At 40.0% G+C, this 144,179-nt stretch overlaps 1 protein-coding gene across 1 annotated transcript; it reads left to right on the plus strand.

Moving 5' to 3' along the window:
* Positions 1 to 3,582: 3,582 nt before the first annotated feature.
* On the plus strand, positions 3,583 to 111,632 carry LOC100560823 (uncharacterized). Its single transcript, XM_062974243.1, has 8 exons — positions 3,583 to 4,009; positions 11,326 to 11,457; positions 58,603 to 58,706; positions 66,257 to 66,380; positions 93,344 to 93,495; positions 103,910 to 104,000; positions 108,398 to 108,568; positions 108,700 to 111,632. The coding sequence occupies exons 3-8, from the start codon at positions 58,605 to 58,607 to the stop codon at positions 108,789 to 108,791; spliced, it is 732 nt and encodes a 243-aa protein (XP_062830313.1). The 5' UTR covers positions 3,583 to 4,009; positions 11,326 to 11,457; positions 58,603 to 58,604; the 3' UTR covers positions 108,792 to 111,632.
* The last annotated feature ends 32,547 nt before the right edge of the window (positions 111,633 to 144,179 follow it).

Consider the following 144,179-nt stretch of genomic DNA (forward strand, 5'->3'; position numbering starts at 1 on the left):
AGAAAGAGAAGCAGAAAGAGGAAGGCGCTGGGATCACAGCCGCGGCCGAGTTGGAGAGACGCTTCTCGGCTCCGATTCCAAGGCGGCTGCTCTGTTGTTGTTCTGCTGCTGGAGCTGGAGGAGGAGGAGGAGGAGGAGGAGGAGGAAGAGAAGAGTCCCTCCGCCGCTGCCGCTGCCGCTTCTTCCTGCTGCCTCGTTGTCCTCCTTTCTCAGTCTCTCCGGGAAGGATACAAAAGGGAAGCGGGAGCCGAAGCAGGCGAAGTCGAAGCAGTCCCTGTTGCCCAGGCGGGAAGGCGAAGGAGGCTGCTTCTTTCCCTCCAAGCGCCGAAGAAGAAGAAGAAGAAGCAGCAGCCGCAGAAAGCGAACATGGAGAAAGGAGCGAATGTCACACTCGCGCGCGAGGAGGGGAGGGAAAGAGCCAAAGGAGAGAGAGAGAGAGAGAGAGAAAGGAGAGAGAGAGAGCACAGAGAGCGAGAGAGAGATCCAAAGTAGGTCGAATAAATAAACCCGCTTCGCCTTCGCCTTCTTGCCTTCTCTTTCTCCTTCGAGCCGGGTGACAAGAATCACTGGAGAGCTCCCAAGGAAGAAAACCGCTCTTTCTTTCTTTCTTTTTTCTTTCTTTAAGCACCACTTAAAAAAAATCTTCAGCAGCCCAAAAAATTTAAAATAAAATAAAAATCCCTCCCCGAATGTTTTTTTTCCTTAAAGTGTCAAAAAAAATTGAAGATAGGATATCTCTTTCTATATATTTTTTTGTTCTCCTTGCGATCTCTCTTCTTTCTTTCTTTCTTCTTCTTTTTTTAAAGTTTCTCCTCTCTCTCGCGGAGGAAGGAAGGAAAGAAAGAAAGGAGAGAGAGAGAGAAAGAGGACAGAAAGAAGGGTTGAGGGGGGGAAAAGAGAAGGGAGAAGAAGAAGATAAAGGGAGGTAAACAAAAACAAAAAAGAGACACCGAAAGAAAGAAGACTTCAACTAATAGAATATGCAAGAAAGGAGAGGGGGAGAGAGAGAGAAAGAATGAGAGGGAGAGAGAGAGGGGGAGAGAGAGAGAGAGAACCAAAAAATGAATGCGTTTCAACGGGAAGACTACCAGAGCAATGTTTCCGAAAAGGGGATCTGCGCGGATGTCTGTATATAGTGAACTTTGACACTACTATTGAAACTGACACGTTTCTATGGAGATTGCTGCCTTATATGGAGCTCATGTCAAGGAGCCAAGAGAGGGGCTGCTGGCAACTGATAATCAAAGGCGACTGACTGGTCAGAGCCCCGAATTGGGGGGAGAGGAGATGGGAGGCGAAGGTTAGCCAAGCCTCCTCCTCGCCATTGGCTGAGGACTCCCCTCTCCCTCTCCCTCTCCCTCGCTCTCTCGCTTCCCCCGCTCCGCCTTTATTCTCTGCTACCTACTGACTGAGATGGGAAAAGGGGAAAAAGGGGGGGGGGGGAGAGAGAGGAGAGGGAGGGAGAGGAGAGAGGCGAGAGAGAGAAGGGGGGGGGGGCTGGTTTCTTCTGACAAGCACAATTTACATTGAGATCGCCCTGCTCTGCTATTTACTTTGAGACCTGATTAGTATGGGTCGTCTATGGTCACACACACACACACTCACACTCCCTCACTCACACGAGGGAAAGAAAGGCGAGCGAAGGGGAGGGGGCAAGAGAGAGAGAGATTGAGAGACAGAGGGGAGATGCATTGCGATAGGGGGAAAAGGGGGAATTAAAAAAGGAAATTATTTTGGCTCGCTCTGAAAGTTTTTTTTTTTAATTAGATGTCCTTTGCTCCTCTCTCTCTCTCTTTCCCCTTCTTCACCTCTTTCTCTTCCTTCCTTCCTTCCTTCCTTCCTTCCTTCCTTCCTTCCTTCCTTCCTTCCTTCCTTCCTTCCTTCCCTTCTCTCCCCTAAGAACTTGATTAGGAATTACAATACTTGGATCGGAATCCATTGTTTAAGGGCAGGATGGAAGTAGATGGCTCGGGGGAGTTCCATCAGGAATGTAAGTATTTGAAAAATAATAATGCGTTGATGGTTCCATATGTTCCAATTCAACACACACATATACCCCTTCCCTCTCCATTCAGAACATTGTTTCTTTCCTCCATGCTTTTCTTTTTTAAATTTTCCTATATTTCCCAAATATGTATATGTTGTCATCATTGGGTTGCTGTGAGTTATATATATATGTTAATATGACCAACCAAATATATATATGTTGTCGTAATTGGGTTGCTGTGAGTATTCCGGGCTTTATGGCCATGTTCCAGAAGCATTCTCTCCTGATCTTTAGCCCACATCTATGGCAGGCATCCCCAGAAGTTGTGAGGTGTATTGGAAACTAGGCAAGGGAGGTTTATATATCTGTGGAAGGTCCAGGGTGGGAAAAAGAAGTCTTGTCTGTTGTAGGCCCGTGTGAATGTTGCAATTAATCACCTTGATTAGTATTGAAAAGCCTTGTATCTTCAGGACCTGGCTGAATCCTGCCTGGAATAATAATAATAATAAATATTTGAAATATTAAATAATGATTATATATATACACACAAACACATATATACACACATTTCCTTTCAAATATTAATTAATAATAGTATAATAAAATATTATATATATATATATATGCATTTCCTTTCAAATGTGCCTGGTCAGAACACAATCCTCCCATCTCGCTTGGAGATCATCCCCTTTAGCTTGCTATCTGTCACGCCTCTCCCTCCCCCTTTCTCTCTCCATCCTCTCCCCTTCTTCTCCTTTCCTTCTTTCCTTCAGTCCTGATTAATTGATAACAAAAGTAAGCGGTCGTTTTGGCTGTCTGTCTCTCCCCGAAAGGATCAATGTTGGCAAAGCAAAGTTCAAGGAAGAGGAGGAGGAGAGAGAGAAAAAATGTGAGCCGGGGAGGAGTGTATGCTGGGAACCGGGTAGGTCGGCAATGTGTTGTGTTGTGTGTGTGTGTCTTGGGGGAAAGAGAACAGATTCCCCTTTTGCCTCCGTTGGTGGGAATCGCTGGATCGTGCTGCCATCTAGCGGACAGGAAGAGAGAAGTGAAAGAAATCGCAGTTTGTTTGGCTCCCCCTTCCTTCTCTGGGGGGAGGAAAGAGGGAGCCGGGGTGGACTAGAACAGGAATAAATATATCTGCATATTTCCTTTCATGCCCCCAGTGTAAGGCTGCGGGAGGGCATAGTGACCCCTTTCCCTCCCACCTCTGGGTCGCTTCTCCCATCCTGGCCCAATTTCTCTTGATTTCCACTCTTCCCCCCACTTCTTTAACCAAGTTTTGGAAAAGTTTCAGTTTTTCCAACCCAGGATCGCCTTCTTGAAGCGTTAGCAAAGAAAGCCGGCCTTGGTGGCTCTCCTCTCCCTTTGTGGCTTCTTTAAAATGAAACCTGAAGGGTCCCTCTCTCCTCCTTTGGGAGGGTGGAATCGTGTTTTGCGATTTGGTGGCGAAATAATGAAGGGTGTCGCCCCCCCTTCCTTCCCTTCTTTCTCTCTCTCTCTGTTTCTCTCTCAATCTCTCTCCCCCCGCCGCCCATCAGTTTTCCCTGCCAAGCCGTCTCTATTGTAGATCGCATTGATAAAAAGGATGTTATTGACTATGCAATAGTGGGCTCTCTCTCTCTCTCTCGCCTGTCCCCCCCTCTCCTCCTCCTCCTCCTCCTTTCTCTCTCTCTCTTTCTTCCCCAATAAACTCCCGGTCCTGTCTTGTGGTGGTCACTGAAAAGGTGAAACGAATAAGATTAAATCAGACTCGCTCCCACACTCACGCTCAGGCACACACACACACACACCAAGCTCTGTATGTATATCCTCTCCGGACTGTGGAGAGACAGGGAGGGAGGAAGAAGAAGAAGAAGAAAAAGAGGCAGAGCAAGAGAGAGAGAGAGATTGAGACAGGGAGGGAGAGCCTGGGAAAAGAAGGTACAGAGCCAGGCACCAGCTTCTTGTCAAGGCTTCTTCGGCGTCGGGATGATGCCTCCAGACGGCGCACCAGGCGACTGACTCTCGGCCCATCCATCCAAGGTGAGTAACTTTTCCTGTCTGTCTGAGCCCCTGGGTCGGAGTGAGGGGCTGGGGGGCTGCGGAGGGACTAAACAAGGCCCCCCTCCACCACTTCGCCTCCTGGAGCCCCAGCTCAGCAGCCCCTGGGCCTGGCCAGCCACTGCCCCTTCCCTTCCCTCCCTTCCCCGCCTCCTCTCCCCCTCCTCCTCCCTTCCCTTCCCTTCCCACCCCAGCCCAGCTCCTCGCCTGCCTTTGGCCCCAGACTCTTCCGGCCTCTTTGGCCCCAGCCTGGACACAAGGAGCCCAGGGATTGCCTCCGAAGGGCCCCAGAGAAGGGGGAGGGGAAACAAAGGGGGTGTTTTGTATTTTGGAGGGGGCAGGCGTCTCTGGGTGGACGGAGTTAGCAGAAAGAGGCCGGTGTAGAGCAGCCCAATAAGCAGCCAGAGACACATTCCCTTATGTCTGGCGCCCAGATCTCTTGGAAATTTGAGGGGGGGGGGGTTATGTTGTCAAAGGCTCTCATGACCGGAATCACTGGACTGGGGGCCCTTCCACACAGCCCTATGTCCCAGAATATCAAGGCAGAAAATCCCATAATATCTGCTTTGAACTGGGTTATCTCAGTCTACACTCAGATAATGTGGGATTTTTTGCCTTGATATTCTGGGATATAGGGCTGTGTGGAAGGGCCCTGGGTTGCTGTGAGTTTTCCGGGCTGGTTTTTTTTTTAACCCTTTTCAGACCACAGCCCGAAGGGGCTACAATAGCACTCACAATGCCGCCTCCTCCTCCTCCTCCTCCTCCTCCTCCTCCTCCTCCTCCTCCTCCTCCTCCTCCTCCTCCTCCTCCTCCTCAAAAAGAGATCCCATAATAGTCCATGGATCTTCCTTACAAGTTTGGGAATTCATCTTGAACTGCATTAATGTGGTCAATGTAGACCCATATAATGCACTTTGAACTACATTATATAGTTTGACACTGACCACATAAGGCAAATCTACAGTATACTGGGTTGCTGTGAGTTTTCCGTGCTGTATGGCCATGTTCCAGAAACGTTTTCTCCTGACGTGCAGGCAGCCTCAGAAGTTGTGAGGTATGTTGGGAACTATGCAAGTAGGGTTTATATATCTGTGGAAGGTCCAGGGTAGGAGAAAGAACTCTTGTCTGTTTGAGGCAAGTGTGAAGGTTTCAATTGGTCACCTTGATTAGCATTGAATAGCCTTTCAGTTTCAAGGTCTGGCTGCTTCCTGCCTGGGGGAATCCTTTGTTGGGAGGTGTTAACTGGTCCTGATTGTTTCATGTCTGGAATTCCTCTGTTTTCAGAGTGTTGTTCTTTATTTACTGTCCTGATTTTAGAGTTTTTTTTAATACTGAGAGCCAGATTTTGTTCATTTTCATGGTATGAAACAATTTCAACAGAAAGGGGGGAACCATAAAAATGAACCAAACATGACTCAATCAGGGCCAGCTAACACCTCCCAAAAAATGATTCCTCCAGGCAGTAAACAGCCAGACCTTGAAACTGAAAGGCTATTCAATGCAAATCAAGGGGGGGGGGCAATTGCAACATTCACACCTGCCTCAAACAGAAAAGAGTTCTTTCTCCCACCTTGAATATTCCACACATATATAAACACCAGTTGCCTAGTTTCCAACTAACTTCACAACCTCTGAGGATGCCTGCCATAGATGCAGGAGAAAGGTCAGGAGAAAATGCTTTTGGAACATGGACATACAGCCTGGAAAACTCAGAGCAACCTTAGGGGGGGTATATTGGAAATTAGGTGGCTCACATTCCCCTAATTTTCCGGGAAGAGCGTTGGGAGGCTTTTTCTATGGTGGGACCACTTCTAGAGGAAACAAAACAGCCCCAGAAGGGGAGAAGGAGGAGAGTCCTGTCCGGAGTGGAGTCCTGGGCTGCTCTCTAAGTGGCTGGCTGAGCTCTCTTTTGCGGAAAGATTTATTTCTATGGGGGAGGCGTGGGGTTCCTGTGCTCGGATTTGCCCAACTCTCTTGAAGGCAGGAAAAGGACGGTGCCAGTCTCTCTCCTGAAGAGTGTCAGCGCGCGTAGACGTGTTGTCTTTCACCTGCTCTGTTTGTTATTTGATCACCTAATGAAAAGATCGATTGCAGCCTGTTTAGCTGGGGGAGGGAGGCCGGGAGGGGGGAATGTCAACTGATTAAAGGGACAACTGCGAAGAGATCCGCCGAAGCAGGAGGGGAGGGGAGAGGGGAGGCAGGCAGCCTTTCCCAGCGAGGGAAGGCCACACCGTGCAAAACGTTGTAACAGCGCCTATTATTATTGACAAGAGTCTACCGTTATTGCCTGTATTAGCTGATATTGCACCCTCCCCAGACTGATCTCCGCTTAGGAAGGAAAGGGACCCATTAGCACCCATTCGACCCTTTAAATATTTAGGGAAGACAAGAGGAAAGATGGATCTGAAATGCAGGCAAGGAGCAAGAGATCCTTCAGCAGAAGCGACCAGTAGAGCTAATTTAGGCGGGTTGCTGTGAGTTTCCCGGGCTGTATGGCCATGTTCCAGAAGCATCATCTCCTGGCGATATGCCCACATCTATGGTAGGCATCCTGAGAGGTTGCAAGGTTCGTTGGAAACTAGACAAGGGAGATTTACATCCAGGAAACCACTGAGCATAGGGAAGCTGATGAAGAAACACAACATACAAACTATCGGCAGACCCACTAAGAAAACCCAACAAATGCTACCTTCAGCGAAGGACAAGAGGGATCCTCTCACCTTTGCAGGAGTCTATCCTATACCATGCAGCTGTGGACAAGTCTACATAGGGACCCACAAACACAGCATTGCCCAAACACAAGTCAAGGAACACGAAAGACACTGCAGACTAACTCAACCAGAGAAGTCAGCCATAGCAGAGTACTTGATTAACTAACCTGGACACAGCATATTATTTGGGAACACAGAAATGCTGGACCACTCTAACAACCACCATGTTAGACTACACAGAGAAGTCACTGAAATCCGCAAGCATGTGGTCAATTTCAACAGAAAGGAGCAAACTATGAAAATGAACAAAATCTAGCACCCAGTATTAAGAAAACTCTAAAAATAGAACAGCAAATAAAGAACAACACTCTGAAAACAGGAATTGCAGACATGAAATAGTCAGGGCCAGCTAACACTTCCCAACAAAGGATTCCCCCAGGCAGGAATCAGCCAGGCTTGGAAGCTGCAAGGCTTTTCAATGCTAATCAAGGTGATTAGTGGCAACATTAACAGACAAAAGTTTCTTTTGTCTGGACCTTCCACAGATATATAAACCTCTTGTCTAGTTTCCAATATACCTCATAACCTCTGAGCCTGCCATAGATGTGAGCACAACGTGAGGAGAGAATGCTTCTGGAATACGGCCATGCAGCCCGGAAAATTCACAGCAACCCAGTGATTTCCGCGATGAAATCTAATTTAGGTGAATCACACCTCGAAATCTTTTGTCCATCTCTTTTTGGGGGGAGAGAGAGTCAGAGTACTTGAAAGAGAGAAATATAAAGAGGTAGAAAAGAGCCCTGGCCTGCCTTCTCAATGCAGTGGGGAGGCTTCCTCTCTCTCCCCCCCCCAGCTTTTGCAGCGAGGTTTCTAGAAGTTGGCGCCTAACTTTGCCACCCTGGCCCCCTTGGCCCCCTTTGCCCTCTTCCCCCCTCTCCTCTCTTTCTGTGGCGGAGAGGCGAGAGTGGCTGCAGCCGAGAGTGTCGCGCCTCAAGACAGACCGAGTGGCAGGTGACATTTGCAGATGGAAAGGGCACTTGGCGGGGAGGGGGCCACGGAAGGGAGCGGGAACCGGGAAGATCCGCGACGGAGGTGCGAAACGGGGTGGCGGAGGGGGCGGAGGGGGACAAAGGAAGGACATCGAGGCGGCGGAGTTCTGGAAAGAAGGGGCTCGAGGAGTTTGTTGGTCTCTATTTGACTCCAAGCTGTTTATAGGGGGAAACTGGGCTGCGGCCTATACCTGATCCAGAGACTCCTTTGGAAGAGCTGGATCAACATTGCCAAACAGTACAGTGCAGTGGGCTGCTGTGAGTTTTCCGGGCGGTATGGCCATGTTCCAGAAGCATTCTCACCCGACGTTTAGCCCACATCTATGGCAAGCATCCTCAGAGATTGTGAGGTATTATTGGAAACTAGACAACAGGTTTATATATCTGTGGAAGGTCCAGGGTAGGAGAAAGAACTTTTGTCTGTTGGAGGTAGGTGTGAATGCTGCAATTAATCACCTTGATTAGTATTGAAAAGCCTTGCAGCTTCAAGGCCTGGCTGATTCCTGCCTGGGGGAATCCTTTGTTGGGAGGTGTTATCTGGCCCTGATGTCTAGAATTCCCCTGTCTTCTGAGTGTTATTCTTTATTTACTCTCCTGATTTGAGAAATCCACAAGCATAGGAACAATTTCAACAGAAATGGGGAATGAGTAAACCATGAAAATAAACAAAGTCTAGCTATCAGTATTAAACAAAACTCTAAAATCAGGGCAGTAAATAAAGAACAACACTCTGAAAACAGGGGAATACCAGACATGAAACAATCAGGGCTTGGTAACACCCCCCAACAAAGGATTCCCCAGGCAGGAATCAGACAGGCCTGGAAGCTGCAAGACTTTTCAATGCTAGTCAAGGTGATTAATTGCAGCATTCACACTTGCCTCCAACAGACAGTCGTTCTTTCTCTCACCCTGGATCTTCCACAGATATACAAAGCTTCCTTGCCTAGTTTCCAATATATCTCACAACCTCTGAGGGTGGGCCAAAGGTCAGGAGAGACCTGGAAAACTCACAGCAAGCAACCCAGAGATTCTGGCCATGATAGCCTTTGACAATATAGTACAGTGTAGATTTGCATTATGTTGTCAGTGTAGACCTATATGATATAGTTCAAACTGCATTATATGGCTCTACATTGACCACATCATGCAGTTCAAAATGAATTCCCAACTTTGATGCAATGCTCTTCATGCTTTCCTGTAAAGCATGAATTAGCGGAATCAAGTACTGAGCCAAAGTTTCTTAGAAGTCATTTTGGAAAATAATAGAGGCTATCCTTTTTTATATATTTCCCACTCCGTTACAAAAGAAGGGTACTTTGCAGAATATTTCCCACTCCGTTACAAAAGAAGGGTACTTTGCAGAATTTTCTTTTTTTGCACTCTTTGGATATCCATGGACCCATGGACCATTATGGGATCTCTTTCTGAGTAGGAGGAGGAGCCATTGTGAGTGCTATTGTAGCCCCTTCGGATTGTGGTCTGAAAAGAGTTTTAAAAAGCAGTTATTGTTTAAAGCAGGCGATTTTTTCCCCCCAAAAAGAAAGAAATCCAATTAAAGAGGAGTCAAGAAGTAATTACACCTAAAATATGAAATACAAGCGAGATAGATATATGTCCAAGCAGGGACTGTCAGCATTGTTGGTTTTTTGAAGGCCCAGTTTCCTCTAAAATTCGTGCTATATTCGTGCGTTTGTGGACAACGATGCTGGGGTTTTGTGTGTGTGTAAAGAGCACCTTGATAGGGGAATCTCTGGTAGGCCGCATCTCCTGGCTGTTTTCTAGAAGTGTCTCTGTGGGAGTGAGTGAGAGGAAGGGAGGGAGGAAGTGACATTCTTGGAGCAACTTTTCCGGCAAGGGATCCAGCTGCATTTCGTTAGGACCTGACATTTGGAAAGGGCTTTTTCAAGCGCCCATATGCCATTCCCCTTCTCCTCAGCTCCACTTCAAACAGGCCCAGAACAAGCCATACGGAAGGCGGGCTTGGAGTGCTGTTCTCTCGCTTTTCACACACCACCAGCCGGCTGGGCCGTTTGCCCCAAAAAGCAGCCCCCCGCCACCGCTTTCGAGGCGCTCCTGACGAAGGCTTCTCGGGGTGGGGGTGGGTGGGTGGGTCCGAGCACCGCGGGCCCCTCAAAGGAGGGCGGCCCTGAGCTGGCCTGCCTTCGGGCACCTCCTCGGCCGGGGTTTCCCGAGTCCTTACCCAGCAGAGAGCACAAGATTCCTGGGAGGGCCCTCCTGCCTGTTCCCCCGGCCCAACAAAGACTGGCTCAGGCCCCAGGCTGCCTTTGGTGAAGAACTCCTGCAAGGGCTCCAGGCTTAGCCGCTGCTTGTAAACAATAGTAGATATCTATTTGTTGTCAAAGGCTTTCATGGCCGGAATCACTGGGCTGCTGTGAGTTTTTCGGGCTGTATGGCCATGACCCAGAAGTATTCTCTCCTGACGTTTCGCCCACATCTATGGCAGGCATCCTCAGAGGTTGTGAGGTTTGTTGGAAAGTAGGCAAATGAGGTTTATAAGGTCCACGGTGGGAGAAAGAATTCTTGTCTGTTGGAGGCAAGTGTGAATGTTACACTTAATCACTTTGATTAGCATAGCAAAGCCTTACAGCTTCAGGGCCTGGCTGATTCCTGCCTGGGGGAATCCTTTGTAGGGAGGTGTTAGCTGGCCCTGATTGTTTCATACTTGGAATTCCTCTGTTTTCTGAGTAGTGTTCTTTATTTACTGTCCTGGCTTTAGAGTTTTTAAAATACTGGTAGCCAAGTTTTGTTCATTTTCATAGTTTCCTCCTTTCTGTTGAAATTACCTACGTGCTTGTATATTTCCAACAAACCTCGCAACCTCTGAGGATGCCTGCCATAGATGTGGGCGAAAATCAGGAGAGACTGATTCTGGAGCATGGCCATACAGCCCAGAAAACTCACAGCAACCCAGAGATATATCTGTCTGTCTGTCTGTCTGTCTGTCTATCTATCCTTCCTTCATTCTCCTCCTCCTCCTCTTCTCCTTCCTTCCTTCCTGCCTTCCTGCCTTCCTTATCCTTTTCCTCGTCCTCTTGTTGTTCTTCTCCTCCCTCCCTCTCTCTTCTTCTCCTTCCTTTCTCCCCCTCTTCCTCTTCTTCTTTATTTCTTCCTCCCTTTCCTTCTTCTCCCCTTTCCCCTCCTCCTCCCTTTCTTCATCCTCCTCTTCTCTTCTCTTCTCTTCTTTTCTTTTTCCTTCCTTCCTCCTTTTCTTCCTTCTCTCTTCATTTCATCCTACTCCTCTCTTCCTTTTTTTCTCCCACCTCCTCCTGCTCTCTTTCCTTCCTTCCTTCTCCTCACCCCCTCCCTCCCTGTCCTCTCTAAAGTAGCCTCTAGTGGATTCTGGTCTCCTTTGAGTAAATGCTAGTCATTGGCCACCTCGCTTTTTAGGGCCTTCTTGTTGTTGTTGTGGTTTAAAGAAATAAATAAAAGAAGACATATGCTTCCTTCTAGACAAAATTACCGCTTGGGTTGCATGTTGAGCGTGAGAAAAAGGATTCTCCCCCTTCTCTTCCACCAGCATCCCTGCAGGTTTCACGAGAGCACCCAACTGATTTGAGCTGGCTCTCATGTATTCGCGTTCTCACTTTCGGAGATCAGGTGTCTGGGTTTGGGATATTTGCCACTTCAGCGCCTGTGTGTGTGTGCTCGAGTGAGTAGCTTTCTTCGTCTCTCTTTAAAGTCAACCACGGTAGCCCCCTCCTCTTTGGAGTAGGATCAATGTAAATGAACATAGCTTGTGAAAGAAGAGGTATGTGTGTTTCTGTGCAGGGAAGACAGTCCCTCTTTGGTTACATCTATCGTCTTCATCACTATTACTTTCTAGTAGTTCTTTCTTGGACTAAGGGCCCTTCCACACAGCCATATAGCCCAGAATATCAAGGTAGAAAATCCCACAATATCTGTATGGAACTGAGTTATCTGATTCCACACTGCAATTTATTCCAGTTCAAAGTAGACAATGTGGGATTTTATTCAGTTGTGTGGAAGAGGCCTCAGGGCCCTTCTACATAGCCCTGTATCCCAGAATATCAAGGCAGAAAATCCCGCAATATCTGCTTTGAATTTGGTTATCTGAGTCCACACTCAGATGTGGGTTTTTCTGCCTGATGTTCTGGGATATAAGGCTGTGTGGAAGTACCCTTAGTCACTTTATAAAAGACGTTTAGGATCTACCGTTTTGATCATTAGAAGAGTTGGCCAAAACCAATAATACTTCCAGGTAAATAGGACAATTGAGCTTGCAGGGATTTTAAAGAGAAAATCGCCTTACAAAAAGAGCAAAGAACATAATACATAACCTGGCCTGTTCAATTAAATGCAGGGGGCAAGGTCATTGGCATCACCTTTGCAAATCGTCAGGTAGTTGAAGATTAAAATAAAAATATTCCCACCCTCCTAAAACAAGTAGACGGGATTGTTAAAGAAGAGAGGGATAGAGAGAAAGAAACTGGAAAGAGAACTAAAATATCTTTTCAGGCCTGGTGGCAAGCTAACTCGAGTTGATATCCCACAAACCTCTAGGCCTTTGATGGCTCTCTGGAGAAGAAGGCCCTGAGTGAGAAAGACACAAGGGCCAACTGAAAAACATGGTCACCCTTTGAAACCCCAACACGTTGATAAGGCCTGGGAATCACATGCTGCCCCATAGCTTCCCACAATTTGATACGACTTTGAACTGCCTTGACTCAAGGCTATGGAGTCCTGGGATTTGTATTTTGGTGAGACACCAGCATTCTTTGGCAGAGAAGGCTACAGACCTTTTAAAATTGCAACTCCCAGGATTTCATAACATTGAGCCATAGCAGTTAAAGTGATGTCGAATTGCATTAATTCTACAGTGAAGATGAGCTGTAGTCATTGGGTTGCTATCATTCGGGCTGCATGGCTATGTTTCATAAGCATTTTCGCCTGCATCGAGGACAGGCATCCTCAGAGGTTGAGAGGTATGTTGGAAAGTAGGCAAGTGGGATTTATATATCTGTGTAATGTTCAGGCTGGGAGAAAGAACTCTGGTCTATATGAGACAAGTGTGAATGTTTCAATAGGCCACCTTGATTGGCATTCAATAGCCTTTCATTTTCAAGGTCTGGCTATTTACTGCCTGGTGGAATCCTTTGTTGGGAAGTGTTAGCTGGCCCTGATTGATTCATGTCTGGAATTCCTCAGTAAATAGCCAGACCTTGAAAATGAAAGGCTATTGAATGCTAATCAAGGTGGCCTATTGAAACATTCACACTTGTCTCAAAGAGACAAGAGTTCTTTCTCCCACCCTGAACATTACACAGATATATAAATCCCACTTGCATATATTTTCAACAGACTTTCTCGGCTCTGGGTTCACCAAAGGTCACCTCAAAGGGACAAGCCATAAGGGCTTTGGCGGTGACTGACCCTTCACCTTCCCTACCTCTGAATCTCATCACACGAAAGGGCGAGTTGTCGGAGTCCCCACCAAACCTTAACTTTCGGTGCAGATCCAGCGGTGGTCAGAGAAGAGGGTGTGGGAAGCCAGTATAAATCTGTGGGTGAAGAAGAAGGCATGAAGGGAGGGAAGGGGAGAGGGCTTCTGGGCGACCCCATCAAACCTAATCCAAAAAGCTCGGGAGAGAGGATGGCCTCAGATATAGACGCAACTCCCTGATAGAGAGAGGGATCGGGAGGCTCCTCGGCATGGGAAAGAAAGGGACACACTTGCCCCAGGAGTGGCTGCCTTGTCCTCTCGTGTCGGGACAATGCGGTCCCCCGGATGGCCGAATGGTTCTCCATAATAGTCACCTGTCACGGCTCCCATTTTCTTTTTATCAGAAGGATTAGTCCATCAGAAGGACGGGGAGGATAAAGGGGGGGGGGGGTTAACTTGGACGTCTCCTCCCCAAGCTCAAAAAGAAGAAGAAGAAATCAAAACATTTCAAACAAAAATAGAAGAGACCAAAGGAAAGGGAGAAAGGGGGGGGGGATGGAGCGAGAGGAAGAGTTCCCACTGGCTGCTAAGTTATCGCTTGTCACTTGCCTCCTTTGGCTTGGAGGCGCAGATGGTGTGAAACTTGGGCTGAGGGTTTGATATTTTATTTTATTTTATTCCTGGGGAGGGGGGGGGGAGAAGAAAGAGAAGCAAGCGCCCAGGAAGGCCGGGCGTGAGCTGCTGGTGCGAGAATCACCCGGAGCTCATCCTAAGCCTTGATATAAGTAATAAATCTCACTTTTCACTTAAACTGTCAGGGCCGAGATATGTTTATTACAGGCCTGTTCTGTCAGGCAGCTCGGGAGAAGGCAAAGGAGGGCGGGAGAAGGACTTTTTTTGGGGGGGGGGGGAGGCGCTGTTTAAAGGGGGGGGTGTTGAGAAAGAGAAAGGTCAATGCAACCAGACCCAAAAGAGTCGTGTCACACCGAGTGGGCAGAGCAAGAGGGGTCATCCAGAAGTATCCCTGAATGGCAAGACCCTGGCAAAGTTGTGTGTATGTGTGTGTGTTGGGGGGGGGGGGGGAGAGAAGGGCCGGTTTTATTCTTAACCCTTTGCAGGGAGGTTTGAGAAGCTGAAAGGGCGAAGGAGGGGGAGGAGGAGAGGAGGAGGAGAGAGCGGGCTTGGCTGAGTCTTTTGTCCCAATTGATCCTCGGCTATTCTGGCGACTCAGGTTGGTGTGAAAAGGACGAAGAGGTCACTTGAAATCGCCTTTTATCTACTCCTCTTTTCTCTTTGGATCAGCAGCTTTGAATAGGCACCGTCTAATCGCTCTCCAGAGCGGCGAGAGGAGGGCCAAGCCCCGAAAAATGCCTTCGCTCCCGAAGAGCAGGAGGCTCGGCGGCAAAAGGGCTCCAGGCCTCGGGGAAGGAAGGCTTCGGGGAGGCAGCCCAGGAATGCACCCAGGCCGCGGGGCCAGGAGGAGCCTCGCTTGGGAAGAAGAAGGCCCACAGGCAGAGAGAGGGAAAGAGAAAGAGAAATACTGTTTCCCTCCCTGCTTCTTCCGGAGATACAGCAGAGGGGTCATTTTGGCAAGGCAAAGCCTTCCCAGTTTTCCCGCCGCTCCAATTGCTGTACTTGTCTAGCATTTTGTCAGATGGGTCCCGCGTGGGAAAAGGGATCCCAAAGACACTTCCGTCAGGAAGTTATGGCAGGGCCTCTCTCTCTTCCTCCACCTCACCCTCTCCCCAATTTTCCATATTGATTTATCGTATCAGAAGCAAACCGAGGATATGTATTTATAAACACAAACAAAGTTAAAAACTTGGCCTGATACTAAATGTCCTTTGACCAGTAGCTGGCCACTTGGAGTATCTCTGGTATTGCTATAAGGAGGTCCTCCTTTGTGCATGTGGCAGGGCTTAGGCTGATGTGTAGTAGGTGTTCTATGCTTTGCTCTTCTCCACACTCGCATGTCGTGGGCTCCACTTTGTGGCCCCATTTCTTAAGGTTGGCTCTGCATCTTGTGTTGTCTGAGAACCGTCTGTTCAGCGCCTTCTAAGTCTCCCAGTCTTCTGTGTGCCCAGGAGGGAGTCTCTCACTAGGTATCGTCCATGGCTTGAGGTGGTGTGTTGGCTAATATCCGAACAGGGGATGGGCCGGAGATGTCACTGCCTTGGTCATTTCATTGCTGGCAGCTACTTCCCGGAGGATGTCAGGTGGTGCAATACCGGCTAAACTTTAGATCTCTGGAGATTTCTCCTGTTAAAATCGGGCTGTTTGGTGTCACTTTATTTCTCCCCAGGGATGTGGCCTTCTTCCTCCTCCGGCAAATTCCTTCTTCAGGACTGCCAGGCCTCTGAGCCAAAGCTGGGTCAGACCAGACCTCGGTTTATCCGCACAAACATGGCTTTCCCCTCAATATTCCTTCCCTCACCACCTCCGGCCCAGTCTGGGAGACCAGGGTTTTAGGATGACCAGAAAACCGAGCTTGGCTGGCCTGAATCCTCCGTGCATTGGTTTCAAAAGACACAGGCGCCATCTACACTGACCATTTCATGCATATCCAAGTAGTTTAGCTGTGCAGATTATTACATAGGAAATCCTGGAATCAATTTGAGGCCCTTGTTGTGATTACACAAACCACAGAAGACGGATGCACACGAAGGGCTTTCTTGTTTGGAAACTTCGAACTGCATTAAATGGTCACTGTAGATGGCCACGGAGGCTTTCTTATGGTTTGTCCATTTTTTTAAAAATGACCACCAGGGGCTCAGAAACCATTTTAGAGCCAGCTTCCAAGGCTGGAAATGATTTTTAAAGGCAAGAATGGTGAGTGAAAGTGATGATAAAACCCCAGTATTTATTTATTTATTTACCGTGTCAAAAGCGAACCGAGGGTACATTTGTAATTTATTTAAAAACACAAATTTAAAAACTTGTCATTATACTAAATGTACTTTGACCAGTACTGGCCACTTGGAGTGCCTCTGGTGTTGCTATAAGAAGGTCCTCCATTCTGGCAGGGCTCAGGCTGCATTGTAGTCGGTGGTCTGTGGTTTGCTTTTCTCCTCACTTGTATGTCTTGGACTTCACTTTGTGGCCCCAATTCTTAAGGTTGGCTCTGCATCTCCTGGTGCCAGAGCGCAGTCTGTTCAGCTTCCAAGTCGCCCAGTCTTCTGTGTGCCCAGGAGGGAGTCTCTCACCCAGTAATGTACTCTTGTCTTAAAAGAGCCGCACTTGTGCCCAGCTTCCAGGGATGGGGCAGTATTGAGGTGTGTGAACCCAAAGGGGAGCCCAGCCCTGACAACAACCCGGGCAGGAAGGAAGAACAGAGATCAGGATGGGAAGATGCATTCCCTAAAACTATCAGGTGTCACCAGTATTTGCCTTTCTCCCCTTCCCGTTTAAAACACTCAATTCTCCACCTGAGTGTCAGGATTGTATGTAGAAAGATCTTTGGATGGGGAAGATGGGCACCCAGAAGGAATGACTTTAAATACACCCTGGGGGAACCTAAGGGCTTTGTCTAAGGATGGCTGCTCAGGCCAGACTCCCCGCTCAGTCTCAGGATTGAGGAGGGAGGCCCACTTCTTCGCCCGCACAACCCACCCAGGCCTTCCCGAAAGCGGCCCTTGAGAGCCAGAGCTCAGCCTCCTCCTCCTGCTCCTTTTGCCCAGAGCCGGTCTCCAGCCAAGCAGCCCCTCGGCCCCCAGATTAAATTAAGGACAAGGCGCTGGGCCGGGCGACATTATGGAGCTCCGCTGGCGCGTCAAAGCGCAGTTTAACGCATCGCTTCCACTCACTGCGCGCCAGGCTCCGCCGGGGGAAACCTCTTAATTTCCCCCTTTAACCTGCGGGGGAAAGAAAGGAAGAAAAGAAAGGAAGGGGGCCAGGGAGAAAGAAGGCTTTCGCCCCTCCTTTGGCTCGCTCTCCCCATTCCCCTCTCTTCAACTACAATCAAATAATCATTGAAACAACCCACCCACCTACGTCGCTAACCGGTTCGAAATTCCTGGCTAGGGATTTCTTAATTTATTTATTATTTAAGACCGAGTTTCTCCCAATCATCCCATTTGTCACCAAGCAAATGACGGCGCTGTTTTTCAGCAGAGCCCTTGATTTATTGGGTTTGAGCATTCCGGCTCAGGCCTCCGAAGCCATGCCTTGCTTCCAATGGAAGGGAAGGGAAGGAAAGAAAAACAGAACTCCACACCAAATAAAACTTAAGAGAGGCAGCGTTTAAAAAGCTCCTGCGTTGGGCTTCAATTGACCACTGATCCCGGATTGCTAGGGAAATGTTCTGTTTAAGAAACGGTGGAGTTGGAAGGACAAATGCTTGGGATCCTTTGGATCTTTCAGTCGCGACTATATCTGCCTCTGTGAGAGAAAGGAAATTGGGATCGCTTCTGTTGGGATTGGAGAGGCAGGAAAGGCAGCCCAGGCGAGGTTTGCCAACCTGGTCGCCCAGTTGAGGCCTGATTCCCAGGGTCGTTTTGCAAAGGCAGGAAGGCCAATGGAATAAATAAACTTCCAAACCCGGCTAGTTTGGGGTGTAGTAGTTTAGCAAGACTAATTGCAGACAATGGAGCCGAAATGACTTTCCCAATTAGCTGCTGGTTGGAGTTTAGTTGGAGGAACTGTCAGCTCCAGCGATGGGTAATTGCTTTATTGCTCACAAAACTATCATCTATTTAGAACATATGTGCTAATTACTGCGGATGGGCGTTGGGGAAAAAAGAGAGAGAGAGAGAGACAGAGACCATAAATCTATTAGCACTTGAAAAAAGTCCATGAGTTTGTTTGAGCAGCCGAAGAGAAGAGAAGAGCTCGCCTTGGTCGGAGCTGAAGGGAAAGAAAGGAAGAAAGGCGGCCCCGAAAGAGGAGAGCTTCTCTTCCCAATCCGGATTCAAAGCAAAGTAAATATAGAATCCTGTGTCCACAACCCAGCCCAAGCCGGGTTGGAAGTCGACCGTAAACCCAGCTCCCCGCTCGTGTGAATTTGGGCTGGTTTCCCTCGGTCACTTCAGGAAGGCTCCTTGGAAGGAGGCAGGCACCCTTCTCCGCATTCCTCCACGGCCATAAATCACTTTCCCTCCCTTCCCCCTTTTCTTCTCCCCCCCCCCATCCCCCCTTTAAAAAAAGATTAGTTGAGAAATCTTTTAATTGGATTATTCTTGGAAAATTAATCTCCTTTTGGCTGGTTAAATTTTGTGTACCAAATATTGAAAATTAAATCCGCCTCACTTGAGGAAGAGGGGTGGGTTGAAGTGGAAGGGAGAGAAGAAGAAAAGGAAGAAGAGGGGGAAGAAGGGGTTTTTTTTGAATGGCAGAGGGGTATTATATGAAGAAAGGAGGAGGACCCCTAAATAGAGAGAGGACAAAAAAAAAACCCTCATCCCAAATTGGACGTCTAATTTATCAGGGAATAGTTTTGTCAGGAAATAAGGTCTGGGAAGTAGGGAGCCGGGCTAGAAGAGGACTGTGGCTGGATCTATACAGCCAAATAATACATTATGTAGCCAGTGTAGATCCGTATGGTGCAATATTATATGGGGCTACACTGACCATTTATTATATGGGACTACACTGATCTATACTGCCAAATAATACAGATTGATGTGTTGTCGAAGGCTTTCATGGCCGGAATCACTATGGAGAGCATTGAATCAAGGTTAGGAATTCATCTAGAACAGTTTGAAATACATTATATAAGTCTACACTGACCAACACTGTACTGTTGTAGAAGGTTTTCACCGGCTGGAATCACTGGGTTGTTGTGAGTTTTCAGGGCTGTATGGCCATGTTCAAGAAGCATTGTCTCCTGACCTTTCGCCCACATCTATGAGGTCTATTGAAAACTAAGCAAGGGAGGTTTATATATCTGTGGAAAGTCCAGGTTGGGAGAAAGAATTCTTGTCTGTTGGAAGCAAGTGTGAATGTTGCAATTAATCACCTTGATTAGCATTTAAAAGCCTTGCAGCTTCCAGGCCTGGCTGATTCCTGCCTGGGAGGAATCCTTTGTTGGGAGGTGTTAGCTAGCCCTGATTGTTTCATATCTGGAATTCTCCTGTTTTCAGAGTGTTGTTTTTTAATTGACTGTCCTGATTTTAGAGTTTTTTTTTTTAAATTCTGGTAGCCAGATTTTGTTCATTTTCATGGTTTTCTCCTTTCTGTTGAAAAATACTTGTGCATTTCAATGGCTTCTCTGTGTAGTCTGTTAGAGTGGTCCAGCATTTCTGTCTTCTCAAATAATATGCTGTGTCCAGGTTGGTTCATGAAAGCCTTCGACAACACATCAATACTGTTTGAACTGCATTCTGTGGCCAGTATAGAGCCATATAATGCAGCATTATATGGGGCTACACTGACCATATAATGCAGTACAGAGTGCATTATTTGGCAGTGTAGATCCAGCCAGAAAAAGACTGAGAATCATAGAATCGTAGAGTTGGAAGAGACCTCTGGATCATTAATTTTTTTTAAAAAAAATCCATAAGTGGGAGGAAAACTGTCACTGGGTGCTACTGGATTTACTCAGACAGGGAAAGGGAAATGGCATGAAGGCAGAGCATTTTCCCCACGTCCAATGGACAACTAATGCATCTCATTCTTTTCTGCCCATCTCCTTTCTCTTTCCTTTAGGGCAGGAGAGGACAGACAGAGAAGGTTTGTCCCTCCAAGTTGGAGCGAAGATGACGGGGGAAAGGCAAAGAGAGATGTGTTGCGCTTTCCTTGCCAGGTTTCCCCCTCTTTCCCAGGGCTAAAGAGCTCTAGGAAAGCAATCCTCAGCAAAATCAATGGGGTTGGATTTTCCGGGGTGCATTAGGTAGATATAGACACGCATATATTAGGCATGGAAGTGTCACAAAGCCAAACGTGAAAGGAGACCGAGCTTCAGGGAAAAGACGCTGCTTTTGGGGCATTTCTTTTCCTCTTGATATAATGTCTCCAGTGAATTTTACAATTCAGCTTTGGAGGGAAAGAGGGAAAGACAGGGTCTCTGGTCTGAGAGTGCGACACCGCCTGCTGCTTCTCTCAATGCGCCCCGTTGGCTTCTGCCAGGCTGCTCCAACCTCTGAGCTTTCCAGTGGGCTTTTCCTCGGGTGGATTTCCTTCTTCCCTTCCTTCTCCTCGGGCTTTGAGGCGGGACCTGGCCTGCGGAGCCCTCCCCGGCGAGATCGAGATCGCGACGCCCTGAAAGGGGATCCCTCGCTTCCGAGCCCCGTGTGGCTGTTAATAGCCGCCCTCTGAGGTGTGGTTAATTGGGGGGGATCAAGGCCTAATGACTTCACAGGGAGACCGCAATGAGCCTTTAATGTACCTTTGAAGAAACACACGCACACGAAGGAGGAGGGAAAGGAGATGATGCTTTGGGAAAAGGGGATGATGCTTCAGCTGGAAGCAAAGGGGTGTTCGGGATCTCGATCTCTCTGAACACCACTTCAAGGGTCCACTTAGGACGAGCCCATGCACGCCATAGGATTTTAGTTTGGAGGCTGGTTGTGCACTGCCATATAATGCAGTTTGAAGTGTATTATATAGCCAGTGTAGACTCTCATGTACATTACACTGTGTAACAAAATTTTTTTAAAAATCTGTTCCTGGTTTGAAAGTGTTATTTTCTGTTTAGTTGTGCCGTACTTACGTTGCAAGTAGTTATTCTACTCCAGAAGCTTCGTTTTTGTGACTGCCACAAACTATGTTGAATTGGTTGACACTAGACGAGATATTCATTGAGAAACTATGGCAAAATGTGAGGCAGGATGTCCCGCAAAAGCAAAGTTTTTGCAGTTTATTAAACCCTTTCCATGTTTTTATGACAGAACCAATTAGGAAATGACATAAATAACCCAGGAACAAAAATAGTGTTACACAGTGTTAATATGTAGTATATAGCGGCATTATATGAGCTGTATACTGCATTATATGGGTTCTATACTACATACTGCATTATATGGGTTCTATACTACATTATATGGTTTCTATACTCATTATATGGGTTTTATACTGCATACTGCATTATATGGATTTTATACTGTATTATATGGGTTCTGTACTGCATACTGCATTATATAGGTTCCATACTGCATACTGCATTATATGAGTTCCATGCTGCATTATATAGGTGCCATACTGCATTATATAGGTGCCATACTGCATACTGCATTATATGGGTTCTATACTGCATGCTGCATTATATGGGTTTTATTCTGCATTGTATGGGTTCTATACTACCTTGTATGAGTCTTCACTGACCATACAAGATAGGTCCCACTTCATTTATATGGCATTTATATGGCAGTGCAGATTCAGCCTCTGGCGAGGATACTCACGGTAATTTTTGACGGTCTCTTCCTGTCATAGCTTAGTATTTGTTGATGGTTTCCCGTCCAAGTACCAACCAGGACCGACCCTGCTTGACTTTCAAGATCAGAAGGGATCTGATACTTTTCGGATATTTAGGGCAGTTGGTGGTCTGCATCCCCAATAAGGAGCCCATTCATCTGGGATTTAGGAGACGTTTCACAAAGGGTTCTCCCAGTTGCGTGTTTATGCAGCCGCCTTAAGGCAATGCTTTTAAGACTGACAGCAGGGAGGGGGGGATCCACGATGCCAGTCAAAGCCTAAGAGCCCCGTGGGAGGGCAGGAAGAAGGTCAATCCCGGTCTCCCAGGCCAGGCTGCCTTGCAGGGCTGTCACCCCCTGGGCCCCTTTGGGAGGGCAGATCTAATCCGGTCCCCGCTTGGCCCTCCTTCCTCCAAGGCAGAGAAGGGGCCAGGCCGCTGGAGGAGGGTGGCAAATGCCCTGGGTGAGGGCTCTCTTTCATGTTGGAGCTGAGAGGAGATGGATGGACAGCCTCTTCCTATTGAGATGTCTTAGAAAGCAGCCAGTTGTTGCTCACAGCTTTACCCGCTTGCATATCAAACCTACACGTTTGAGGCAAGCCAAGGCCAGGAAGGGACGATAGAGGAAGATTTGCCTGTCACTCCTAGATGCGTAAAGGCGTGGAAGTTGCATAGGTATGGATATTTCAAGGCTATGGGTATCTTTTGTTGCCGCCAACAAAACACGTCCACCGTAAAGGCGCAGCCCTCTCTACCTCTTGCCTGTAAGCAAGGAGAGTTTTCGCTCCTTCGCTATCCTTCTCCCTGAGATCAAAGAGACTTTCTCTTTCACAAGTGAGTTGAAGATTGCAGCCATCCAGGGAGAGTGTGGAGGCGTTTATGGCTCCTTTATTGGTCTGGGATGGGCAGAGCTCCATGCAGATCTCTTCTTAGGATGCTGAAACGAGATATTTACAGGTATAGGGAGGGAGACCGCCGGCAATATCTGCGCACTGTCTTGAAACAGAAGATCTCTCTGTGTTTATTGGGGGGAAAGCAAGGAGAACCGTGTAAATGTCCTATAGTTAAGGGAGTAAAGTGGACTCAAGGAAGACGCCCTGTCACTATCACATCCAACAAAGTGACAAAGAATGCTTTCCTTTTCTTGGTCGCTTTGCACCCCTTTCTTTTTCTGACCTCCGGCTTCTCTTCTCCCTCCCTGCTCTGTGAATAGATCCTCCAATTCTTTAACACCCCAGTCCTACTTAGAAACTACTACGACTGGAATCTCCAAATTCCCCAATCCTTCAGAAACAATGGGTGTTATCGCCTTGATCTCGAAGTAGTAGCAAATGTCATAAAATCCCCGACCTGTCGCTTTCCTTTGGGTCGCTCACCCGATTAATATTTCTTTAGATCCTACCTAGCCTTGCCAGGGTGCAGGAGAGGAGTAGTTAATCCCTAGGAGTGGATCCTGAGAAATAGATCGCAGGTGTCTTCGCTGCAGAGGTTGAATGGTAGTCTGGCGTAAATCCCTTCTCCAAAAAGAGGAGAAAAGCTTCTGAAGGCTTTCAGGAGAAGCGATTCACGATTTCTTTGGAGCAACAAAAAAGGTAGTTCGAAAAATTAGGGAAAACCGAGAGACTCAAAGTCAGGTTGGTCTTCCTGAGCCTACTCTGGTTGCTACCTTGGAAACACAAAAAGTTAATGTATGTGTCTATATATTTATATACCATATATAAGTAGAATGTATATGTATATACACACATCCACACACTAACAAATCTATATATGTGTGTGTACATGCATAAGCACATACTATATATATGTATGCATATATGCATACACACATTAATATAGTAGAGTCACCTATGGACACCCTACACTTGGAAGGCAATCATACTCGGCCATAATATTATATAATGTGTGTGTGTTTATATACACACACACACATGAATACATACACATATTACACACACACACATCCACACACACTAAAAACCCATACATGTGTGTGTACATGCATAAGCACACAGTATATACATGTATGTATATATGCATGCACACATATTAATATAATAGGTTCACCTATAGAGACTCTACACTTGGAAGGCAATCATACTCGGCCATGAGTGATAGCCTATAATAATGATATATATAAAATGTGTGTATGTATATTGTATGTATATACACACACACACACAGTTTCGTATATACAATACATATACACATTATATATACACACAAACATGTTTGTTAATGTGCATATGTATATGTATATATATGTATCTATATATGCACACTTTCTTATATAATGTGTGTATATATACATGAATACATATACACATTATATGTATACAGATTTGTTAGTGTGTGTGTACATATATCTGTATACACACATATATTCTTACATATGTGTGATATATACCCATTATATTATATATTTATGCACACACATTATATATACACACACACCCATTAACTAACACACTCATTCACACACACACACATATATATCTGCTCATAATCCCGTCCAGTCACTTTTGTTGGACTTAATCCCAAAGAATTGCGGATAGGATCCCATTGCCCGCATGGCCTGAAATACAGTCGTCGCGCTAGAGAGATTGCTTTTAATTCTATTGCGTTTTTTTCTCCAAGAGACATGGCTCGGCCCTGGCCCCAAGGGCGCGACATTCCCTGGGATGATTTACTGAGATACAGAGACCCCTTCAGCGACAATCCTCGGGGGCCCTGCGGAGGGCCGTCTTTCCAAGTAAACATGAGAGGGAAACAACCTGAAAGTGGAAACTGGGTTTTTTCCCCCGGAGAGTGAAGCGCTCGCGTTTGAGGAGAGGCGAGGCTCCAATGCGGAGTAGCCCCGGAGCATTGCCAAGAAAGGACTTCGGTCTGGCGGCCTTCTGTCGGGGCAAGGCCACAGTGTCACTTCAGGGCCTTCAGCATCCCATGAGCGAGCCTTTAGTTGGCTTGGTAGGATAAGAGAGTCCAGGTTTTGCTCTTTTGGACTCCTGCACTTTGGAAACAGTCAGCTCTGGCTAGCAGGTTTTGGAAGGAGAAGTTTGAGACTCCAAGCTTGGTCTTTTTCAACAGAAAAGCTCGGGCATATTTCTCTTTCTCTCCCCTTTCTGAATTTATTTCAGAGTAACTATCTAACCCTTCCTCGGATTCATTCAAATGCATTATGCCGACGGAGCAGGAACTTCCATCATGCCCTTTTACTCGGGAAGAGGCCCCTTTAGAAAAGGCCAAAGTTAAATCCTTTTCTTAGGAAAACTAAGCAGGTAATTCCAGCCAAGTGTGTGCTCTTATTCAGGAGCTTCATCAATCCACACAGTAGTGTTTGTACTTCCTCGCTGGGGTGAGAGTGAGACAATGGACCTCCAAGTGACTTTCTCTGTGATCTGATTTTGGAAAGGAAGCAGGGCCGGGCCTGGTTACCTTACCATTTGGATAGGGGATTGTCAAGGAATATCAGGTGCTGTAGGATCGTCTGCTGTAGTGGTTTGAGGGCTGGACTAGGGTCAGCATAAAAGCCGACTGGGTGATCTTGGGCAAGTCACACTCTCTCAGCCTCAGAGGAAAGCAAAGGGCACCTGAATAAATTCTGCTAAGGAAACTCGTGATAGATTCTCTTTAGGGTCCTCACTTGAAGGCACACAAGGACAGCACACCTTAGCTCTATTCCTTGCCTAAGAAAACCCAATGAAATCTACATAATTGCAAGTCCACCGGAGACTTGAAAACATCCAGACAAGTCCTTTGGTGTCCTAATTTCGGTTTAGTGTCCCTGTAGAGCAGGCCTGGGCGAAATTGGGCCCTCCTTCCAGATGTTTTGGACTTCAACTCCCACCATTCCGAATAGTCTCAGGCCCTTTCCTTTTTCCCCTCAGCGGCTTAAGCGGCTTGGGCGGGAGGGGGAGGAAGGGGCCTGAGGCTGTTAGGAATGGTGGGAGTTGAAGTCCAAAACACCTGGAAGGAGGGCCCAAGTTTGCCCAGGCCTTGTGCAGAGGCACCCTTGGAGGGCTTTCCTTCATAGGGCCTCCAAACCTCGGGATCGTGGAGGTTGTTGCTTGTTATCCAGAGGTTATCTTTATCCTAAAACTGCTTTCCTCAACTCTGAGTTCCCTAGACTAGTTAAAATATAACTTTCATAAGTATCACAGCCTTCGGGGATTGTGGGAGTTTCAGTCCAACATATCTGGAGATTGGGAAAGGCCAAATTGTCCTTAAAGCATCTGTCTCTTTCAGCTGAGGACTACCTGTAAATACTTTGCCTTTTCAAAAGAAATCAGATGTACTACACTTTTTGCTTTCTCTCCCGCATCTCTTCATCCTCTCCAGCATGTTTTCTGGTCAGTCTTCGTGAATCCAAGGGGCCCAGGACTGTTCTGCAAGCGATCCAACTCAATTCATCTTGGGTTTTAAATTTGATTTTTATTTTTATGCACTGAGAGGTAAATCCAGGAGTTTGACGAGGCTAAACTTGGCTGGAGCTTGTGTGGGAAGTCCTCGCCTCAGTCCTGTGAAATGGGAAATGCTTCTGAGCGTGTGCAGAGTGTTTTTCTCTCCCCGCAGTCTAAGACGTAGACATTTGCCACCGCTTTGGGCAACTCCTTCTTGATTCTGCCAAACCAACTGCGGCTGCACCTCAGGACAGAGAACCAAACCTTTTGGTAGTTTAATCCTACTCCTCCCCCCTCCTTGACTTCTCTTCCCCTTCGATTTGCAAGGAGAGAATAACACCCCTCCATTCTCGATGCCTAATAGTTTTAGTTGGAAGGCATGAAGCAATCAGCCTTTCAATTTGCATCCTTGTGCGTGTGTTTATTCTCCAGATGTTACCTTCTATGAGCCACAAGGATGATGGAAAATGAAGTCCATCCAACAGCTGAAGGAGGACAGTTTCCTCTGTTGGACAATAAGACCTGGAGAGGGGAAAGTTGCTCAGTGAGATATCCTTGATATTTTACCAAGAAAGTGGAAGAACAAGCCTAGGGATATCTGGGAGTAACTTCCATTGAGTTTAATGCTAATTACATGGACACCTTGCACCCTTATAGCATTTTGCTTTTTTCACATACAAGAAGCATATAATGTTTATGTTGTATTTATTCGATACTTTATATAGAATCAATAGCACCACTTAGGATAAACAAACATGTAGATTACGACATGCAATGCAAAGTTACAGTACTATGCACATGGTTCTGTTGGCTGCAGGGTTCTGTGAGTTGTAGTTTTAAAAAGTAGCTTTTCCGCACTCAACTTGCAGACCTGCATAAGTGTGTGCTGTTCCCTAATGCAAGCTCTCTACTCTCTGAAAACCTGATGTCTATAGAGCAAAGGTTACAGTCCATAATTTGGTCTATGAGGCATTATCAGCTACTTGTCGCTAGACTTACAGACACACAAGGAGGCAGGAAATATTTCAGGTCAGTTAGTTATCATAGGTTTAACCAATGAATCTCATAGGTCACTCTAGAAGAGATGTGACTGTCTCTCAGAAGAGTAAGTGAGAATGTTTAAAGGACATTTAACTGGATAGCAGAATCAGAAAGAAATAACACTTAATATTTATTTATTGGAAGTGTAAAAAAATAAAAAATATATAAAATTGCTGCAGGTGGTAGTGGGGTCACCATAAATTGACAGGTGACTCAGAGGCACATACATACATGCAATGGTTTTATAAAAGTGATTTTGCATTGTTACTTCTGTATTCTATGAAATAATATTTAAACCAGGGATGCAGAATGTGTGGCCTGTCAGATGTTGCTATTCCATCTACCATCTTCCCAACACTGATATGAATAGTTATGAGGACATGCAATTCAGTTCATGTTGATTGAACAGCATTTGGGCTGTTCTCAGTATTTTCTGCTGTTCTTCAGAAGTCCACGTTGGGATGTCAAATTTACTTAATGAACTTGAGCTAAGCACACTCTTCAAGTCTAATCTACCTCAAAGAGTTATTGTGAGGAAGTTATTGTGTGTGAATTGTACATTACAGTTTAATGGGCTCTTGGTATCACTGGGCTTTGGTTCCAGAACTTCTTGTGAGAATACCAAATTCCATGGATGCTCAAGTCCCATTATACGCTATGCTGTATTAAAATGGTGCTCTTTATATAAAATGGCAAAATCAAACTTTACTTTTGTGTTTACATTTGGGAGGGGGTACTTTCTGTGAATGGTGGAATCCATGAATGCAGAATCCTTGGATACAGAAGGCCAACGATTCTGCATTCTGCATATTTGCTTACTCCCTCTCCCTGTTAGGCTGAGAGGGAATATACAGCAAACAAAATAGATACCAAGTTCATTGGAGAAAAGCTAGAATATGGATGCAACAGGCAGGTATATGATTGCATTTGGAGAGTTAATGCTTTGATCACTTTTCCATTAGTCTTTTGGGAAGTCATTCTGTTCAAGGGTAGCAAAAACGATAGATTGGGTTATTTCCCCACATGTAATCTGGAATTAAACTATGAGTGTGGCACTATTCAAAAGATCACAACTGTTTCTCCCACAACCTGAGGGTGATGGTGGTGGTTGCCTGGTGATTCAGCCAAGGGAAATGAAAATCTCCACAGCCCTATGTTCAAAATATTTGGCTGATTCCTTTCCTTTCTTCATAATAAAAGCAAAGTGCTGCTAAGCCAGATGCTGCAATAAGTCCGGCTGATGTGTGAGCAGGTAATATAGGCAGGAGTGACACTGTTAACAGAAAACATCTAATTAACAGTGACTTCATTTGATTGGGAGGATGAAAAAGCCGTTTTAAATCAATCCAGATTTACTGGCCTCAGAGCAGCCAATTTATGACTCGGGAGGATGGAGAGAGTCTGCTTTCCCTCAAGATGACATCCAAGGGGGGATAAGGGGCTAGGTGAAGTCATTTGGTTAGCTTGTGGAAGCCCCAGGAGTCCCTTGATTTTGGGATTGAAGTCAGAGCGGCTTCTTCATTTTATTGGGAACAGGCCAAGCCCATCAAGGAGATTCTCCCAGCTTCTTGAAGCAATTAGGCACTCTCAATTAGCATACTTCTCTTGACCCCAAGAGCTTCTCCAGGTCTTTGTGTTCTGCAGCTCTTGAAAGAAAGGGAAAACTAGCACACAGCCTGGACCGGAGTGGGGAAAGCTATCCTCAATCATGCCTACACTCCCTGTGTGGACAATGATGCTTCCCCCACCCCAAAAGTTAGATTCTAGCCCCAATAGCTCCCCACCACTGACTATGAGAGTTGTCAGCCAAAAACATCTAGAGACCCATAGTTACTTACTCCAGCTATACTGACAGATACAAGGGATGGTGGGTAGTGTACATAGTCTGTTCTGTCTTGGCAACAGGAAATCTGTGGTGCTGCCAGATGTTGATGAGCTCCATTTCCCACCAACGCCAGGCAACTGGGTCCTTGTATTTTCTTTTGACCACAGATGGAAAACTAGGGTCCTCCAGAAATAGTAGGATTATGATTTCTCTCTGCCCTGCTTATTCACTCTGCTGGTTGAGGCTGATGGGTGGTTGAGTCTAACAATATTTAGGGGGCCACAAGTTTCCCAACACTACTGAAGGGAAGGGATTTTCAACATGAAAGTGTTGACTGGCACTCTAAGGATTAAGAAGGATTAAGTTTGGTAAGCAAAAATATCAGACAGATAGGAACAGTCTTTCCAGTGCAGATAGTGTCTTTTATTATTATATTAAGAAAGGTTATGGATTTACACTTCTGTTCAACTTTGAAAGCCATTTCCAGAATGTAAATGATGATAGCTTTCCAGCTTGTTTGGAAGGCAGATCCCATGACGTGGAAGCTGTAGTCCTCTCCAGATATGACAGGGCTAGTTTTGGTTACCCCTTCAGAAGCAGAAGGAAATTCAGCTTGCAAATGTTTAGAAATAGTCCCTTTTATTCCTTCCTTTGGAACCTGAGGGCTGAAAACAGATTTTGGACAATGATCTTGGGAAGCAGCATGAATTAAGCCTTACAATATGATGCAAAAATTTAAACTCAAGTCTTCAAAAATCCTGCAGTCAGAATTGTTCACAGGATCGTAAGAGTTTGCGAGGTCATCATCTATTGCTTAGCATCCCTATTCCAAGTCTGGAGATGGCTGGAAATTGTTCATGTTCAGTATGTAACGAACAAAATACTTGGAATTTATCCTACAAGTGACAAAAGGGTATGTAAGGAGGTGGACCCATAAAATGCAGGGAGTCAAAGACTGAAGTGTGGGAACATCTCTTTCTCTTAAGGCCCCTGTTCTTTCCTTCTCTTGGATCCTACTACTGAAAAAATAGAGATGAGGAAGGATGATTTCCCCTATGATTTTTAGCCTTTAATCCCCTGAGCCTATATTTGTATTCCCACAAACTCGGGATGGAAGTTGCCCACCAAGAAGACCAATCTTATACTGAATAGACATGTAAGGAAAAATACTTTAAAGATCCATTATCTCTGCCACAGTACAACCACATATTGCTGTACAGAGTGCACTGGAGGATAAAAAAGGTGGAGGAGGTTACTAAGAAGAGCAAGAACAAGGTAGGAGCAACTTTATGCTACATTTAATATTACGCTTTGTCAGAATCTGACATGATTATCTATTATGTTATCCATAATAGGTTAATCATTAGTTATGAGCTTGTAGGGAGAAATCTGAAAATATGCCATTGACCTTAATGTAAGTTATATGTTTAGAATGGGGGTGTTAGTGTGCTACCTGACCAATGTAACTAAAGTAGATTTTTATGATGTTATAACAACAGAGGGCATTAATGATAGGGTGCATCTATACTATAGAATCAACACAGTTTGACTTTATTTTAACTGCCAAGACTCAATGGATTCCTGGTATTTATAGACCTTGAAAAATATGGAATCCCATGATTTCATAGCATTGAAATCAAACTGCATTAATTCTACCATATAGATGGGTCTGCAGTTGGACATTATTGAAACCAAAGGTCAGCTCTGTATTCAATTAGCTCTGGAACACCTGAAACAATGAGTAACAAATAAAGACATAAACATTGTGGAATGTATTTGTGCACTAATGAGCAGAGTTTGAAAAAGTTACTTTTAGTTTTCAGCTTTCACAGTCCCCCAACCATATTGGCCAGTAGATTAATGGTGGCCAGGCAGAAAGGTTCTGAGAGTTGTACTCCAAAAAGTGAACTCTTCAATTTCCAGATCTGGGCATTACTTTGCAAAGGTTTTGAACCCCCATGTTTATTTTATTGACCTCTTTCATTGCCCTTCTCATGTATGGAGCACTTAGTACATATGTAGGGTATGTGATAAGAGGCCGAGTTGACAGAAAAAGTTTCTTTTGACCCTTACATTTTCTTTGTGTGTGGCCATGAAATGACCTCCTTCATCTAGCCTGGACTACTGGAAAAGATTTGTCCCTTGGGTACTTTCACAGAATGGATCAGATACTGAAGTGGGCTTTCTATACTCTGTGGAGCATGAAGTCCATTCCACACCCTTCCTCACACTGGGTGATGTCTTTCTTGCTCACCTCTCTCTAGGGAAATGGACATTCACACTAGCTTTGCACCCATACTAGCAAAACCTCTCAAGACAAAGTGTTTGCTTGAACACTAATGGATTTTCGTTTGTGCCAGACTTTCAGTCTCCAGAGAAACCACAGCTTTTGTTCAGGCTTTGCACCTATTGGAACTGGACTGTTTTCCTATTTAAAAATATACACTGTTGTGGGCCCTTTATCTAGTACCTGGGACCTGAGAGATGCAAGCGAATGAGTTGATAGAACCACACTGATGTTGAAACATATAACCTTGCAAAACTTAAAATCCAGACTACTCTGAGTGTGAAGTGACATCCAACACTTCATAATGTGGGCAGTCCATGAAAAGGTGTTCTGTATTAAATGAAAAAAAAAAAGATGACAAGCTTCAAACAATTTGGCATGGCTTTCTTGAATGTTATGTGGAGTGAAAGATCTGTGTTGATAACAATTGGAGCACACCACACCATGAACAAATGCCTGTTCTTTTTTCCTTCTCCTTTTTTCTTTCCCTTTATCTTCTTGTTTCCCCCTATTTCCATGTATTTTGCTTCCCTCCCCTCTTTCCCATAAAACCTAAATGGTAACAAGCAATTTTCACTAAGTAAAAGCATACAACTGCAAAATACAGGGTTGGAAAGATGTAGGATGATGTTGGTTGGGGGAGAAAATGAGAGATTCTATTTACATTTGTTTTAAATTTGAAAAATCAAATAAAATTCCAATAACTGTAAAAGCAGCAACAAAAATGTGAGAGGCCTTACCTTCACACATGTCAACCTGTAACTATTACACTAAAATTGATGAACGTTTTGAGAAGACAAAAAATCATGTTTGTAACATCACCAGAAAGACAATGACTTAGTGAAAACTATCTTGCTCTTTTGATGTTATTGAACTGCAGTTTCCAGCAACCCTAGTTAATGCTGGGAATTACAGTTCAATAACATCTCTAGTACCTTACAATTCCCAATCAACACATAGCGGAAATATTTGGATTCCATTACTACTATCATTACCTTTTTCACCTTCACTGGAAAGATCTCATTGACTTTAATAAAACAGTATTACAGTAGGACTCATGTGGCTCCCCCAGATGTTGATGGAAAGTCCAGGCTTTCCCTAGCATCAGCTATGCTGGATAAGCCGCTGGGGGGGGGGGGGGTCACATAATTACTGTTTATACTTTGATCAAGATGACTACAAAGCATACATAGCGAAGGTTCAAAAACACAAGTACATAAAACTACATATGAAATACATGTAAAAAGTGTACTTCATATGCACAGTGTTATAGACTACTCGTCTAGGACAACACATTGTTTGTACAAAGCAACACAGTGTGCAAGTTTTGGGAGTGCAGGTCTGTTCATCACCTAACTCCAATAGTAGAAAATCGGTTGTGAATCTCTTGTTCATATCATCCGCATGCCCAGAGAAGAGGAAGGGTACACTATTAATTGTGAACCAAGCACAGTATTCAATGGATAACTTACTTTACTTCCCCAGCAGTTCTCTAGCATAGCTGCCTCCTCTTTGGGACTCTTTACTCTCAGGGCCCTCCCACACAGTCATATAACCCAGAATATCACGGCAGAAAATTCCACAATATCTGCTTTGAACTGGGTTATCTGAGTCCACACTGCCATATATTCCAGTTCAAAGTAGAAAATGCGGGATTTTATTCAGCTCTGTGGAAGGGGCCTTAGATGCTTCAGCAAAGCAGACTCACGCTCGGTTGTATCATTGGGGGAAATGTTGGTTACTTACATGTTTTGTATTATGGAACCCACAGCCCTGGGTCATTGACTATCCTAATGAAGTTTTTTGAGAGATGAAGTTCAAAGATATAGAGAATCAAAAATTCCATAAGTATTATTTCAACATAGTTTTATAGTTACATAGGGAAACATAGACAATGGAGAATTGGAGGATGGGAGAAACAAATGAGTGTCAGAGGGATAGAAAAGGGAAAGATTTATAAATGCTAAAATCTTGATTATCATTGAGGATGAGGATGTAAGTCAAATCCTTGGCATATGAATCTGCAAGAAACCCTCAATTAATATCCTAGCAAGTATTTACTACTGAGTAAAGGTGAAGAATCCGAGTGGAAAATTTGAAAAAAGGGTCTTTTGTAGTATTCAACACAGCTTGGTAATTAAATTAAGGAAAGCATGGAAAATAGGACCATCCTCTCATCCATTCAACCTTTAACTTCTGTTTTTTAAAAGTTTAAAAATCTGAAATATGTGTATCCTGGAGACAGTGCCACTCTTAATATGTCAAAGAAGGCACAGAGACAAACAAAAGGGAGATCTTAAAAGGCAGAGACTCCTTCAGAGAATGGCTGTGGGGGGCAATGTCTGTCTTCAAAAACAATTTAGTACTGAGACCATCAGCCTGGAAATGGGTGATACCACACGTCCTGGAACAAAATGCTCAGTGATCTTCTGGTGGGAAATAATGAAATTATAATAATAAAATGAAGGAGGAACCCAAAGTGTAGCAGTAATATTGAAGGGTCAACATTATCTTTCCAAAGATAAGAAAAAGTGTATATTTTGATGCTGGCAAAGAGGTAAAAAGTCTGGGTGCGCTAAAATGTCTCTGTCCTAGATCACTGCTTCTTAAACTGTGGCTCCTGACCGCAATGAAGTCCCCTTAGTTCAATGCTGGGATCGCAAAATAATAATAATAATAAAAAATGGCAACAGTAAAAAGTTTCTGAGTGCCACATTTGCACGAAATGGTTAGCAACAACATGCAGCTTTTATAGTGGTCTCTACAGAAATTGTTTCAGGGATACTCATAAAAAGGAAAATCTACCTGCAAATGCTGATTTTTAAAATCAATACATGTTTGATTTTTACACCCATTTTTTATAACCAGAGTCATGTAAACATTTCTTGGGTGGAAAGAGGCCACAAGTGGAAAACATTTAAGAATGTTTTTCTAGAACATGAAACCAGGGGATGTGATTGTGAATTTAATCCACATTTAGGCTTGGTGCATGTGGTGCAATTTCACTTACTGGAAGCAATAACGGAAGTACTGTTAGATTCAGCTCACACATAGAGAGGTGGACACTTGTCAAGGAAATCCAGTACAGTCACATTTAATTTTGAATGCGTAAATCTCTTCAAAACGAGGGGGAGGGGATTGGTAAAAGGAAAGTTGAAAAGGATACAAATGAGGATCAGATCTGAAGAATGCTTAAGAGTAATTCAGAACTGCAGTTACAATATAGATGTCAGATCAGAAGTATACTTTCAAGTCCAAGTAGACCCCAGTGCGTAAAACTGAAAGTTATGCAATTAGAGGCAAAAAGGCTTTTCTCATAAAATAGAAGTCTTGCCCAAAAGACTTTTAAGAGGAAACAGACTTTGGCAAAAGAAATGCAAGCAGATAAAGGGTAGTGCAAACATGTTTGAGGAGCATGTTTGAGATGACAAGATAAGAACTCCTGGACCTTGGCTTTCTTACTAAGTTAATGATTAATAAATCAGATGATCTTGATGAATTCAATATGAACTCTTCTATACACACACACACACACAACTTGTTCTTGAAATTAACCTCTGTACTTGTCAGTGAGAAGGTGATGAAGGTAATAGATATTTTTAGAAGAGATTTGGGAAAGACTGGGAAAAAGATTGCTGGGGTAGATAGATCTGCGGATAACTTCCCTTATGTTCTAGGATATACAAAAGGAAATGTTCACATTAACAGTCAACACAGGGACAGTTTGTACACATACATACACAGATTATTGATTACTACACACACACCAGGGAGCAGCTTTTGTGGATATTAGGTCATTTAATCAAAGTGTTTGAAGATTCTCAAGGGCCATGTAGCCCAACTGCCTGCCATGAAGGAATACGCGACTAAAGCATCCCTAAGAGTTGTTCATCCAACTTCTATTTAAAAACTACCAGACGAGGAAGATTTAAGGGAGTGCTTCCTAATGTTTCACTAGAATCTCTTTTCTTGTAATCTTGATTGCTTTAATTTGAAGCAAGTTTGTTTTCTGCTGCTCCAGAGATTAGGACATGGAACAATGGATACAAACTACAGGAAAACATTAGGAAGAACTTCATGTTGGTAAGAGCTCTTTGACAGTGGAATACATTACCTCAGGGTGTGCTGGAGTCTCCTTCTCTGGAAGTTTTTAAACAGAGACTGGATGCCTATCTCTTGGGAGTTTTTTGTGTATTCCTGCACAGTAAGGGGTTGGACCAGATGGCCCTGGAGGTCAATTCCAACTCATTGGTTCTAGTTCTAGAAAGTCCTGCAGGTAATAATCTAATATGGTAGAGTTGTTATATAGGGGTGCTCCAACTGTATGGATCCATGTTATTATCATTGTTCGTAGCATAGCATTGATGTACAATTATATTGTACATTTATCTATGTACAGTATAATTGTACATCAATGCTATGCTACGAACAATGATAATAACATGGATGAAACAATAAAACAGATAGCTTTATCAAAGGCTTGCAATCTAAAACTGTTTGTGTATTTGTGTGAGAATCTCTCTAATTTTAGGTCCCCTCCACTTCTCCTGACATGTCATAGACTGCCAGTGAGTAGCCTATTATTTCACAAGCAAACACGCTGACTTGAACATGAAACCAGTAGCTTCTGTGGAGATGCAGATATTGTCTCCTGTCCAATAACTTGTGTTATGATGTGAAGTGTGTAAAGGTTCCTAGAGAAAATACTTTATTTTAGAAACCCCTTTCTTCTTTATCTTACAGATGTGATAACTTATTGTTGTTCAGCTGGAGAGAGAAACACAGTGCATATGATCACAGAATACCTTCTCATTTTATTATAAGGACCAACAATTTTTCAGTGTGTCCCAGCACTGAATATAGGCAATAACAAAGCAGTTGTTGGTGTATGTTTGTGTATATTTTTGCTTACCCCAGCCCTACAATTAAAATATTGTATGGAGCTGTGTGAGTGACCGCTTGCAAACGGTGTCTTACTAACATCAGTGGCCACATGCAAAAGAGAGCAAGGGTTCTTGTGGAAGAGGACATTTCTACAGGTGCAGCTTGCCATGTGAATTTGAGCTGCTGAAGCTCTCTCAAAACTACAGTGACTTTTTTTGTATGTGGCTACCTTAAACCAGTACCACAATAAAAACCAATATTCTGAAGAAAAGTTTCTGTCTAAGAATATATGGATGTATATGGCTATATGGACGCTAAATCCATATAGTGAAGTGGTTTGAGCATTGGACTATAACTCTGGACATCAGGATTCAAATCTGCCATAGAAACCCACTGAGCAAGTCTCACTTTCTCATCCTTAGAGGAATGTAGTGGCAATCCCCTCTGAATCTTGCCAGGAAAACCTTATAATAGGTTTGTCTTAGGTAAAGGTAAAGGTTTTTCCCTGAAGTCTAGTTGTGTCTGACTCTGGGGGTTGGTGCTCAACTCCATTTCTAAGTTGAAGAGCCGGCCTTGTCCGTAGACATCTCCAAGGTCATGTGGCTGGCATGACTGCATGAAGCACCATTACCTTCCTGCCAGAGTATCGATCTACTCACATTTGCATGTTTTTGGACTGCTAGGTTGGCAGAAGCTGGGGCTAACAGCAGAAGCTCACCCTGCTTCCTGGATTCGAACTGCTGACCTTTCAGTCAGCAAGTCCAGCAGCTCAGCAGTTTAACCCACTGTGCCAACCAGGACTCCAGGTTTGTCGTAGGGTTGCTCTAAATTGGAAATAACTTCAAGGGTTAAAGATGCCGAGTATGTTTAACTTGGAGAACAGAAGCTTGAAAGGTGACATAGACAGCCATGTTGAAATATTGGAGAGGATGTCATATTGAAGATGGAGTTAGCTTGTTTTCTGCTGCTCCAGAGACTGGAACAGAACACAATGGACTGAAACTACAAGGAAAGAAGACTGAAACATTGAAACTATCTATAGGGAAATAGATCAAAACATTAGGAAGAACTTCCAGAAGGTAAGAGTTGTTCTACAATAGAATCAACTGCTGCTTCTGAATGTGACGGAGTCTCCTTCTCTAAATAGAGGCTGGACGGCTATCTGTCAAAAGTGCTTTGATCACACATGGCAGGGGGTTGAGTTGATTGACCCTTGTGGCCTCTTCTAGGTTTCTATGATTTTAACAAGAGTTAAGGAACTTTGCAGCAAGATATCCTGAAACTTCCACCTGCAGCTGGAACTCCCCATACTTTTCAACAGGATGAGACCCTCGTTAGAAAGGCTGGGGGTGTGTGTTCCTCTCCCCTCAGCAAACTCCCAAGTTTGCAGGTCAGGAAACAAGACTTCTTTGACATCTTTGGCCTGAAGAGATTGGCCTTTTTCCCTCCTCCCCACCCTCTGCCCCTGGCAGGTCAGCTCTGCCTCTTTCCTTGAGCAGTAACAAAGCACAATCCCTCTTCCTTATTAGCAGAGGAGTGGAAACTATCAGGCCACTGAGGAGCTTTATGGCACTTTCGGAGCAGGTGGGCCTGGGGTCCTTTTCAGATGGGAAGGGAAGACGGGCTTCAAGGGAGGTACTTGCAAACCCATCATGTGTGTGTGGTTGCTAAAGGGGCTTCCCACTGGCTTTGAAAAACGCCAAATGTTGCAAAGCGTTAAGAATGCACTGCCTCTGCCTCTGTTTTGGTCTGTTGATGTTTGTTTGTCTGCAGCCACCTGCAAAACCCATTTGAACCTGGATTTATTTCAAGGTGTGGAAAAGAATGTCTTGAAAAGGAAGCTGATGGATGCCTCTTGGGCTGGAAAGGAATCTCATGGGAGAAAAAGAGCCCAAGATTCTTTTAATCCTTGGTGAATCTACTTGGCACACTTGCCATTGTAATTCTGGACTCAAGGAATGGAGCCCTTCCTTTTTTTTCACCCATGTTTGGGGAGTGGAGGAGATTGATGAACCAACCTGGACACAGCATATTATTTGAGAACACAGAAATGCTGGACCACTCTAACCACCACCATGTCAGCCTACACAGAGAAGCCATTTAAATCTACAAGCATGTGGACAATTTGAACAGAAAGGAGAAAACTAGGAAAATGAACAAAATCTGGCTACCAGTATTTTAAACTCTAAAATAAAGAACAAAACCCTCTGAAAACAGGGAAATTCCAGACATTCCAGACACCTCCCAACAAAGGATTCCCGACAGGAAGCAGCCAGGCTCTAAAGCTGCAAGGCCATTCAATGCTAATCTAGGCGGCCAATTGCTACATTTACACTTGCCACAAACAACAGGAGTTCTTTCTCTCACCCTTGACATTCCACAGATATATAAACCCCCTTGTCTAGTTTCCAACAGACCTCACAACCTCTGAAGATGCTTGCCATAGATTTGGGCCAAATGTCAGGTGAGAATGCTTCTGGAACATGGCCATACCACCTGGAAAACTCACAGCAACCCAAGAGGGAGTTTGTTATCTGGTTGTGTGACAAACACAACCAGATAACAAACTCCCTCTTGGGTTTGCTGGAGTTCTCTCACATATTAAATATACAGAGGTTGTCTATAGTTTTCATTTTGGAAACTTCATTCAGTGGTAATGGCAGAAACTAAATTAATGGGAGAAATAAAGGCCTGCTATTACAGGTGTGGTGACCACATGTGATAAAGAAACAATGGAAATCCTGATGATTTATTTGGTGGGAACATGAGAGAAGTCCTTCTCTGGTCATTCTCAGTTTTTGGAAATCCCTCCCTAAAGAGACTAGGAAGTCTCCCTCTTGGCTTTTCTCCTTCCCCTAGAAACTGAAGACTTTCTTGTGCCACTAGGCTTTTGGAAACTGAATGGGGTGAACTTTTAATGATGTGCTGTGGTTTTTAAAAGTATTATGGTCCGCTTCATCTTTCAAAATTGGGATTATCATAAATCAAAGTCAACCCAATGGCACTTAACAACAACAAATGATCTTTTAATGAATTTTAATATTTTTAATGTTTACACTTTAAATATGAAAAAAATGTTTAATTGATTTTAGATAAAATTATAAATTATATATCATATATACATTTATCACATTTTGTATAGTTTTTAATTTGTATTATTTTAGATATGTTACTAGTTGCACTGAGACCTGTGGTTGGGAGGAAGATGGGGTATAAATGAATAATAAAAATAATAATGTTACAGTCAGAGTTTGGTGATACATCTCACTAAATACTAGGATAGGAATTATGGTGCATATTAAAGATAACTTAATAATGTAGATCTACATGGGTCTACCTAGAAGTAAGTGCCCTTGCATTTAGTGGGGCTGCCTTCAGGTCTGTACTGACCTGGATGTTAGCCTCATTTAACCCAGCATGTCCTCTAAAGCAGGCATGCACACACAGACTTACCACTATAGATGAGTGATATTTTACCACTGCTTGAAAGAGTTGTCTTCCTAAAAAGTATTTTTCTAAAGTTTTTTTTAATTATTTGTTGAAAATAGTTCTGCTGTTATAGAATAATAATATGCGACCACTCTCTGGATTGAATCCTACTTGTAATTGCAATTAAACAAGGCTCATTGAGTTCATTGCTGAATGATGCCTATACACTTATACAAATACCGTTGATCCAAAGGGCTTCTTTTAGGCTGACAACAGGAACTGGGGCTTTGATTAATTGGTGTGATTTAGAGGATGGCTTTTTACATTGCCCCTTAGCATACCTAGGCTTAAACTCTACTTAGTTTTTAGAATAGACCCAATGAATGAACTGGACTTTTTTGTATGCTGACTCACCATTCAATAATGTCAATGGGTCTGCTTTAGTTGGAACTAACCAATAAAATTTCAGCTTTAAGTTATGAAATTCTGATCTAACTAGTGTTAAGTAAAGAAAGGGAAAGGGGAAGTTACTGTGAACTGATTCATGTATCCAAAAGAGTGCAGTCTTCACTATGCATGGTGGAAAAATCTGCCCAGATTCCAAAGGTTTAGACCAGATCCTGGGATGGGTGAAGATGGAAACAAGATTATGGGGCTGGATGATTTCCGGGAACAGGGATGAGCAAATTCAGGCATTGGTTCATTCACTGGTTTTTCACACTGACTGGGAAGGGGGGAAATCTGTACAGGGTGAAACAAGCAACCAAGTGAAATCCATCCTCTTTAAATAAATGGATTTCTCTGTATTTTCCCACTGTTGGTGTAAGTTGTTGTCTGTGATATTCCCCTGGGCTTTTCCCTCTGCTCTCTGATTTGGTGTATAAAAGCAGTCCCGAATGATGGATTACTGTGTCATTGCAGCCTGCAAAGGATTAATTTGTTTCATTGATTTCTCTTTAGGCAGATTGCCAGAATCCACCGCTTCCCACCTTTCCCCGAGACTTCCAGCAGTAATAGACAGTAATAGCCTAAGACAAATCAGCCACTTTTGTGTAAAAATAGAAATGGAGAACCCCCTCATGCTCTCTGCGAGGAGTTGGTTGCCCGTGCTGTGCTCAGAAAGTAACAGATCGTGAATATTTTAAAGAGGATCTGGGGGGAAAAAAGCAAATGTAGAGAGAAATTTATTATTTAAGGGGAATGACTTACTTGGATGAGGGCTGAACATCTCTTCTCAGTGAATCACCTCAATGGAGTTGCTAGCCACAGAACATAAAACACAAGAGTGCTTCTGAGCACATGCAAAATGCTTTTAAAACTTTTGTTGACAAATAGCTAACAAACAGATGAACAGGTGTCATGCACAATCATGGCAATCAATGAGGATTTGCTGCTGATGTCAGTGAGGCGTGCCTTACACCCAATAGCTTTGTGGTGTTAGCAGCATTGAAAATGCACATGCCCAGCCCCTTGTTTATACATAACGACAGGCCATTGCAAAATCATTATGGAACATTTCATTGATGTTTAACCACTAACTTCAATTCCATAGAAGAAAACAAGGAAAAGCAAGAGTTCATTCTTTTTATATTAAGCGTCTGCCTATAGCTAATCTATTATTGATCTGGCTGTCCGTCTGTCTGCCTGCAATATTGCCAAGAAACATCAGCCTTCAGAGTTCCCCTCCTGAGTGCAATGTAGAGAGAAAACCGTTGGATCAATTTGTCTGGAAGCGTTAAGAGGGTAATTTGATTGGGAAAATGAAAGACTCTGGAGCTAGATGGGCAAAAGGGTAATATAATATGCATCATAGAAAGGTAACATGCATTCTATAAGCAGGCCATCAACCCAGTCCATAGTCAGATTTAGTGGGATTTACTCCCATGAAGGGAGATGGTGTTTAAACAGATTTCAGTCTAAACAAAGATGTCACTTGGGTGAGTTTCTGTGCTCCAAGTCTATCTTTTCAGGCATGGTCTAATGGGAAACACCCACACTCAACTCTACCAACACATTTCACAACTGGTTTTTATGATAAAACCATATTATTTCATCAGTGAATTGACTGTCCAGCTATACTTGAGAATGGACTAACATAGGCAACTATTTTCAAATATATTTAGAAGAAATGGACAACTAGTCCTTTGATGTATTGCTTGACACAAGTGATGTGGACTATTGGAACAGACTCGTCAATCCTAAATAATCTAATCATCATTGAATAAAACCTTAGGAAGAACAATTTAAACTTGGAATTAATTGATAGCCAGATTTAATACTTCAAGTTCTAATGATTGCAGGCTTAGTTGAAAATGTATGTTCAACTTTGGGCCGCAAGATACTAGCTGTCCATTTTTTTTAAAGCAAAAGGGGCTAATACTATAAATTTATACCAGTGAATTTGGACTAAAGTTGCCATTAAATTCAGTGAGGTCTACTACTCTACTGCTCAATAGACAGGTGATACCCCAGCCCTAAAATCTTTGACATCCCCAAACTAACCAGCCATTGTGGAAAATATGTGCTTAACGACACCAGAGAGTAATTTTGTAATTCTGCTTAATGAAACCTTTTGATAAGATCTGATCACCATAAAAGTAGAGTACAGATATTTAGTAACCATTCTATGAAAACTTTGCAGGTGCTTCTACTTTTCCTTTGTATTCTAATTGGAATGTTTATGTTTCATTAATTCACAAAACATGTAAAATGTGTGTGGCTCTGGGAGAATAATACTAATACTACTAATAATCTTTCTATCTGAAACAGTTTATGAACAGCAAATCTATCTTTGGGGACTCTGTCTCCTCAGCATGGCCATTAACTTTCACTGCACATTTTCTCAGAACTTGATCTTAATAGGATTTCAAAGCATACATTCATAGGATCCCATGAGCAGAGGGAAAGTAGAGGAAACTGTCTTACCTTGTTCCCTCCCATCTTTCCCCATATTCTGGAATGGCGAGCAATCCCATGTGCTTTTCACGCCTTTCCTCACTTTCCTCTGCTTTCTGCTGCATGGAGTCAGGTAACACCTGACTCTTGAAGATAGCTGTTAGGTTCCGTTTCCATGCGCTGCAGAAACAGGGTCCCAGAAGAAGTGTCCTCACGTCATGTGATGGCCCCTGTGGGACTCCTTTTCCGCAACGCATTGAAACAGCCTTTAGTCCGGCTGACGAGGTCCATAGAAAGAGTTTGTGCAGAAATATGTAAAAGTAAAATATGTAAAAGAATTAAGATCTATATTAATCATTTTTCAATGGATCCTTTGCAAATAGCTCTGTCTCACCTGGGAGCATGCATATCCTTAGACCCCAGGTTTCAGATTGTCTGTTTAGTCCAAGGCTCAATGTAATGAAGGAGAAGGCTGGTGAAATAAACCACTTTGAAAATGACTCTCACATGGGAGTACTTTACAGTCACATTTGCTAATTCCTCAAATGTTTTATTAACCCTCTTTCACGCTGCATGGCAAATCTGAGCCAAAACAGTTAATGTATCCTTTTGCCCTCTTCTTCTACCACATATGATAAAGCAGTAAGATGAATTTCAGTCTGAGTCCAATCTGAAAGTCTAAAACAAGGCTGTAGCCTTTCATCCCTCCAGAACTGGAAAGAAACAAGAGCCAGCTAGATTAGCAAACATTAACCCCTTGAACAGGAGTGCATGCCCATTGAAGTGACAGATGTGTGTTTTTTTGCGGATTTACACTTACTGTACCTTTTAACACTCATCAGCTCCTAAGGCCTGCATATAAAAGCACCTTCATCCTTGTCAAGAAAAGGCTTAATGTTACATCAGGATGTGTTTTCTCTAATGTATATTGTTTGAAAACTTAACTCTGTTATTTTATTGAAAGTGCACACAAGATTAACACTTAGCACCCGTTCTAATATTACATTGGGCAAGACCACACACAGCATTTCCAGCTGTGACCTTAGGATCAGTTTGTCTTTGGGCCAAGCTGAGTGCTCCCTCCCCACCCCACCTCTGTGCCAGTGTTGGATTTACACATAGTTAAAGCTTAATTCTTGTCCACATGGTGTCCTGAAATCTTAGAAATGGTATATTATTAATGCCTTTTATTCACATGATCTATTGGAAAAGTTGCTTTTCATCATAATAAGCTTTTCTTAAAGACACCCCTCTGCACTTTTGAAGTTTCATCTATGAATGTTTTAAGTACAAAAATAAAGCATATTTTTAAATCAAAAACATTTTTTTCTAGTCTCATAAAAGGCATTTTCAATATTCAAAACAAATTCACACCATTCTGATTCTGGTTTGTATCCACAGAAGTCAGGAATACCCTGTCTAGGAAAATGTTAAAAGAAAAGAATTCTACTTCTAGACGGGGTTGCATTTAAGTAAATGAATGAAAGCATTGCTTCCCCTTTTAAATGGGAACAGAGAATCACTTGAAAGGCCTGCTGATCTCTTGACCACTAATAAAGACAGATCCTTGAGGGCCAATGAAAATAGTGCTTCTATTGAACTAAACTGAGCCGCCTAACCTCAGGCATGGATGAGCTTGTAGAACAGACACAGACCAGTGACCAGCTTGTACATGAATCAGGCATGACTCTGGGAAATATATTGTACTCACAGCCAGCTGGGGAGACGGATGATGAGGCTACTTCAATAGTTTTGGCTGACTGTGATAGGTCCACAGGGGGTGTCTTTGATAGGTTATAGATGGCAGAGCTTTTCCTTGTGGGTTTTGGTACATTTCAGTGTTGTTCTTAAAGGGCACTTGGAAACTTTTCTTCTGCAAATCCAGTTGAAATAAAAAGAATACCATGTGAGCAAAGATGATCATTTCAATTGACTGGCAGAGCAGATGTTCTCAGGGGCTTGGACCTTTGGCAAGACACAGTTCACGAATTAAACTGTGGTTGACGAAGTTGCAAAATCAACCTTCAAATCCTGTACATATTTTTTCAGAGTATTCCCATTTTCAGTGCTTGATTGCATTTCCAAGATCACAAGCAATGTTAATTTTAGAAACTGTGTTGTTCTCCCAGTGTCTAAGTATAACATGGATCACCCTTCATTCTTCCCCATCATTCTTCCCATCACAGACTCCAATGGAGCTTGACTACTCTACTTTCCTAATTCTACAGATTAGGTTTTTTGGGCCCTGGGTAGGATTGCAATTGGAAGGGTAACAATTTCTCCTTGCTTTTATTGGATTCTGCCACTTCAGAAGCACAAGCCCAGCATTGGATTTTGCCTCATGATTTCATAACCCTTGATCTGGTCCTATTATTGCCCCAAGAAGAGGCATGCAACTCCTATGGGACTAGCAATTATTTTTCAGGTTGGCCAACTGAGAGTATCACTATTTTTTGTGAGAATTAAATTGATTTTTTAAAAGACAAGAATATATTACAAATTAGCTACATATATAAAAATAAACAAAACATAGCTAGAATTAATAAAATATTTTTTTAAATATTATTTTTAGCATAAATACCCACTTATTAACAAATAATATTCTCTCACTGACATTGGACTGTTATTAAATGTATAAGTGTATATCAATGAACTTTAAATATACAGTACTTAAAACTGACTTTAGTATGGTAGTGACTATAATATTGACTATTGACTGTGATGTCCACAGTGATATTGATTAAGTCATTGACTGTAATCAATAGGTGGTCAGTATCATTCCTTTCTCCATTGACCAAAGTGAATTTAGAAGTTTGCCACTAACTTTTAGCAGCAAAATGTGATGTCATTTTTTTTCAAAGTATGCAATTTTAGGGGAGTACAAGGGCACTGGAGATCCTAAAAAGAACTATTTATGGCCTACAGATTGCCATTACCTTGCCCAGTTCTAACCACCTCACATCATTTTAGAAAATAGTATTTTTCAAATGTACACCCACTCTTCTTTTTAATAGAAACCAGACATTCAATCCTCACAGGAAGTGTTGACAAGGATTCCAGAGCCACATTGATAACCTCACTTGCCCAGGAGGTGTAAGTTCAGTAGGGAAACATGCTGCAGTTCGGATTAGGGTAGTTTCTGTTATCTATAGTTGGGAACAATGATATATTGTCCACCACTGGGAGAAGAAAGTTGTCTTCTCCAATAGGTCAGAGATGGGCCTACTGTTAAATAGAGTGGGTTGGCTGCCTCATACAGTAGAATTTTGGTATCAAGTTGAGTATTTATTTATGTATTTACTTCCACGAGAGGAAAAAAGTATTTACCAGATTTTTGCATTTATTGCTTGAGTAGAATACATCCTTCACATGAATTTGTGGAATGTGTGCGAGCATGAATTTACTTCTTTTCTTTGGGCAGCAGATTACATTTAGGTAAGATCCACAACAATCTAAGTGAGCAATGTTTAAAACACAGTAGACTAGTTCTTTCTACTAATGCTGTTGGTAAGCTATTAGCTACATCTACACTGTAGAATTAATGCAGTTTGATAACCCTTGAACTACCATGGCTCAGTGCTATGGAATCTTGGGAGTTCTTAATTTATAAGACTTTTAGCTTTCTCTACTAAAGCATGCTGGTGCCTCACCAAAGTACAAATCTCAGGATTTTATATCATTGAGCCAAGGCAATTAAAATGGTATCAAACTAATAATACTAATACTAATAATACAATATAATAATATTGCAATATATTTATATAGTACAATATAGTAATTTATTGCCAGTATTGTGCTATGCCAATAATATAATGTATGTAAATTTAATTTGTAAGCCGCTCTGAGTCCCCTTCGGGGTGAGAAGGGCAGGATATAAATGTATTAAATAAATAAATCAATAAATAAGCTGCATTAATTCTACAGTGTAGATGGACCTATCATCAATGGTGACTATGTTAGGGGAGGAAAAGAAGAAGAAAAAAGTTCATTGAGGAACAACATGTATAGTCCTCAATTCTGGTACATATTTCACAATGTGATAGTGTTATTGGTCAGCAACTAGTTTTACAGGGGAATTACTCTGAGTTTGATATGACCTTCTCTTGTCCAAAGTGAGCTTTTGGTGGCAACCTTTGGATTGTTTGACAAAGACATAAGCGTTGATCCTTAATATGTTGATGCAGTGTAAATATACATACGTTAACTGGGTTCTACATTGTATAAATGATTGTGAAAGAGGTGCTACAGACTTGAGATCATTTGTTGCACAATGGTTGTCTCTCTTCAATGCAAAAGTGTAAGAAAGGACTGCATGTGTGTATGTGGAATAACTGGCTATACTAGGGACTGCACTTTCAATTGCAGACTTTCAGGAAGCATAACTTCTTGTATAGTGATTCCGACCCTAGTGTAGAACCAGAGAACATCCTGCATACTCCCTTGATTGGGAACATAGAGATGGGTCAAGATATGCTCTTCAGTGGTGTAGATTTGAACGTGTGTTCTTGAGCTGTTGATCTCTCTAATAATCCTTTTACAGTTGGAATATTACTGTATAGCCTAATTGTTTAACACACAGCTCTCCTATAGGTCTATGGCTGCAAAACACAGAATTATACGTGTTAAAATATCTCCACCAAATGAAGAACCTAATCTGTAAAGGTCAAATAAGATTTAAGTGTTTTATTTGACGTAATCTCATTTGGTTTGGTTTTGGTTTTGCAAAAGGGAACAAAGGAATTATTGGAGAAACATATTCTTGCCCTTCATATTCAAAAGTATCTGCCCTGTAAAAAAAACAACAACCCCTCTTCTGGAATCATTAATTACTTTCCCAGATTCCAGTTTTCTCTGAAATAATGTATAACAACAACCTCAACAGCAGCAGTCATTCACTTTAATGTTTTGTGAAAATCTAGTAGCCTGATGCGTCTTGATTTTTTTTTTTGCAGGATGTTTTATTGTTAACCTAGAAGTTTAATGGACTTGATTTACAAGATGAAGGAGTGTTCAAGTGGCTAATATGCAAACACTTTTGAATGATATTTAGAGAGGATGCATAGACTCCTGCCCAGCCATTAACCTCTGCCATGGCAAGGCTTTTATACTAATGATAGTAAAATGCACTTTTCGGTTTCATATGCATTCCATCTAAGATTAAAATGACATTGCTTAGTGTTGCAAAATTCTGTTGATCTGTTTATTGTTAATTAAAAACTCTAATTTTTTTAAAAAATAAATCATTTTGACTAATCCAAAGGGGAACATAGACTAGGAGGGGAAAATGTTAGGTTTGGTAAGAGAAGGAAGAGGGGGAGGAAATGTTTAGTTTTGAGCCAGGCATCTGTTTTATGAAAAATACAGTTGACAGAGTACTAGAAAGTTACTCTATGAATGCTTTGTTCTGTACAATCCCTTTTGTTCCAAGTGGTGGGATCTTGCAGATGTATATGCGTATGTTTGACCAAGCTATCAGAATTAGTTATATCCAATTGTCTCTGTAACTCTACACTGCATTAAACATCTTAGCAGCTTTTTAGTTTGACTACGTTTCAGGGTATTGAGAAAATTGCTACCATTAACAAAAGTGGCTCTGAAGAGTCTGGAGGACTTCAGGAATGTTAATGTGTTGTAGAGACTTAAACATGTTAGTTCCAATTTGTTCCAGATAGATAGGAAAGCAACCCATCTGATTGCAGTTTGAGAGCCCTTTACGTGAGTTCATGCATTAGATTTCCTAGCTGTATTTTCATGGGGCTTCTTGAAGAAAGAAAGGGAACAGGTTTGGATTGCCGAGGATCCCCGGGGCAACCTTAATTGATATAAGCTGCTCCTATTGTGCTTTGAATGAATGTTAAAGATGAGAACCTTAATATGCTTACATTTCAATTGTGAAGACATTTATACAAAAGTAAATCCCATTGATTTTGACAGAACTTACGTCCAATGCTTAGGATCACAGTCTCAATTGTGATTAACACTTGTCGCTAAACACACTTAGTGAGAGGTACATCCTATTGATTTTGATATATATATATACTTGTAAGTGAATGGAGTCAGTAAGGCACTTAAAGGAATTTTTCATTTTATCTGTTTGGTAAAATACTTGAACCTTTGAACAGTAGATCTTAATAGTATAAGAGATTTTTTTGAAAGTCAAGCATGAAATAATATAATTGACATTTATAATGAATATTATATATTCTCGTTCTGATAATAGGCTAGATGGTAACATAATGCAGCAGATTATTCATGTTTTGTGTTCATTCAGTTTTCTGATATTTAGTGTAACTATAAAACATACAAGCGATAGACAAAAATACTGTAAGTATAAAAATATTGATTTTATTTGTTACCAGCAGAAGTTTGAAAAGAAGGTCAGGATTTTCTGCTACAATTAGTGGTGGTAAAAGCAATGATTAATATAAATGATAAAATACAAGAAATAAAAGTTTTGGGGATTTTTTCATTGTTTTAATTCCTTTTCCTCTTTTTCTTCTTTTTTAAAAAGGGTCTAGCTTGAAATACAATGTATTTGCCGTTTTCAGTGTTTTGTATTACAGATAGCCTATTTGTTTTTCTTAACATACTGACTTTATTGGAAAAAAGATAACCTATTACTTTTTTTAAAATAATGCACCTTGAAGTACTTTTAATTTTTATGTTATTCACAAAACTGTAAGCTGTGAACTTTAAAACAATCATTACAATTTATATAATATTTGAAAAAACTCGTGCAATTATTACAAACATTTTGAACCATGTGTAAAAGAAGAAGCATGAATATGTATATGAACTATACATTATAAATGTTTATCTCCTCATTTGTTTGGACAAAGAGTTTTTGTTCTGTGCTGAAATGTGATGTGATAGTGTATTACATGCATGTTTCGCATACCCGTTCTGGAGCTAGTTATGTTTAATTGCAAGAGGAAGTTAGCAATCATATTCTGGACCAGTTTTTAAAGAGCACTCACAATTAGTTAATAAGACATTTGATACCGATTTATAGATCGCTGATAAACAGGCAATAAAACAATAGCAGATTTTATGGTATGGTTGTCTAATATATTAGCAACACAACTGTAAAAATATATCACATTGAATATGTCAGCTGTACCATTTTTAAAGCTTTTTTAAAGATAAGAGTGAAAACATTGCACAGCTATGTACTATCCACTGCAGAGAGGGTCCTTACAATATATTCACATTCATTCATTCATATTGGATCATTTTGCTTGGTCGAAGTACTAGCAGACAAAAATTATTACAAAAATATTAAAGGAGAAAAAATAAAAAATAAGTCTGGATAACATTGAAAAGTTAACATGCAGTAGAGCTTAAACCATTAAGGCTTTCATGTGAGAGAGATGTCAGAAACCTGCCTTAAAAACATCTTGCTCTTATGTGAAAAGAAACCAAATGAACTCAGCAGGCATTCAAGAAGACGTGCATCAAATGGAACTTCTGGTAATGTTGCTTAGTTTTCTGTTTCCTTACCTTTTGTTGGATTACTGTTTTTACAGAAATCTACATTTGAAGATAGTGTGCTATTTAGGATGCTATAATATGGTTGTTGCTTTTTAGCTAAGGGAATAGGTTGATGATCTGTAAAGATTAAGAGGCTGGCGAAGGGATGCTGCTGTTAAACAGATGGCATGCTATATGAATTATGTCATGTCTATAGTTATAAAATAACTTGAGAAAATGTACTGTAACAGTATGATCTATGCTAAGATTCATTACCCCCAAAATGCTTTCAGGAGGAAATGGGGGTGGGAAGGATTGGCTGTTTCTCCCTCAGCTTTACATCAGAAAAAAAACATATAAAAGGCTCAGCTTCCACAGAGAAAAACCCAGCTTTGTCCTTTGCAAGACTGGTCAGTCTCTTTGTATGTGCATTAAATGGCCAAATAGCATCACACCAATATCTGCATGGTGTTTAATTCGCTCCACTGAAAGTACGGACAACTACCAGCAATAGCAATAAAAGTCACATAATGAAATAAGAATACTAGGAAATCCAAGGATTTTAGTGTGGCCCGTTATTCATTCAATTCCTGGCAGCCTTTATGATTACAAATCACTTGATTGACTAACTAGACATTCTCAAAGTGAATTATGAATCAGATTCATTTTTCCTGGTTGATAGTTGGTACATGTTGTAACTCTTCCTCTTTGTGATATATCAAGTTCTTGTAACAGTAATAAGAGATATAATCAACTCTTTATTTCAGGACAAATAAATTGCCTTTTCAAAAAATGAAATGTGGTTGCTAACATTTTAACAGGCCAGCAATGTAATTCCTGCCTGCTATTCCAAGGCGGAAGCTGATGTGATGAAATAGCTTTTAAGTATTTGACTTTGGTGAAATTATTTGAAGAGTAATATACTTTCACTCCATACATGGCAGTCCTATAGACTTCAGTGGAAATTCTCAATATAGAAGTGGGGAAATAATAGATGGCCCCTTTCTTGTGAAAAGAAACAATGGCTTCCAAAAAAAATTCTGACTTTTTGCAGAAATGTAGGAAGAATATTGCAAGTTTCAGTTCTGGGAAAAAGGGAAGGTAATAAAATAATTGCATGTTTATAAATTCTCTCCCTATTGTCTGTCTGCTTATTATATAACAGAGTCATCCTATTTTAGGTGCACTCACTGTAAGGTCACAGGAAAACAAGAAAATATAAAAGTTAATTCCCAAGAAGGATTTTTGAATACAATTTAAAATATTATGCAAATCTCCATTAAATACTACTGTAATTTCAAATATGCCTCAATGACCCAGACAAACCCAGCCCACAATATTTGATAGAAACTGCAAATGCCATCAATGATCAACAGAGCTTGGAAAAGTTATTTTTCGGCTAAAAAATCTCAGGGCCCTTCCAGTGTTATGGAAGTTATGATGCAGAATCATTTTCAAGTTCTGATGATAACCAAGTCACTATTCATTTGTATTAATATACCCACATTAGATTGATTTAGCATTAAAAAGGATGAAGAAAATGGGGTTGGGGTGGGGGAAGCATCTAATAATAACTTTTAAAAACAATTTTTGTCCCTGTCTTCAACTCTCCGAAGGGACTTGGGGCGACTTACATATGACACAAAGTGCCTAAAACAACGCATAAAATAAACACACAGTACAATACAGAAAGTAAAACTAATAGAACATAAAACATCAATGTAACAATGTAACAGCAACTTTGAGGCAGATATATTTTTACATAAGCTTTCACGGGTTTTCATCCAGTTTTTCAGACTTTTCTTTTGAAAATCTTGAAACATCTTATCGATTTGGCACTGAAAAACAAATAAGTAGTGGGTGGCAATATTTTTGAAAATTGAACGACAGGAAAAGTGCCTTTTGGAAAATTGCCTGGGAGCATGCTTTGAATATCACAATTTTAATTGATGATATTGTTTGGACCTGAGACTAAAAATTATTTTTAACAGTCTTCCATAGTGGGATCTCCTATAAAATATAGCATTGTGTGATGCTTTTATTCAGAGGACCAATTAGCCATGTCCTTTCCAAGGTAGTCAAACACCCTAAAACTAAACCTACTTGATTTTCTTTCCTTATGTACAATTAGCTTTTTGGACCTTATAAGAGCATGCGTTTTAATCAGTTTTATCAGTTTATTAATCTGTCTGCATTTTGTGCACCTTTTATCGCTGAGCTACTTTGGTTTTTGGACTGTAATAAAATTTTGATTGACTATAAGGGCATGCAGTCAGAGAATGAATTTGCAATTTGTATATAGACGAAATTTAGTTCTCATGGTGTATATAGAGGTGGGCATACATATGTTGTCCTTTCATCCAACAGGTTTCTTAAAACAGAAGAAACTGCAGGTAGGAGTAGTAGAGCACACAACAAAAAGTGCTTCCTTTTTCACAGCATTAAAGGGGAAAAAGCAGGTAGTGAGAAAAAAAATTAACTGTATCTTAAGACTGACTCATTATAACATGAATTTTAATGGATTTCAATTAACATCGTCAGATGCAGTGACAGAATTAAAATCAAACCTCAGGTATATTAATGGTTACGTAGACCAGAGTATAATGGGATGCAGAAAGATTTGTGACACTGGCTGTAAACCTTCAAACAGTTGTGTAAGGTGATACTGGTCTGTCAGGCTGACTCTCAGACAGTTTTGAGGTGTGAAAGCAATAAATCTGCTTACTTAGAGTCACTTCCCTTGAAGTCAAAATCCTTACTGAGGAAAATTGTTTTGTTGCTTGCCTGCTTGTGAGGACATACGCATTTCTACCTCCCGTGTGCCAAGAAAGTGTTGTCTCTGTTCATACCTGTTAGTGAATTGGAATTTGTGAATGTTCAGCTGTTTCTCTTTCCAATTTTCCTTTTGACATATTTAAAAACATATTTTATTAGTGTCTAATTTTAACTACACAAAACTACATACAAAGTAGACAAAAAGCAAAATAAACATTGGCACATTTGACATTTCTACTTAACCTTTCCCCATCATTTCCCCCATCCTAGACATTACTACCACATCTGTAACACTTAACTAAACAAACAAAAACACTTTCAACTTTTGACATTTTTGTTTAAGAGATGTTGCTTGTATGTCAGAAATTGTACAGCCAAGAAGGTTTCATTTGTCCGTAGAAACTATGACCTTCAGCCTTTGTTTGGAGAGGTCTCAGAGAGCCACTAAAATTGTGCACAATATGTTATTATTTTAACAACTTGTTTCAAATACTCTCTATCAGGGTGATCCTATGCAAATAGAATTTACTTCAATTAAGAAGTAGAGATATCAAAAAGTTAGGGAGTGCCTTTGCATCATTTAGATAAATGTCATAGCACAATATATAGTGCAATATAGGATGTATTACTAGTAAACATGGTGGCACTTACTTTTAAAAAACTGTAAGAGGTTTCTGCTGTATTTCTTGGGTTAAAATCCGATGTTAATTCCAACTACGGTAAACCCATTGAAATTAATTGGATTTATGTAAATGTTGACTAACATTTCAGCGAGCCTACTTGAGTTAAAACTAATATTGCCTCTTCTCACTTCTTTTTCTATTTCTGGGTTGTTGTTAATCCAAATGAAACATTCAGCAGTTAAAGGTGTTGTTAAATTTATTCTACAGGATTAAAATAAACCCATCTCATATCATGTGTCTGTGTACAGATATACTATTATAAAATACTGTATAAACTAACATTTTATTAGAATGTGCAAAATGTACCTATTAAAATCATGGGCATTAAATTATATTGAAGGGATAAGGAGAGAAGCGTAATCAAATCTATTTTTTAAAGCTGTAAAATAAATTGGATTGCAGAACTGGCCAAAATAAAGCACAGGTGAAGGACAAATCTGTAGAGTTGTGTGTGCTAATTTTGCTTTTGTTTTGGCACCTCTGAGATGTGTCATGGAAATCTATGCATAATGGGGATAAAGAAAAAATGTTTAGTTGAACACAAAGTGAAAAACTGAAGTATATTTGAAGAGAACATTGAAGTCACAAACAAAATGATTAAGATGAAAACAATGGGCTATATCAATTCAGTTGATCCATTGTGTCAGTAGGATTTACTTGTATATAAATATTACCAATTTTTCATTGATTCAATAGGTCTACTCCAATTGGGACCAACAGCTGGATTTAGATTAATAATCTTCCTAGTCTAAGGCTATTGTCTGGGTTAAATAAATTTGAGGAAATGAGAAAGAACACACAGACACCTCAAGTTCTAAGTCTAAGAGTCCATTCACACTATACAATTATGGCATTATGATTCCACTTTAACTGTCATGGTAACATCCTATGCAATTCTGGGGTTTGGGGTTTGGGTTTGTTGCAGTGCTACAGTTCTCTGGCTGAGAAATTTAAAAGACCCACGTTGTTGTTATGTGCCTTTAAGTCATTTCTGATTAATGGTGAACCTTATAAAGCTTTTTTTTTTTTTGCAAGATTTGTTCAGAAGGGGGCTTGTATTTTTCTTCCTCTGAGGCTGGGAGGGTATGACTTGTCCTAGGTTTCCATGGCTTAGTGGGGATTTCAACCCTGGCCTCCCCGTCTCATAGTCCAACACTCAAACCATTGGCTCTTTTTTTTAACCCTCCCTAAACTGCAAATCTCATAATTTTATAGGAGTCAGCTATGGCCATTAAAGCACAATCATAGGGCAGTGTGAATACATATCAGCTCTCAGGTCTTCACTGGTGCAAGTGGTTAAAAGGGTATATAGTCGCACAGAACATACTGTATATGGGAGCATAGAGGTGGATCAATATGCCATGCCTTCACATTTATGATACACTCAATTTGGAGCAAAGAACCAGATTTTGCTGCCAGGATTATTGTTTTTCCTTAAGAAAGAGGGCAGCAAAGAAGCAGCCATTCTATTCAGCATCTGTAAAATTTCAAATACATGAAAAAGTAAGATATCAACTTTTATTATTATTATTGACACAATGACATTGTATGACACAGCAAACATGATAGATATGCTGCATTTTGTATCACAAAATCACAAGTCGAACAGTTCCCAAGTGTTTAGGAGTGTGATGTATTTTCGGATGATGCGCGCAGATCCCAGTAGGGTGGCCTTTTGCAGTTGGCAGATCGTAATTTTGTCAATGCCTATTGTTTCCAAATGCCGGCTGAGATCTTTTGGCACGCCACCCAGTGTGCCCATCACCACCGGGACCACCTGTACTGGTTTCTGCCAGAGTCTTTGAAGTTCAATCTTGAGGTCCTGATAGCAGCTGAGTTTTTCCTGTTGTTTTTCGTCAATGCGACTGTCACCTGGAATGGCGACATCAATGATCCAAACCTTTTTATTTTCCACAACTGTGAGGTCTGGTGTGTTGTGTTCCAGAACTTTGTCAGTCTGGATTCGGAAGTCCCACAGTATCTTTGTATGTTCATTTTTCAATACTTTTGCAGGTTTGTGATCCCACCAGTTCCTTTCTGCTGGGAGGTGGTACTTGAGGCATAAGTTTGAGGCATATTATTATTATTATTATTATTATTATTATTATTATTATTGCTAAACTAATTTTGTGGGATTCATATATATAGATTATTATAGGTGACTTATTGGTTGGTGTGTGCATTTTAACCATTGTCCCTATTCAGTGTAACAGCAGTGATGACCATACGTGCAACTTTGGATCATATGTATGACATCTTAGGAGATGTGACACACTTCTGATTTTAGAGTGAGAGCATCTGGCTATCCCAGGTGCCCTGTGCTGACGTCAGCAGAGGTGCCACCCATTTACTTCCCTGTTACTGCTCTGATATGTAACCTGAACAATAAATAGGGTTAAAACGGGTGCGTTCTATCAGCAGTATAGTCTCATGAAATATCATTTTTGTAATGAATAGTATTTGGAGATAGTTTGGTCTTAAATAGTCTATCAAGATTAATCACATTTGTAAAAATACTGCTATAACTGGTTTATTGATAATGGACCAGTGGTTTGCTGTATTTTTTTTTTACTTTCAGTGGGGGAATATAGCTATGAGAATTATGGTGATAACCATTAAGTTTTAAAATTTATATACCACTATTCCTAAGGCTAATTGAGTTAATCAAATTGCATATGCTTGTATTTGAAGTTGAGTCTTCAAAGGTTTTCTGACACTTCAGTGAAACTAGAGGTAGGGCCAACAACATATGTTTTGATGCCTAAAACAAAGGGTAGGATGTTCTATGTATCCCATGTACAGAAGATCCCTGGACTTGAAACTGAAACGTATTTCAGCTGTACTAATGCAATAGGAACTTCCATTACATCTGAGCAGCAGAAATGTTTAGGGGGATGGGGACAGCCTTTATGACTTACACAACACTGTCCTTCATCAGAGGAGATGGCTGGGAGATGGAGAACAACCAGCCAATGGGATGGTATGCCAACATCTCCTGTACCAGCACCAACACCAGCATCCTGAGATGATTGCCTGACTTTGTCTTATGGTAAATCCAGCCCTAAACATATGTCTGTTCGTGCTTATGGATTGAATGAATATGCAGAGTCAATTTGCCTCTTCCCCCACAACAATTAAACAATTAAATTAAGTAGTTTATCTTTGAGGTTGATAGTTTCTTTCTGAGCAAACATACATAGGCTTGTGTTGCATCCCACTGAATTTAATGGGATTTAAAATACAGGCTGTGTCTAAGCTGAATTTCCATACAACTTCCCCATCCTTTCTGTGACCTTTAATAATCACTTTTATAATTGCTAAAACTGTAACTATTATAGTTATAGTTATAACCATAACTATTACTAAATATAAATTCTGTAAACACAAACACTCCTGGCCACTGCAGCAACTTGGCTGGAATAACTAGAACAATCTCGAGCACTGAAATTGGATCATTAGGCAATAACAACACATAGGCAGTAGCAATACTGGATGGATATTTTTCTTTCTCACATTTCTTTTCATCCTATCCTTAATCCAAGGAGGTCAGAGTGGCATAATATAGTTCTCTTAGTTCCCCTTTTATTTTCACAATTGCGCATGTGATGGTTCATATTGAAGATGGTAATTGCTGAAAACTTGTTCAACTTTTTTGAGATTAGCATAGTCCTGCTTCCTACCTTTCGCATCTAACTTTAGTCACATTGTAATCACCAACCAAGCATCATGCTGGTTTCTGGAGAACACCATCTACAGACTTCTAATACAATTTGCAACATCTTTACTATATGCAATGTGGGAAAACATATGAGATGTTTTTACTGGTTAACTTTGAATATGCCTATTGTATGGATAACAATGTCATGAACAAATAACTTGCAGAATGCACAAGCATGTGAGATGTACAAACACGTTGAAACACTAGTAAAATTTGGTGATCCTGAATTCTTTTTAGAACTATTCTCACCCTATACTGAAGGCAAATCATAATGATATTTGTCAAAGATGGTTGGATATTGGACAGAGGAAAGTCCTGGGAGGAATGTTGCTAAGTTTGGGAATAGGCTACAGGTAAATGGAAAGATACATCCACTAGGCATTAATATTTTAAACCCAGACAGATGGGTATCTTGAAAATAACAGCACAGAGTAAAAGACTTCACAAGATATTATATCCTCTCTGTATTTCTTACACATTTGTTTGATTTTTAAATTAATTGAACCTAACATTCAACCATTCACAAGATCACATTTCTATCAAACTCTATAAGATTTGCTGTCAAAAACAATGAGTATGATAATATTGTTCTAATATTAATGTGAGAAGTTTCATTCTTGAGTCTTCCAAGAATATTAATATCAACTCAGTACCAAAAATGCTTTTGCTGGACCATGGCCTGAACCCAAGAAACATCCAGCATATTCTCCATGGTCTCCCAGGGATCCTAAAATTCTTGCATGCACTAGAACAATATAGAAGAGAATAGTTAGCAGCATTAATTTTATAAACAGTATGTTGAATGTGGTACAGATTCTATTCCCCCCAGTTTTAAAACTAATTTAGATAGCATCAGTAAAAATTAGTGTATTATAAAATGAACTGTGAATGAAACAAAAACATAGATATATAAATCAGATAGAATTCACACAAGAATGGACAAAGGCTTATTTTTAGTTCTGTTAGACTTGCCCAGTGAGAGGTTTTTCAAGACATGATACTATGAAAGGACACATCCCAGACTTCTTTAGCTATCATTTGATCAGAAATGTAAACTTTGTCACATGTGGCAAATCACTGAATATGATTCAGAGATGTCAATTAAAGCTTCTGATCTGAGTTTCTAAAAAAGCAGACTCTCTGAAAACTGCTAAGCCTTGGATATCATCATACCCCCAAGCACTTAATTAAAAAACAGAAACAAACAAACAAACATGAGAGCATCTTTGTAAGAACAATCTTGGGTCTAATGTGAAATGTATGCACAGATGTTCTTTTATTTCCTGAGATTGGGGGGGGGGGGAGCAAAGTGGTTTCAGGATAGAAAGCACTGAATCATTTTACTTATATAGTTCTAGTTCCCACTGCTCTTGAAAATATTCTGTATCACATCAGGTCTGGTACTACAGTAGTAAAGTACCATGAAACCATGATCCTAAACTCCACTGCATTTGGGATTTATTTTTATGTAGCTATGCATAGGATTGCATTTTAACATTGGTTTTTAGTTCTATTAGACTTGCCTGGGAAATGTGCAAATTTCTGAGGCAAGATGCAATAAATTTTGTGGTCCCTCTTGGGAAGTACAGAATGAATATTTCCTTTTAGATCCTGAATATTTCTTTTCAAACCCTATTTTTAGGCATGCAAGTCTATGCTTCAAATCTTGTCCCACTAGCCAAAAAATGCCCACTGAAAATGAGAAGAATATTCATAAATGTGTTACGGAATCTACTCTCGAAGGAGGTGAGATTAACCTATCCCTGATGGATTTAGGCAGGCTACACATTCTTATTCTACTTGCTGTTAATATATGATTGAAGTTTTTAACTTTGCTCCTTTGGATTTTAAGGACTATTTTAACAGTTTTATATTAACTTATTTTATGTGATTTTAATGGAAGTGTTTTAATTATGATGATATTTAAGTCTATTTTAATATTTGTATGTTGTAGGTTTTTAAAATATATGCTTTTGTTGTAAGGCTGTATTCATATAAAATACTTTTTATAAATCATAGATAATCTGGATTTAGCAAAAAATAACAATGTAAACAACATTGTTGTAAAACAGGAGTAAAGAATCAATGGTTCTCCAGATGTTCTGGGCTTCAGTTTTTATCATCTCCACTGTACAATAGAGAGGGATGATGGGAAATAAAGTTCAAAATCTCTGGAGAACCAAGGTAAATTTTACTATGAGTGCAGTTTTAATTCATTGAGATGGCTTAGTTCTAGATGAGCTAACATTAAGCTATCTGAAGGTATAAATCTGAACCGCTTCAAGCCTTAGGACCTCATCACATGGAGGTTGAGAAGCTGAGGGAAAGCGGGGTGGGGGTGGGGGCTGTGTACCACTTTGTCCCCTTACTGTGGTTGGTCATAGGCTGCCAACCCATGACATTTCTGTGATGTCCCTGGCTTATTCTATGAGGAATTGGATAGTCACCTGACTCATCAGGCTTCCGTGTCTCTGTGCTGCTGGAACATTGCTGTCATGGAGCCCAACAGAGCCCTGCTGGAAGTAGCCCTGTGTCACTTGATGGGCTCCAGGGGACCCCTTGTCAGCAGAGGGCCGGCAGCGTGTAGAGATGGAGAAAACCATCCATGTGGTGAGGTCATTAGACTCCACTTCTTTGTGCGGACACTCTATTCCTAGTCTGCAGGAGGTCTGGATTTGGCAGAATTCTCCTGTTCTCTCCCTCTTTCTTTCTTTCTTTCTTTCTTTCTTTCTTTCTTTCTTTCTTTCTTTCTTTCTTTCTTTCTTTCTCTCTCTCTCTCTCTCTCTCTTTTGCCAGAAGATTAGCTGGGTAGGCAGATCCTTCCCAGTTGATTTCTGACATCGGCTGGCAGAAGTTATTTAGACTAGTTTAAATGCCATAGAGGTATCCAACTTCATCTTGGAAGCTAAGAAGGATCAGGTATGGTTAATACTTGGATAGGAGAATTACTAAGAAAATCCAGGTGCTGGAGGCTATATTTCAGAGGTAGATATTGGAAATCCACACTTGAATATTCCTTGCTTGGGAAAGCTCTTTGAATTAATGGGATTGTCATATGGTAGGTATGGAGGATTGTGGGGTTTCACAATATATAATAGAGAGGATTTTTCAAATTTGCCAGAAATGCAAAGGCTTTTATTTCTGCTGCCACCAAAATGTAGAGGTTTCAAACTCACTACTTCTACCAATACTTTATTCAGGAGCCTTTTCTAGGTTAGGATAGTGAGAGAGACAAATGCAACACTCCATGTGAGGAAAAACAAGAAATTGTTGTTTATTTGTGGTTTGAACAGTAAATATGCATGATGGTTTCATTAACATTGAACAGTAAGGATGCTTAGTGATTTCATTAAAGGCTTATGCTTTTCTTTTCAAAGGATGTTCATATAACTTGGTTTCTGTGTAAATATGTTCCTTCACCAAGGAAACACAAACAGGACAATGTACTTTTAAAACCACTTCTCCTTGGATTTGAACAGGAATACTATAGACTTTAGAGTTTACAAATATAGTTCTCAGCCTTTCCTTTCCTGAAGACTTCAACTGTATGTCCTCAAAGAGGCTTCCTTTTTAAAAGACAGTTCCCAACTGACTGACTTCCAAACTCCAACTGCTAACTGACTGAATTCCAAATCCTAACTGAAAAAGAATTCTCTGGCTCCCTGGCTCCTACTGTCACTTTGGCTCCGCTATATCTACTTGCTAAGCAACTTTTCATTTGCATCAGCCAATCAGACTGTACCTATGGTAATGGCTGCTTGACTGCTCCTCCCCCTTTCTCTGCTAAGCTTCTGCAAGTAAGGCCTGCAAAATGGCTGCACAATCAATCCTGCCCACAAAATGGCCACACACCAGTCCTACAAGGTGGGCCACTTACCAACCTTCTAAGGTAGGCAAGATCTGTTACAGTAGGCAATTTGAATGTGTGAACACACACACAAAGCCAATTCATCTGGCACAAGAGGACTATATCTGTGCCTAGCTTCCTATAGTCTACAGAACTATTGGTAAAGATTGTGAAGTAGTTCAGATGCCAGAAAAATTGAACATATTATTCATAGGTGCCTTCTGTAGCAAGGCAGAGTGTTCTAGGTTGAAAAATTGTGATGAATAAAGGCTCCCGTTTTGCACTGCATGTTTATATGGAGTAAGACTGTGGAACTGTGCATTTCAGGCCAGCAAAAGGAGTAAAAGGTTGGTGCTTAGGGAGAATCTCATGGTCTGAATCTCCCAAGAGAGACGTGCCTTATGCTTTAAGAAGCTTTGTGTTCTATTATTCAACATATATATATTTTAAATAAAGATGAGGGGTCGCTTACGGAAGTTTGATCATGGTTTAACATACAAGATGATCTGTATTCATTTTCATCATTTCATGCCTTCTGCCTGGCAGCTTCTTGGTTCTTTTGAAGTGTCGCTTGCATTACTTTGAGCTCCCTGAACTCACCTGCAGTAGGCAGTTGGATTTAAAAGTCACTTGCCTTTCCTTCTGGTGTTAGGTTTTATTATTTATTTATTTATTTTAAAAAACATTACGTTCTACTGGATATCTCTCACAGAGTTTAGTATCCCTTTATGCACTAAGTGCCATACTCTAATGAAGCAAAGATCTTAAAGGGGTGGGGATTCAACCAGACATTGTTGAATGACAACTTGCAGCAGCTCCAGCAAGAAGAACAAGGGCTGAAGAACCCTTAGGTTTGCAAATCAATAGCTTTTTGAAAGCAACACAGTTCCTACCCTTGATCAAATATCTGAAACGGATAAACCTTTAAAATTGACCAATTCCATTCTGTGGGTAAAGACTATTTTTATAAGTGTACATCATGTGAACTATATTTATTTGTGTTTTCTTTTGTACAATTGTTTTGGTCTTATCTTATTGTCAATTTGCATAAAGTTGGGTGTATCTGGCATCATAGGACTTGATACTCTTTGTTGCCACATATTTTTATATAGTTTAAAACAATGTCTGCCTCCTAAAATACAATATTTAATTTAACTTTTACAGAAGCTGGAACAGTCAGAATTGGCTCAAGACATTTTGCTGTGTAGGGCAAAAGGAATGTACAAAAAGCCGATAGAGATGCACATGTGACAGTACTACCACCACATCTAAAAACAGGTTAGTTTTCACCAGGAATGGGCAGAGAAGTTAGATAGCCCAAAGCTGTTTTGTGTCTCCAGAGAGTCCCTATGCTTGTCCCCTCCCAGCAGTGCCAAGAGGTATTTGCCCCAGTGGCTGATAGTGGCCATTTTCTGGCATTTCTGGAGCTCCTCTCCCTTTTAATTCTCCATTAGCCTTTTTTTCAGAAGAGGAACCTGGTAACATCTTTTTTTAGGAAGAGGAAGACTTAAAAAGTGAAAAGGAGTGGAAAATATGGGTAAGAGACAGGATAAAAATCAAATCAATACCATTTCAATGGTTAAATAGCAAATAATGCTGCTCAAATTTTTGGGATCATATAGGGTTTGGGAGTGACAATAGGTGCGTCTGTCCCTCCAAGATTCTGTGGAGAGCCAATGTAGCTCCCCAACCACTGAAAACAGCTCACTCTGGCTTAGGAAGTGCAAAACAGGTTTCACAATTCAGATAGCTTGCATCCTCCAACAAATAATTGTGTAAATCCCTGCTCCCTTAGCATGTACCTAAAGTGCCAGTCTCAATCTACCTAATGGAAGGGCCACTACAGAGCTGTGTTGAATCTCACTTCCAATATCTCTCTTTCCCTCTTCACCCCAAATAAAACTTTTTTGGGGATAGTCCATTCTAAGACATTGATGAAGTGAGACGGGTTCAGTTTGACAACAGGTATAAATTGAATATGCATATGAATAAATAGTACTAGATACACAGAACTTTATGTGAAAGAATATGAACTCCAAAGACATTTCTTCTGCCTCTACCAGTAAGTTTTGGGATAGGAGTTGGGTGGGGCAATTTGAGCTGGGGCAACTAGATTCAGCTCTGGTTTTTCTTTTCCTCTACGAAACAAATAGCACTGCCAAAGCCGATCGTACTAATCAGCCGACATATAGGCAGATACTCACATGCTGTCTATCACTGTGCACATACATCTCTGAATTGGGGGCAGAGTGAGAAAACTGATACTGTGCCAATGGAACAGCTATTAAATAGGCACAATTTGAGGGCATGAAATTCTGCATTCAAGTTATTCATTGATGTTCACCTCATGCAACCCCACTGAAGTCAGTGATGTGTCAAGAATGTAGGTCAGCACTGAAAATAGCTCACTAGAATATATCAATGAATTTTAAAAGGAATTGTTGGAGTTCACTGTTGACCTGAAACTGAACTGAAGCATCCAATCTGATCAAGCTACCACCCGCACCAACTTATTGTTTTAAATTAGGAAATTTATTTATTTATTTATTTCAAATATTTCTATCCCGCCCTTCTCACCCGGAGGGACTCAGGGCGGCGTACAATTGGCAACAATTCGATGCCGATACATCATTAAAAACAACAACATATAAAAAATACAACCAATTAAATACAGTATAAAATATAAAACATAAAACGTGTTTAAAACAGAAATTATTTCTGTTTCCTGCCCCCTAACTGTAATCAACATGACAGAAATATGACAAAACTCTCCCTTGACAGCGGAGCCTTTCGACTGACTAAAAAGAGTAATATAAAATGTCGGTTTAAATTAAAAATGACAAAATTGTGAGCCTTGGTGCAGAATTCATAAGAGATTAAAAAATTATGAAATGGTTGGTAAAATTGTTCCCCTTGAAAAAGCTGGAAAGTCTTTCATGTGTGGAGCTGGGATAAATGGGAACCCACTTTTCTTCATAAAATGTGGATGGATGCAAGTCCAATATAAAAAAGACATGCTAGAAGAGACCAAAGATATATCTGGACTAGTATGTTGTTTGCCAAGGTGGTCCACTAGAGGCCTATTGGAAGTCAGTAAACAAGCTGGTAATAGAACCAACTGGGAAGTGAGATGAAGGGAATGATAACTACATCTAGTGTTTGTCATTGTTGTGTTCCTTTCTTTAATTTAATAATTAAAAGTGCTAGATTAGCAACAAGGGGACCTAAGATTTATTACCTTCTTTGGTACATAGCTCATGGCACTGTTTTGTGGTACAAGGTGGTTGTTTAAAAATAGGATAAAGCACCTGTCTACCTAGTATATAATTTAAGAGATGACACTTCCTCTAGCTCAATATTCACTAAGTAATATGCATAAATGATATTCATTGGCACAAAACATCAAACGTTGTTGCATTTTTGTGTGTGTACAAAGTTGACTTCATTGTCTCTGAAAGAAATTTGCTATAGGCATTTTAACAAACAAATTAGTCAAAATATGATAACAAGGAAATGTCATGTTCTCACTAGGGGAGTCTTCATTAGATGAGGACTCAGAGCTCACAGACAGCAGATTTACCAGAAGAGGAAAAATGGTTTCCCTTCCTTCCTTCACTATGGAATTCTTGATTTTAAATAGTAAAAATGCAAGTAAATAAAAAACTGATTTTTCTCTCTTTCTCTACTTCTCCCTAACAGAGTAAAATTAATGATGTCTAAGACATTTCTTTGCAATCTGGCAACTGGCTCAATTACTTAAATGCAACCACTTGGCTCAGTTATGGGACTATTTCAGAACTTGTGACCTGGATATGATATTTCTGAAGAATAAATAGGTTGCTTATAAACAGGACAGCCAAGCATTCTCTCAGACATTCACTGAGCATAAGAAGCATGAACTGTCAGAAGTCAAAGGTGAGAAACCATCTTGGGCCTGTTCTTCTGAAAAGCTTCTGACTGCTGTTTAGACCAAGCTCTTGGAAACAGTCCATTGACAGGTTTCCTGTCAGGGAATTGTTAGTTTGAGAACTTGTCTAAGAAAGTTTTTTTTTTAAAAAAAAAACCTGACTTATTTCTTTTGCTGACTTGCAGAATCTCCCATTTCTAACACACACACACACACACACACATTAAAAAATCTCCTGGTAAAATGTTGAATTCACACTCAGTCAATAGAATACATTTTGATTGTCAGGAGATGGAAGCTAAACTTAAGAATTCATTACGCCAAGCATTTATTCCAAACTGCACTAGCAAAGAGACAGCTAGGAAAAACAGACATTTAGATAATGATTTTAAAACACTGGTGACTACCTGAAGAATAATATAATTCCTTGAGCTAGACACACACTGTGAGAGCAAAATTATTAAGGAAAGGCAACAGACTTTTAAAAGCTACTATCTGTTTTTGGTTGATCACCTGCTCTAGGTATGTACAGTGGGCCTTCAACATTCACTGGGATTAGGGGCACACAACATCCACAAAAGTGGAAAATATGTAAACAAAAAGGTCACTACTTTTTTTCTGAATGAACATCTCTATAGGAATCTGTAGGTCCCCCTGCCTGACTCTAGGGTCAACTTTCACTGAGAACATATTAATCTAAACCACAAATAATTAAACAATGTGTACAGCTGACTGTAGTGAATACAATAGACTGCAGCACTGGAGTATCATATTCATTAATGCTTTTCTATTGCCATCATAATGACAATGACTTCCTACCATCCTTCAACCTATCTATGATTTCAGCTTGGTATGGTTTCAGTGGATCAATGTTATACGTTTCAGTGCTTCTCCCTCGTCCATATCCTGTGAATCTTTTCAGTTCTCATTCATGTGGCTTCATTCTCCCTTTCCTCCTCTGCACTGGGTTGCACTTCCCCCCACCCCAAAGTCAAAGCCTGTACTCTTTCATTGGATCCTGTCTTCTTCTGACGATCTGTCTACCTGCTCTGTTCCCTGAGGCTGAGGCCATCATTATCAGACGCCTCTGTTCCTTCCCATCTTTTCCAGCTCCTGTTCCCCAAGAAGGCAGAAGTTCTTCCATTGGAGGTTTGCATGTATCATATGCCCTATATTAAGTATTCACATCCCATATTTTTGCGCTTCTGTGCACAAAAAATAAGAGTTTGGACATGGGTGGTTGATATTTTCCATCAACTACAAAGCTTATTGGGTGGCCCCAGGCAAGCACTCTCTCTCATTCCACCCTGCCTTGGCCTTTCAAGGTAGTTATTGGGATAGACAAATGTTTTTATGTACATCGTAGCCATAAGGCTGGGTGTTGAAATATTCTGAAAAATAAATGGTACATAATAATGTTCCATTGTGAGGCAGCAGCAGATCGTTTGAGCCAAAGAAGTTTGGCTCAGTTATGTAAACTATAAAATTTAAAAGCCCTTTTATTTTCTTTACTGAACAATGGACCTTCATTTTGATTTTCAGAATGTGCTTTGCCAATTTCCTGTTCACGTTGACTATCTGCAGGGATCCCAAGAAAATGGCTTACAGGAAGTCACCAGCATCCTCTCCTTTGTTTCCCTGGAACCAAAGCACAATATTAATGCAGGTAAAAGTAGTCATTTGTTATCTGATTGCCATTCATTGAATAAAGGACAAGCATTTTTTGATGTAGTTAATTTTGTGTAATTCACACTTTTTTTATAACCTCGGGAGAAAAAAAAATCACATTCTTTGTATGGTTTTAAAGCTGTCTTTCTACAATACTCTCCACACCAAGAACCTACAAATAAAATAAACAGAATAGTCTACATAATTGCCTGCTTTTGTCAAGCAAAAACCAGTGCTCCTTTCCTTGCGTCTGCTGTATAGATAAACATTATATCCATAACCACATTTGTTTTCCTCATAGGAATGCACATCAAGAAAGCCTATGTACAACTAGGAATGTTTTTCTTTGCCTTTGGCATCTTCTATGTAAATGGTACTTTACTTAAAAAAAAACACAGTTGATACACAAACCATATTTGTTTGGAAGTAAGTATCACTGTGCTCAATGATGCTTAATCCCAGGTAAATTCACATAGGATTGCAAACTTGCTTTATTGGCAGAAGAAAGATTTATTTTGCCAAATTCAGTTTTGCTGCAAGTCTTCTTGACGTAGTTATGTAATTCTGTTCAATTCAGTGAGCTTTTCTGCTCTGTGAGCTCGGTATTTTTGTCTCTCTTTGTAAAATATTTGAAAAGTAAAACATAGAAAACAAAGAGGAAATGTTGTATATAAAATGTTTCTTGGAACTAAAAAAAAGTTTAGATGCATCCTTAGTAGGTGTAAAATAGCATGACAGAAATGGCTTTGCTAATTTATTTTCATGACTGCTAAGCACAAGTATGCCCCTCCTGTCTTTAATTACAGTGGCAAAATTCCCTATTTGCCTCAAAGAGGGTAATTCTGCAACCTTACGATAACATTTTATCTTCTTTATTACCCTCTAGTTCCATTTTGGAAAGATACAAAATGAATTCAGTCCCCCCCCCCACCCGCCATACTTTGTATACCAATCTTTTTATAAGGAGCAAAATGAAAGCAACTGGTGGCACGACAACTGAAACAATATTATCTAAATTAGATTAGCTGTGATAAAATGTGTTAGCAAGGAAGTGAAAGATCTAGATGAGCTATTTATTAGAATACAATACGTTCTTAATCTGTATGAAAACATACAACTAGTATACCTCAAATTGTTTCCTTAGTCTCAGGGTTTCCAAACCTGTGGAAACCTCAAAGGGTACATTACAATTACAGAAGTAATTTTTTGTGTGGCTTTAATAACTAATATAACGTGCTTTGAAGTAATGTGGCCCCACACCGTAATCTACCGCCAAACACCTAAACCAACAGAAAAGGTAGGACCATCACTATGGAGGTGAAGGAGACGGAAGTGTGTAATCAGATAAACGAAAGGAAAGTTTTGAAAGGGTTTGGAGGGGAGTAACAGGAGATATTATTGGTGTGTTTCTTACTTCATTGTTGTTTTTCTTTCAGTAAAAGTTCTATCAGCTGGGGAGAGTTGTTCTTGTCTTTGAAGCTAGCTCTTGTTTCTCTGAAGTCAGATTCCTTATTCCCAGGGCTCCACTCTGCAATGCCAGCACAAACATCTACCAGCAGCTGCGCAGCACTTTCAAAACTTTGCAAGATGCTATCAAGCCATTAGTTATTCCCCCTTAGATTCAGTCCCAGGGTTTTCATGTTGCAAGGTTTAAGTTTGGAGAATAAGGAAATCATGTCAAGGATAGTGAATCCAATCAACAAATGCAGAAATACTCACGTGGACTCAAGATATGAGTTATGTTTATACTTGAATGGAAAGATAATACTTCATTGAAGTGACACTTTGCAGATTGCTCACATCTATCAAATATTTGGTTTACATGCTCTCTCTATTTTTAGACACTAAAGTGTTTAGGATTTCACCTCATGAATGCTAAATTTGCTATTTATTTTATTTATAATGTTTGTATATTGCTCAGTGGGAGCCATCAGTGGTGCAACAGGGTAAACTGCTGAGCTGCTGAACCTGCTGACCGAACAGTTGGTGGTTTGAATACAGGGAGCAGAGTGAGCTCCTGCTGTTAGCCCTAGCTTCTGCCAACCTAGCAGTTTGAAAACATGCAAATATGAGTAGATCAATAGGCACCGCTCCAGTGGGAAGGTAACAACACTCCATGCAGTCATGCTGGCCACATGATCTTGGAGGTGTCTATGGACAAAACAATACAATATAAACAGCATATAAAAGAACAGCACATCACAATACAGTAAGCAACACAATAAATAATAATATCAATTACAAAATAAAACAAGGAGACAATGAAAAACAAGGGCAGACCACATGAACATTAAGTTAAAACTCGGGGTGAGAAAGACATAAAAATAAAAACCACAGCGAACAGGGTCATAAGGAAGTGGGGTATTCTGGAGGATAGATATTAGAGGGAGCAACGGAAACAAAATATAAAATGGTTACTCTGCAAAAGCACAGCGAAAGAGCCATGTTTTCAAGTCTTTCTTGAAGGCTGCTAGTGTGGGGGCTTGCCTAATCTCAGCAGGCAGAGAATTCCATAGTCGGGGGGCCACAGCAGAAAAGGCTGTTCCCACAAGGCGGGTCTGGGATATCGGGAGTGGGGACAGGAAAGCTTCCCCTGATGAACGAAGGGATCGGGTAGGCTTATGATATTAGTATGCCCCTTGTTTAATGGGGGGAGGAAGTGGTACATTCCTAAATTTACCATAGAAACAGGAAATCATGGACAATAGCAAACCATATTGAAATGAATGACTTTCACCAGAAATTATCATAGAGTCTCAGTGAAGGATTTAGAAAATTCTAAGAGCGGTATTCTCTCCAGGAATTTGCCAATTTTTTTCTAATGAGACTCTATGGGAACTTCCAGTGGAAATTCACCATCGAATTGTATGGAGGTCCTAGAAAACTCCTAGGGAGTACATATTTTGCTGGATGTGAGTAGGTGAAATCATAGGTACCAATCCTATGGGTACAGGGGATGTACTTTATAAAAGAGCTTAGGAGTAGTTCCTAAATCATTAAAAATTAAATTACATTAAAATAATTAAATGTTCCACAAAAAAACCATTACGTCCCACCCCCCAGCAAGTGTCTCATTGTTCTTACTTTGGGAAACATATCCCTATTCTACCATTTTGAGCATTGCAGTCATGGAGGAAAACTGAGACATATCCTGTGGTCCCACTTTCTATAGTTTTCTTTGCAAAGATCTGAACTGTAACTGTGTTTGCATGAATGCAGTTACAGAAGTCTATGTAACCAGAAATTCAGATTAGACTGGGTTCTCCACTATTTGGAGCTTTCAAACAAACACAGTTACACTTCAAGTCTACTTCTTTTCCTAAAAAGAGCTCTGGTGAATTTCTTTTAGATTCTGACACTACTGTAACTCCTCTTAAACAAAAGCATGCAATACAAATATTTGCTTGTGTTGGAAAAAGCATGGAAAGCTATTCTTTTTGTTTTAAACTATTGGAGTAGCCTTGGGTCCCACAACAGGACAGAAGTGAGCTACAAGATAAATAAGTAAATTAATAAGCCATCTTAACATGTGTGAGTATTGTCAATGTGAGAAGAAAGTAGATTATAACCTTTGTGGCAATGAACTCCAAAACATATCTATACAACAACGAACCCCACTGAGTTCAGTGGGGCTTGAATAGGCGGATCCGGGATTGCAGCCTTGAAACCACATGTGCACTCTGGTCAATGCCAGTTCCACATTTGCATTACAGATCAGCTGCAGCAGAAGTCAGTTTAACTCTCATGTGTGAAAATATCCTTAAATAGCAATGTGACAGAGCAATACAAACTGAATAGTTGGCACTGACATATGAACCCCAGAGAAGAAGAAAGGCACAATCTGAGGCATCCCGTTCTTAATCATATATGAACCATGGGACATGAAGTCTTGTGTCAGCTGTCATTTCCTTGCTGCTTCACGATCTGGTTTTAAAACATAATTATGGAAATGTGATTGCAAGATAATCCATGAAAAAAATTGATAGATTGCAGATGGTAATTATGGTTGCTGCTTGAGGAACATTAATTTAGTAATAGAAAACATACCAAAAATGGCAGTCTTCTTGTGTGTGAAAGATGATACGGAAGATCTCAAACTAACTTCTGGTACCTTTGTATTTTTTTGGTGATTCTGAGCAGTATTGTTTGTCAGTCTGCATGAAGTGATGAAAGAAAAACTGACACTGTGAACAAACCTGTTTGGCCAAAAATGCTAAGTAATTCCTACTTCCTGTGGTAATGGCATCAAGAGCAGTTTGATTCAGGTTCATAACATGAATGCAGCATTTATGAAATAATCTTGGTTATTAATTCTAATAAAAAGAAGAAACCCAAATGTAATTATTGAATATATTAATTTGTTTGCATTAGTTACATTTATAGGGAAGCTTAGCAATAACCCAACCATAGTAGTCACATTTTTAAAATTAAACTACTACAGTGTGCTCTATGTAGGGCTGCCCTTGAAGATGCAAGTAGTACAACATTCAGCAGTTGGATTGTTCTTTAGGACACTGCATAAAACACATTTAATGCTGATTTTAAAGACTGTTTCCTTCTCAATGTGCCTGCTCAAGGGCAGGAGTCCTCTTCTGGAGGCCATTAATAGGGGCAATGCACTACGTGAGGAAGAATGGCAGTACTTTCTCTTCTGTGGTGTCCTTGTGATGGGAAGATTATTTGGCATCAACACTGACTTCATTCCAGAGCCATATTAAAACATGGCTTTTTATAAAGCCTATGGGTTCCATTGTTTTGTTCAAATCTATACACATATGTGGTTATTAGAATCATTGAATCACAGAGATGGAAGAGACCACATGGGCCATCTAATCCAATCCCTGCCATGTAGGAAAAGCACAACCAAAGCACCCCAGCAGATGGCCATCCAGCCTCTGTTTAAAAGCCTCCAAAAAAGGAGCTTCCACCTCACCCTGAGGCAGAGAGTCCCGCTGCTGAAAAGCTCTCACAGTGAGGAAGTTCTTCCTAATGTTCAGCTGGAATCTTTTTTCCTGTATAATTTGAACCCGTTGCTTCGAGTCCTGGTCTCCAGGGCAGCAGAAAATAAGCTTTTACCCTCTTTCTTATTGACACTCTTTCAGATATTTAAACATAGCTATCACGTCTCCTCTCAACCTTCTCTTCTGCAGGCTAAACATACCCAACATAGGGCATGATCTCCAGAATTTTGATCATTCTAGTCACCTTCCTCTGGACATGTTCTAACTTCTCAATATTCCTCTTGAATTGTGGCGCCCAGAACAGGACACAATATTCCAAGTGAGGTCTGAGCAAGTTAAATTGTTAACTTGTTAACACTGATTTTTTTAGGGTTGGTCCAGATGGGCAAATGTAAGTTGTAGTATTTATTGCTGTAGGTCTTAGATAAAAATACCCATAGAATCATGGAAGGGATGTTTTATTTGTTTATTTAATTTTTATCCTGCCTTTCTCTTGATATAGGGACTCATGGTGGATAACAACAAACATGACACAGTACAATTAAAACAAAGGAAATGCATTAAAATATGAATATGAAAGTTTTTAAAAAAGCTAATCCTTTGTATCATGAAACATAGAAATATTAAAATACATTTAAAATGACACTTAAAACCTACACAGCCCCCCCATTTGTCCTCCACTTGGAGTAGCCATCTTCAAGTTGTAGTAAAGGTAAAGATTTCCCCTGACGTTAAGTTCAGTCATGTCTGACTCTGGAGGTTGGTGCTCATCTCCATTTCTAAGCCGAAGAGCCGGCGTTGTCCGTAGACACCTCCAAGGTCATGTGGCTGGCATGACTGCATGGAGCGCTGTTACCTTCCCGCCAGAGCGGTACCTATTGATCTACTCACATTGGCATGTTTTCGAACTGCTAGGTTGGCAGAAGCTGGAGCAACAGCTGGAGCAATCTTCAAATTGATACATTCCAAATGTGTTGGTTGGATTATACTCCCCATAATCTCAAACTGTATTACCATGTTGGTTGGCAATGGTATAGACCACTGCTTCTTAAACTGTGGGGCCTGACCACAAATGACCCTTAGCTCAATGTTGGGGTCATGAAAAATTTGGTAACAGTAAAAGGTTTCTGAATGGCATCCATTTACACAAATCTGTTAACAACATGCAGTGTTTTCAATGGACTCTGCAGAAAATGCTTGACCTGTGCTTCATAAAAAGGAAAATCAGTCTGTTTAACTCATTCTGCAAATGCTGATTTATTTTCAGGCAATGTTTGTTTTTAATTCCTAGTTTATATACCTAATATAATGTAAAAATTTCTCTGGTGGAGAGGGGTCGCAAGTGGAGAAAGTTTGAGAAGGCTCGGTATACGAGATTATTGTCTACTACATCATCTGGTGGGCATCAGGTTGAGGAAAGATATTTTTTAGAAGAATGCTTAAACTGCCTAACAGAAACCTACATGCCTGCAAAGTAAAAGATTGATGACTAATTGGAGAGAGGAAACACCTCCTTCTTTCTTGTGGGCAGGCAATGTTTTAATCACAGCTGTGTGAATGAAAGTGCTGGGAGGATCATCTTTCACACACAAACTTCAACAGAGTGTTGCTTTTGAGCTTCAATCTTGGCAATTTCTAGGTTCATTGTTCTTGTCACACTTACTGCACATACTCCTGTGTATTTAGGCAGAACCGGTTCCCAAACTCCTATGTCATTTTACATCACCGATTCTTAAAACATTTGTGTAGAATTGCTCAGCAATACTTCTAATAATAATTCCTGCCCCTTTCCAATGAATTGGAAGTATTCTACTGAATATATTTACTTGTATGTGCAACGCAAGGTGGAAGAGTACAATGAATTTGTAACAGTCCCCTTATTCAATTATTGCCATATATCAAGATCAGGCTGCTTATTTCAGAAAAATGGCAAGACACTGTTCAATGTATTTTTCTTTCTTTCAGAGATTTAGTCTCTGAAAATTGGTTCCATTTATTGCACATTTTCTTTCTCACACGCACAGACCGAAAAGCATATGTGCAGTATGATATATCCGTATCTCTTTCTATGCAGTCATTAGACTGAAAAAACATTTCTGAAGTTATGTGTGAGAATCCTGCATAAATGGGATCTATTTTTTACCTATCAGATGCTTCTTGGCGAAATTACTTTGCATTTCAGAAGTGAAATATATATTACTTAGACACATTGCTCAAATTCTGAAGCCTTGACTTCCATTTTTTTTTAAAAGGAAGAGCTATTACCTATACTGATAATCTCCTCATCTCATCAGCTTCACCAATATGAGGTGATGATTCGTAAACTTGCCCTTCATTAAAGACTGGCTTACATGACTAGCTAATTATCTTTGTAGATGATGATAAGAAATGGGTAGAAAATTCACTCAGTATGCATGTCAGTGCAAACTTATCAAATTTTTATTTCTTGAACATGAACACAATTTATGGTGCAGTTAGGCTCCAAAACTGGTACTTTCGAGTGTATTAAAGGATGCACAGAGTTGGAAAAGTGTGAACAAAATGTGTAAATTTCAAAACATTACTGGACTATGGCTCTAGAGAGCAGGGTTCAATTTCTCACTCAGGCTGAATCTACATTGCTATATAAAATCCAGATCATCTGCTTTGATGATGGCAGACTCATATAATCCAGTTCAAAGCAGATACTACAGATTTTCTGCTCCGATAATCTGGATTATATGGCAGTGTAGATCCAGCCTTAGCTATGGCAACCCACTAATGACTTTGGTAAGACACACCTCTCAGGGTGTATCTACACTATAGATTTAATGCCATCTAACACCACTTTAACTGCCACAAATTATGGAATCATAGGAATTATAATTTTATAAGGTCTTCAGCCTTCTTTGCCAAAGACTGCTGTGCCTCACCAGCTGCCATAATCCCATAGCACTGAGCCATAGGAGTTAAAGTGATGTCAAATTGCATTGATTCCACACTGCAGATACTCTCTCAGCCACTGAGGAAAGCAAAGGCAAAAACCATCTGAACATATATTGTCAAGAAAAATCCATGATAGAGCTGCCATGCAAAGTCAGAAATTACTCTGAGGTAAACAATATTTATATTTGTTTATGAATAAGGATGCAATATTAAGAGAGATATGGGAGGAAGATCTAGGGACTAAGATAGGGGAAGTGGATTGGATACAGTTATGGGATCAAAGACATTTAACGAATTTATCGATACGCATTAAAGAAAATTATTATAAATTGGTATGGAAATGGTATTTAACACCAGTAAAGATAGCAAACATCAATAAGAACACCACAAAAAATTGTTGGAGAGGTTGCCAGGAGGTGGGCACATACATACATATGTGGTGGCAATGTAAATATGTAAACATATTTTGGGGGAAAGTATTTAGAGAAATAGAAACTACAATGGATATGAAGATAGGAAAAAGTGCAAGTATTGCATTGTTGTCATTATATAATGTTAAGAAATTGAAAAAAACAGAGAAGGATGAATAAATAACATGCTAACTGCAGCAAGGTTGTTGCTAGCAAGGAACTGGAAAGGTAAAATAAATATACAAATAGAAGAATGGTACAAAGAACTATGGAAATTAGCAATAAACGATAAGTTGACGTGTAGGTTAAGAGTTAAGAAAGGGGTATGGAAGAAAAATGACTTTAATGAGGTTTGGGGAAAATTTATTGAGAATGGTTTAAAAGAAGTAGATGGGAAATTACCTCCACAAGAAGAAATGGTATTTTGGAAAGAGAATGCAAATTGAAATGGCTCGGAGGGGGGGGTGGGCACAGAGGTGAATAAAACAACATACAAGATACATGTACATATATTGTTGATGCAATGAATTATGTATGGAATAGAAGAATATGTAATGTACGGAGGTAGTGATGTATTTTAAGAAAACTAATAAAATTTTATTAAAAAAATAAAAAAATAAAATAAAAATAATGAACAATAGTAGTAGTAGTAGTAGTAGTAATAATAATAATAATAATAATAATAATAATAATAATAATAATAATAGGAACTCCCTCCCATGGGAAATTAGACAGGCCACAACATTGTCCACCTTTTATAGGAATCTGAAAATCTGGTTGTTTCAGCTTGCTTTTGACAACACTTAGTCCTTAGTCACAAATACCCAGTCCCTAGGTATCATAAGAATATGCTTCTATGTTCACTTTATCCAATACCCAGCCCTATCTCTGCTGCTTGCATTACTCCATGCCCAGCCCTTGTATATTCTGATCATGCCCATTGTACTATGGCAACTGGTTTTGCTGAGTAGTTTTTACATGGCTGTTTTATATTCTTATGTTTTATTGAATTTGTGTTTTTAACTGTTTTGTTATTTTTTTTTGCTATGTTCTTATTTTAACCTATTTTTTTCTTTGATGAATTGTTTGTGTTTGTGTCTGTCGGCATTTGTCCCATAAGTAAGCCACCCCGAGTCCTGTTTGGGAGATAGTTTTGGGGTACAAGAATAAAGTTATTATATTATTACTATGTATTTGGACATATATTTGGAAAAAAAATGTATGTAAGGATTTTCAATGGACATTTAAAATGCAAAAACTTGGGAAATGTCAGCATGGTGGAGTGGTTGAGATGTTGGATTAGGACTCTGGAGACCAGGGTTCAAATCCTCATGTTTGTATGGAAGCCTACTAGGTGATCTTGGCCAAGTCACACTTTCTCACCCTTTTAATGAAGGCAAGGTTAACTCCCCTGTGATAAATTACATTAGAATTTCTATAAATTGGGAAAAACCTGAAGGCCCACAGGAAAAATAATATTTATTGCCTCTGATGTGGCACTAAAACAGAATGAAAAATGAATTTCAGTGAAATTGACCTTCATATATTCAGCCGATCCTAAGGATTATGCTCCATAAAAGCTTTTATTTAATTACTGATTGCAGCCTGCACATCAAGAAAGGGCAAATATATAAGAAATTCACAAGATCTTGAACATCAGCTGAAGTCAGTCTCAAAATGTGGTGACTTGAAACTGAGCATTTAAACCTCTTCCATAGACAAGAATTGTGCCTGAGGGGCTTAAACTATATCTGTGATAATAGAGCTGTGGATATTTATTTGCTACATTTCTCTGGACACACTATTTGTTATACAAAAAACCCTCAAGGTTTCTTATAATAAAACATGCAAAAGTTTTTTTAAAAACATTAAAAACAATATATAACATTGAAAAGACCTACCTGCTGGCAGAGCTTGCAAAACGTTATTGCCCAAAATGTGTAACCTTTTATTGGCTAAAATGTGTCTCTGTTTCATTTTTTTTTGCTTGGCAGAAGGTGGAGACATACTTTGATTTTGGGAGGTAAAGAATCTAAGGTCTTTCTTGAATCTCAGACTTTCCAGATTTGTTGGACTGTAATGCCTATATAGTTCATTATATCATTATATAGTTAAACCCGTATGATACCACTTGAACTATCATAGCTCCATTTTGGGATTTGTAGCTTGGAGAAATCTTTAGAATTCTCTTTACCAGAGAGCTCTGGTGCTCTAGATGACTTGAATTTGTATAATTGTTAATTGATGATTTTTATAATGGATATTTTAATTATCTGTTTTAATTGTAATTGTTTTACAACTGTTGTGTTTTTGGCATCTAATGACTGCCAGTTGTGAGGCCACCCTGAGTCCACCTTTGGGGGTGAGATGGACGGGATACAAATGTACAAAATAAATAAATAAATAAATAATAATAGATTAGAGGAATGAAAGAGAAAGATTTCTAGCAAATAATTCTCATTAAACTACAAATTCCAGGATTGTGTAGTGACTGTATCTGGAGTGTAGTAACAAGACATATTTTAAAAAATAGAGACACATTTTAAAAAAGCTTTAGAAAGTTCTGTAAAATTGGCAAGAAGTGCTTGGTATTTTTTTTTTTAAAAAGCTGATAAGACTTCATACTAACGTCTGTTACTTTTTGTTTGCATTTCTTTCTTCAGACTGATACAGCAGAGATAGGAAAAATGAGCTCTGCTTTCTTTTTCCCAGGCAACAACTTGAAGTTTCCTCTTTGTTGTAACAACCGTAATAATTAAAAATTGATGCCACAACACACACTGGAATGTGGAAAACAAACAGGGGTCAGAACCAGCTGACCCAAGGTATGAAATTTACTATTAAAAAAAACAAAGGAAACTGAGGAGGGGTTCAATGTATACCGCTAGAGGCCAAGAGCTTTGGATTGCAAAGCCAATAAGATATTAAAACCACCCTATATTACTTTGTTTTCTATCTCCTGAACAAATAAATACTGAAAATATGTTTATCTGTTCTGTTTTACCAGGGAATACACTTTCCAGAATGTATATATTAAGAGAGGATGTATAGTTATTTTGCAGCACTAAGGGGAGGCAAATATAGCAATGGGGGTGGGAAGCGGGGGAGATCTTTGAGCAAAAACAGGCTTGAGAAACAGGGGGTCTTGCGTGGGCCTCGGCGTACCATGTCCCTCATGCTGATTACTTGAATAGACCGGCTGCCAAAATAAATTTTCCTTGGACTCCAGAGTTTCTAGGATGTGCTTGGCTTGCCTTGCCAACACAGCAGTTTCTTCCTCACACAAACAATTCTGCTTTTGCTAGTCAGGATATAAACAGAAAGAATGCCTGGTTAATTATTTGTATAAAGGCAAAGATAGCTGAAATCTGGAAATGGCAAGATGGCTGGAAGACTCTTCTTTCATGCATCTGGAGGAGCCGTCATGTGTAGATTGGCACTGACCAAAGGCTACAAACCACACAGCATCTCCAGTTGCCTGCCAGAGATGAGATTAAAGTTGGGAAAGTGGGGGCAGTGGAGAGGAGGTAGTTAAGCATGGGAGATCCAAGCTTCCTGCCCTCACATGTGCGAACCTGAGAAGAAATCCCAGGGCAAGCCCCACTTCTAGACAGAATGAGGCAGCACTTTGTGAACAGTTTGTTTGTTATTGTTGCATTTTTATTGCCAGTGAAGAGAGGGGATTGTGGGTTTTCCTGCCTCATATCTCAAACTAATCTGGGTGGTTTTGAATGCTCTCTGCCTTGATAGGAGATGGATGAGGTGCTATTGCTGTTCTGCCCCCGGCAGCAAAATGCCTGGGAGATCTTTGGGAATCTTTGTCCTGTTTTAAAAGTAACAACAAGCTGGCAAGTTTGGCATTCCAGACTGTTTCTCAGCAGTAGAGAGAGAAGAGCCTCCCATCAGCTTTCTATGAATAGAATTTCAGGGTGCTCTGCCAGAATGACATGTTTAATTTCAATGATGTTTTGCTGCCCAAGGGGATGGGGACCCTCACCAATATGCCTGTTCCTTTGCTTTGTATGCTCCCATTTTTCTCTTTAATCACTTATAGTGGTGATATGAGAAACAGGGAAGAGGGGCCAGTAATATGGGGCAGAGGCATAGATTACTTTCATAATTCTAATAGGCAAATTGGGCTTGTGATGCTGGTGCACCCATTTGGGAGATGTTTGGCAAGCATAAAGACACACACTATCATCTACCTGTCATCCATCCATCTATCAACCCTGCCTGGCACAGAATCCAAGGCATTCTAAGGCAGTTGTGATGCTTGTTGGATCTACTTTAACCTTTTTTATTAGCAGATGGTCCAACGTGCAACCTCTAACACCTCCAGATTTGGTTTGGAAAGTCTATGAAATCATGGCAGTTACTGCCCGTTCATAGACTGTACTGGACTTGATATATAGAAGCTACCTACATTCAGTTAAATGGTATGTTTTAAATAATTAAATTTCCAAAAATAAGTTTGTGATATTGTTTAAAACATATAGAAATAAAGTGTAAGAGGTCAGTTTGTTAGTGCAATTCTATACAACTGAAGCTAAAGATTGTTAATATTCCTTGTCCAATCAACAGAACTGTTGGAATTAAAGCTTTAGTGATAAAACTTAAAATTAATTTGATAGCCTTATAAAGTGCTTCCATATTCCTATAAATTGTACAGAAGCAACTTCCAGTGCTTACTTATCAGACAATTATATTTTTCATATAAAATGAAAAGTACTTCTATGAGAAGATTATTCTCCAGGAAGCTAATGAACACAATATCAGAGCTTGACAAATTTATGTTTTAGGACTGCAACACCCAGAATCCTCCAGAGACCATAAGCAGTGCGATTGAGAGTTGAGAGATTTGAGCATTGAAAATATTGAACTTGTCAAGAGTTGCATAATATAACAGAAATATTTTTCTTTGTAGCATTTTTACCAGTTGCTGTAGGCAGGGCTGTAGCTGGGGGGGGGGGGGGGAGGGTTAAGGGTTCAACCCCCCAAAAGGTTTACTCATGAATTTTAACTGGTTGACCAATTTATGAGTAAAGCAGGTTTATTTTAACCTGACAGATTTTGAGGGGTGTGTGAAGTTTTAATCCCCCCTCCAGCTGTGGCCCTGGCTGTAGGTTATACAGCCAGGGCCGAACCAGTAAAACCATCTCTGAATGTTCCTTACCTAAGACATCCTCTTAAATTCATGGGGTTAGATCATGCCGAATTTATCATTGTGCTTAGTTGTGTTTCAGCACAGAGCCCTGTTGGCCAGGGGCCCCCATCTTCCTATCATTTTTTTTTTACAATGGAGTTTACTTTTGTGATGTAATTCTAAATTTGAAGGCATTCGGTTTTGAAAGATTCCAGACTTAGGACCTCATCACATTTAGGTCCCCGATCTGGGTGATAGCGGAGGGAATCTCCACGAATCTGGCTGGGCAAATCCAGTGGGGTCCAGTGGGGACATGGGGATCCCACTGCCCCACACCCTGCATTACCTGCATCGCCCCTCACCTTATCCCATGAGAGGACGCGTTGCTGTCCAGACTCTCCCCCTTTGTTTTCTGTGCAACACGGGAAGGTTCCCGCATTGCAGGTGCTGTCTCCAGTGATGCTTGAACCTCTCTTCAGGCATGGAGCCCCACCAGAAGTAAATTGATATCATGTGATGGGATTCAGTGAGCCCCATGCCTGAAGAGAGGTCCAAGTGTGTAAGACGGGCAATTTTGCCCATCTGATGAAGTCCATAATAATAGAGTTGATATTCTATGGGCGTGTGTCACAAAGCACACAGCGTAGGCTTCAAGGCCCAAGTAAGGAGCCTCATAACAACTAGCAGAGGGCCTCGGTCACCAAAAGTCCATAAGAGATATAAAAATGCACAAAGAGATATATTTATTATTTATCCTGTGATGTTATTTATACTTGGGCTAAATACTGAGGAGAAGGTAGCTTCTCTTCAGTATGCATTTAGTTCTAGAAGGCATATAAAGATCTTTGATCATAATGAGTTAACTGATGATTTTGTAACTTAGGGCACATCTACATTGGAATGCAAATCTGGGAAAATTGGGCTACCATGATGAAGACATTTACCTGTACCTGCTTAATCTGAGGCTATACATCTGGCCTGCATCAATAGGGGTTTAGCGTCTAGATCCAGGGAAGTCATGCTCCCACTCTATTCTGCCTTGGTCAGACCACACCTGGAATACTGTGTCCAATTTTGGGCACTGCAGTTGAAGGGAGATGTTGACAAGCTGGAAAGTGTCCAGAGGAGGGCGACTAAAATGATTAAGGGTCTGGTGAACAAGCCCTATGAGGAGCGGCTTAAAGAGCTGGGCATGTTTAGCCTGCAGAAGAAAAGACTGAGAGGAGACATGATAGCCATGTACAAACTCACATTTGCCAGTGTGAGTTTCTGCCAGAGCCTGATCCCAGAAGGGCAGTTGGTTCTCGCAGAAGCAGAGGCAGCAGGAGGACATTTTTGCTCCCTGGCTTCAGGTAGGATTTGGCTAAGATTTGGCTAAGATTTTAAACTGAGTTTGGGCTTGGCTCCTGTGGTCAAAGTCTAACTGTTGTGTGACTGTTGTGTTGAAAGAGAGCCAGGTACTTAAGTTGATTGACAGCAGAAAAAGGCACCTTTACTAACTATCCTTTGCAGTACATACAGGAAACAAAACAACATAAACAAATACACAAAGACGTGGTTTGTTGCAGTCTGCACATAAAGTGCGTGCATATTACTTAACTGTACAAAGATCCCACTTGGCCACCACGCTCACCAAGAGATGCAACAAAAGCAAAACATTCCCATCACATGCACCAGCTGTCGCATGTTCCGCTTTTTCACACAAAAACTAGACAACTACATCTGCTCCAAATGCAAACAGATGACTCTGATGGAGCAGAGGATCCAACAGCTCGAGCACCGTATTAAGACCCTTAAGGACATTCAGGCACTCGAGCTCTTCTTGGACACTGCACAACACGCTGCTGTAGATCAGCAGCCTGCATCACACCAACACCACCAAGACCATGATCAGGAACCTTATGGGGAGATCAACTCAAAGGTAGACAACCCTCAGGCTTGGAAGGAGGTCACCCATAGAAGGAGGCGCAGGACCAGGCAGCCTCCACAGGACTCCTCTGCTCAGCTGCATTTACACAACAGATTTGAAATTCTTACATCATTAACATACAATCAGGAAACACATCTTGTGGAGGACCACAGTTTCTTAGATACCACTCAGTGGACCATCCTGGATCAATGCACAGGGGATAGCCCTGACAGGGACAGTGCATCACCACAGTCACACTTATGTAATCATGCAAATGCTCCATCCCCAATCATAGACCAGGAGCAACAGGAACATCCTTGGGAGAGTAATGGGCTCTCGGATGTATCTCAATGGATTGTCATTGGTGAATGCACTGGGGATGTTGAGGAGGAGGACAACACTTTACACCTACATGATTCACTTCAACAGGAACACTCTTCAGGGGACATACACACTGTCTTGCACAAAAGGGACCCTGTCAATCCTCAAAGGAAACAGGTCTTGGTAGTAGGTGACTCCCTCCTTAGAGGAACGGAAGCCATCATTTCCAGACCGGATGGGATGGCTCGAGAAACATGCTGCCTCCCGGGGGCAAAAATACACCATATCACTCAGAGGCTCAGCAGGCTCCTAAAGCCCCATCACCCTCCCCACCTTATGTTGATTCATGTAGGTACCAATGACACCGCTAGGCATACTTTTCAAAAGATCACAAATGATTTTCGAGCTCTGGGAACAAAGCTAAAACTGTATAATGTACATGTGATCTTTTCATCCCTCCTCCCCGTTGTAGGACATGGCTCTACAAGGGCCGGAAAAATAGTACAGGTCAATAACTGGCTCAGAAAATGGTGTCAAGAGGAGCATTTTGGCTTCCTTGACCATGGTCTACTCTTCCAAGAGGATGGACTACTGGCAAGCGATGGGGTGCATCTCACACAAGTAGGAAAACATCTTTTTGCACACAGACTCACAAACCTCATCAGGCGCACTTTAAACTAGATCCACTGGGGGAGGGGAACAACAGCCTGGCGAACACTATATTACCCACGACCACAGGGAACCGCCGAAAGGCTAAACGGAGGGCTGCACAAACACAGCAAGGACCAAGTACGGAGAGCACAATAATCCCAAATAAACAGTTCGAGGGGAGGTCACAGGGGCTTACATGTCTTTACACTAATGCTCGGAGCATGGGAAATAAGCAAGACGAACTCCAACTCCTAGCACAGCACCACACATACGATGTCATAGGCATCACTGAAACCTGGTGGGATGACTCCCATCACTGGAATTTAACCATTGAGGGCTATAACCTCTTTCACAGAAATAGAACAAAGGGGAGAGGAGGGGGAGTAGCTTTATATGTCAAAAACAGTTACGTTGCAGAAGAAATGCAAGACTGTAATCCGGGAAACCAGCTTGAAAGCATCTGGATAAGAATCAAGGGAACCGGGACTCAAAAAGATCTTGTCGTGGGTGTCTACTACAGACCTCCGAGTCAGGATGAAGGACTTGATGAAGCCTTCTGTCAACAGCTGACCAAACAGGCACAAAGAAGAGATATAGTAGTCATGGGCGATTTCAATTATCCCGATATCTGCTGGAAAACAAACTCAGCCAAGAGTACAAAGTCCAACAAATTCCTCACTTGCCTTGCAGATAATTTTATGGTCCAGAAGGTAGAAGAGGCAACAAGGGGATCAGCAACTCTTGATCTAATCTTAACAAATGTGGAAGACCTGATCAATACAGTTGAAGTGGTTGGATCCTTAGGGGCAAGTGACCATGTGCTCCTGCAGTTTGCAATACAAAGGAATGCTGGAACTAACACAAGTCAAACACGCATTCTGGACTTTAAGAGAGCTGACTTCCAAAAAATGAAGGAATTACTGAGCGGCATTCCATGGACGCCGATATTAAAAAACAAGGGAGTTAAGGATGGATGGGAGTTTTTCAAAAGTGAAATACTCAAGGCGCAAATGCAAACAGTGCCAACAAAGAAGAAAAATAAGACAAGTGCAAAGAAGCCAGAATGGATGTCCAAAGAACTTCTAACTGAGCTAAAGCTCAAAAGTGACATGCACAAGAAGTGGAAAAGGGGAGAAATCACCAAAGAAGAATTCAAACGTATAGCCAACTCCTGTAGGGAAAAGGTTCGCAAGGCTAAAGCGCAAAATGAGCTCAGGCTTGCCAGGGACATAAAAAACAACAAAAAAGGTTTTTTTGCTTACGTTGGTAGAAAAAGGAAGAAAAAGGAGGCGATAGGGCCACTGCAAGGAGAAGATGGGGTGATGGTGACAGGGGATAGGGAAAAGGCAGAACTGCTTAATGCCTTCTTTGCCTCGGTCTTCTCACAAAAAGAAAGCCATCTTCAACCTCAGCAACATGGAATGGACGAAGGATTGGGGGAAATCCAACCCCAAATAGGGAAACAAGTTGTCCAGGAACACCTGGCCACTCTAAACGAATTCAAGTCGCCAGGGCCAGATCAGCTACATCCAAGAGTATTGAAGGAACTAGCAGAAGTTATTTCAGAACCACTGGCAATCATCTTCGAGAGTTCTTGGAGAACAGGAGAAGTCCCAGCAGATTGGAGGAGGGCGAATGTGGTCCCTATCTTCAAGAAGGGAAAAAAGAACGACCCAAACAATTACCGTCCGGTCAGCCTCACATCAATACCAGGCAAGATTCTGGAAAAGATCATTAAGGAAGTGGTCTGCAAACACTTAGAAACAAATGCGGTCATTGCTAATAGTCAACACGGATTTACCAAAAACAAGTCATGCCAGACTAATCTGATCTCTTTTTTCGATAGAGTTACGAGTTGGGTCGATACAGGGAATGCCGTGGATGTAGCATATCTAGATTTCAGTAAGGCCTTCGACAAAGTCCCCCACGACCTTCTGGCAAACAAACTAGTAAAATGTGGGCTAGACAAAACTACGGTTAGGTGGATCTGTAATTGGCTAAGCGAACGAACCCAAAGGGTGCTCACCAATGCGTCGTCTTCATCATGGAAAGAAGTGACAAGTGGAGTGCCGCAGGGCTCCGTCCTGGGCCCGGTTCTGTTCAACATCTTTATTAACGACTTAGACGAAGGGTTAGAAGGCATGATCATCAAGTTTGCAGATGACACCAAACTCGGAGGGATAGCTAACACTCCAGAAGACAGGAGCAGAATTCAAAACGATCTTGACAGACTAGAGAGATGGGCCGAAACTAACAAAATGAAGTTCAACAGGGACAAATGCAAGATACTTCACTTCGGCAGAAAAAATGGAAATCAAAGATACAGAATGGGGGACGCCTGGCTTGACAGCAGTGTGTGCGAAAAAGATCTTGGAGTCCTCGTGGACAACAAGTTAAACATGAGCCTACAATGTGATGCGGCAGCTAAAAAAGCCAATGGGATTCTGGCCTGCATCAATAGGGGAATAACGTCTAGATCCAGGGAAGTCATGCTCCCCCTCTATTCTGCCTTGGTCAGACCACACCTGGAATACTGTGTCCAGTTTTGGGCACCGCAGATGAAGGGAGATGTTGACAAGCTGGAAAGCGTCCAGAGGAGGGCGACTAAAATGATTAAGGGTCTGGAGAACAAGCCCTATGAGGAGCGGCTTAAAGAGCTGGGCATGTTTAGCCTGCAGAAGAGAAGGCTGAGAGGAGACATGATAGCCATGTACAAATATGTGAAGGGAAGTCATAGGGAAGAGGGAGCAAGCTTGTTTTCTGCTGCCCTGCAGACTAGGACACAGAACAATGGCTTCAAACTACAGGAAAGGAGATTCCACCTGAACATCAGGAAGAACTTCCTCACTGTGAGAGCTGTTCGACAGTGGAACTCTCTCCCCGGGGCCGTGGTGGAGGCTCCTTCCTTGGAGGCTTTTAAGCAGAGGCTGGATGGCCATCTGTCGGGGGTGCTTTGAATGCGATTTCCTGCTTCTTAGCGGGGGGTTGGACTAGATGGCCCTTGAGGTCTCTTCCAACTCTACTATTCTATGATTCTATGATTCTATGATTCTATGTGAGGGGAAGTCATAGGGAGGAGGGAGCAAGCTTGTTTTCTGCTGCCCTGCAGACTAGGACACGGAACAATGGCTTCAAACTACAGGAAAGGAGATTCCACCTGAACATCAGGAAGAACTTCCTCACTGTGAGAGCTGTTCGACAGTGGAACTCTCTCCCCCGGGCTGTGGTGGAGGCTCCTTCTTTGGAGGCTTTTAAGCAGAGGCTGGATGGCCATCTGTCGGGGGTGCTTTGAATGTGATTTCCTGCTTCTTAGCGGGGGGTTGGACTGGATGGCCCATGAGGTCTCTTCCAACTCTACTATTCTATGATTCTATGATTCTATACAGTGCCAGCTGGGCTGACCACACATTGGCCCTGTTGGTCAGTTTCCTTGTCCCTGTGTCACTATCACTGTTGCTTCTCTGGCAAGGAGCTCCCTGTGACAACCTGGCCATTGTAGTCATATCTACTGAGGTCATAATGCAGTAACCACGCAATTACCTAGAAGGGGGTAGAGCACATGGCTGGGTGCCCATTTTGACCTCAGCAGACATGACTGCCATGGTCAGGCTCTTGCAGGGAGCTCCTTGGCTGACATGGTAGCAGCAACAGTGATATGAGGACAGTTCACCCCCTTTCCTGCACTGATTGGTGCAGGGAAAGTATAATGGTGATGGTGTGCATGTGGATCATGGAATGAGCCAAATGCGACCTGATCCAACTGTCCACATGGCTGCAAACCCCAAGGGCACTCTGGAGTTTCCTAGATATTCTGGAGTGTCTCCGGACTTTGCTTATTGTGGAGCAAGGTTGGGTTAAGGGGTAAAAAGTCTGGATTCTTTCCAGAAGTCATCATATATCATGAAGACTAGGTACATTCTTACTTATTTAGAATTTCCCCTAGTCTTCTTTGATGAGATGTTTTGGACTGTAGCTCTCATCAAAATAAGGTTGGGGGAGTTATAATCTAATGCATCTGGAGGCACCAGTTTGAGAAGGCTGTTGCAATCAATTTCCAAATTAGAAAAAAATATCTTGGTGCAACTCCCTCAATTGCTGAGGAAAGTAAATTTATATTTAATCATTTTTTTCATTTAGGATCTGCACTCACTTTGGCCTTGTTAAAAAAGATACACGCCCCAGTTGGTGTTCTTTTGGGGTAATAAGACATCACAACCAAGCACTAGAAGATGTATGTCAGATGGCTCTCCAATAACATTAAGGCAGCTGATATATGGGATATTGAAGGCAGATTAAGTTGTTAATGTATATTAGTATATTCTTAATTTCCTTTTAATTGAAAAAGACATATTGACTTTAATTAGAACCATTTCACAGGAACTGTCAATTAGCACATGTCAAACTAGTTAATTCAGAACAGAATTCTTTTAATTAGGGTCTGCTTTCCTTTAACTGTGGGTCCAATGAAATAAGCTTTTCCTTATCAAGATTTTAAATGTCTCTAAGACATACAATACAAATGTAGTTTCTTATCTATTATTAGAAGCCCATATGGACAACATTAAAATGATGATGCTAGGCATTGTTCGTCAAGCACAAATCAGAGCTTCCGTTATATCTGATGCAGAAAAAAAGATGGGAAAAAGCTTTAGATAAAGGATATTGTAAATATATGAATGTATTCCAGTTCAGAAATATATAATGCTATAGGATGTATGGGATCCAGGTTCATTTTTTAAAAAAATTACCTGCTGAAATGAATGGATCCAACCAAAGATGTTTTATGTTCTACCAGCCCAAAGGCACGTAAGTTTCCCTAAGAAGTTGATTGGACTACAGTCAAGAAGAGACAATTTTAAACTTAGAAGAGGGATGGTGAAAGTAATGTTTGACTCTCTAGACATTTTGAAGTACTATACTTCCCAACCAGCATTGACATTGGTAAGGGCTAATGGGAATTGTAGTCCAAAACTTTGTGGAGTTTCCACTCTGCTTTAGAAACTATTTCCAGTTTCCTGTTAAGAAAGTATTAACTTCAATTGTATGAAAAAGTACATTGCATTCCTAACCCCTTTGAAACTGAGATCTTCATGCATACATTTCAGATTATATGGTCCTGTAATCACACATCTCAGATGGGAAGGTAGTGCCAGTTATTAAAGATAGGAAATGGTTTTCTAATCACACATTTTTATTTATTTAATTTATTTATATCCCATCCTTCTCATCCTGAAGGAGACTCAGGATGGCTCACAGCAAAGGCACAATTTGATGCCTTGAACACATATCACATGCCTCACAGCCTCTGAGGATGCCTGCCATAGATGTGGGCGAAACGTCAGGAGAGAATACTTCTGGAACATGGCCACATAGCCAGAAAGACATACAACAACCCCATATATCACATTGACTTACCTACATAATTTTTGTACAGCTTAAAAAAACCCCATACTTGATATTCTGTGCCATTGGAGGGCACAAACATTGTTAATAATTTGGTGTGTTGCTGGCAAAAATTAAGGATTTGAAAAACTTGTTAATTTAAATGAGTGAATGTTAAGCACATATGGAAGTTTCTCCTATTGAAATCAATGGGCCACAAAAGTATTTAACAATGTATGAGTTAAATATTTAATCTGAGGCTAGTCCTCAGCAGAAATGCTTGGGACTAGCCCCAAAGGAGGCCCCATACTTCATCCTGAACCCACAGCAATGACAGGTTGGTGTCCACATAGATCACATTGACCTTGCTGGATTGTCTGTCACCTTACTCATTCCACTATTGTTGCTCTCAGATGGCCTCAGAGCTCTGTGTGAGATCCTGGATGTTGCAGATACCCCCTATTGATATCAGGAAGAAGAAGGGGACTGATATGTCTCCCACATTACATTTTAGTAGTTGAAGTATACTTTGTGTTGTAGGGTGAGGTCCATTTAGATAAGTTTCCCATACTTGTCATCCCCTGCAAAACTGCTACACAAACAAATACTGACTGGGGATTATAGGAGCTATAATCCAATACATCAGAAAGTCTCCTCCCACAATGTACAGGCAAATGCAGTTATCCTTCCACTGTCAAGACATTTTCCATTTTTTTCAATACAATTTTCTCAGAATTATTCTTATTGAGGCTTTCTTCTCTTCAATAACTGCTTCTTCTAGCAGTTATTTCACACTTCTTTCTGGTCGCTAGAGAGGCTACAGAAGTTACCGATGCAATCTATTTATTTCAACCTCAACCTTTATAAAAGAATTTCGGCAGTGGAACTCTCTCCCCCGGACTGTGGTGGAGGCTCCTTCTTTGGAGACTTTAAAGCAGAGGCTGGATGGCCATCTGTCGGGGGTGCTTTGAATGCGATTTCCTGCTTCTTGGCAGGGGGTTGGACTGGATGGCCCATGAGGTCTCTTCCAACTCTACTATTCTATGATTCTATGATTCTATGAAAAAATTAAGATTATCCGTGGATTTGTTTTAGAACTCAAGGGCCACCCAGTCCAAATAGGTTTAACCAAATAGATATAATTTCATTTTATGCTGTCTCTTTCACAGCACTGCCACAAAATGCCTGTTGCCTTTGCCTGTCAACTGAGCTCCTGTTCACCTATCTCAAACTATAATACTGAGGTGATGCTATATGAAGTAGGGACCAACATTTTCCCAACTCAGCAACTTCTTATTTAGTTTTTAAATTCCATGATTTCAACTTCAGCACCTGCTTAAGCCACATCCATTGGTATGAATGGGACTTGAAAGTACACACCTTAGTTCAGACTATGGTTGAAACAATCAAAATAGGAAAAGAAAATGAAAAGCCACACTTACGTTTATCAAAAGAAACATAGTTTTACTGACCTATATCAATGAAGGATTAGAGAGATTAGAGAGAAGAGTACTTATTAGCTGAACTGTGGATTCTAAAGAGGATTACCTTGTAAGATGTTGTATGAATCCTGGCATATTGTTCAATGTATTGTGCGGCTGATTAACTGAACAATAACACCAGTATCATTTACCAAGAAGTAGTTCAGGATAATAAGCAAGCTTTATGTGGCATAGTTAAATACTTAACATCATGGACTATGGATCATCTTTTTACAAGACTGGAATTGGGGTATTCACAGTATAGAAGTCCAAACGAAAAGTAGAGTAGGCTGCTCAGCACAAAGCATTAAACAACAGCAGTGGCCATATGTTTAGATAGAGCACTGGATTTGTGCAACTGCTTAGGTGAAGGCCAATAATTGATTTTCTCAAATGATGATTTGATGCTGAGTGGACAAATTTTTCAGCAGTATCTTCTCGAGTTCTAGTAAAGAACTTCTAATGAGGTGGGAAAATTTGTAGACATCATTTAAAGGCAAGGTTGGGCAATATGTGACTCTCCAGATCTGGTGGTTTGAGCATCACCTAGGCGCAACTCAGCCTGAAGAGAGGGATGATGGCAGAGAGACAGTCTGAGAATATGTTTTTTCCACCACTGTTCTTAAAGGTTTCTATTTAAAAGTGTGCTGTGGGGCTTCCTGACTGCATGTAGGACAACAGAAGAGTGGTTTACATCCTTTTCTAACCCAGTTTATATGAAAGCATACATCAGTTTAACGTCTTAATAATACACCATTACCACTTATCACCCTGAGGAGAAATTTGAAATTGAAGAACTGCCTTTTTCTATGGAATTGTGAGAATTTGCTGACAGAGGGCAAGGTCGTGATGGTTTCTTCCCTTTCAAGAACAGTTACTCCCCCTTCTCTCTTTTTAGTAGCTGTTCCTACTTAAAAAGAAAGTCTCCTTTCCAGTGGAAGGTTACAAACAAACAGCTATAGGGACTGGTGTGGATCAATGGCTGTTCTGAGAGCATATTGAAGGAATGGGAGGACTTTGGACCTTGTACATCTCTTGTCTCCCTAACCACATCCCAAAATATTTCCTCTTTGCTTTTTCTTACATAGGAAGATTTTACATAGGATGGTCTTTCTGTAGCCCCATAGAGGAGTTGCACAAGTTTAGATCTCCCCCTCTCTCAATCCATAGGAAGATTCTGCCCTTGAGGACTCAGGTCAGAAAAATTATCTCCAAGGAATTATAAGATTGTTTCTTACTCTAAGTACAGGCATACCTTAGTTCATGTAAGCAACTAGCTAGTTACTGGAGTAGATGTATCCCTGAGTGTTACTTTACCTGAAAAATTAGTACAAGAGGCATAAATAGTGTGGAAAAAATAGGGACTAAAGGGGAGAGTGGTTCAGCATTTCTTAGCAACTTTGTATTCAAAATACATATGAAACAAGATGACTTGCTCAAGTAAGACCTGCATAAATAAACAAAACAAATATAGACCTTTCTTTCTTACTTACTTAGGTGATCCCTCATTATCTGAGTATGATGGCCTTCCAAGTGTAGGGTCTTTGTAGTAGGTCCGTAGGTGACTGTGGAGCGCTATTCTTGTTCTGCATGTTCTTTCACAGTAAGGGCATCGGTTTCCAAGTGGAAGGCGGTCCAGGTCAGGGTTGGCTTAACGCGCCTTCCTCTTGACACATTTTTCCCTTTTGCACTCCATTTGTGCCTCTTCAAATTCTGCAGCACTGCTGGTCACAGCTGATCTCCAGATAGAATATTCAAGGGCCAGGGCTTCCCAGTTCTCGGTGTCTATGCCACAGTTTTTAAGGTTAGCTTTAAGCCCATCTTTAAATCTCTTTTCCTGTCCACTAACATTCCGTTTTCTATTCTTGAGTTGCAAGTATAGTAACTGCTTTGGGAGATGGTGAATGGGCATTTGGACAATGTGGCCAGTCCCGTAGTGTTTCAGGGACTACTTGAAAGCTTCTTCCAAAACATATCCAGATTTTTTTTTCTTATAGGAGTCTCTACTTTTCTTATGAATTCTATTTTATTGATGACAGTTATGGATCCATGCTTTTTTACATAGTGGGCATGTTTATTGTCTTTTTCTATTTTCTCTTTTGCTCAGTAAGAGAATCTGGAGGCAACTATCATGTACCCTACCTTTTGTAGGTAGGCACAGATAGATAGTAGAATTTGGCTGGATTAGAATAAGTTTCTTTCCCAGCAAAGACTTTTTTTTTATTGTAGAAGTAACCCAATACCAAAAATCACTTTCTACTTAATGCTGATGCTGATGAAAAATGTCTATCTAGACAGAGGATAAGAAAGAAAATGGAGGCTAAGTGACAAAGGAACTCTACTGCGAGAGGTATGAATGTACACTGGCAACACAACATCTCACTGCATTTAGAGAGATTTATTTTTTAACATGTTTTGATTGTATTGTAATATTTTTATATTAATTATGTCTACATTTTGGAAGTATTTCATTATGGACCATCATAAACCCTTACTTACCAGTGGAAATGCTTGACGTGATTTTCAACTACTTCACATGTTTCTTCAAGCAGATTTAACACCAAAGCTTGTAATTAGTTTCTTTTTGCGAGAATTAAAGGATAAACAAGTTGTATTATGATTATAACTTAATGCGGTTATGAGAATGTGGCTTCACTAAAAAGTAGAGGAGGAACTTAAATGCTCACATGTGTTGTGCCTTACTTTGTTGCCTCTAGCTTTGTTGTGGGTGTTAGTGTGATAGTGATGTAGATGGCTTGAGAATTTCTTTTGTATCATAGTCAGGCTTATAGCACTTTGATGTTATTTAAAATAACCAAGAGTAACTATTTTAGTTACTTTTGAGAAATTGGAAGTCAAAGAGTTACCTTTAAAATTGCTAATATAACAGTAACTAATTTTTGGAAGGGAACCTTGAAGCTAAAATGTAACTGGATACTTAAAATATATTTTAAATTTTTTTTATAAAGTATTGAATTACATGGTTAGACTTCAGCTATGCATTATTGGCAGCAATACAATCACTCCTATATACTGCATTAATCATTCTGAAGCAATGCTGTCTAACAATATCCAACACAGCTTTGCGATGTATTGGGATCTGTGATGTTGTTACCAAGGTGGTTTTCCTCTCACCAGTTTTGATGAAGACAAATATTGATTTGTTAACCTTGGAAACTTTTAAATTTTATACAACTGCTCATTCAGGACAGGAGCTGATCCCTGGAAAGTTACCTTTTAAAAACCAATTCATTCCCATTCTTCCTTATAGAGTTTGGAAAGTAGCCAGTTACAGTGTTACAAAATACTACTGTTACTGTGATGAAAAAGTAATGTTACATTTCTTGTTGCTTTACTAATTACTTATCTATTACTTTTTGTTAATTTTGTGAGAGGAAAATCTCCTTAGGACAAATAAGAGCATGTCATAAACTTTGGGAAATTTATGCCAACATGTCTTTAAAATGCCCTTTAATAGTAACTATTGGAAGTAACTAGAAATTATTACTCATTATATCATAAAGTAACTTTATTCTTACTCATTGAAACATGGTTTTATCATATTCCCTGCACTCAACAATAACGACTTAACTATATTACCTTGAATTTGTTCTGAGCTCTGGGTTTTTCATATCATTTGGCCCAAGCTGAAGCATGGTGAAACAATGTTCCACTGCCTTCTGCCGCTGGCCATTTCAAGAGACTGTGTTGTAACTTGTAATTCACATCTTGTCACTATGTCAGTTTTTGCCTTCATGTTTCTTTTCCTGTCTTTTAGAGATCAATGGAGAAGAAGGGAGCCTGTGTGTGTACTTCATCTGTGGACACAGCATGGTGTTTTGGGCTAGTCAGAGAGCCTCAAGATCAAGCTGTGGACTGCTGCTCTTGTGCAACCAGTTTACCACCAGCCAGTTTACCATGCTGACAAAAGTAATTGAAACCCTATCAGTTGCAAAATATTTATTATGATTGGGCACAGGCCACTGCAAAAAAAAAAAAAGTACAAGATACAGTGCCATCAAAAGTCCATTGGCATAGGCAGAGATATAAAAAGTATAAAGAAATGATAAGCCATTTAAAAACACACAATTTAACATTGGATCTGAGCACTTCATAATATTTTCCAGGTTGTGTCCTGTGAAGCAATCAAGGGTACTGGTGATCTAATGACAGCTGATTTAAGATTTTCTTTCTAATTCTCCTTGCTGATGTCATAAATAGTGCAACAGTGAAAGTTATATAATCCTGCCCATTAGAATTGATGCAATAGTATGCTTTGATTTGGCCAACCACTATAATGGGTCAAAAAATGTGACAGTAACTTCTAGAACAAACAGGTAATGGCGCTCCATGCAGTCATGTCGGCCACATGACCTTGGAGGCATCTACGGACAATGCTGGCTCTTTAGCTTTAGAAATGGAGATGAGCACCAACCCCCAGATTCGGGCACAATTGGACTTAATGTCAGGGGAAAACCTTTACCTTTACTAATTGTGTGCTAGGTCTTCTTCGTAACCCTTTCTGCAAATAAACAATCTGTTGGTTGCAGGCATGCAAAGATACTTTTCCTTTAAGACAGCAGTTGGCTATCGCCTTGTCCTAACACTGGGAGAAGGGAGGAGCAGGTGGCGGGTGAGGGCGCTTTGCAGCTCCCTCCATCCCTACTTCCTCCTCCCGTAGGCAAGGCTTCTCCCAGCATCAGGAAAAAGTAGAGGCAGGTGGTGGGCAAGGGGGCTTTGGAGCTCCCTCGGCTCCCACCTGCCTCCTTCCCCAAGCTGTGCGTCTCTCAGCATCAGGACAGGGCTGCTCGCCCCATCCTAATGGAGGGCCGGAGGAAGGCACGTAGTGGGCTGAGAGCACTCCAGAGGGCTCCCAGCCACTGCATACCTTCCTCTCTCATTCTTTCGGCATAAGGACACAGTGAACCTCTGCATCCTTATACCCAGAGGGCCAGGCATAAGTGCCCAGAGGGCTGTATCTGGTCCATGGGCTTTGGTTTGTCCATGCCTGATCTAAAGGAAGCACTAATCCTCTCCACCATGGCACTGTTTCTGGCCTTTTTGAATGCTGTAGCAGCTCATTCCTGCCTCCTCTCAAAGGAGTACCATGATAGTAGAGGGGGGTCTGTGGTTTTGTTACATTAATATTGTTGGATTCTGTTAGGTTAATACTGTACTTTAACTAAAAAAGGAACCATCTCCTTTTGTAAATAGAGTGGGCAAGGCCTTTTTGAATGCCTGAGAGGAAAATGACAGCAATGGTGGTCAGGGATTGCTGGCCCCAGACATGCACTGACACTTCCCCTTGTTGTGGAATTATTCTCAACTTATCCTTGGTCATAGCAAAATCCATAATTTTGGCTTCAAAACCTGTTCTCAAATTTTACATGAGGTTGACTTACACATAAGTATGAGTGGTTGAAATATCTTCCTTTTCTAAAGTAATTCAGCAATCTTGTATAAGAAATGGTATTTAAACCATGAACATGACAGCCTCTTTTATTCGACACATTCACTTCTAGCTTCCAAAGGTCAAACCAAGCTAATTCTACATTAATGTAGAACAATTTACGTCTTCATAGAATTGATATGACTACATCATTCCTCTAGCGGCTCCTGTTTATTTTATTGATTCAGGAAGTATATATTAGGCACGCTGACTAATTTTTAAAATCACTGATTCTAAACATTTATAACTAAGTCATCACTGCTATTTAATTCTAATGTCTATGGAATGAGTTCTGATTACAGTAAAATCGGACAAGCATTGATAGCTCAAAGTCATTACAGAACTTCAACAGCACTTGAATTGCAGTACAATTTTTACAATTATCTAGACACTATCTTCCACTATTCTTTTGGATCCTTGATCTTCTGTAACAAGCACAACTTTCATGCCAACTTTGGTTCACAAAAAGTTGATCCTTAAGGCACAACCATGTGAAAAAATGTGTTGAAATGTGATGACTTACAATGGATTTCACCCAATATGATATCAGTGTCTTGAAGAGGCTCTTAATAAAAATTGCATTTTTTGCTAAGTGATTGGTCACATGAATCATGTACTGTTCATGTATTGTTCATGAATCAAATTGAAAGCCATTTAAAAATGACTAGGCATTAGGGAAACCTAATAGTTTTTTAACAGATTATTTAAATGACTGGAGCTATGATTTCCAATCATTTTTATCCAAACAACAGAGCTGTGGAAAGCTGTGGTGGAATTCTCTTTGAAAAAAAAATGACTCCATGATTACATTTCTTTGTAGCCAGATTTAAACATTTTACAGGGGGGAAAGTGGAATTTCCTACTATGTATTCATGTTTTGACACCTTGAGTTTAGGAGTGCAATAGTTTCACCAAATACAGATAAAAGAAATTATGGCTAGAGGGATTTATTCAACTCTTTGACTCACAGCCAGAAAAGCGTAAATGTACTTTCACAAGCAGCCCTTCATACAAATTAGCCAGTCCAGAAACAGGTTTTTAAGATGTTTCTGGCTTAAGGATTTGGTATGTTGCCTTGCATTCAGAAAGTGGTTTGACAGCATTCCAGCAACATATGTAGCTTTAATGGGAATTCCTTCATGCTGATCAGTAACCCTTCTAACACTTTGATTTATAGTGTGTCAGAGCTGCAGATATAGATTGCACAATATGAGTTACACTCATAGTCAGTTCTTTGCATTTTCCCAGTTCAAATTCTGTTCCAGTTTTAGTGATGATTACCTGAGTTTCTATTGCTCCATTAGCATCCACTATGGTTTTGAGGAAATATTGTTAAATTGTAGCCAGATCCTATACATCTTAGCTCAGTGAGCTTATTTTTTGCAAGTCTCTGCAGCATTTCAACAATTGTAGAAAAGTTTAAAAGAGTTGATTGATTTTACTGTGGTATTGTTTTATGTATTGACAATGTGAAATACATTTTCCTTTTATATTGATGAATCTGTATTTATTGCACTGTATGTATTGTTACATTATGAGTGCTTTGTAAGCCACCCTGAATGGTGGTGGAGTAGAAATACAATAATAATAATAATAATAATAATAATAATAATAATAATAATAATAACAACAACAACAACAACAACTATTATTATTATTATTTTCCAATGGCAGTTACAAATTGGAGGGAAGGTGGCAATGGCCCCTTCTATACAGTTGTATAAAATCCACATTGAACTGGATTATATGGCAATGTGGACTCAGATAACCCAGTTCGAATTAGATATTATGGATTATCTGCCTTGATATTCTGGGTTATATGGCTGTGTGGAAGGGCCCAATGTGTGATCCAACGGTCTGTAATGAAACAAATTCCTTCCATCAATCTTCGGTCCACAGGCCACTGTTGTGGAAGCAGGCTGATTTTTAAAATTTATATCAGATGTGCTAATGAAATATGGTTTGTGAAAAAGATGCACAACAAAATTGGCCAAGCTTTGGGGTTGTGCATTGTACATTACCACATGGATTGTGCCAAAAAACCTCTTGCATTGAGTCATGTGTGCAGTTGAACACACACTTTAATGTGTAGGCAAATGCACAATTTTATGTACACACATGTGCAAATCCTTTCCATGATTCTGAACTGAATGCCTTCATTGGACAAAAAGGTTCAATTGTTTCTGTAAGGAACTTACACATGGGAAAGGACTTGTGCCTATAGTCCTGGCCAACCTCACCCCATTGCCCTTTCTGTAAAAAAGCTTTGAATCCAAGGTTACATTATATTGTAGCTGAGGAAGTGGACTATACCAATGAAATTTTATGTTACCAACTTCATTCTTTCAGTTAGTCACCAATGATCTACAAGATCCCTTTGCGTATTGATACTATATTTCATTGATTCTAAGATGTCATTGAATGTAATATGCATGCTAATTTCATTATCACCACCAGAAAAAAGCTCTCTCTCTCTCTAGTACCCACAATTCTAAGACAATTCTAGAATATATTTAGCTAGAGATTCTGCTGGTGGGTTCTGTTACCTTACCTTCCCATAACAGGTCATATTGCATACCTGATTATCTTATTTCAACTCCGTGCCACTGATGATTTGTTGTGGATCGTGTTAGGAAACAATTTGCACTAGCTCCTTTTCTTGTGCTTGAGTTGTGTTTAGCAGCAGCATGCCTATAGTAGTGGCACCAGTACCATGTTTGAGATAGTCTCATAGTTATAGACAATCCAGGAGCTATGAACTAGATATCACAATAAGTCCATAATTCACAATTGGTTTTAGCATTTCTATCTCCTTCACCTCCAATACGAGAAACAAGTCAACACATTGTCCCAGTTTTATAATGAGCAATGTGAGATAACAAGCTCTCCTAGAAAGCTTAAGCTGCCTAATGTTGACAGCATGTAGCACTGAAACTGTTTTTGACGTGTCTTTTGATTAGTAATTGGTCAGCAAAGCTGATTTCCTTTCCGTATGTGGTTCAGTAATATCAATGATAATAATCATTTATCTGAAACAGTTAGAAAAGCATACTAAAAGAAATTGGATTTGATCTACTGGAAGCATGTGACATATTGCCAAATATTAGATTTAACTCATACAGAATATATTTTTTTTCTGCTTCTCAGAGATTGAAGTAGTTATTTTTAGACTACAGTTCCTAGAATTCTTAAGCCAGTGTGGGCCATAATCCAGCAATCCAGAATTAAATGGATTCCTCTGTTGGATTGCAGCCATATAGCTGGCTATATTTGGACCAATAGTTCTCAGATCTGCACATGGATCTGCAACATACCTGGGATTGTTCTTGTACAGAGCTTTGAAATAGCAAAAGGAATGCGGAAAAGCTGGCATATTATATATTGCATCTTGGCTCACACAATGGCCTTTGTCTAATTAATCCTCAAGATTCTTACTGCTCATTTGTAAAGCAATGAAACATTCTGCAAACATAGTTTGAAGATTTCAGTTTTGCACAAAACATCTATTTTAAGGGGGTTACAAATCAGCACATTGTATTTTGTGGCAAAGTCATAAAATATGCTAACATGATAGCATCTAATGAGGGAAATGTTGCATGCAGATGTCTGCCTGCCTATTATCCCATAAAATGATTGTATATTTTTATTTTTATGAGCCATTTCAGATATAAAGATTTAACCAAAAACATTCATTTTTGTCAAACATATAAGCACAATATGAGTGCACTGCATAAAACACTCTTTAAAAACCTGATTGTTAATGGGTGCATTGTAGTTTAAACATAACTGGCTGTGAATACTTCTTTTTAGTTGCTCTTGGGTGTGATAAGGCAAGCAATATTCTGTGATCAAAATCACATCTCCTTTCATGATGCAAAAGAACAAGATTTTATTTGCTTTTGCTTTGTAATTTCTTTTTGGTGACATTGGCCACCCATCTTATTTTTATTGTGGTGTATTGAGAGCTAACTCTCATATTCTTAAGTAAATATAAAGGGCATAGGAGAGGAAAGAGGAGGTATAATTTCTGTTGTCGCTGTTGTCATTGAGATTTTCATGGTGTCTATGCACATTGGGTACCATTTCATTTTTATTGCTTTGTACCGATAGGAGTGTCACATACCATTAAGTTAATGCCAAGTAAGTGAAGAAGAAGTAAAAAAGCAAAACTGATTTCCCCCCTTCTACTATTATGGTTGTTGGACGCCTGTGCACTTTATGTACACAACCTTTATGGGAAGGAATACTCACAACTACCATATGAAATAAAGAATTGATGTTGGTTTATTTGGCCTATGTTTCTCCATAAGCTAACCCTAGTGAATTCAGTAGTTAGAGAAAAACTTGGGATTCACGGAATATTTCTATAGAGTTTATGAAGGATTTAAAAATCTGATGCAAATTATCTCTCTGCTCAGACAAAATAATATCTTGATCAATTTGAACTAGCCCAATTAGATTCTGCTATTGTTTTTCTCCAACTGCTCACTCCTCAGGTGTTTGAAGTGGACACAGGAGAAAATAGTCCTATTCCTAAAAGTAAATTACTTAGCAAACAGGGACAGATACAGATTGAGTATCAATTATCCAAAATGCAATGCTTGGGAGTTCAGAATTTTTCAGATTTTGGAATACTCACATTTTCAAATTAGATACCCTGGAGATGGGATTCAATTCAAAACATGAAATTCATTTATGTTTCATAAATGAACCATCAGAAAGCAAAGACACCCATGCTGACATTTTTGGATTTGGGAGTGTTTTGGACTTTGGAATTCCAGATAAGCAATGCTTGGCATGTAGTACCAGATGTTTTTACCTACATAGGCTGGGTCGGGGAACCTCTTAGATGGTTGGATAGCTGAAGTAATGGGATGTATATGAGATGATGTTAATTGACCACAGATTCTGGATCTATAAACAATACTATTGTGGGCCTCCCTTTTAATTTAGTTGCATAATTTATTTTAGAAATATTAACATTTATTTTTCCATTTATATTTTACCTTATAATAAAAATACTGTGTACCAAAATCAATTTAAAACAATAATAGAATGTGTAGTTAAAATCAGCAATTAAAGTACTGATTCACACCTCCTGGACTGATGTCAGTGTAATAAAACAGGTCACTCTGAAGTTTTGCATTCTGAATTTTGGGATGTACGAGGGTTATCCAGAAAGTAGATTATGTTTTGGAATTAAAAATGAACAAAGTATAGGAGAAAACATTTACCATATGCAGTTGAAAGCCACACCCAAATACCACTTCTCAACATAGTTGCCATTCAAATCTAGGCACTTATCATAGCGATGAATGAGCTTGGCAACCCCTTCCCCACAAAACCCCACGCTCATCCTGGATCGCTATTCTAAGGTTTTGCAAATGCTTGCAAACGATGTTGGCAAGGAAGGTTATGGCAACCGTTTTTTGGGACAGGAAAGGTGTGCTTCTTGCGGACTTCCTGGAACGAGGCACAACGATAAACTCAGAAAGGTATTGCCAAATTTTGCAAAACCTTAGAAGAGCGATCCAGGATGAGCGTGGGGGAAAGTTGAGTGTGGGGATTTTGCTGTTTCATGGGGACACCCGGCCCCACATGGCGGGTCGCGCACATGAAGTTCTGGAATCTTTTGGGTGGGAGTTGTTTCCTCATCCGCTGTGCAGTCCAGGCCTTGCACCGAGCGACTACCACTTGTTTCCAACAATGGGGTGTGTGTGTGGTTGGCAATGCAGCATTTTGGCGACGATGCGCAGCTGCGGAAAGGGGTGATCGGCTGGTTGAGGATGCAAGCGGCAGAGTTTGTGGGGAAGGAATTGACAAGCTCAGTCATCTCTATGATAAGTGCCTAGATTTGAATGGTGAGAAGTGGTATATTTGGGTGTGGCTTTCAACTGCATATGGTAAATGTTTTCTCTTATACTTTGTTCATTTTTAATTCCAAAATGTAATCTACTTTCTGGATAGCCCTCGTAGTTTTCAGGATGTAAAAAATACTGAAACACGTATAATGTGCTGTTGAAGTGGAGATATGAATTGTGAGGCTCTCCAGATGTTTATGTACTGTTGAAAGCTTTCATGGCCAGAATCACTGGGGTGTTGTGTGGTTTCTGGGCTGTGTGGCCATGTACTAGCAGCATTTTCTCATGATGTTTTGCCTGAATTTGTGGCTAGCATCTTTAGAGGATCTGATGGTGGTGCTTCTCCAAAAGTCTGTTTGGAAGTTGCAGCATTTCTAACCATTATCTATACTTGGTAGGATACATGGGAGTGGTGCTTCAAAAACATCAATGGTCTGATTACATATATATACAGATTGTTGGTGACCTTGCTTTGCAACTGATGGTTGTGCAAATAGTGAAAATTTGAGAAACAGTGTGAATAGGGTAGAGGCATAAAAGGAATTCCTATATTTCCTAAAGGACTCATTGCTGTAATAGCTAATGGGAGAAAGGGCATAGAGAGAATGGTCGATTAAGCAGTATTTTTCAACAGTTGGCTCAAGAAATTGGATTAATACAGAAATATGAGGGAATGGAATTATGAGGGAGGATATGTATAACTGACCCAGATTATATATATTTTGAATCATCATTTGTTATTTTTATTAATTGCTGCCAATTAATTAAAATAAAGGCAGCCTCCAAGTTACAAATAAGATAGGTTCTGTAGGTTTATTCTTAAGTTGAATTTGTTCATAAGACAGAACAGGTACATTTTTAAGTGTAACTCCAACCATAAATATGTATTTTTAAAGCTTTGGATAGCACAGGGAAGGGTTAATACCCCCGTGGTGTTTGTTTTGCTGTCTGTGGCCCTGTTGAGAAGATTTTACCTCATTTTCTGTCCTTATGAGAATTGGATTTTTAAAAATCTGGCTTGTTGTGGAAATAAGGATTGGTGAGAAAGCTTTAGTGGAGACATCTTTTCCCCATGATAATTCTTTAAGGAGTGAATTTCCCTTCCGAGGGGTAGATTTATCTCACTTCCTGTTGTCTCACCCTCATTTTTAAATATGAGTTTGTAAGTTGGATGTTTGTAATTCAGGGACTGCCTTTAACAACTAGCAACACTATGAATGACGACACTATGAATGGGCGACCTCAGAGAAAGTCAGCCACCAGCAACCCTGTTCAGGTCTAGCAGATTATGACTTTCTTTTTTTAATTAATCCATTGTAATGCGTTTTGTCTTTTTCAACAACATTCCATTTTACTGAGTCTTATTGTCTTTACATAAACTCACATCATTTCATGATATGACCAAAACACAATAGCCTCAATTTAGTCATTGTGACTTCTATTAAGTATTTACTAGACCTGCTGGAACAGATCCAACTGCTAAATCAGCTGTTGGAATTTAAGTGAAAATTGAAAATCTATTTCTTCTGGTAGGCCTACCCAGTCAATTTTAATCTTAATTTTAAACTTATGTCTTGTGTTTACTGTAATTTAAACTTTGTTCTGTGTATTTTAATGTATGTATTTCCTAGAAATACATTTTAATATATGTATTTTACATAATGTTTTATAATTGTGTGTTTTAACTGTGTTGTGCCCCGAGGAGAGGAAGGTAAGAAAACAACAACAACAACAACAACAACAACAACAACAACAATTTAGGCTGGATGTGCTCTCAGGCCCATTTATTTCTTTTCCCAGGTCATGATGTAAATAGAATTGTCCTCCAGTACTAGATTTCAAAGTAGTTGATTTTCTTTTAGTCAGCTTTCTTCACTGTCAGTTTTCACAATAGAAATCGGAAATGCTATAGTGTGTAGCCTCAGACTTTCCTGTCACATCTGAGCACACTAGCAGCTGAGCATTTGTTTGGCTTGAATCCAGTTGTGTCATTCAACACAGTGCAATTTGTACTCTTCTACATTAGTTGGCTGAGTGCCTTCCAACTGAGAGGGGGCTCTCATCTTTTGGCATGCACTCATGCTTCACTTTGGATTGTCTTACAGGTTTTAAAAAGTCATTCAGAAGCGTTTTTCTGGTTCTTCCTTCTGCGCAGTTCTAACTAGAGTTAGCTAAAGTGCCACTCTTGAGAATATCATTCCCCCATTACTGCTGCTGCCCTATAGCTTCCCTTCTCACATTCATGTGTTTGTTGCATTGATCCTCAGCAAAAGTCCGCCTGACCTATCAGCAGCACCTGTTATTGTCAGCATAACTTCTTGACTTATAGAAAAAGTTAATAGTTAACTCTTCATATCCATGGATTCTGCATCTACAGATTCAACCATGACTTGAAAATATTTCCAAAACGCAAAAAAAAAAAAAAAAAAAAAAAAAGCCAAAAGAAAATCTTGACTTTGCCATTTTATATAAGGGACACCATTTTACTATACCCTTGTATATAAAGTGACTTGACTAATCACAGATTTTGGTATTCATAGAAAATCTTGTAAAGAAAATACAGTCTATACTTTGGATCCACTGTATTATGGTGAGCTATATGCTTTGTGGCATCTTAAAATAATATCAATAATATCAATCATAACCTGACTACCAAGGAAGGAAGGAAGCATCTCACCATAGCACCACCATTTTGAGCTTACCTCAATCTCTCTATAACATGTAGATAAAATTGTTCATGTTGTTTCCTTGCCCCTGGCATCCAATTGGGTTTCCCTCTGAGATACTAGCAGGATGGAGTGTGGGGACAGGCTTGGCATTCCTGCTACTCTGTTAGTATGGATCCAGGTGTTTGCACTGAACTGGTAGCCTCCCCAGATAAGATGGCAGTAAATGCTCCAAGGCTGCTGGAAAATAGATTGATCACCCACTCCATGAGAGATATCCAAGTGAGCTGGGAGACTTGGTCCTGTCCTCGAATCTACTGGTTTTGGTTTCCTGGCTTTTGACTGATATCTTGTCTCTTGACTTTCAGACTGCTAACTGGAACCCCAGCACCACATTTCCCCAAGTGAATTATGCCAGCCATGGAGAGAGAATGGAAAAATGGTCATCTCATCATGTAGGTAAATCTGTTTAAAACAAACATCTTCAACTGCCATCTTATACGGGTGTCCAGTTTCAGCTCCTATCAGCAGCAGCATTGACAGTGGGAGTTATAGTACAACATGTGTACTAGAACAGACTCAGAAGTGGAGTGGGCAGATCAAAAGACAACCTGGCAAAATGGCACTTCCTAGAAGAATCCTCCACCTTGTGCAACTGTGGAGCAGAACAAACAACTCAGCATCTGTATGCTTGCCCACAATGCTCTACCTCATGTACAGAGGAAGAATTGTTGAAAACTACAGACAATGCGGTCGCTGTTGCCCATTTTTGGTCAAAAATTATTTATTTGCTTGTGATCCCCCTATTTTAGCAGTTTTATACTTATTTATGCAATGCTTTTGATACAAAATAAATAAATAAAAGTGTAGAAGGCATCAGGCATGTTGAGGGGGAGAATTCAACATGGGGCAGAAAGAGAATTCAACACAGAGCTACCATATTTGACATAGCCACTATGAGCATGGCATCTGATTTTGAAATTCAGTGTGCATTTAAACTGTAGAATTAATGCAGTTTGATATCACTTTAACTGCTATGGCTCAATACTGTGGACTCCTGGGATTTGAAGTTTGGTGAGGAACCAGCACTCTTTAGCAGAGAAGACCAAAGATCTTAGAAAAGAACTCCCATGATTCTATACCATTGAGTTATGGCAGTTAAAATGGTATCAACTTGCATTAATTCTAAATTGTAGATGCATTCTAAGATACTAGTGAGGGGAGCATGTATGTCAGAAATATGGAGAAAGGCAGTAGGATGAAGAAGCTATTTCTCTTCTTTTTGTTTCTTTTACGGATTCACCTTTCCCTGTATCAAAATATCCATCATTTGCTGAAGACGATTGCTGTGGAATATATGGGCATCTGATGAATCCATTGCAAATCAGACAAATAGATGCACACGATCATAATGTCTTTGCACACCAATCCTCACATAAATATTGATAGCTCTTACATACATATGATAGAGTATATCTCACTATAATGCTAAAAATTAGAACATAAACTTTATTTAGTTGGCATTTATATTTGTATAGATTGTATTGAAGGTTGAAAAAGCCCCCTTTTCTAGTTACTGCCATAGGATGCATCAACAAAACTTAGTTATATCATATATTTTTTAAAAAGGAAAATGTATAATTTGACTGAATTTGATGACTACCCCATTGTTATTTTTACCAGTTTCCCCCCTATAAAAGGAACAGCTCTTTGTTTAAAAAGAATCCACATGGTGGTTACTATTTTCAGAAGAAGAAGTCAATCTATTGGACTTGATTGACTGCCACATTTTTATGTGTCTCTTCTGAATCCCTTTGAGGAGATACTACGAGATAAACTTGTGTGGGTGGAGGAATATTTTTTTGAATAAAGTCTGGTTCTGAAATATTGTGATAGAAGTACGTAACAGTAAAAGGACCCCACATTTATTTATTATAAAGAACAGAGTCACATATGAAAATATCGTCAGTAGTGGCCCTCCAATACCCCAATAATCCATCCCCACTTATCTTCTTACTAGTGACTGTGCCTTCTTTTCATTCCTCTGTCTCAGCTGCTTGTTTTTGATATCTTCTTTTTTCTGCACTTCCTGCACTATGTTAACAGCGAGGGTCCTTTCACACTATGCGATAGAACTATATTCTACTTTAACTATCATGACAACATCCTATGAGGTTCTGGAATAGAAAATTCCTTGCCTAAGAAATCTGCACATTTCGTGGGGTCACAATAAATTAACAGACAGCAACAATCACATTCAAGTTATGTGACTTCAAGTAATTTCTGTTTTATGGCACCCCTAAGCTGAATCTATTACTGGATTTCTTGGCAGAATTTGTTTAGTGTCTTAAATGACTAAGAGAGTGTGACTTGTTTAAGATCACCCAGTGGGTTTCCATAGCTGAGCAGGGATTTGAATCCGGTTCTTCAAATGTCCTAGTTTGACACTAAAACCACCACACCATTTTCTCTCTCTTTCATACACACACACACACATTAAACACTCTATCCCATGTGCAAGAGGAAAGGGCGGGAGGAAAGCAGAAGAAAGTGGGGGAAAACGTCCTTACGAGTGGATACGCAACTTACCCCAGCAATATAATAATAATAATAATAACAATAATAATAATAATGTTTATTTATACCCCGCTTTATCTCTCCAGCTTACATTAAAAATATGACCACACAATTTAAAATATACAAATATGCAAACATCCATCTTTAGGGATGGCCAGACATCCCACTATGTTTTCCTGTCTTCTTCTGGCTGTCCTCTGCTTCCTGCCACTTTCTTCTATCAAGAGTTGGAGTCCTCTCTCCTCCTTTGCATGGAAGTGGCTGTGCATCGTGGGATGGTTTCTGTGGGACTCTGTTTTGCCGGTGTACAAAGATGGTAAGAAAATGGGGGAAAATAGGGTGTGATAAGGATAAGATGGATCCCCCGGTGGCTCGGTGAGTTAAATTGCTGAGATGCTGAACTTGCTGACTAAAAGGTTGGCAGTTTGAATCCGGGGAGCAGGGTGAGCTCCCTCTATTAGCCCCAGCTTCTGCCAACCTAGCAGTTCGAAAACATGCAAATGTGAGTAGATCAATAAGTACCGCTGTGGCGGGAAGGTAACGGCACTCCATGCAGTCATGCCAGCCACATGACCTTGGAGGTGTCTACGGACAACCCCGTCTCTTTGGTTTAGAAATGGAGATGATTACCATCCCTCAGAGTTAGACACAACTAGACTTAATGTCAGGACAAAACTAGTACCTTTACCTAAGGTCCTTAGAATTCCCAACTATAGAATTGTATAGTTTTACCACACTACAAAATATGTATTCCTTAGAATGCTGTCATGACAATTAAAGTGGAATATAGCATGAATGTTGGGTAGAATGGCAGGGCCTCGGGAGTCTGCCATATGATTCTTGCCATCTTGAATTTTAGCAGACTTCAAATTGACCAAATCTTTAACTGGACCCCACACAAAGTCTTCTTAGAATATAATTCTTCAGAAAGGCAGATTTTTTTTCTTCCAAGTTATACAATTTTCTGTTTTGTATCTATGAGAGCACTTACAAAGATGGAGAGGGGGGTGAAGGAGGGAGAGAGTGGGTTTGCGTAACTAACAGGTCCACTGTATAATGGACCAAGGGGCTGAGATCTGTGGTCTACTTGTAGGGCCAAGACTCCTGCCCATGTACCTGTTCACATTGCTTCAGTGTGTCACATTCAGCATCCCATTCTAGTTTCCTCCTCTTTCCTTTGCCATTCTGTTTTGCTTTATCTTTCTCACAGACACATAGAGGGCTTCCCACATGTTAAGAAGAAGCCTAAATGTTAACAGCTGGTTTGTGTGAACTGCCTGAATAACAGTACTAGTTGTATCACATTTTTAAACGGGGTGGGAGGGAGAGATGTAGGGGTCTTACTGGGGAAATATGGAGCTCTAGAAAGCCCAGATATCTCTAGGTCAGGAAGATTCCAGTATTTTATGCAATTCCTATGGCAAGAAGGTTATCGTGGATGATCTTAAAGAAGATATCACAAATTGCTCATTCTTGCAGCAAAAGCTGTTTTTGAAAGCTGTCATGTTGCTGACAGTTATGATGAGCGTTTACTTCAGTCTTGGTAAACATATTAATTGAACTTCCTTAGGAAGATGTATTCCAAAGAGGGTTACTATTTCTTTAGAAAGGAATATTTTCACAGAAACGATGAGACTCAGCTTCCTGTAGAAGAATACCATTGCAACGCAATTTATAATTTCACTTATTCCAAAAGTGCAAGTACGGTTATTTTTGTATGGCTTAAAGAAGCCTGAAGCTGCATCTGTAGAGAGATGTTTATTATGAAACTCTTTGTAAAAGTCCCGAACCCTTTTCATTCAGCCCAGACAAACAGCTGAAAATATGGTCTGCCTTTGCAAACTTCAGTGTATGACATGAGGAACTGGCAAACTGCCTGGTTTCTACTTAAAGGATTGTCACTGAGGGGAAAATAAATTTCTCTAACTAGACAAAAGTCAATGTTTTCATGTTTTATTGCAATCAGACTGATATGAAGTCTCAACACTTATAATAGCTGAAGATAATCAGTGACTTCAATCAATCATAGCTCCATGATTCCTCTTTTTAAGAGTCTGTATAAATATGACTAAGATGTTTAAACAGTTTAGCTATCTTCCTCCATCCCCACTAATGTTTTCTGATGCTTTATTGAACAATAGAAAGCTTTTGCATGTATTAGCATGGGATCTATTTGGAAACTGGCTTTTTACACAATTACAACAAGCCTGTATATAATCGGAACTGCAAACCTTTCTTTTAACATTCCATTCTATTTTAATTTTATGTATATCTTCTAGTCTGCTCGCCTGTCAAGGAGATGTGGAAATGTGCTGGCATTCCAGCTGAAGACATCATTATGAGTGAGAAAATGCTCAAGGTCCTTTTTCAAAGTGGGTGCCGAAAGAGATGCTTTCCTTCTTTGACTTCGGGGAAGGCTGAGAGCTGCCCCAGAAGACAGGCATTGAGAGGTCAGAGGCTAGCAAAGCTGACTGTGTGTGAGCACATGTGTTTGAATGTGTGCACACACATACACATGCATTTGTCTTCAAGGTTTTTCTGGATGATGGCTAAAGTAAATAATCTTTTTTTTCCAATAAAGGATGCACAACAAAAGAAGATGATGAAGATGATGAAGAAATCTATAACAAAGGACAATCAGCCTGCAGTGAGAGAAATGATTTTAATATCTGACAGGTTTTGTTTCCTAATCTTTGCTATTCATATTGACGGGTAGCTTCATATGTTTTACAGATTTGTATCTATTAAGACATGCTGCAGTGTTCCTACAACCTGGGAACAAGTGTGCTGGAGATCAGTGTTCTTCTTCCTCTGTGATAAAAATTGATATGAACTGTTTTAAACTGCTAGCAGATAATTACTCTGAACACTCAATAAAGAAAGCTATATCTTTAGAGCCTTCCTTTATCTTTTTTTTTTTTTTAAAAAATTCACTATCCCCCCCTCTTTTGTTTCTTTGATTACTTGGAGCCTTGTAATCAAACTCAGCTTAGTTTCAGGACCCTTGGGGCAGTATCTCTTAGTTCCCTGTCAAGCTGCGTTGCAAAACAATCAATCTTGCTCTGGCTCTCTCTTGGCGGAAGTGCCACGACACCAGGAGTGCAATGCTTTGCTCTTGCCATGAAGCCTCAATGACAAAAGTTTTTATAAGAAGCTGACTGTATTTAGGGTTATGAATATGCAATGACTCTCATTAGTATTGAAGCACGGGAGCAAGGGCTGACATCTCCCCTCCGCCACTTTGAGCTGCGGCAGAATTGTCTAATGAATTGTCTTGCTCTTTCACTTGCACAGGCTTTCTCTGTTGTGGCTCCCAGTTCCAAGGGGAGTTGCCCAGTTTGAGCATACTATTGACTGCAGAAATTAATTGCCAAGAACTGCTCTTGATTTTGTTAAACAATCTTGTGACAGTGTTTAAATTGTCAAAACAGAAAATCATTCCACTCCACGTGAGATAAACTCAACCTGAGGGAGGGGACCCGTATGTCAATTAATTTGGACACACACTTTGCTCATATGTACATGTGTACGATACAGGGATTTACATATTTCTATGTATATGGGGAAATCCACAAAGACAGGCAATTCCCCCCACCCCAAAAACCTCCTTTAAGATCAACACTGGGTGTAATCAAGTCATACATATCTGACATTCTATTGGTGAGGCACTTTGTCTTCTCAGTAGAACAAAGAGGGATGACAGAATGATCTCCAAATAGAAGCTATTCATACAGCACAAAGCTATTTTGTGAACTCTTTAGGACTCTTTCTCACACATTCCTCCCTTTCCCATCCTAGTCCCTACCCACCATTTAGTGCTTAATACACACACAATCTAACACAAATGTGATATCAATAACACTATGTACCACAATTTTTGTTCCTGGCTTATAAATGTCGTTTTGTAACTGCAAAAACTTTGCTTTTGTGGGACATCCTGAAGCACATTCAGCTATAGTTTTTCAATGAGTATCTCTATCTCAAGTCTCAACCAAGTCAACATAGTTTGTGGCAGCCACAAAAACGAAGTTTCTGGAGTATAATAACTACTTTCAAATACACACCACACAATTAAACAAGAACAACACTTTCAAACTAGGAACAGATTTTTCTTATTTTGTTACATAGTGTACTAATAAGGTTTCCAATAACTGATAATAGCTGCCTTGATGTGTAGTATATGAGAAGCAAAACATGCCCAGTTGCGTATCTCAGCTGGGTAAATTAAATTCTTCAATTCTTGTTATAGCTCCTTTTCCTCCTCTCTCTCCCTCTTTAAAATACAAAGAAAGTTTGGTGCTTTATTGCAGGCTGCACTGATAGGAAAAGCTCAAAATGAATAAGCTCTTCTCAAGAGGAAAAAGTATGAGAGGGAATGAAATTAAGAATACTTTACGGGAAAGCAGTCAGTACAGATGCTCCTTATTTCACTGGATATATGAAACTAGTTATACCAGAAGGAGAAAGAGCTGTTAACGTCAATACACTGAGAATGGGAAGGGAAAAATAAGATCTTTGCTTGTCTCTCACTCCAACTATTTCAGTGTTCAGATTCATATTTCCATCTTCTGTGGAACCTCCATATAGATGAGAACAGTTGAAGAACAAACACAGTTCTGACAAAAGTGGTGCAAGTATCATACATCAAACACTTGTTACCTCGCTTGGCCTTAGCAATTGCACATGACTAAGAACAAGGCAGTGATAAAATCTGAAGAAAGATGAAACCAATCTGGGCCTTTTTAAAGACCATCAATCATTCTGTGCAACCATGATATTATTAGCTAAAACTGAGCCTTGTTCTCCTGTTTAATGGACATTGTAAACCCCATCCCATTTCTATCCTGAGACCAATGCTACCATGGGAAATCATTTTTATGGGCAATATCTTCATAGGGAACCAATCAGATCTAATCAGATAACAAGCTACTGAATTATTCAGTATTCTCCCTAAATTTGCATTCTAGCTGTTCTTTGCTGTCAGTACCTACTTCTAGAAGTATGTGAATTTTTACTCCACTACCCATTATGTTAAGATGACAGTGAATGTGGGGATTTTTCATAATCTGTATATTTTATAACTATCATTGGTTTGCATGCATGGTTACCACATGTTAATAATCATGTAAAAATATTTGGTTCCTGTTTTTTAATGCACTGCTATTAAATTCTTACTATTCCCAGATGTAAAACCAGCAGGCCCAAGCACAGGAAAGTGAAACCATTGTTTTGGATATGTAAAATGTCAAAATGTACAGTACTACGCAAATAATCACCAGTATTCCTGATGGATATTTCTGTGAATCTGGAATTTTATTATATGAAAATATTTCAATTTTAATTGCAAATCTTGGTAGAGATGATTTGAGGCCTGTAATTAGCACATAAATTCCAGACTTTGTGACTAGTGTGAAAACATATAGTATTTATGGAACGATTATCTAAATATAATGCAGTGTTTTCTGTTTTTAGTGAATACTGTAAAGTCTGATTTAATAAAGAGAAGAACTGCTATTTCATGGGTTTTTAATCTTACAGCATCAGCTCATTCTACCCGCTACCGATTTGAGACAACATTGTTTTAAACTTTTTCATCAACAGCATAAACAGTAGAAGCTTAGAGTCTTGAAAACAAAAAAAAAACCCCTGCATCCATCAGAGTAATTTTGCTAGTGCAAAGTGGTACTACTCTTTGTGGAAACTTCCATTTTTACTCTTCTTTAATTGTGAAGTCCAACTCTTTTGTGTTTGTACAAGCCACTGGGCAAGTTGTTTCACAAGCTGCTCACAATCCATTCTGCAGATTGTTCCGCAAATTATTTCACAAGCCATTTCATAAGCTGCTGCACAAACCATTGCATAGCTAATAGGCTTTCTTTGATGCATGTGTTGCATGTACATAGTATTAGAAGTTGTGCAAGCACTAGAAGGACAATGCAAACCCTTCTACTTTTTCGAGTGTACAACATTGGATGCAACCTGGAGATTTCATTTAGGATAATGCTACAATCAACAGCTAAAAGCAACAGGCCAACTGTTTTAATATGTGACTATATATTTGAAATAGTTCTATTTTTTATCAACTGCATTTCAACTATGTTGTAACTCATCTCGAGCCTTGGGGAGTGGCGGGTAAGAAATAAAATTTATTACCGCATTATTTAATATTACTTATATTATTGTTATTATTATTATTATTATTATTATTATTATTATTATTATTATTATTATATTTTATGACACAGCAAACAAGATAGATATGCTGGATTTCGTATCACAAAATCACAAGTCAAACACTTCCCAAGCGTTTAGGACTGTGTGATGTATTTTCGGATGATGCGCGCAGATCCCAGTAGGGTGGCCTTTTGCAGTTGGGAGATCGTAATTTTGTCAATTTCTATTGTTTCCAAATGCCGGCTGAGATCTTTTGGCACGCCACCCAGTGTGCCCATCACCACCGGGACTACCTGCACTGGTTTCTGCCAGAGTCTTTGAAGTTCAATCTTGAGGTCCGGAGAGTGGCTGAGTTTTTCCTGTTGTTTTTCGTCAATGCAACTGTCACCTGGGATGGCAACATCAATGATCCAAATCTTTTTCTTTTCCACAACTGTGATGTCTGGTGTGTTGTGTTCCAGAACTTTGTCAGTCTGGATTCGGAAGTCCCACAGTACCTTTGCGTGTTCATTTTCCAATACTTTTGCAGGTTTGTGATCCCACCAGTTCTTTACTTCTGGGAGGTGGTACTTGAGGCATAAGTTCCAATGAATCATTTGGGCCACATATTTGTGCCTCTGTTTGTAGTCAGTCCATGCAATTTTCTTACAGCAGCTGAGGATATGATAAATGGTTTCGTCGGTCTATTATTATTATTATTATGATTATGATTATGATTATGATGATGATGATGATGATTATTATTATTAGAGTTGCATCCAGTGGTGCATCCGACTTTTCCTTGTGCAGTCTTCTGGGCCCTTCCCGCAAATGGAGGGTCTGAGGGTCAGGGGATTGTCTCAACTATATTTAGAACATATGAGTTGAGTGGAGGGAAGAGAAAAAAAAGGAAATAAAATTGCATAAGCAGAAATCTCTACCGCTAATCTGGCATACTGTTGTACCTACAATGTGAAATGAGAACATTTTAGGAAATGCTCTAGCATTTGATTGTGTTGATTCAGAAGCATCAACTGAACCTCATGCATTAGCAAATTATGTTTTCACGTGCAGCTCACTATTGCATGCTAATTCTATACTACACATATCCTGAACCAATAATTTTCTGCATACTCATATTACGGTTTTATGTGCACAAATAGAATGTTTATACTGAGAACCTGGTATATTCCAGTTTTTCCTGAGTTATAATGCCCATTCCTGAATGCTTTGTCCACATTGGTTGTCACTCCTTTTCTAACGATGGAAAGCTAAGCTTGGGCTAAACTAAATTAAACCTTGTTAGTGTCAAATGAATGTGCATGAGGATGGTGATTCTGATGCTATGAGAATACAACATTTCTGCTTCATTGGACAAAAGCCAATCCGACTTCCCACAGAGTCCAGGGACATGCCTCTGAGAACCCCACGTGCACTGCAGAGGGATAGTAGGCCTTTTTGTTGGTTGGTATGCAGAGATATAATGCCCCTGAGTCTGGCAATAAGATGTGTCAATCATGATTGGAAGCCACTGGTGGCTTTATCCTCCATGAATTTAGTCTAATCTCCCGTTAGAGACACTTTGTGGTAGGGAGTCTCATCGCAAAGAGATAAGCTACGTGGCACTGTCCAAATGCTTCGGATTCCCATAATTCCCAGCCAGAATAACCAAGGGGTCAGTGAGTATGAGAGTTGTGTTCCAAAACACCTGGAGGGCACCAGGTTGCCTATCCCTGACACATATTAATGATGCCAACCCAGCAGGCAAAACAGATGGAGTCATTCTTGGATTTTGACAGCAATTTTGCAGGGATTTTTTTCTCTGCCAGAGATCATATCCTTGAGAAACAGGTGGTAGCAGCTCGAGAGATGACATCTCTCTCTTTTCTTCCCTCTGATGTTCAGCAGTCGGGCAAGGCAGAATTCCTGCAAGGGCACACCTCCCAGCCCTGCAGTCAATTTTGAGTATAGACGTGAATTGTGATATCAATGTCATGGTGCACGTGCTTTGAGAAAGTAGCTATGAAGAATAATAGAGATTCAGTGGCTTGCCACTGAAAGCTGTAATTTAAGGTTCCAGGAGCCTCAGTATTACGATTACCATTAAAATTTACAGTGACAGAAGCCCAATTACATATGGTTATTTTCTTTTCTTAAATCAAACCATATTTCTGCCGTACATGAAAGATTCATTTCCTCCTACCAATCACTGTCACGGGGAACCTATCTTTGTCGCTTTTGGTGTCAGAAGAGATGGGTTAGCCTTATCCCTGTGACAATGAAAGGATCAATGGGGGTAGCAAAGCTGGGAGCCTCTTTGGAGCCAGCAGAGGAGACTGATTTGCATGATAATCAGCCATGGATCCGCTCAGTGCAAGCCTCTACACTTAGCAAAGTGCAGCTCAACTTTAATAGCCGCCAGTGAAACAGAATCTAAGAGGGAACTTCAACACTCGCTCTGGGAAAAGCTGGCAGGTAAATCTGCAAAGTCTAGCTCCAGCAGCAGTCCTAACGACCAGGCAGGATCAAAGAGGCTGGCGCTTCACTCAGAAAACACTGCCAATTCGGGCTCGTTTGTTTATTCAATTAAACGGTGTTAGTTTAACTAAACTGACTGACCCATGCATTGATGAAAGTTCATATTTTCATAGCATTTCATTCCCATCTCTCTCTTTGAGGTATATCTTTTCATCTATACAGAACCAAACCTTCAATTTCCTAATTCTAATGCAAATTTCACTATGCAATCTTCATTTCTGGGGTATGAGTTAATCTGTGGATTCAATGGCTTGCCAGTCTTTTATTTATTACATTAGTATCCTACCGTTTTTTTCCAAGGACAGGATGGAAAAAGGCATACTGTTTGTCCTAAGCTACAGTAAAAGAGACAATTGTCAAACACACACGTACTACCAACCATAAGGTAAAAGGTAAAGGTTTTCCCCTGACGTTAAGTCCAGTCGCGTCCGACTCTGGGGGTTGGTGCTCATCTCCATTTCTAAGCTGAAGAGCCGGCGTTGTCCGTAGACATCTCCAAGGTCATATGGCCGGCATGACTGTATGGAGCGCCGTTACCTTCCCGCCGGAGCGGTACCTATTGATCTACTCACATTTGCATGTATCTTATATTTAAAAATGAGATCCAGTACAAACAAAATAAGAGGCAAAATGGTAGTCCTTACTGGCTCTCAATCTCATTCTTTGCCTCTGTCCTCCTGAATCATTTGTCCAAATACAAATAGTTCTACTGCTTCCAACCCCAATTCTGTGCTCATCTGGAGGTCACAGAAAACCATATTTAATAATCTAGATCTGATGTGGTCTATCCAATGCAATGATCAGTTCTACGGAAAGGAGCAGAAATACAATTAATAAAATAAAATAAATCAAGAAGGAAGGAGGTTCGTGGACCAGATTTTCGTTCTCATGGGTCACTGCTGGGCACACAGGTTGAGAACCACTGACCTAGGGAATGAGAGAGGAACAAAAGCTCTCTACAAAAATGTTCTGCCAAACACAGCTGATGCTGAAATAGCAGTTATCTGAACGGGGGGAGAACATTTAGGTTGAGTCTGTACACATGGAAGAAGGAAAGGGCAGCCAAGGCTTCTGTATACATTTATGTTACTGTGCTGTCCCCATCAATAAAGATGCCTTCTGTTTTGGAAGACTGGCAACAATCACAAAGGAAATGTTTCTTCCTTCTTTACAATTAACCCTCTTCAAGAATTTTTTTAAAAAGTCATCTGCAAAAAACAAAACGATAAAACCAAAAGCAATTAAACAAGATTCCAACTAAATTAAATAAAACATATTTCAAATGCACTCACAGCAAAGCAAAACCAGGCAACAACAAAATAATAGAAATCCAAGCAAGAGAGCAGTAAAAGATGTGAAATATCATTTCACAGAGACAAATAAAGGGAGATTTATTACAGGAGTGGGGAAAGTGGCATCATGGCCTGTTAAGCAGTCCCTGAAATTGAGTATCATAACCCCTGAAGTCCCCTGATCACCCTATTTTTTAAAAAAATCAGCATGAAGTTTGGATGATTTTTTGCCTGAACATAGCACCAACCAGCCAAAAAAGCCTGCAAATGTGTCAGTCAGTTTGTCTTTTCTGAACCCAGACACCTTCAAAGTACTCATCTCTCATTGCGTAGTTGGGTGTGCCCAGATATATTAGTAAGGCTTGTAGGGGGAGTTATAGGGGTGAAAACTGGCCCCTGTTTCTGATAGGAAAAAGTCAGAGGGTAACCACAAAGCCAAAGTAAGATAGAGCCAGGCTGAAGGAAAAAGTATCTTCAGCCAGGAAAAATGTAAGAAGCTGCAGAGTTATTAAGCTCTCAGGAATCTCAAGGGAAAGCAAATTAAACATTTCCAGAGCACTCTGACCCTACCACAAACGAACGGATACTTTCTACTAATCATACATACACTCTGAAATATGAGGAAATATAATGAAAAAGTTCAACTGTTTGTTTTCACTTGATACTTGCTTATTAATTTTCCATGATGGCTTAATGATGACTACTTAACAATTAGTTAGTATAAATCTAATATAATCCTGTGATTTGCAATATGTTGCTGGACAGATTTTTCACAACTACTGCAAATGGTAGGGTGTACGTATGTATGCTTCAGGGCCAGATTGTTCAGTCTAAATTCCCTAATGGTTAACATTTTGTTGGTTAGTTCCAACTAGCATAAGCCCATTCAATCAGCTGAGAATGGTGAGCAACACATACATAAATGTAATGACTTCAAATGGCTCTTCTTTAGTCAGAATTAGAACATAATTTAGGCCTTGTACTGGCATTTCATTGAATAAACAATTGTCTTCACCACTGCCTCCATTTTTGGACATAAGTTGAGGCTCAGGGAGATTTCCCTGATATTCCATGTCAACTTGCCCAATCTAGTGGCCTTCATATTAAGAAACAGTTTTCTCCTATATGTCAAGTTTTGACTGAGGATGTCTACCATCACGCATTCATTTTCTACATATAGAACAAGAAACAGATGTCAACCTTGCAGAAGAAATCCCATATCATATTGCAAACACCTTGATGCACGACCAACACTGAATAAACCAAGGGAAGCAAGGAATAGTAATGAATTATAGAAAGAGGCTCATTCTCCTTTGTCAAAGCTTCTCTGAAGGAGTGATTTGAGCTTTTCAAACTGATTTACATTTTGGCGGGTTTACTTCTGCAATGCACTCTACATGGGACCTTCTTTGATATGTTCTTGGAGGTTTAATGCTATTGAGGAGGAAACTGTTCCTGTCTTCTGATTAGTCTCTTTCACCAATTCCCTAAATCATTGTTCTATAGTTGCACATCATACAATATTGCAGAGGAATCAAAATTGCTCAAAGGACTTATGTGACAGAGTTGCTGGAGTCTAATCCATTCTATTTCCAGAAACTTCCATGATCAGTTGAATTTCTTGGTGAGCAAAATGCAAATAGGCTTTGTTCCCTGACCCAGTCTCTCCTTGGTATATTGGTTGTGCTCATGCCCAGAGTTTTACTGATTGCTATGGCTTTTTTGCTATGGCTGATGTCAGCCTACTTTTTGGCCATGTTTTTGACTGGCTTGCTTGTTTTTTGACAGCCCTGCTCCTTTCTGGACAGGTTATGTTTTTATCACTGAGAGTTATACACCAAATGGAAGTCCTACTTTATAACAAAGTTCTGGGTTTGATGCCTATTTTGATTTCTTGTGCCTTTATCTTTGTTTGATTCAAAGGAGATGGTATTCCTAGCCTTCAAAAGCTACGACACCCCGAGACTCTTAGGGTGCATCTACTCTGTAGAATTAAATGCAGTGTGATACCACATTAACTGCCAGGCTCAATGTTATGGAGTCCTGAGAGTTGTAGTTTGGTGAGGTATCAGCAGAGATGGCTACAGATCTTGTAAACTACAACATCCAGGATTCAGTAGCATACTGCATTAATTCTACAGTTTGGATGCATCCGAAATCTCTAATTTAAAATACTTTTTTTTTTTAGTACAGACTGTATATTTAGCTTTCTTTCAAGTACAAACAGAACCATAACTAATGATCTGTCATTTGATTAAAAACTCATTAACAAAGATTTGTTAGCATTAAAAAATTAAATATTTCCCAGAACATGAGTTTAGTATAAATTTAGGATGTGTCACATAAGCACAAGTAAAATAGTAATGCTCTGTTTCTGCCTTTTGATTTCTCCATAAACTGGACAGAATTCTAAAAGGAAAAGTGTTTTAAAAAGTGTATTAATGCTGACTTTATAAATTGTACTCAGACCTATAATGTGCTACAAGGCAAAGCTGAAAATAAACAGGAGTATTTGTGGAGGTTAAAATCCTCAGACGACAACAATTCCTGAAGTCATTTTTGATTTCTTAAAAAACAAAAATAAAAAACCAGCTTCTATGTAGAAGTCATCTTTCTTTCTACTAATCACTATTATAAACCAGTATAAACCAGAATCAACCACTTTCTATGGTCCAATGCTATGAAATAATTGGAGCTGTAGTTTGGCAAGACACCAGCATCATTTGGCAGAGCAGTCTAAAAACTACAACACTTGTAATTCCATAACATTGAGCCATGGCTGTTAATGTGGTGTCAAACTGCATTAATTCTACAATGTAGACACACCTATAGTCTGGGCAAACTGGATTGAATGGTCTCAACTGGAAGAAAGAGGATGTGATGACTCATGGGCCTTGTAGTCCCGTTCCTAGTACTATTGTGGCAGACAAAGAGGAAAACATGGGATTCCACCGGTTCAGCCAGAATCGGAGCCCCTGCACCTGGAGGATGTTTGCCCTCAAGAAGTCAGCCAAACAAGCCTTGGGCAGAATTCTCCCCCGTTTTCCCGAAAAGACAATTATAATAGAGATAGAGGAGCTAGGGAGGCTAATCGCCGGAGTCTCAGAATCGCAGCCAAACAATTAGCTGATTAGGTCTGCTTCCCTTGGGAAATTCTAAGGAGTCATGCATCTGGACGGAGTTGGGTTTCACTTCTCGTTCTCCAGGGAAAGGGTTCTTCTGGCGGGAAACGAGATCCTATTTAGGTGTTTTGCCGCAAAGGAAACCTTGCGGAGTCAACTCGTCAGCTTGAGGAGTGAGATCGTGTGTGGACTTAGTAATCCCAGTTCCTTGTTTCCCGGACCAAGTTCCAAGCCTGCCTTGTTTCACGTTGGGTCGCGGACCTCGCCACGGACCTTGTTCTTGCTCCTTGTTTGCCTCGTATCAAGTCTTGTTTAGCCAAGAATCTAGTTTGTTTTCCAGCCTTGTTGTCAAGCTTCAATGGACTAATAGACCTTGTCATCTCCCCACACTATTGCTTGGCAAAGTGTGTGTTTCGGTTACTGGATTATAACTTTGGACTCTAATATCACATATTGGACATTATTTTCCTGGACTATATTTGACCTTTCCTGAAAGGTCTACTTCTGAACTATATTCTTCACTTGTTTTTATTGACTTTATATATTCCTTTAATAAAGATATTAGATAGAATCTGGCCTCTGCGCATGGTTATTGGTGTTCTGTAGCCTGGGTCTTGACAGAGGACCACTTTCATCTCACCCAAATAAATGCCTGAAACTAATGCAGGAGACACCTGAGAGCTATGGAAAGGTTACATTTGGGTTATCATAGGAAAAGCACCCTTCAGTGAAAAACAAATATTTCCAGAGGTCATGCAAAATTTCTTCCTGGTCAAAAGTCTTGAAAATCTTTTAAAATAAAATGTAATGATTCTTGAATTATTTGAGACCATACATATAGAAAGTGGAGTGAAAGAACTTCATGTCATGTGTTCCCTGGTGTTTACAAGCACAGGGTGTTCAATCTCATCTACCCTGCACATTTATGGCACTATAATTCCACTTTATGTGCCAACCATCCCAAGATATCCTGGGAATTGTAATTTACAACCTCATCAGATGGGCTTCCCGAACTGCCACACATCATGGTGAATCCAGCAGTGTCCATCGGGGGGCATGGGGAATCTGTCGTTCCATGCTCCTCATTGCCCAACTCACCCGAGTCTCCATCCCATGGTGTGTGTGTGTGTGTGTGGGGGGGGGGGGAGCTTTGCCTGCCTGGCTTCCCCCTGTTGAATTCTATTCAACACGAGAAGCCTTCCGTGTTGCTACCATGGCAACATGCACCGGTTTACTCCTACTTTTATGACGGAGCCCTACCAGAAGTTGCTGTACTTGTGGGATGGGAGCCAGCGGATTCCATTGTAAAAGTAGAGGTTAACCAGTGCACAATGGCAAAAAGGACCTCATGTGATGAGTCATTAGAGAGGAGCTGTAGTGCTCCAGTGACCTCCAGATCCTAAGATTCCAAAGACCATTGTTATGGCAGTAGAAATGGGATAATGAGTGCTCAAATTGCATAGTTTGATAGTACCTCACCGGTCTGTTGATGATTGGTGATGAGTGTGTATTAGATAGTCTTCTTTGAAGGTTCCCCACATATTTAATGAGCGTATTAAGGAGAAGAGGAATCTGCCTTCTTTTGAGATCCATTGGGTTGGCACAGTGGGATACGGCAGAGCTAAAATTTCCCCCTTTCCCTCCTTCATGAGTCACAAGACACACCAAAAGGCTGCTGGAATCCTTTGTGTAAGGTAGGTGTCCATGTAGCCAGTGTGATACAGTAGAAAGGTAGCACGTAGGACCTTGCTCAGACATGCCGAACTGTGTTTGACACAGCTGGGCAGTAGGAATTCCCTGCTGCTGCTGAGGTGGTTCAGGGAGTCCCTGTTGGTCCTGCTTTATAGGTCAGCGTAGTAGGGCTTAGTCTCAGTTAACAAGATAGACACAATATTTTCAAACTCTTGCTGTTTAAGGAGCTCCATTGGCTGCTATTCTCTTTCCGGACCCAATTCAAGGTTCAAGTGATCACCTATAAAGCCCTAAACTATTCCCAGAGTGTGGAGGAAAACTAAGATCATTGCCATTTTAAAACCTGGTAAAGATGCCTTTAATGCCAGGAGCTACCGACCAATCTCTCTCTTATGTCATCTATATAAAGTATATGAGAGGGTGCTATTAAATCGATTAGGACCTGTTATCGAACCCAAGCTTATTGCACAACAAGCAGGTTTCAGACCAGGGAAAAACTGTACAGGTCAAATTCTTCATCTGACTGAGTATATCGATGAAGGCTATGAGAAAGGCTGCATTACGGCAGCATATGACACAGTACAACATAGAAAATGCTGCATTAAGTCTACCATATCACCTGGGACTTTAACTTTATAAAAACTGTCCAGACTCTCCTGGAAAACTGCAGCTTCTATGTGGAGTTTCAAGGCCAGAAAAGTAGATGGAGGAGGCAAAAGAATGGTTTACCCCAAGGCAGCGTTCTTGCACCGACCTTATTTAACATCTTCACAAACGATCAGCCACAACCACCAGTCACAAAGAGTTTTATATATGCTGATGACCTTGGCCTAACAACACAAGAAAAAGATTTTGAAACAGTTGAAAACCAACTCACTAATGCCTTGAAAGATCTCTCCAGCTACTACAAAGAGAACCACCTGAAGCCTAACCATTCCAAGACATAAGTGTGTGCTTTCCACCTACGTTACCGTGAAGCTAACATGAAACTGAAAGTTACTTGGGAAGGCCAAGAGCTCGAACACCATTTCCATCCTAAATACCTTGGTGTCACTTTAGATCGAACACTAACATATAGGAAACACTGCATGAACATCAAGCACAAAGTAGCTGCACGCAACAACATCCTGCGGAAACTTACTGGCAGCGCATGGGGTGCGGACCCACAATAAGAACATCAGCCCTGGCCTTGTCTTATTCAATTGCTGAGTATGCCTGTCCTGTCTGACAAAAGTCTGCCCATGCAAAGCAGGTGGACATAGCACTGAATGAAACATGCAGAATAATCACAGGATGCCTTAAACCTACACCTGTTGATAAACTCTACAAGATAGCTGGCATAGCCCCTCCTGACGTGTTGCTGCTAACGGTGAGAGAAATAAGGTTGAACATTGTGAAAGCCACCCACTGCATGACTATCAGCCTCCTCCCACCAGACTCAAATCAAGGAAGGGCTTCATGAGAAGCACCACTCCTCTTATGTTCCTCCAGCAACAGCAAGAGTGTTCCTCTGGGCAGCTAAACCTGGCAATTCTAACTGGATGCCCCCCCCCCCATGAGCGTCTTCCTCCAGGGGCAAACCAAGAATGGGCAACTCAGAGGTCCCTAAACAGACTCAGAAGCAGAGTGGGCAGATCAAAAGACAACTTGGCAAGGTGGCACTACCTGGAGGAATCCTCCACCTTGTGTGACTGTGGAGCAGAACAAACAACTCCGCCTATGTATGCTTGCCCACCATGTCTTGCCTCATGTACGGAGGAGGAGTTGTTTAAAGCTACGGACAATGCGGTTGCTGTTGCCCGCTTTTGGTCTAAGACTATTTAGCTGCTTGTGATTTCCTTTATTTCATAACTTTTAAAGTTATTTATTATGCAATGCTTTTGACACGAAATAAATAAAAGCCCTAAACGGTTCGGGACCATCCTACCTTTGTGACTGCCTTTCCCCTAAGAACCCGCACAATCTCTTCGTTCATCAGGGGAGGCCCTTCTCTTGCTTCCACCTCCATCGCAAGCTCGGTTGGTGGGGACGAGAGAGAGGGCCTTCTCTGTGGTGGCCCCCCGGCCCTGGAACTCATTTCCCAGGGAGATTAGGCAAGCCCCCACCCTGGCAAATTTCAGGAAAAGTTTGAAATCCTGGCTCTTCACACAGGCCTTTGGATAAGGATTGCCCATCTCCATGATAATTTTTGTCTCTGTGACCATCTCCTCACTGAATGCACTTCAATTCGATATAGCCACAGGGCCTACTCCCACTCCAAGTTGTCCTCTCACAAATCTGCAGCACTTTATCAGCTACCTCAGGTTTGAAATTTATACGGTGCACTTTACCCAGTCTGTTTTCTTTTTATAACTTTTTTGTGTTTTAATCATGTTTATTAAGTATGCTATTTTAACTGTATATGTTATTGTTGGATTTTATAATTGCTCATGTCTTTGCTCTTTCAAAGTTTTTTACATTGTTACTGTTTTTATCTGGGCTAGACCCTTGTAAGCTGCCCCGAGTCCCTTCGGGGAGATGGAGGCGGGGTATAAAAATAAAGTTGTTGTTGTTATTATTATTATTATTATTATTATTATTATTATTATTATTTTCTGGGAAAGAGAGAAATTGAAAAACCTGATACTACTCCAAGTGAAAAATGAATTTTAGGCCATTGTTTGCCACCAATATTGATTTATTTTACACTGTGAGCCACAAAAATTCTTCCCCATCCTAGTTTTGAGTGAGGGAGGGATGTAATAAAATTAAGAACACTAAACTATGTGTTCTGTTCCTTGTGCATTAGTTTCACATATGAAGCCATATGGGTGCTCAAACATCATCAGTGTGTGGTCAAAATTGGCATAAAATATTGATGAGAAAGAACACATGCTTGTAGGGTGAAGGAAATGATGCAGAAGTTTGGCTTTGCTTGAGTTTACTGTTGTTGTTGTTGTTGTTGTTGTTACTACTACTACTACCACCACTACTACTACTATTATTATTGGGCAGGGTAAGATTTTGCAGCTTTCTCTCCTTTACCCTCTACTGAATTAATTGTGTGCAATTACTATTGTACTTTGAACTCAGTTCGCAGACATTGAAGCAAGCTGAGGGCAAAGAGGGAAAATGAGAAGATGAGAGAGAAACTGGAAGAATTTAAAAATAATTGAAAAAGTGTGATGATAGAGGATTAATTGAGACTTTTCCTCCAAATCAGAACACTTGAAGATATGTAATTGTTATTCTAGACCAGAATAGGCTCACTTAATCAATGGATTTACATAAGTGTTAATTTTAAATTTCTATTGATTTAAGGGGTTTAATTCTAGTTGAGGCTAAGTATTTGATCTGGGTCCCTGGCTTTCAAAGGATTATTGAAAGAACACAAGAAAGCGTTCCTGTTAGGCTAAGAAAGGCCAAGTAGAATTTCAAAGTATTTGCTTGCTTTGGCTGGCAGCCAGAAGCAACTCATAAATAAATAAATAAATAAATAAATAAACAAACAAACAAACTTTAAGATACCCCCATCCATTAAACATTGAGAGGAGGAGGGTGGAAAGTCATCTGAGCATCTTGTAGCACAATCTCATTCAGATCACCTTAGATCTCAGTCCAATTAAGTTTAATGATCCTTATGATCAGGTGAATCTGGAACTGTTGCTTTCTCACCCCCTTTCCCCTGCCAAATATCTCAAATCCTGAATTACATTTTCCACTTATTAACTAGGTGGGGCTTCATGTGTTAAATTCACATTTAAGAATTTTTTGATTAATTGCAATGATTAATTGATTGAAGCTAGCAGCTGAGTGGAAAAGCCTCCATAGTGTAACTTAGGTAGACTAGATGCTATGGAATAATAAGGGAAAAAAGAACAGGATTTAGTGTGTGTGTGTGTGTGGGAGGGAGTAAAGGGGGGAAAGTGCAGGAGAAATGTAATTTCCTTTCCCTTACCCCACAAAAACTCATCATAATGTGAAGGAAGTCAAGCAAGTCAGCATTTTCACACAAGCCGCCACTTTGACATGACAGGCATGGTATTTTTCATACCTACAGAAGTGCAGAAGAAATTCTCCCTAGCAAAGTTTTTCCCTTGCTCTCTCTCCCTCTCTCCTTCTATAAGAAGGACTGTATGTGTAGGGGAAGTTGGAAATGAACACAGATGAAACAAATGTCTCCAAAAGCAATGAGGACTATAGACCACAACCCGTCTCCTCAACCACACTGATATTTCAAAAACTGGATTGATAGGGTTTGTCCTCTGCTCCTGGTGACCAAGTTTTGATCCATAAAGGTTGGCAGCTTTGAGAGCAATGGGAATGGGGATTTTTAAAAAACTTTAACTCCAGCCATTGAATCTGAAGAGTAATTGCCACCCTGGAAAGGTAATTACATATGCTATTGTTTATACACATAATAGGCCTGGAATGCACGTTCTGCAGATAGAAGAAAAAAATCCTGCTCTCACATTGGGGCGGTACACAATGTATAGTGACAGAATGCCACAAATAGCATTCATACTCTTGCATATTAATGGGTGATTTCTCTTGGTGAGTATGGGTTTAAGGGAGAAGGGGGAAGGGATTTGGAGAAAGAAAATGAGAGGAACAGCAACGGCTTTTCTTTTTCTAAAAAGGTACCATGTAAATACAAGTGATTTCCATCTTTCTCTCTCTTACTCTTTTTAAAAGAATCATGAGAAATGTTTTTGAAGCTTCAAAGAGACTGCGCTGTTCTCTCACCCCATGAGAATATTAATTACTCCCAAACTTTTATAATTCCTTGAACAATACCATATGTGTTGGTAAAAGAAATTACAGGGAAAGCTGTGCTAAAGGGGTCTTGACTTGAATTGCCCTGAAATTGGACCAAACAGTTTGACAGAATATTGGATAGCACTTTGAAGCATCCCACTGTGCCCGAAGTGGAACACACACACAAAAAAGATGAATTTTGAATCGTCCAAGTGTCTCCCACTCTTTAACTCTTTGTATCCACTTCTCTTTTCACCGTCAAGGAGGAAGAAAAACATATGTTAGAAATAACAACCATATAAACCTGATTATCATTATATCCATTCTGGGGCAGGAAGCATGCATTTCTTAAGAAGAGGAAAGATTTTATTTTCTTTTTGTGTGTGTTTTGTTTCCTTTTATTCTTTTTTGGGGGGAAGGATATTTCAAAAATATTGCAAGGATCGGGGTGACACAAAGCAGAAAGAATACCTCTGTATTCTAATATTGAACCGAGCATTGTTAGGGGGCTGAGGCAATTCATCGTAGGTTATTCTCTGCCGCGGTGTCCAGCAAATTGCATGACCAGCTTGTTAGGCTTGACAACAGTCCTTTACCTAACAAAGGCCTCAACAGCTCACAGTGGCAGTGGAATGTCAAAATGAGCACATTTCACACACAGATGTGTGACCATAATGGGCATAAGAAGATGCATGTGGTGGGGAGAAGAGGGAAGGGTTTGGAGTGACTAGGAGTTAGCAGTAGGGACATGGCCTTGCTGACCATTTTTTAATCAGCCCTTCTGTAAACAATTCAACATTTTCATTGTTCTCCAAAAACTAATAAAGAGAAACAAGCAGTTTTCATTCATCTTGAAGTAATTTTCTGTCAGGTTCAAGCCCCTCGTGGCCTACAGCTTGTGCACAGCTAGCTGTGTGATACAACAACTATTTCAATTTATTTTACAAACTCCGGCCATTCAAATGTCAGTTAGTGTTCACCAAGCCGGCATCTGAAATTGTGCAGTTAACGAGTTTTACAACATTTCTATCAAGAGAAACTGTTTAGCATAACTGACTCTTAAGGAGTTATTATACCTCTAAAAATCCATTTTAAGGGGCATTATTTAAATAAAATAGAAAAACGGTTCACTGCCTTTTAAAGGGGCTACAAAAAAAAGTCTATCAGATCCAGTGCAGTAATCCTCGGCTTAAAGCACTCTTGAGAGCACTTCTGGGAATTATCAGCATAATGAAATGTTTTGTGAAATGTCCAGATAGATTCCTCTACTCAACAATTTTACAGCACCATATTTATTTTCTACTCATTTGAAAAAAAAAGAAGAAGTGAATTACTTTTGGAGGGGATGACTCTATACTCTGCCGATTAAGTGAACACATATTATTTTCTGAAGTTATATAGTGAAAAGGATTCCGTCCACAGTATCATCTATGTAGAACTGTAGGGAAAAGAACAGCCCTTTATTCTGTCTTTCACTCAAAACAGGTTAAACCACAATGGGGCTCATGCAAATCTCTTCTTGTGCTTCACTGACCATACTTTTAAACAACTCTGTTACACACTTAACACCTGTAAAATATTAGAGAGTGGAAAAGTTACTCTTTTGGATTATTGCTCACAGGATCCCTCAGGCAGCTTACAACAGCTGAGAACCTTTCGATGGTCAGTAAAATACTCTATTGTATAGTCAGTTCACATTCTCTGCAAGTTAACTAACTGAACAAACAACAAAAGTATATGAAACCAGCCTGAATAAACAAGGGGCTATTTCTGGATATTGGAGTTAACAAAGAATAGATTTCACAAATTAACTGTAGTGCCCAGTGATCTCAAACTGCTTTAATGGTAGCAGTCCCTAATGGGGGCACAGCCCTCCATAACAGTGAGTTGTTTTTACATATTAAATTACCTAATGGGTATTAAAGCCAGATTTGCTACATAAATGATTTCAAAACCCATTTAAAATGTGAAACTAAAACCTATGCTCTGTTGCATTTTAAGGTATACTGTTCAAGAACTTGATATTGTGAAACACAAACTTATTCTTTTCCTATCAATGCAATCTTATATCTGTCTACCCAGAAGTAAGTCTGATTGAGTTCAATGATCCTTATACTCAATGGGTATAAAAGGATATTTTGTTTGAAGCCTATCCTAAATTAGAGTATACTATTACTTGCATATTTCCCCATCCCGCTTTTTTCTTATATTCCTTATTTATTTTAAAAAGATAATTAAATGTTTCAGTTTAGGTATCTGCATTGTGTCTTTCAATCAAGAATGTAATCGTTTTAAGGAAGAGTATATATTCTGAATTCTTAACATCTTAATTTAAGGATCAGCCGTAATAGTTAAGGGAGGCTAAACAAACAAACAAAAAATTAAAATGCCAGAATATCTCTCATATCCTCTCTGCCCCATATCCTTCATATCTTCTTACATTCAGCAATTCTGACACTGTCTGAATAGATTTGGTGACTTCTTTGACTGTGTTTTTGTTTTCCTTGTTAATTGTTTTACATTATTATGTAATATTAATAAATTATTAGTAGGTTTTAAAACATAGGTATTACTTTCTAGGACTTTTCATACTTAATGAGAAGGCCCATAAGACTGCCACACTCTTTCCAGTTGAGAAAGAGGGTGGCATTTTTGCTCTTATAATAATTATTAAAGTAATGACAACCAAATGAAGAAATAATGTGCTATAATATCTAAATATTGTCTCAGGTAGGATTAACAGTCCTGAAATCCATGTTAAGTGTGCAAATGAATGTCTGAATGGAAAGATGGATTGCAATCCTATCAAAATAAAGTTTCTTTGCCTGGACATGAATGACATGTTGCAACTCCCATTATAGTTTCCATTTAAACTGTTTAATCTTGGCCATGGTAGCCGTAAGACGACTATGGGGTGTACAACACCATGCTTCCTTGGTCCGTAGCAATCTTACCTCAAATAACACATTTTGGTCAAATCAATATGGTTGCTGTGACTTGGGAAGGGAGCACCAAAGGTCTAGACTTTTTGATTGACTCTCCACATAATGTCAAACCGTCTAAAAGAAATCTCTCTTGCACTTGTTGCCCAAATAATATCCAAATATCCATTTCACACTAACAAGTAAGGCAGATTGTCACTGCACATGTTGCATTTCATGAATTTCACACATAATGCAAGAAAGAAATTGATAAGATATTTGAACATATTTCAATTTATTGCATACCAAAAGATGCATGAGTGGTCATCTAGTTGTGCAAATGGGAGGTACATTCAAATGCTACACCAAGAAATATGTAAATGTGAAAAAGAGATGTTCAAATGACCCGATATCAACTTTATCCATCCTTCCATTCCATTATTGTGTAACCCCCCCCCCCCTTTCAGAAAATATAGAGTGGACATTTAGTTCACATCTGCATTAAGCTCTATAATGTGTGAGAAGGATACACATATTAACGTCACTGCAAAACATGCTACAAGTAGTCACTTTTGCTTTACTCTTCACAATGTTCATAGCAATCACTCTCACCAGCTCATGGATAAGGAACATGTCTTATTGGCATAGACATGTTTTTTTGGAGATGTGTATATTAAAGAAGTTAATCTGATTTGAAAGAGTTGTAAAAATAATAACAGATGTTTTGAAGAAAAATCAAGCAAGCATGAAAGCAAATCCTGTTTTTAGCCTCTCCATCTCTCTCCCTTTGTTGCTTTGGACAACAACTCCTCCTATACAAATGTATGTAGTCTTTCTAACTGACATCACCAAAACAGGTGAAAGCCAAAATGGTATATCCTTTAATCATTTAAATACCTACCACCGATGATTTCATTAAAATCCTTTTGAAATCAAGGCTCTATTTGTTTGCTGTATATATGTGTATATGTCCTTCATAGATTTCACAATCTTTATAGACACCTCAATACAGGGAGGGCAGCAGGAATAATAGGGCCACTTCTACTCACCTATGAAAAGCATTTAAACCTAGTGCTACATATTGTTCATGGGATACATGCAGTCCCTAGGGACATTTTAGAGACTCCCAAAAGTTCAGCACCCCCAGTATTTGCTCCCAATTTTATCCATTGGCTTCAATAGTCTAGAATCCGCTGGGTTGACATTGTAGAAAAATATGCTGATTTATGAATGAATGGATGGATGAATGAATGAAGGCCCTGTGCATGGCTAATGTAGCAAGGATAAAAGAAAGAGCATTCTAGCTATCAGAGCTCTGTTTTCTGAGCCAATTTTTTTTCTCTACAACTCGACCAAGTGTCAAACTGATTCTCTCAGTACCCTTTAGAAAAAATAGCAAAAAGAAGCTATTTTCCAAGTAAGAGCCATGGCATGTCATAGTTTTGTTGGAGTACCTGGCTTGATGAGGTTTAATTTTGAGACTATTCTGAAGCAGTAATCTTTGACCATGTCATCCTGGAGCCATTACCCAGTTCTGGCCATGGCCTCATTTCTGAAGAATTAGACTAGCAGCTGTACTATCTCCAGCAATGGAGTCAGTACTTTTACAATTATTTTAGATGAGTCAGCATGACCGTCATTGATAAATACTGAGTTACATGAAGTTAGAGATTTTATTCAATTTGTAGGGAGGGCAAGGTCTTTAGAACTCTTTTGTTTACACCTTTTTGTTACATTGCTGCAAGTTGGAAGCTTGTGGGTCTAGAGGGCATAATGCACAACAGTGATCCTATATTGTTGGGTGGGGTGGTATTTAAGGGAGAAAATGAACTGTAGATCATACCCAGAGGTATTTGTATAAACCCGTTTCCTTATATCTCTGTATTTCTTGTGAGGTGGGATAAATTCAATCAAAAAATGTGGCAATCTCAGGCTATTTCTACACAGGCATATAAAATGGCTTGAATGAGACTTTGCTCCAGGTTGTCCATATTATGCACTGGGTGAATTTGGAGCTTTTCAGTGCCTCAGGCATTGATCTGCATCAAGCAGAGTTGAGGGACTCTCTGGGTTTGATTGGAATATTTGACTATTTGCTTGTGGGTGAAGATTCAGCTCGATAGTGAATTTGATGTGCAACTGTGGGGAGGAGTTTTCGTGGGTGAGCACAAAATCTTTTGAGGAGGCTTCTTGAACCAGCTGATCAGCTCCTACCATGAACTTTTGAGAGAGCTGCTATACAGAAGGGATGTGAGATGATAGTGGAAGAATGCAGGGTGAAAATCAAGGCTCTCTGACAGAAATACCAAGAGGTGTATGATTACAATGAGTGCAGTGATTGTGGGGTTGCCACTATGTCCTATTTCAAGGAACAAGGCTTTCAGGAATTCTTTGAGACGATGCTAGGTAACATGGAGAGCGGGGTGGTGGGGGGTGGTCCTGGGGCCAGAATGAGGGAGGGGAGTCTTTTGGGTACATGTGCTCTAGGATCAGAGAGGAGCAAGGGAAGTGGACAGCCAGGGCCCTCCCAATGAAACTAAGTGATGAAATATGTTATTTAAAAAGAGGCGAGGAAAGCACTCTTGTACTCATCTCTGAATATAATGTTTGTAGCTTGTACAACTGATTTTACTGAGGTCATGAAGGGAGTATGCATTATAAGGAAGTAACTTTAACTCTGTATTTTGTATTTTGTCATAGTAACAAATCACTGTGCCTGAACTGGAAAGGTTGAGTTGTTACTACAAAAGATGCAGAAACACAGTTAGAATGCTATTTGCCTGATGTTTCAGTCTGTCTTTTTCCTAGATAAAAGTTGAGCAGTTACAGAAAGTTCGCTCTCTCCACATTGTTCCATTTCCTGACTTCCGTGTCCTTTCGACTTTCTTCTCATGACTGCCATATTCTTTCCAGGTCCTTACCAATTTTGTGAAAAGTGATTTGTGGAGCAAAATGAGGTAGAGTCATATCATGTTTCAGTTGGGAATTGTTTCTATGGAGGCTTCTGGAGGTATAATCGACAATTTCTCTCCCCTCTTCTCAAATTTTCAATTGTAAAGGGGTTGAGGTACCCATTGAAGAGACAATTCCTTTCCTTGTTCTTGACTGTAAAATGTATGTGTGTGTGTGTGTATATATGGAAAATTAATCGGTGTAGAACAATTGGTTACATAATAAGGGAGGAGGCAATTTTCTTTCTTTTTAAATGGAGGTCTATGCATACTTCCAAATCTAGCTCATTATTTTAAATTCCTGACCCTAAACTCATTTGTCTGCATAAAAGTGGACAGGTGGCTTTCCAAAATTGTCTGTAAATGTCTGTTTCAACTCTTTAAAAAAGCCAACAGACCAAACCAAATCTCAAACTAATAATATATCAATGGTTACCACACAAAGAGGTTAGAAATTACAGCTAATTTCCACACTGAAATCCAATCCAGGGATTACCAACAATGGAGAATCTGTTTTATTTGCATTTAATGTGTACTTTCACACTATTATCTCCTATGTTTTAGTTTCAGGAAATGTGGTCTCAAGCTATTACATCCACATTTCATGTTGCTGTTGCACTGTTATTTGAGCTCTAGAGTTGGAAACAATGAGGCAATACATACATACATACATACATACATACATACATACATAAATATATTTGGCATGCTTTATTTCAATTTGTTGGGGAGTGTGTTTAAACACAAAAAATATGAATGTGTGCACATAAATTACTATTTTTTGAGAAATGGAATAGATAGCACTCAAGTAGCAATCCTATCAACAATAATATCTTCACTAATGCAATTGATTCTTATTTGGTGGTTCTTTTAAAATCAATGGTCTCTATGGCTTTAGCTTAGTTACAATCTGTTCAAGTCTTTCCCTTTTCTGGTTTCAATCTATCTATGGTTTTTATATTGCAAATCCCATTTGGGGAAAAAGGTCAGCAAAGAAACAATCTTATTTTTGGAAAAAGGCATTCCTTTTAAAGCTCTCACTAAGGCAAGGGTAGGTTCACTTTTATTTACACTTTTCTTGTAAAAAGGAAAAAGGAGAGAAGGAGGCAAATGGTGCTATTATGAAGTTGCCACCCAATGCATGCTTCAACAGTTCTTTCCTCTTGGCTGGTTTGGCAAGGGTGAAAAAAAGAAACCCAACAACAAGAGAGGATTCAGTGTTCACTGGGAAAGTTTTCTTCCCAAAAATGTTTTTGTGGCAGCTAAGAGAAGGACAGCAGGAAGGAAGGCTGGATTGGTCATGAGCAAACTCTGATTCAGGTCTTCCTTAAAAACATTTGTGTACATTCACTCTTTTATAGCCTTTCATTGAAGGAGATGGAGGGAGAAAAAAACCCCATAGTTCACTTTGTGTATTGCTCTGCTGTGCAGTGGAGAATTTACAAACTTAATAGTTCTGAGCCAAGTTGGCTGGCTGCGAATTCAACTCTTTTCTAATACCTAGGTGTCCACAGCTGAAGTCAGCATTGGGAGAAGAAAGAAATCTATGAATGACTCTTTTGTTCTTTTTTTTTTAAGTTGCTGAAAATGTCATTCTAGTGATACTGCCTAGTAGTTTTGCTTCACAGGCAAGTTAAAAAAACACCAAGTTCTAGCTCTTCCATTCCCCAGTCTTGGGACAGGAAATATACAAGTATTGCTGTTGTTCCACAATTCCTGTTTTTCTAATGCAAACTTATAAAGTTGCCCCAAACCTGCAAACCCCTTTTGGCATAACCTTATCTTCCTTGAAATAAGTGAATGAAAATTTTGGTACATTCTAGAGAATACATTTGCATTTGATATAATTAGTGGTAGGCAGCTCTAACTATATCCTGGGGAAAAATCTCAAGACAACTGCTTTGCGGGCTATTAGCGCTTAATTTCTGAACGTCAAACCCTGCACATCTTAATTTCTAGAGAATAAGCTCAATTGAACTTGCTCCCTAGTTATGCAAAAATTGCTCAGATTAAAAAAAAAACCAAGTGGACACCAATGTAATGAATGTGGTTATTAAATTGTTTCAATTGAAAGAACCCTTTTCTTACACCATCATAATGGGAACTATTTATCCCCACTGATCGGCCTGTCTCTTTCTACTGAGTTCTCTTTGATCTTGAAGCATATTGCAATAGTGTGTCCTATTGAAAAGCAAAACTGGGGCAATTTTAATGCTTTTGTACCTTACCAGTGCTCTATTTTTTCACTGTTTAAAAATAGCTGTTAATTATAAGTGCAGTTTAAATGTCTCAAGTGACCCAGAAATGCAGGTTGGAATGAGACAGATTGTATTTCTCATATAAAACAGATGTACTTTTGCCAAAACAGTCAAAAGTCCTTAAAATCTATCTTCCTTTCAGAGTATTTCTGTTAGGATTTGCACATATTGAGGATTGAACTATAGAAGCACCCTATTCTGAAATGGGAAGGGACAACTTGATCATATTTATCCAGTAATGGGTTTGTGCTGGTATCTTGTAATGCATAGGTCTATGTTTTGTTCCCACAGGTAGCAGATTCCCACAGGTAGTTTTGCCCGCAAGTCTATGTTCGAGATCTAAAGGACTTAAATGATCCATTTAGTTTCTGCTTGTCATGTCTCCTCTTCATGTAATCATACTTTTAGAAATGCAATATTCAATTGTAACTGCAATCCCTTAAATTGTGAAAAAACTACCCCAAAACCAAAACTGTACCCTTCCCAAAATTGCACCCCCCCCCCCCCCCCCAGTATTCTTTCCAAAATTTGCAGAAAGAATGCAGGGCATTTTGCAAACAACAAAAAAACCAAACCAAACCAAATCTTGTAAAATTTCAAAAATTTCAAAAAAACGATACTCTTCCTGAAATTGCAAACATTCAAAATAATAGGAGATGAACAAATATTGTTCGCAATCCTACTTCTAGTTCCAAGGCACAATTTTAATGCATACATCAAAGCTTAGCTTCCACATCTTATTCTCTAATTATGGATTTTTTTTTTTGTCAAACTAATGGAAATTAAGCATGTTTGGGAAAAATTGAAAAACTTTATAGTCTAAACCTTCATTAAACTCAATCTCTGTCCTGGCCAGAAAAACTGTGCCCTCCAAACATTTCATGAAGTATCTGCCACAAAAATCAACCTCATGGTGTAGGACCACTATTGCCCAAGTCAGCACTGCACAATGAAACAAGAACATACACTTTCAAGCCAGGAACAGAACTTTGTCATTATTGACACTTTTTAGAGCCTGGCTGCCTGGCCATCTGTCCAGACAGATTTGGTTGTGTACTTGTGGCATGGAACAATAGGGTGCTGTTCCTGGGTTATACATGGCTGCTTCTATTAGCCACCTGCAGTATTTACATTCCTCTCCAGCACATCCATGTCCCAACAGCCAGTAGTAAGTTTTTGCCGTTTACTAAACTCTACCCATGTTGCCAGCATACACCCAATGAGGAACCAACATTTATAACCCAGCAACATCATCCTGTTGTCCTCTGGCGCAAGTACACCACAAAACCTGTCTGCACAGATGGCCATACAACAAGGTCTAACTACAGTAATGATGACATTCTGTTCCTGGTTTGAAAATGTCTGTTCCTGTTTCATTGTGTACTACTTAGTGCGAAAGTACTTGTTGCAACCCAGGAACTTCATTTTTCTGCCACAGACGTTATTAAACAGGTGAAGGACAAAGTTCCTCTTCCCAGGACAAAGTTTTTGCCTTCTACTCAAGTGTCACCTTCTTTTTAGGAACTGATCAATCAGGAACAAACATATAAAACCCAGGAACAAACCGAGATAAAAAAATCCGTGATTTATGATGGCAGGGACATACAGACATGCGAAGATCCGGATATTCTGCTAAAAACCGTGATTTTCCCACACTTGGAAATCTCACTTTTTTGCCTTTTGTAGTGATTGCTTCTGGGTTTAGAGGGAATGGCATCTGGCCACCCTCCGGATTGCTGCGGGAGCTCCTGTGATAAAGGTACCGTCTGGACGGGACCATGGTCTCTTCCAATTCTATGATTCTCAATCCTAGTGTTATTCTCCAAGGATGTTTGTTGTTGAGTTTTTAAATGTAATGTTATATGCACTTGTATTGACTGTGTTATCTACATGAAAACATTTATTAGTTTTATCAAAAAGAAATTGTTAGATAAATCTAGTGTTGTAATTCATGGGAGCGCATTAGATCCATGTAGCAGGAAATTTCACATTTATCATAAAACCAGGATTCTGTTGGATGCATTCAAAGAAGTGGTACCAAATTGCTATAATTGTTCAGTGAAGTTTGTTTCCCAAAAATACCAAATCCATCTTAACATATTTTACAGCAATCAAAAGAACATGTTGATGATATAAATTATTTTGCTATATAATGCAATTTTCCAAGCCCTGTACCAAGCTCTGATTTGACATATTATAGCTTTGATCTGTACATAATATTTACTCCTAGCCGACAATGTGCTGCTACCTATAACTTGCTTTTCAAGTTTTAAAAATTTGGTACCTTTTGAAAACAAACTCAACATATATGTTTGAAAAACAGAGACAAATAACAAACTGAGTGCAAGTATCTACATAAGGTTTTTCGTGTAGCAGTGTAACATAAATTTAAATGCCACTTTAAAATGAATGTGTTATAAATGGTTCTTTTTAAAAGTGTAAATGTAATTAACACATGTTTTAAAGCTTTCTGGAAATTAATCAGTGCAAATTACTTTTCACTTGCTTTCTTATCCCAGTTTAGAAGGGGTCATTTTGGAGTCATTTTTGGACTCCCAGAATATACTTGTTAATATGTTCAGTGGCCATGCTAGTTGGGGATTGGAGTTCTGGTCCATACAGTAATTTAGAACCTCTCCTTTGGTTCTGTGATCGACTGTAGGGTTGTTATGTGAAGCCATAGATTTAAAACATTATACACATGGTAAATCTTGTGTAAATTATATAAACATGCTTTCAAAACATGGTCTTTGGGTTTTTTAATGGGACCGAAGCATCTACCAGTAGAATAATTATATACATCTAGCCTATCTCATAGACACCCTCAAACCTCCCCCCCCCCCCCCCCCCGGAATAAAAGGCTTAATAGATGATATCAACATATACTTGGAGATGGATGGAAGACATGGTAGCAGATGAGATCTTAATGCTCAATGTGTTGAGTGTTTTATGCTTTCATGTTGCAATATGGCATTGAATTATTTTCAAACAGGAAGCTGCTCTGAGTTCCCTTTGAGGTGGAGATAGAGTGGGGTAAAAATACAGTAAATAAATAAGTAATAAATAAATAGCAGGGAAGAGGGTTGTGGCCTGATGACAATTCAAGGGAAAAACATAAATAAGGCAAATATGAGAGACAAATGAAATCACAATAGAACTTCTGAGGAAAATATGTTAGAAAACTTATTGAAAGCCTGTCCCTGGACAGTATTTCCAAATTACATAATCTTCCAATGCATGATAAACCCCTAAAAGTGCACCACACATCCTAAAAGTGCACCAGAGCCATATTGAAAACTATTATTTATTTAAATATTAAAATATTTTAAAAGTATGTGTTCTCACCTTTTTGGATTTTCATATCACTGCACAACAGATAAAACATTCTTTAAAAATAGATTTAAACTTTTAAAAAGATATACATTCTTTGAGAATGGAAGAAAATTATCTCAAAAGTTAGACTTAAAATTGTTTCCCGAGACCATAGCAAAAGGCACCCAATAGTTCAATTCCCAGAGAGGCAGCAAACCCACTTCTTCTGTAGCTGCACTTCTTATAGGCCCCATCTACACTGACCATATAATCCAATTTCTGAATGCAAATGAACTGTTTTAAACTGGATTATGTGAGTCTACACTGTCATATAATCCAGTTTAAAGCAGATAATCTGAATTCAGAAACTGGATTGTGATAGCTGTATAGATGGGGCCATAGATACTTTGATAGTACAGGTGTTGGACCTCTGTCAGGAACAGGTTCCAGCACCTGGATGGTTCATATAGAATTTATTAAGGTGCGGTTACAGAGAAAGCCCTGTCTGATGTAAGATCACAGAATGCATATACACTGTTGAATTAATGCAGTTTGACACCACTTTAACTGCCATGGCTCAATGGTATGGAAATCATGTAAGTTGTAAGTTTTACAAAGTCTTCAGCTTTCTTTGGCAAAGAGTGTTGGTACCTCATCAAACTACAACTCTCATGATTCTGCCCTATTGAATCATAATAGTTAAAATGGTGTCAAACTGCATTAATTCTACAGTGTAGATGCACTCTTAGACTTCAGGGCAAGGAGAAATGGTCTTTCAAATATTTATTGACATATAGGAGTATCCCATGAGGTAAGAACATTGCATCTGTAAAGCCAATAAGCCTTGTCAAAGCTGTGGGCCTAGCAATAATTAAAGAACAAAGAACCATAAACCTCACCATTATATTTCTGGAAAAGATACTAATTTGCTGCTTATTGTCATATCATATTTATATTTACCTGAATCTGCGAAGTGATAAAAACACGTCCTTAAATCTTACTACCAGGTTTACTGTTAATGGCAAAAAAAATAAATGCTTTGACCAGAACACCTGTGTTTTGTTTAAAAGTGAGGTGTTTACGAATAACATGCAACTATTTGAAAAACATGCTTGGAAAATGTTGTATTCAGCAAACAGGGAAATAGACTTAGAGCAATCTAAGCATCTCCACATACTGTAAGAACCATGTCATATTACTGAGGAGATTATGTTTGAAGTTGAGTCTAAATAAACACTCTTTAGACTTGAAAACAGAAAAGAAGAGTATGTCTGGTTCATGTTTAACGGGCACATTCCTCTTTGGTTTTCATGTGTAAACGGACACATGTTCTTCACTGTGAAAGCTGATTAATGTATAATGCACCTTTTAAACAAAATCTTTTGTTTTTTTCTGTATATTGTCAACAAACACTCTTTCTATTCCCTTTTAGTTTGAAATATTGGCAACTAGCGAATTCACACTTATCATAATGCTCTGATACATTTAAAATTGTTCAGTGCTCACACAGTGTTGAATAATTCTACACCTAAACCCCAACGTCCTACATTTGATAATAGAGCAGAAGAAATTTGAATGCTATAACTCTAGAGCAGGCATGGTCAATCTTCGGCTCTTCAGGTGTTTTGGACTTCAACTCCCACAATTCCTAACAGTTGGTAGGCTGTTAGGAATTGCAGGAGTTGAAGTCCAAAACAGCCGGAGGACCGAAGTTTGCCCATGCCTGCTCTAGACCCTTAGGCACCATCTGTATAATCCAGTTTCTGAATCCAGATTATCTGATTTGAACAGTATTATATGGCAATGTAGACTCATATAATCAAAGCAGAAAATCTATATTCAGAAATTGGATTATATGTTAATTGAGATTCAGTCTTAGTCAAAAAAAGGGTATTGCACCCCCAAATACAATTCTGTCCCCTTCCAAAAAAGGTTTCCTCAAGTACTCACATTTCTAGCCTTGCGGTGACTTAAATTTGGGTTAAGCATTTACAACACTTTAGGTATCCAAAAAGAATGGCAGTCACAATTGCTGAAAGAGAAGTGATACATTCATAAGTCTATCCATCCCATATTTCAGTGGGCTTCTGAACTTATGACTCTGCAACATTTGATTTTATTCACTGCGTTTCATTGATGAAATAAAATAAACATGTAGAAGAAGCACAATGGGCATATCTGCCCGTCTTTTCCATTATTTCTTCATATTTTTGGGTCCTGCTATAACTACTTCTGAGGTTGATTTCTGTGGTGCTGTCAAGAAAGGACTTTTGAGGCAGAAGTCCATAATCCCACCTAGAAGAACCAGTTGGAAGGATTCTTGTTTGCTTTATCACAGCTTGAAGTAAATGAACTAATACAAAGCGTCATCAAAAGATGAGGTGCTTAACTTCAGATTCATAATTAACTAGTACTTGATTTCGTTCTTTGGCACCATTATCTATCAGCCACTTATTAAATGTAGTCCAAGGGTAGCGTTGATTTGGGCCAGGAAGAGTATTTGTTCAATAAATCACTCATCCATGTAAGCATTTGTGAATTTTTGAAATAAAGCCACAATGCTGAGACAATTAATCAATTAGATTTATTACTCAAAACATTTAGGTCAGCTAAAATACTGCACCAAATTATTTGGTTGGCAGATCAAAAAAATATTTTAACACAAATTGCTAAAAAGTGCAGAACAGGAGAGAGATATTAAAAAGGGAGGGGTTCTGCAAGAAAAATATGTACCATGGAATGGTTCTGTTCAATATGATAGACTTCTCCCTTTTTCTAATTCTACTCCTAGCAACTATGTCTTCATTCAGTTGTTTTAGGGGTGTCCCCTTTTTCATCTAGGTCTTTTTGTAGGATGTTTGAGGTGTGGACATATTTATGATCAATCATAACATTCTTTTATTTTCCCACTGATGTCGGGAGGAACTTCTGTGTTCTGTCTTTAGGATTTTTTTTTTTTAAAAAAAATCACAATGTGAATTAGAATGTAATTCATTTATGGTAGATAGTGAGATGGTTCTTTCTACTATTTATGTCATCTGAATCTATCTATGTCTATAGATAAAGATATGCATGTATGTGTGTGTGTGCGTGAGAGAGGGAGAAAGAGAAATATTTTCTGTTTCAGTCATTCAAATTAGTTGTCAGTCCCATACATTACGTATATATTTCATTACTGAATCATTGTGAAGATTGTTCCTCCTCTGAAACTTTTCCTCTAAGCAGGCTTTGGATTTGTTCAAAGTCTGTTTAGAGGAAACACTTTAAAGGCACAAAAACCTCCACAATTCTTGGGGCCACCCTTAATCTTGTCTGTATGTGTGGGAATGTTTTCTCTCAACATAAGTATGTAGTTCATATTACTATAGAGGATGGTGATGGCAATTATTTTTATTCACTCCTATTCTATTTTTAGACCAAGTCTAAAAAATTCAATTTCAGAACAATACTATGGAACCTATCTTGTTTGTAACTTGGGGATTCCTAGTATATCAGACCTAACCAAACAGCCAATAATGGAAGTAACAGTTAGGAGATTCACACATCTTCTGTCCCTGCTTTAAAAATAGCTAATTTCAGTTTATAAAAATCTCTTCTTTATTTACCTCAAGGCAGATATACTGCTATTATGCATTAATAATTTATTGTACGGGTGGGCAGAGTTCAGCCTGTATACATGCATGTGCCTTCAAGTCACCTATCAAGTTATGGCAACACCATACATTTCATAGAGTTTTTTTAGGCTAGAAATACTCAGGTCTCTTCTACACTGCCATATAAAATCCAGATTATCTGTGTTGTAGTAGATCCTGTGAGTAACGTTACAAACAGTAGTATGGGTGCCAGAAGGGGAAAAAGTGTTACTTGGGAGCAGGAATCTGATGATGAGCAGCAGAGAAAGAGGATCCGGGACATACTTACAGCACCTACAGATGAGGAGTCATTTGAGGGATTCTCTAGGGATGATGGGTCAATGTGTGAAGGAGAAGAAGGAGACACCATGGATTGGGCTAAGATAAGAGAAGTGCAAGCTATTTGTGAGGCACCAACAACTAGTGATACCTTTATGGGGTTCTCTGGGGGTGAAGACTGGCAATCAGGGGATCCAACTGAGTCTTGGGGAGATCTAAGTCTTGACAGGAAATGGAGGTTTGGTTTTTTGAGTTTTGACCAGTGGAACTGAATTTTAGTTTCTCTGCGTCCCTTTTCTTTTGTTTTAATAAACTCTGTTTTGAAGTCACTTTTAAGTCTGGCCCTTTAAGGCGTCTGTGATTCCAACAATTAGTTAATGATGGCTGCAATGTTATTCTCAATTTGAGAGTAAATCCCATTAAATTTAATGGTGTTGAATAGACAAATTGAAGATTATAATGTCAGGCTGCAATCTGCAAATGTTCTGCTTGGGAGTAAGGGTGATTTTGCATTACAACATTATAGCACTATGATTCTATGTTAACTACTATAGCAACTTCCAATGGAATCCTTGCATTTGAAGTTTAGGATGGGATATTTAGAATGAATAGCTGAAGAGTTCTAATGCCTCACCACACTACAAATCCCAGGATTCTATAGAACGTTCTTATTTCAATTAAAATGAAAGCATAGTGCTGTTGTTGCATAGTGTGAAAGAGTCCTTGGTCCCACTGTTCTCTTGCATTTGTGTTTGAGTTGATCTGCAAAGCAATGCTTCTTATGTGAGAGACTGGAGGTTTCTTCCACCAATGTATTAGCACCATAATTATGTTCATTCACTACGCTTGTTTTTCTTTCTTTTTTGAAAATTTCTTGCCGACTAGCAGCCAATGACTTAAATGAAGGCATTAGTCCATAGGGCATCATTTTGTGAAGTACTGCTACAAAGGTCTGCACAAGTTTTCTTTGGTTGGTTGACAGCCCTACTTATGAGTAAAACTGCCAGTTTGAGGGCAAAAAGGCAGTTTTAGTGAAGTAATTTCTGCACATTCTTTATGGAGTATTCTGTGACTAATAAGCCCTTTCAGGATATGGAAATGTAAAAATTGTATCAGATACACTCAGGAAACCAGATGTGTCCTCTCTAATATTATTTTATTGTTGTTCAGAGTATCCTACATAGTTTCTAAAAGGCCTAATACAGCTGGCATTGCACTAAACAGAATTAAATGTTTGTTCAGGTGCAAATTCTATGGGAAGGGCACCCCATTAAAACCATTTAAAAGGATAAAGAAAATAAGCCATGGTTTTAAATTGTGTCATATTACCAGAATCTTCTGTGCAAGTGTTAAAATGAATGTAGATACATAATTATTACTCTAATAATCTCTTCTGAATAAATCTTACCAAGAAAATTCTGTGATAGGCTCACTTTAGGGTCACCACAGGTCAGAAATGACTTGAAGGTGCACAACACCCAAATCTCATATCTAATTTAAGATAAGTGTAAAGCATGGATGTTATGAACAATGGGATAGATTCAGAACTAGCTATGCTTAGAATCAGTTTGCATAAAAGTTACGATGACTGGAAGGGTGGACTTCCATAACAGTCTCTATAAGTTTCTGTGGACTGGGGGACTGCAAAAGGGGCTGGAATAAGGGTTCTCACTTTTAAAAATTCTGAGGTTTGGGAGGGAGAGCCCTCAGGATGGTCTTTGAGTTAAGATCAGCTAAGGTGTGCAGCCAAATAATTTTGGGTGGCCCTCAGGATCTAAGTATGTCCTTGGAGGTGGTCAGATGGACAGTCCTCACTAGGTGGCTTATAACTCAAGAGTTATTTTCTTACAGGTTAATTCCCCTTAGTGATATTTTCATTCACAGGTTCTTGCAGAAGTTCTAGAAATAAATTAATAGGTCAAGAAATGGCCCTTTAGATTCATTTTCTTGTCTGGTCAGCTTATTTCGTGCTGGGAATTCAACGCTTGATATGGGATTGGGTTCCATGAGCTGTCTCTTACATGGGAGTAAGCACTAATCTACTCAGTGGGATTTTCTGAGTAAACATGCAGAGGATTGCACTGCTCATGGGTTTTCTTCCCAATCAGATCACTCCAAAAAGTTAATTGGTTTTGCATATGTTTACCAGACTGGTCAAGCTGAGTTTTAGATAATGCTTTGCTTTGTTAAAGACATGAAGGCGAAAGTGTGTTGTACTAAGTCAATATAACCGAGTCAGCATTCCTACTCATCAATCTGAGAGCTTTTTCATGAGTAGAGAAGAGATAATGAGAATAGAAAAAAAGGAAAGATTTCTTAGTCTTGATCTTTTGTGGGTTGAAACTAAGATCCCTGGAGGGTGTTACCACTGGAAAAAACCTGACCAGTCCTGTCACAATTGCCCAAAGCATCCAGAAAACCCAACCCAAGTAGTCAACATGATTTACGGAGCCAAAAACTACCCAGTATTTTAAGGCAAAATGCCTAGGCTGATAAAATCCATCTGTAAAACTGCCTGCTGAAAACACAAAAGTAGAATGGGCATAATGTAATGTCAAAGATTTTTGGGAATAAATCCAAAAACATCTTTCTAGCGAGGAAATGAGGGAGGAAATAGCTTGTTACTCAAAATGAAGGGGAGCAAAAGAAAAAGAGAAGTGAGCTGTGAAGGCGAGGATATGGCTGGCTAGAAGGGAATGTTCCTACGCAATGTTTGGGGAGGAAGACAGTTGTTGGAATAGGAAATATCAATAAGCCAATGAAGATAAGAAGGAGAGAGGCCTCTTTGTAAGGTAAACATTTCAAGCTGGAAAGGCACAGCTTGGCCAAAAACAACAGTGTAAGGATAATTAAAGGAAAAGCCTAGCAGGAAAAACTGTGACCTACAAAAGAGAGTTTTAAACCCCTAACTACATGATTCAGCAGATTGTAAATGATGATGAACAGGAAAAAGGAGAAGGAAAACCCCCATACATTTTGCAGTTAGCAAATCAGTCTTGATTTGCTTCATTTAAGGAAACAGCATGTTAATCATCCTTTAAATAGATTTTAAAAAAGAAACATTGGTACAGAATGTAGAGACATGTGGTGGTTTTAAAATCTTAACCAAACAGTTGTACTAGCAACAAGAGGACTCTTACTTGTAGTCCTGCTGCAGTTGCTACCAAATGTGCT

The sequence above is a fragment of the Anolis carolinensis genome, chromosome 2 (assembly GCF_035594765.1).
Source record: "Anolis carolinensis isolate JA03-04 chromosome 2, rAnoCar3.1.pri, whole genome shotgun sequence".
Classification (NCBI taxonomy): Eukaryota; Metazoa; Chordata; class Lepidosauria; order Squamata; family Dactyloidae; genus Anolis; species Anolis carolinensis.

Bases quoted from the DNA above. Each gene is read 5' to 3' on its own strand.
- LOC100560823 (XM_062974243.1), top strand. From the start codon at position 58,605: ATGCAAGTCTATGCTTCAAATCTTGTCCCACTAGCCAAAAAATGCCCA. The intron at 66,381-93,343 runs GTAAAAGTAGTC...CCTGTCTTTTAG, and splicing joins AAAGCACAATATTAATGCAG to AGATCAATGGAGAAGAAGGG. The intron at 93,496-103,909 runs GTAATTGAAACC...CTTGACTTTCAG, and splicing joins AGTTTACCATGCTGACAAAA to ACTGCTAACTGGAACCCCAG.